Source organism: Mercenaria mercenaria, chromosome 18 (genome assembly GCF_021730395.1).
Source record: "Mercenaria mercenaria strain notata chromosome 18, MADL_Memer_1, whole genome shotgun sequence".
NCBI lineage: Eukaryota > Metazoa > Mollusca > Bivalvia > Venerida > Veneridae > Mercenaria > Mercenaria mercenaria.
In genome coordinates, this window is record NC_069378.1 from 30,773,753 (window position 1) to 30,917,931 (window position 144,179).

At 34.7% G+C, this 144,179-nt stretch overlaps 2 protein-coding genes across 5 annotated transcripts; one reads left to right on the plus strand and one right to left on the minus strand.

The window, feature by feature from the left end:
• Positions 1-18,354: 18,354 nt before the first annotated feature.
• Positions 18,355-105,934, minus strand: LOC123539513 (uncharacterized). Of its 4 annotated transcripts, none has more exons than XM_045324165.2 (4): positions 105,794-105,934; positions 59,223-60,283; positions 35,713-35,837; positions 18,355-25,294 (listed from the first exon to the last, which is right to left on the minus strand). In XM_045324165.2, exons 2-4 carry the CDS (start codon positions 60,131-60,133, stop codon positions 25,194-25,196), a joined length of 1,137 nt encoding a protein of 378 aa, XP_045180100.2. In that variant the 5' UTR covers positions 60,134-60,283; positions 105,794-105,934; the 3' UTR covers positions 18,355-25,193. The 4 variants fall into 4 exon arrangements, with proteins under 4 accessions (XP_045180100.2, XP_053385472.1, XP_053385473.1 ...); XM_053529497.1 differs by lacking the exon at positions 105,794-105,934 and adding an exon at positions 88,256-88,655; XM_053529498.1 differs by lacking the exon at positions 105,794-105,934 and adding an exon at positions 85,666-86,090.
• Positions 97,657-100,774, plus strand: LOC123548440 (uncharacterized). Its single transcript, XM_053529764.1, has 4 exons — positions 97,657-98,104; positions 99,392-99,572; positions 99,876-99,980; positions 100,608-100,774. The coding sequence occupies exons 1-4, from the start codon at positions 97,657-97,659 to the stop codon at positions 100,744-100,746; spliced, it is 873 nt and encodes a 290-aa protein (XP_053385739.1). The 3' UTR covers positions 100,747-100,774.
• Positions 105,935-144,179: the final 38,245 nt, after the last annotated feature.

Here is a 144,179-nt window from a genome sequence, read left to right on the forward strand (position 1 = left end):
CATAATAGGTAAACGAGGAGTACAAACATACACAACAGGTAAACGAGGAGTACAAACATACAAAATAGGTAAACGAGGAGTACAAACTTACATAACAGGTAAACGAGGAGTACAAACTTACATAATAGGTAAACGAGGAGTACAAACTTACACAACAGGTAAACGAGGAGTACAAACATACAAAATAGGTAAACGAGGAGTACAAACCTACACAACAGGTAAACGAGGAGTACAAACTTACATAACAGGTAAACGAGGAGTACAAACTTACATAATAGGTAAACGAGGAGTAAAAACTTACAGGACAGGAAAAAGGAGGAGTACAAACATACATAATAGGTAAACGAGGAGTACAAACTTACATAACAGGTAAACGAGGAGTACAAACATACACAACTGTTAAACGAGGAGTACAAGCATACGTAACAGGAAAACGAGGAGTACAACCTTACATAACTGGTAAACGAGGAGTACAAGCTTACATAACAGGTAAACGAGGAGTACAAACTTACATAACTGGTAAACGAGGAGTACAAGTTTACATAACAGGTAAACGAGGAGTACAAACTTACGTGACAAGTAAACGAGGTGTACAACTATACATAACAGGTAAACGAGGAGTACAAACTTACATAACTGGTAAACGAGGAGTACAAGCATACGTAACAGGTAAACGAGGTGTACAAACATACGCAACAGGTAAACGAGGAGTACACACTTACATAACAAGCAAACGAGGAGTACAAACATACGTAACAGGTAAACGAGGAGTACAAGCATACATAATAGGTAAACGAGAGGTACAAACTTGCAGGACAGGTAAACGAGGAGTACAAACATACATAATAGGTAAACGAGGAGTACAAACATACACAACAGGTAAACGAGGAGTACAAACTTACATAACAGGTAAACGAGGAGTACAAACTTACATAATAGGTAAACGAGGTGTAAAAACTTACAGGACAGGTAAACGAGGAGTATAAACATACATAATAGGTAAACGAGGAGTACAGACTTACATAACAGGTAAACGAGGAGTACAAACATACACAACAGGTAAACGAGGAGTACAAACTTACATAACAGGTAAACGAGGAGTTCAAACATACGCAACAGGTAAACGAGGAGTACAAACTTACATAACAAGCAAACGAGGAGTACAAACATACGTAACAGGTAAACGAGGAGTACACACTTACACAACAAGTAAACGGGAAGTTCAAACTTACATAACAAGCAAACAAGGAGTTTAAACGTACATAACAGGTAAACGAGGAGTACAAACTTACACGACAGGTAAACGAGGTAGACAAACATACATAATAGGTAAACGAGGAGTACAAACTTACATAACAGGTAAACGAGAAGTACAAACATACACAACAGGTAAACGAGGTAGACAAACATACACAACAGGTAAACGAGGAGTACAAACTTACATAACAGGTAAACGAGAGGAGTACAAACATACATAACAGGTAAACGAGGAGTACAAACTTACACGACAGGTAAACGAGGTAGACAAACATACTTAATAGGTAAACAAGGTGTACAAACATACGAAACAGGTAAATAGGAAGTACAAACATTCACAGCAGATAAACAAAGTGCAAATGTGTTTTGTTCAAACACATGAAACAGCTGAATGAGACACACAAACACCTGTAACAGATTAACAAGAATTACAAATATTCAAATATACAATGAGTACAAACATTCATAGCAAGTAAATAGTTAGTATATGTTCTCATATCACAAATATCCAAATAAAAAAACGAGGACAAACATTCCTAGCAGGTAAACATTCATAGCATGTAAACATTGAGCTCAAATGTTCATAGCAGGTAAGCAAAGAGTACAAATATTCATTTCATTTATCAATGAATACATGCGTACATAGCTGGTAAACAAGAAGTAGAAATACGCATATCGGGCGAAAGAGGTCTCTTTTGAAGAATACTTTATAAACAGAACTGGGGTATAATGAAAAGCTACTCTAGACTATATACAAGAGTAGACACATATTGCTGTCAAAAAGACACACAAGAAAAATAACATACTTCTGTTAGACATAATAATGATAAACACAGAACTAGTTAAAGAATAAGAACATCTTAACCAGCAAAAAGTATTCCATATAGGTATACCATATAGAAGAAATTATTGAACGTAGATTTTTATAAAGTCATGTGTATAAAAGAGAATACATTATATACATAGTGTTGAACTATCCCCCCCCCCCCAACTTTGTTCACCTATTAGAAAGCACTCAAGAATATTCAAACATGCAAGGATAGACAAATGAAAGGACACATAACATTGATTTCCCGAATTTGTACATTTAGTGTCAGAACGAAGCTGAACAGGGATGTTAATTATAGTAAACAAACAAACACAAGTACACCTTTATGTGGAATCAATAACAGTGTCATCGATAGCACACAGGGGTCTAAGCAAATTTGGTTATTGTTTGTTTTTCTCCTGATATATGTAATATTTACTTTCATGGTCAAAGAAGATAAATTCCCAAATATAGAAGATTGATAGAATCATTTTCACCAGTCAATACAAGTACCATTGATGTTACACAGTGATTTTCGTTTGAAAGAAGCATTTTAGGCTAGGGTATTTAAAATATGAAAATTATTTTCAAAATGTTTCTATTACCATCAGAAGAAGCAATTATTAATACACTCTGTTGCAGAATGTGTAAAACAATCAATATTTTCATTCACTATGCTTATATATAGAAGGAAACAACATTGGTGTGATAACTAATTATCAAGGGCAAATCTTACCGCAAGATTGTTAGCTTCTCAAAAACTATAGTCTTTTAGAATCAACGACCAAGTTTTTAAGAAGAACATTCAGTTTTAGTCAAAACTCATTTTTCTTATGGCCAAGATCAACGTTTATTTGATACCACAATGGCATGTCTAACGTTGCTAAAATATACATCTTTGTTATTACTATTAGATATCCGTTAATGTAATTCTACAAAGTTTTGGTATTCACGTTTTTTTTTTTTACTTCATTCTTGTTTTTCTATCAAACAGGTCTTGTATGACGGTGAGATGAATATCTAAGCATATGAACCTGATCAAGGTTATACAAGTCGAGGTGACTTTTACCCCGATCAGGTCTGTAGACTTGTGTATTAGCCGATATCGTCATAAGTAAGTATTTTATTCTATGACTTCACTGAGATTAGTGTCTTATAAAAAACTTGTATTATAAAGTTCATATGATCCCATCTGTATTAAGAATTCTCAACATTATATACATGATGAGACACTGTGCGATATCGTATTTAATAAAATCTGTAAAAAGATCCTTTGGAAGTAAAGAATGCAACCAAGAAGAATAATAGCAGACACGGTTTGATCGAGTCTGTAAAACAGTATGAAAAATGATGTATGGAAATCAAGTTTCTTAAAAGAATATCACTTTTTGTGGTGAATATCACTTTCTATGTGCCGCTATCTAACCAGTTAGTGACCAATAAGCGGAATTTAAGAGTCTTAACATAAATTTCGTTATTCTTATTGTTTGTATGCTATTCATTATTCTTATTGTAAAAGTTGTCATTCATTTTGTATATCTTGTAATTGTCATTGCATATCTTTATATTTTTATTGAATGTTTGTTATTCATTTAAGTGTTCCGTTATTGTTAATGAATGGCTGTGATTGTTATTCAATGTTGTAAAACTTGTTATACATAAAATTTTGCATAATTTAGCAGTTTTTGACGTGCCACATATGGCTACGAGTTTTATTTTTGGATTTAAGGGTATTCTACGTAAGTAAAAATCTGGAACTGTAATTCTATCGAAAAAAAAAAAAAAAAACACAAAAAATATATAAAATAAATATGTATTTGCTGTTATATATATATATTATGTTATATATATATATGTTGTAAATATCGATAATCTGACTTAATATCTTTTCTTTTTCGAATAATCATAGAAATAAACCACATACTTTTTGTAGGAACAAGTTTAAACACATTAATATTAGGACCAAATGTGCGTTCTGACAGATGTAAATCACAATGATACTTAAGTTTGAAAAACACTAAAGAATTGCAAAGTTAAGACATTAAATTTCCCCAGAAACTTATAAAACGAAATACATAATTGGGGAAAAACTACAATTTCTCTAAGATGCACCAGCTTTGATATACATGTACTTTTAAGCAAGAAACCCCCAAAAATACAAAAATAAATGCAATCTTGTAGTTGTCATTTACCAAAGAAAATGACTGCACAGTTAGTGTTTATTATTGATTGATATTAACTCTTCACATCAATTAAAAAAACAACAACAAAAAACAACAACAAAAAAAATAAAAAAAAAAAACAAAAAAAAAACAAAGAAAGAATTAGTTTGAACCTTTACAACAATTTTATTCACTTTTCGCCGTTATTCGGGAATTTTTTTCCATTTATCTTACCAAAGGTCTACGGGAAGTTTAAGATAGTGAGACTTTCTTTGATAGTTCTGAATTTCGACTGTATTTTTGTTTCGTAAAACATCAGACCTTTTCTATTTGACCCTCCGAAAATTTGTGCTTTTATCTCACAAACGCCACCACTAATGTAGTTAAAGTTTTCACATAATTGATCCGTGCCATGAGAAAACCAACATAGTGGGTTTGCGACCAGCATGGATCCAGACCAGCCTGCGCATCCGCGCAGTCTGGTCAGGCTCCATGCTGTTCGCTTTTAAAGCCTATTGGAATTGGAGAAACTGTTAGCGAACAGCATGGATCCTGACCAGACTGCGCGGATGCGCAGGCTGGTCTGGATCCATGCTGGTCGCATACCCACTATGTTGGTTTTCCCATGGCACGGCTCATATGATCGGTTCTAATACTAGAAAATATCAAATCAAATCAAAATGCAATTTTAGTGACCGTTTCAAGATCTTTTAAGGTGTTAAAATGTTTTTTTCGTACTTTTCGTACTTTGATATTTTTTAAATCACGCGTTTTATCAGCATAAATGAAAAACGCATCTATTATAAATATGTGAATCAAACATGTTTATTAAAATGTTCAAAACGAGCATCTATGTAGGAGCATGTTAAAAATATACGTCGTATACAGTCGTTTACAATTTAAGCCAAACATCAGTGATGCAAAACAGGCAAAATAAGAAAAAACATTATTGGTCCTTTTATACATTTGGGATTTATTTTAGTTTAATTGTTGACGAAAAATATCTATTATTTACTTCTTTTCCTAGTAGCTTGTTTTCATATTAAGCTCTTGTATGTTTTAAAAGTTTCAGTATACAACAATATATGCAAATGTATCTAGTATTATAATTGAAGAATATAATCCTGTTTTTTTTTTATCCTGTTGGCGTATCAGTAAAACGTTGTGGAAAAGATACGCAACTGAACCTAAAATATATAATTAAATGCAACATTTGATTTAGGATACAGGGTATTATCAAAAGAAACCTTTAATGATTCTGCGAGGAGTGTGGAAAAGGACTTGTTTACATTTCTTTGGATTTAAAAACTGTTGTGTATTGCTTTTTCTAAACTTAATACTGTAGTACTATTTCGCTTTTTGTCGTAGTAAATCGTGCCAGACGATTTTGAAATGAATATTTTATTTATAGATGTGCGTGTTGATAGAAGTCCATGTGTAATAATCTGTAATAAGTACATTAGATAACTGTATTTGAGGTTTCCTTTCTAATATATTTAAATTTTACTGAATTGGAAAGTTTTATTACTCACATTTTTTATAAAAACTACCGAATGTACGGCTTATTCTAACATTAATTAAACCTATCTTATAGTGAAAATATTTAAGAGAACGTCTTTTAATTTCCGGTAAACAAAGTCATTTGTTTCTTTTTTCAGACAAAAATATCAGCTTATATTCAACATACCTGACTTTTTGATATAAATTCCAATAATCACAGAATCATAGTTTTCCCCGGCTGCGCAGTGATCACCAATTCCTTTATTTAGCAGTTGCTGGAAACGAAGCCACATTTGTCATCATGTTAGGATTTAACAGAAGGTGTATTGATCGTTAATTATCTACTGCCATGTCATCACATGGAAAATCAGCCACCTTGATCGAACCAAGGTAACTAGCTTAGTTCAAGATAAATTACAAAATGCTTAGCTTAGAGTGATTTATTGGTGTGCTTTTGAAAGAGTTGGGTACAACGAATAAGTCTTTCTGAACAGTTATAGTTTTATGCTTATTTTTCCATTTCCATAATCATATATTTGATAAATCAAATAGACAATGCATGTATTTCTGCAAGCAGATATGTGTTATAAAAAATTGAAAACTCAAAAATAGTTCCTCCTTTTTAAAAAAACATTTAACTTTCTATTGAGATGATTTTTCTAGCATCATGATTTTGTCTATTGAAAAGAATAGAATATGATATCATCTTATAGCTTTAATTAAGAAATAATGTATAGAAAACCCGTGTTTTTACGTTATTAATACATGGAAAGAGGTTATACGTCCGCGGAATAGTTTTAATGTTATATAATAGTTATTCTGGCGACGTATAACCAATTTTGAGTGCATTAATTTAGGTAAAACTCGGTTTTGCTATACATTATTTCGATTCTAATATGCCCTTAATCTAAAACAGTAGATAAAATACAGTAGCGCTCTTTCTTGGTCGCAACAAAAAAACATTGACGTCATCGCACGTTAACGTGACGTCATTTTAGCGTAAGTGTGTTTTAATAGAAACAAGCATAAAAATTATTAGAATTTAAATTCAGAACTTCATATTAATGTAAGAAAACAGTATTGTTATGAATCCAAATTACATGAAATGGTGATGTAAATGTGTCCAAAATTTACATACTAAATGGTTACAGATCTAGAATCTATATCAACTTTAACTAACTTTTATTTTTAGTAACAAAATTAATAGTAATTACTTAGTTTTTTACACATTGTTAATATCTTTTTTCTTTCCGAAAAGATGTTATGCGTAATTACATGGTTAGAAAAGCACTACTTTTAATATTGCACATGAACTGTTATAGTTAGAGCCATAAAGGGAGGTCATAAAAACAACAGATTTAATAAAACATTATAGTATATTCAGCAGTATTCAAAACCTTTAAACATGTTAAAGAAAGTAATTATCAGAAATAGGATTTAACAAGAAATTAATGTATTTTATGTTCATAACGGAAAATGTGTCAGCCACATTTTAAACAAAGGCATTATGAGTCTTTGAATCAAAGAAAAATTATTGTATATTTTTTTGTTATTTTAGCAGCACAAGAATATTGCGTATTATGTTCTTAAACGTAACATTTAGAGGGCAAATTAAGTGTCATAACTTTGAAGCAACAGGTCTCTGAAACGGGATAACCATCTAGTTTAAGCGGTTGTTTGAATAGCTACTGTTAAAATAAGCCTATTGTGTTGACTGGAATGCCCTGTGAATGCAGCTTTATCTCAGAAATGAAACTTTTACTTGGAAGTTTTAGTAATAATGTCAACTTTGCAAAGGGACATCTGTTATTAATGTGAAAACACTATGTATACACATTTAATCTTTATGTCGTTCAATGTTTATTCCAGAACATTTTAGATCTTTATGATTTTAAGAGAGTTGATATAAGACCTCTATAGTAAACGTCTTTACGATATATAGGATGAGGAAACAAAAGAAAGAGGTTACACCCTATAAAACAAATTTATCTTTTCAAAAGGTCCTGCCGGCTTAGCTCAGTAGGGCGAGCGCAGATCTATCGATTGCGAGGTTATAAGTTCGATCCAAGGGCCAGGCGTATGTCCTTCATGGCGATCCGATAAAAGACGCTGCGACTTAAATCATTCGTCCTCCACTTCATGATTCATGTAGAGACGTTGGCAGTTACTTGTAGAGAAAAGGTTAGTACCGGTACAGAATCCAGGAACACTGGATAGGTCAACAGAGTTGAAAAGCGGCGCTTAACTCAAAAACATACAAACACACTTAAAAAGAAAGCTTCATTTGACTTCTGTGCTATAACGAGGCTTGATTATGAAAGAGGTATAAGTACTTGGAAATAAAGAAGCAAACAAACCTCGTTGGTTTTTATCCCTCTCCCTCCATATTCTTAACAAACTATTGTTTACTAAAGATACCTCTGGTCCAGTTTCTAATTAACAAATAATCAAGGCCTTCGAGTGGTTTATCGTCTGATTTACCACGGTTCAGAGTTCAGATGCGTAGGAACTGAACCATGAGGGCGTTAGCCCGAGTGGTTAAATACTGAAGCATCTGAACGATGAACCGTGGTAAATTAGACGATAAATCACAAGAAGGCCTTGATTGTTTTCATTCTGACATGCTCATTGATATATTTTAATAAATATAATGCTGGGTTTCATTTACGCGAGAAGTAATGTATTGGACGTCATGCGGCAATTTGACGTCATAATTGACGTCATAATGCTCTCGCGCGTCAACCGTTGTTTATCGCAGAATATACAGAGCTTGATTTTCTTCTTTGTTTAACTGGAAATCAATTCGAGCCATGTTAGAATGTTGCATTTACCATTAAAATGTATAAATCCCCATTTATATAAAACAATGTGAGTTAGGCAGTTATCCAGATGATTTGTTAAAGAACGGTGGTCTTTTTATACAATATTCAGAATGTTTGTAATACGACTTAAATTGTGTCGGCATGGTGTAAAACCTTGTAAAATGACAAAAGCAAAAATTGAATGCACTTTTATTATCATGGTGATCACAATTTATGCATCTTGTACAACCGTCTTTGTGTGAAATCACTTGGCATAACATAACTTCAAATACCAAATCTATTGCTTATTTAATGTAGAAATTTTGTTCAATTTAGAAATCACAGTGTATGTTGCTTTTCATAAAATAAGCATCATGTTGTTGCAACCACGTAACGTCATATGAATATTTTGTTGAAAACTTAGTTTACTGTCCTTACTGATTTTAATGGTATAGTATTTGGTCATCGATACACGCCAATGACGTACATTGACGTCATACAATCAGGAAAACTGGTATGTTCAAGTACGACTAACTGATTAACTTCTGGAATTAGCGCACGCGACATTTAAAGTGACATTGATTCAGGCGGCAGACTTAACCTTGAGAACACAGAGATATATCGGCGTAGAGTGAAATCAATTTGAATTCCCAATGGTTTGGTCTAGGTCCATTTAACGATAATGATTTACTTAAATAAAGGTATACAAGGGGATATTATCTTTTAGTGAGTGAAAATATTGGAACTTTGTAACAGTGAGCTCAATGCCTAACTTAACAATACATAGTGAGTGTAACATTTTCTCGAGTTACTTAGCTAAGTGTGAAAATTAAGATCTGGTTTACACAAGTAAAAGATATTTTGATCTTAGATATTTATGCAACACAAAAAATCTTTTCTGTATTTCATATTTTCAATGGATTTGAATAATACCAATTTTAAAGTTCCCTTACCTTCGGTGACAAAGAATACTGTCCCACTAACAGTTATGTTACAGTTATACAATGTATAAGTGTGATATACAATAAAAATCCAATAAATTCATAAAATAGTTAAAATAAACAATATGTCACTCATATAAATGTAGTTTTACTGGCATGTAATCATACAGTTATTCAAACTTGCCTGTAATATATTGTTATTAAAATTGAAAATTTCAAAGGGGTCATTTTTTTTTAAAATTAGATCAAAGGCCTGAATGGCCTGAGTCGGCTAATGATTGATGTACTGAGTGTATAGTCTACCAGTTTCAGTTTGTTTTTAGTTTTTTTCTTAAAATTTCATAACACAGCTCGATATTTACCCAAAATATTATATCCGGATACGATTACACTTTTCTCCAGTTTGAACAATATATTTTACAAACTGTGATGATACGAAGACATTTAGCAGCAATTGGCAGTATCTGACATTGAAGTTTACGGTTAAATTACCTCTTATTTAAATCTTTTCATAAAAAAGTTGTTTCGTTCGTGAAAGCAGCCAAACATAGACGATCTACTTTCGATTTCAAAAACTACAAGAAAATACAATTTAATGTTTCGACGATTTGTTTATTTCTCGAAAAATAAGAATTAAAATCATTTTTAATATCAATAGTAACTAAACAAACCAGTAAGAGCTTCTTCTTCCGATAATTTATCCGTTTACTGACTGTAAAATTCAACCCACGCAAAGTTTATAGAAATCATACGATGCGTGTTTACGTTCAATGTGGGAGAATTAAGGCTGATCGGCTATGTTACCTAACGCATCCAGACGATTCAGATTTTGTTTTTAAAAAAGCATTGTGTGCGTTTCTGTAATTTTATATACGTTTTTACACGCTTAGAAATTATTAGACATGCGAATTTGCATTATTTCTATACGTAATTTACGCTAATACGCATCTTATCTGGAGCCCTGTACTATTTTTTGTCTTTCGCTGGATGTTACCCAAGCTTTGTAAGCCTGCGCAATTCTTAAAATGCACATTTATGCTTAATGAGTTACATTCGAGTATTGCACAATTACAAGTCATAAATATGACAGATTACACCGTATATTGGTCATAGCAAAGGGAATTGACACAACTTAACTTCATTCATGCAGTGAACTGTTTGAAGTTTGAGAAATCTAATGGAACTACATCCCTTCACTGTGTTATTTGGTCCATTTAGAGAATCGTTGGATAGCAAGGACTCGTCAAAAGGCTTTCAGCCTTTAGCCGACTCAATAAAATCAAAGAGAGAATGGAAAACGTTTGAATTAGTCCTTTTTTAACAGAGGTTTTGCTACACTTTATTGTTAGATCCGAAGTACCGCCTCGGAAGTTTAGTGGTAGAGCGCCTGTGTCGAGTACGGGAAGTCGTGGGTTCGATCCCTAGCCGCGTCATACCAAAGACGTAAAAATGGTACTAGTAGCTTCCTCGCTTGGAGCTCAGCATTAAGAGGATAGTACTAGGACTGGTCAGTCCGCTGTCAGTATAATGTGATTGGGTATCATGTCACGTGTCTACGGCGTGATATTCCAGTGAGGCATTGTGCTCACTGCTACAAGTACACATCGTCGTTTATATGACTGAACAAATGTTGAAAATGACGTTAAACCCGAACACACACACACACACACACGCACACGCACACGCACACTTGATCCAAAGTACATATTCGTACTACAATAACTTACCCTAAACCTAATTTACAGAATGGAAACAACCTGTTTATAGAGTGAGGTTGTTGAGTGAATACCGTTTTTGAATTCTAATTCTGTCCTTTTATATATCAGTGCAATGGAAAAGTAATATATCTATGTTACCTGCTATACAGGATATGTATCTTTACAGTCATGTATCTGAAATTATTTTCTTTGATTTGCTCATATTTTTAGATACTTTTTCCATACGTTAAATATTTACACATGCGTACTTTAAACTTTGTGCTATTGGAATAAAAGCATTTTACTAAAATTGAACTGTATCTGTATTTCCTAACTTTATTTATATCCCATGATATATGTTTATGTATATTGGGGTTACATTGCTGCACTGGCACCAGAACAGAAAGAAAACGCCTCTGTACATGTAATACCAACACCCTAGGTATTCTATAAGAACAATGGTCATGAAGGGGAAAATATACTAACCAGTTTCAATCGCGCATTTCATACCTAAAACACGCAGTTCGGTAAATGTGTACTATGGATATCAAACAAGTGGTAATTTATCTTCCATTGTGTACCGGTCACATTTCGTCAATACATCTTGTCTCAGAAAAACAATGCGTAGTTAATAGTTGTTTCAACGTTACACAAAAAACTTGCTTGAACTTCCCTGGTGAAGTTCCGTTCTAGATTACAAAATCATTCTGATTGGCTAATGTGAAAATGTATGTTAATCGTCATTTTACCACACGTGTTCGCTAAAATGTGAAAATGCAGCATAAGTGTGCAAGAATGAATAAAATAAACAGAACAGATGCAGACCAATGTACGATTTCAAATTGAAGATCATATACAAGATGAATTTCATTCATCATTTCGGCTTTTATTGTAAAAATGTGATTTTTTTTTTAATTCTGTCTTTTGTTTGTTTACACTTCGCCAAACATGTGCTCACTGCCGTGACCTCTAGACCGGATGTTCAATAAGGAAGGTCAAGCAAGTTTTTTCTGTAACGTTGACGAAAGCATAAAATATGTTGATAATCTCAGCAATATGGAATATTGAGACAATGTGACTGGTGCACGATGGAAGATAAATTTTCGCTTGTTCAATATACTAGGTACCCATTCACCGAACTGCGCGTTTAAGTTGAGAAATTTACGATTGAAACGGGTTAGTATATTTTCCCGTTCATGACCATGGTTCTAATAGAATACCTAGGGGTAGGGTATAACATGTACAGAGGTATTTTCTTTCTGGTCTAGCGCCAGTGCATTGCTGTTCGCTTGTTCGTCCGTCCATTATTCCTGTCTGTCCTTTTTCTTCAAAACCGCACGGAAGATTTTCATTGAACTTGCATCAATACTTAGCCTTATCAACACAATGTGCAGAGAGCACAATCCAAGTCATTAAGGTTAAGGTCAATGTCACGCTTTGAGGTCAAATGTCAAATATGCCAACTTCGTGTCTACTCCGCATAAGTGGTATGTACTTTTAAGTATGCATATTATGACATCTCCCTCCCCCTTCCCCCACTTGGGAAGACATATTGTTTTTGCTCTGTCCGCCCGTCCTTCTCACTTCATTTCAGATCAATAACTGGAGAACCATTTGTCCTAGAACCTTTAAACTTCATAGGGTGATCAAATTTACAAAGTACATGATCTCTATGGTTTTTTGGGGTCACTAGATGAAAGGCCAAGGTCACAAGGGCATGAACATCGAAAACCGTTTCCGAGCAATAACTTGAAAACCACTTGACCATGATTGTTGAAACTTCAAACGATGATTAGACATGCAGAGTAAATGACCCCTTTTGATTTTGAGGTCACCCGATCAAAGGTTAAGATTACAGGGGCCAGAACATGGAAACCGTTTCCGATCAATAACTTTAGAACCATTTGACCCAGAACCTTCGAACTTGCATTTCAATCACCAAGCCAACCATTAATGTCTCTTTGACTTTCGCTCCTGTCCCCTATTGAATTCTTGCTATTTCTATTATGCTTTTGGGGAGACTTGTTCTTTTCTACAAAAGCATCTTCTAGTTAATACTGCATTTTCTTTCGTTGTAATTATGTCTTCCCCATACATATTGTTTTTGCCTTTGCCCTCCGTCTGTCCGTCCGTCCGCATTGAGCTTGTCCGGCTTTCATAGGTCAAACTACTGGCTGGATTTCGACGAAACTTTACAAGAGTGATCAGTACCAAGCCTAGTTTATGCAAATCACCGGCACGTTCCGCGTCGCTGCACATAATGGCCATTAGAGCTAAAAATAGAAATATCTTGTCCGGCTTTCACATGTCAAACTACTGGCTGGATTTCGACGAAACTTCACAGGCGTGATCCGTACCAAGCCTAGTTCGGCGAACGCTGCACAAAATGGCCACTAGAGCTAATATTTGAAAAAATTTGTCCGGCTTTCACATGTCAAACTGCTGGCTGGATTTCGACGAAACTTCACAGGAGTGACTAGTACCAAGCCTAGCTGTGCATGTCGCCGGCACGTTCCGCTTCGCTCCACAAAATGGCCACCAGAGCTAAAAGTAGAAAAATCTTGTCTGGCTTTCATAAGTCAAACTGCTAGCTGGATTTCCACGAAACCTCACAGGAGTGATCAGTACCAATCCTAGTTGTGCATATCGCCGGCACGGTCCGCATCGTTGCACAAAATTGCCACCAGAGCTAAAAATAGAAAAATCTTGTCCAGCTTTCACAGATCAAACTGCTGACCGGATTTCGATGAAACATCACAAGAGTAATCAGTACCAACCTTAGTTGTGCCTATGGCTGACACGTTCTGCTTTACTGCACAAAATGACCACCAGAGCTAAAAATAGAAAAATCTTGTCCGGCTTTCACAGGTCAAACTGCTGGCTGGATTTCGACGAAACTTCACAGGAGTGATTAGTAATAAGCCTAGTTGTGCATATCGACGATACGTTCGGCGTCACTGCACAAAATGGCCGCCAGAGATTAAGGTATACATAGGGGTGGTGGGGTGGGGGGGTGGGGGGTGTGGAGACATATATTTTTGTGACAAAAACACCTTCTAGTTAATATACTTGGTCATAGTTATTGATTATATCAGACTGTAATTCTGCCAAAGAAATAATAAATGTTATACCAATTTATAACACACTGTGTTTAATCATTAAGATATATGTAATTAAATCAGTCACTGCCAGTGATATAGTTTTGCCGATCTACTTGTATTGATTTCTAACTTTCTTCGTAAAGCTGAATGAATAATTTTGTTCTTAACAGTATATTTTTCGATCTAAATAACTTTACTTGTTGAGAATTTGATAACGTTATACTCCTATGGAACTTTATATCGTGTGCGTCCTAATCACGTCAGAAGATATCTGACGTCATGTTCGTTTATACGCGCCAGTTTTTATTCTTAGATACGTGCCTCAACAAAATTAAGGATAAAATAAATAGAAAATATCTTTTTTTTTTTTTTTTTTGGAGGGGGTGGGGGAATTCGAGTATTACATTGAAGTAAGAAGACACTTCTCGCGAAGGTTTCCTTACTTTCTCACTGAGGTATATTTCATATTCACTAAAAACAAAATTAAATATCTATCTATATATTTTTCTGGAGTTATGCCCCCTTTTGGACCTTACAATATGACGACAATATTTGTACATTGTGTACAGAGCTCTTTCTACAGTTTCAGTTTAATTCACATGAAAATTGATATTCTTCATCAACTTATAGGGAATTAATTCCCATAGTTTTTTATGCGCATCTTTCTGCGCAGCCGATACTGTCTATGGAAAATTGAAATGAAGTCAACATTTGTTGAAAAATGTGACAGAAAATCTTAAATATGAGGAATCTTGTATAAAATAACATTCTCCAATAAGTTTTATCAGTAATCAAATGTTGATACTGGTTTATGTTGTATAAGACCTTTATCACGGACACGGACATGGAAATGTAAATGTAAACTTACTCTGTACAGCGGTCAAATTTGAGGGGTTTTCTCAAACATATTATTGGAATCATGGTAACTTATTGTACTTAGTGTGTATCGAGAATATGTATAATTATAATTACAGCGCATCGTCTTTTAAATTGTGTAGAGGTAAAGTTTAATTCTGTAAAGTTGCATGCTGTACATACTTACAAAAACAGTGATCTTTGACGTATTTGTAACTGTTTGGGAAAGGATGGGGTGCTCTAAAACAACTAAAAGATACACAAGGAATTAAAAAAGAAAGGAATATGAATAGAAATTACAAAGATAACTGACGGTCGGTGTAGGAGTGTAATTAGGTGGTTTAACAATCTGGGTGTTTGGGACAATACTTAAAAATTAGAACAACATAAAACTTATTTGTTTGTTGTCTCATGTTTTTGGTAGTCAGGGTGAAAGAGTCAGAGGGATGGAGGAAAATAGGTATTTAGAAACAATATCAGCTATAACACGGCCTGTAAACACTGGATCCACATATTTTGTTGGCTAGTAAAGTAAGTGGAGGAAAGGGCTAAATGATACTTCCGAGGAGGCTAGCAAAACAAAAGACTACTTTCTTTAACAATTTTGGAACCTTATTTCAGTTAAACGTGCAATATAGTTCTAATCACAAAAGACTGTAACTGACATTTATGAAGATCGATTATCAGAGATTACCTGTTTTACGTCAGCACTTTCGAGAGTTGTGATATAGAGCCTGTTCAAAACGGAAGTTAAGTTTTGCAATATATTCCGCTCCGGTTGGTAAAACATTGGTATTTCACAGAAATAGTACCTATTTATTTCAGAAGCTTACTTTATTATAAAATAAATAATGTGGTTTACTGTTTGTTCTTACTTGCCTATTTGCACTTTTGAGATACGAGATGAAGCCATTGCCAGTTGTACAGGCGTAAAGAGTTGGAGCAATTTATGAGAAATTTATCCTTTAACAAGATCAGTCCTCAAGAAATGTTGCTTTTTATTATAGTGATTGTAGTAAAAAGGCACTGAGAAGGTTGACTTAAACATTGAACCAACACTATTACAAAATATAAGGTTTAATGATTATAGGGGCAGTTACTAGAAAAATTTAGAAGGTGGCCAACTTTGACCCGAGATCAAAGAGCAAAACCGACACAGACGTCGGTGTGAGTACATATTATAGAAATCCTTATTCGCTTAAATTGATTGAGCTTAATTACAGTAAATGCCAACGAGATGTTATGAAAAAACTTTGTTGATATAGGTAGCTTTCTAATATAGAAAGGCTTGGATATATATGGGGTAGCTGCTTGTTTGTTACTGAAAATAGAAAAATGGTTTTCGGTCAAGAGTTTAGAATGACATATTATCACCAAACATGAGATATAACATTGTTAAAAAAAACAGCTTGCAATTACATTAGAGCTGTTTGGATCAAAGTCGCTGTATCTAAATTAATAGATAATGTTCTGCCATAAACTGTATTTATTTGAGTGAAAAGACCTAGCAATGGTCTATTTGAGTTGAGGTCAGAATTGTTTTACCTATACAAAAAACAGCTACCAATGAATTTAGTTCAAAATGTATTTACTGCCACTACGATGAACGCGTTGCTTGCCGATAGACTGTCAAAATAATTCCCAAAAATTTCAAAAGTAAAACGTGGTATTTTATCAAATGGCAGACAATAAATAAAATTACAGGTATGTGACGTTTGATTAAACTGAACATGGTATTTTTTTCATCTGATGTATATGTAGATATAGTGTTCGTCTGAGTTCTCCTTGAGGATAAGATTTATTCGCAGCAGAGGACAGCACTGCCAAGAATTATAAAGATATGTTGTGCCTTGATAATTATAATTACGCGAAAACCTTTATTATATTAATATCTTAAAAAAACGAACTCCTGTGGTTACAATTTTTGTGTTTTGAGAAAATCCCCAGATATTGACCATAGTACATAGTACTATTACATTGTCCGTGTCCGTTATAAAGGTCTACTGTGACATGTATCATGCCTGACATGTATTATGCAACTTGTCATTTGTGGCTGTGTTTTGACAGCGCATTTTAGTACAAAGACAGTATTGTTCATATAATGTTAGACAATTAACTTTGTATTGATAAGACAATATCTCCTTTCAGATCATTTAGTATTCAATTATAGAAAGGAGCAGATATAATCAATTAAGTCAGGTTCACGCCATTATATCGTCCGAACAGGTGTCCTAACATACAATTTAGTTTGGTGACCCATACAATTTTGGCCATTTTTTTGTTCACAATACAATTATCAAGTCAAGTCAAGTCAAGTCAATACTTTTATTCAGAGTCACAGTTTACATGGTGTAAATACACGTGAACAAATAAATACACATAATTGATAAAGTACATACGGGAGTGGTAATTTCTGAAGGGGAAGTGATCAAATCAAGAAGACGCGTTAAATAGAAAAAAATGATACTATACGATGAAGAATATCAATAACATAATGTCAGATTTAAATAGCAAGTAGAAATAAAAAAACAAAAGCTAAAATAGAAGTTGAAAATAAAACAACAAAAACAAACATTGCTTTCAAATTATATGGCACGTTATTTTTGTTGCGTAATATAGAAGTAGCTAGGTTTGCATATACTCTGTTTTGATAGGACGAGTTCGCAGGGCACGCGAAGATTACGGAATCCACGTGTACAGTTTATGAATGGAGGCTACTGGAGAGTTTATCGTAAATTGTAATAACAAAATAAGTTCGAAAGTACATTTTCCTTATGCTAATATCAAAATGGATTAAGATTTCGGAATGCGTGGACTTATACGAAGGTACTTTATTCTCTTTCTTAAAGGCACTCGCTACAGTTTTTCCGGGCAGGTCGATATTTACCCCAACACCGTGCCAATTTGATTTCGATGTAGCTCACTGCAGTGTTGGTGCGGTCTTCTGCGCATGCCCGGAAGTGATTATCTAATGTCGCATACGGCAAAAATTCGCAAATTATTGTATGTTCACATGCATTTAATGTACAAAATGTATAATATACTGACTCAAGGTTAGGGTAAGTATCACCATTGTTACAAAATATATACATTTAAAGTACTTTTAGTTCAAGTTGCTTCAATCCGACATATACTGGAGTCTGTTATTTATACCAACGCTCCAAATCTGCACAGCTGTTTCTAATCCCGTACCGTACCCGTACCGTACATTCGTAAACTGTAGGTTTTGTTAAAAAAAAAGGATGAAACTTTCACCGTTGTATGCCATCAAAATGCTTCAGAAACACCTTAAAATCCGATTATTAAGAAATCTGCTGTTTGATAATTTTATATATACATTTCTAAGTCATTTGCTCAAACACTGAAAGAATATTTCGTGCCAACCTGCGTTGTATAAATGCCCGCCACACCCCACCTCGTTGTAATTTGATTTAAGCGAAATCTAATATAGTGACCTATCAATTTTCTTTTTGTTTTAGATTAGGTAGAGATAACCAAAGGTATGTGCAGAGTTTGATTAAATTCTATTATGTGAAACTAGATAAAATAGCAGAAGTACCAGCTTAAAACTGACAAAAATATGCAAACATAGCCCTTGGGTCTGCTGAACAAGTATTCCTTTCTTTACAAAATCATGTTCTTTTGATTTCTCTGAGCATGTTTCAAATAGATATATTGTTTTCCGTTATAAAAATGCTTAGATAATCAAATTTATGCTGATTATTGTACTTTACTGAAATATATTTTAGGATTACAGAAATTTTGAAAAAAGTTTAAAATAGCACCATATCTAGGGGCAAATTAAATTGAAACAAAGCTGGTGACCTAGTATTTTTATTTCATTTTTCAATACATCATAACATGATCTTTTAATACAAAACATTTCATCAAAATCTATTATTGAGAAAACAATTACGAAACTGTAGCGAACGTCCTTAACTGAAATAAAACGAACAGGAATTCCTAATGCATGGACTTACACTGGTTAGTTAAATCTTATCAAATTAATTTGGTACATAGTCGACACAATTTAAGAAAGGTATGTATACAAATAGGAAATTACTTAAATTCTCGCATTACATGTTTAACAAATAAAGATAAATTATAAATAATTGTTTCATTTTTGCACGTCATCAGTTCTTTGTATTTCAGGATTTTTGGCCTATGGGAAAATCTACGAAGGATGTATTTATTCCTTAGAGCTGTAAAGAAAGGACAAATTAAGAGGTAATGCATTTCATCCCCAATATCGTTAAGTGGGCACCGTGGGCACTTTCTCTCATCATGTGCAACATAAGATTGTCGCCGGCACCCGGTTTCAACCGGAAGTCGATGGTTTCCTGTTCTGAAATGCAGGAGACTTAGTCGGAGCGAGCAAGGCAACGACAACAAACAGCTTTCCATCAGAAGGTTATCTTTAAATAGGCTATAGCCTGTATCTTGTGAGGATCCATTTAGAGAAGTTGACCACTGCTGGTTAAATTGGTCTGTTAGAACCCTTTTAACCAAAATATCGATACCTTTACAATTTAATGTCGCCTGATTAAGCCAGCAACAGGAAAAGCCCGTATTGTCTAGAATGCTCTTAATACAAGATGACCATTTAAAAGCGTGTACAGACTGTATCATGTTCTGATAACAAATATAAACAATTTTAGAATGCTTGGATAATATTATTTTATTCCAAAACTTTATCATTCTAGCTTTAATGATAATTTCAATTGGGTATAGCCCAAATTCTGCATACAGCATATACCTAGTGGTACTGCTCCTACATTTTCCTATTTTACGTAAAAAAAGTACAATGGACATTTTCTTTCATGTCTAGATTACTATAGCCCCACACTTCGCATCCGTAAGTATTGGTAAGATGGTGTGATCAAACAGCTTTAACTGAAGATCCACGGGAAGATCTAGGTTATTTATTCTTGAAAAAAGTGCAAACATTGCCTTACTGGCTTGTGAAACAATATTCTTTTGGCATTGTAAGAGACTATCCGATGATGCGAACAGCACTCCTAGATATTTATATGTTTTTACGACATCAACTAGTTGTTCACCTAACAGAAAATTATAATTTTGTGGCTTATTAGTTCCGAAAACAATAATTTTGGACTTTGTAAAATTTATATTGAGCTTCCAAGCGCGGCAATACGAAGCAAAATCGTTTATTTATCATCTATAGACAAGGAAAACAGGAAAAAATCTATGAAACAGTTTTTTTCAAAATTTAAAAATATATTCTTTACTATGAATATTTTTCAATAAACAAAGTTCACAAAAGTGAATATGAAACAGTATTATTTTTTTTTAATTTGTACCCGTCATTGTAAAGATATAATATTACAAATATGACTATGATATGAAATAAGTATATAATAAAATCTGTAAAAAGAATAAACCATATTGTGCTTTCTTGATTCATGTTTTTGTTGGTATTTACATTTGTATAAAAAAAAGAACAGAAAAGTATGAATTTGTTAAAAACCCCGCTCCTAACAGAAATCATTTACGAGTCATTGGTACACGAATCATTTAGGCAAGGTAGCCAGAGGAAAATTCTATATATGAGATATTTGGTCTCACCAGCTATACGTTTTAACAAAGGATATTTTACATCATTTGTCAGCTAGTCTAAGACATAGTCACCTTAGCGAATGGACCCATTTCATTGTACAAGATACTAAAGGCGTAGGCACTTCCCTGGGTCATATATCTCGTATCCTGACAATAATATGACTTTATTGGACAGAGTAACAGAAGAAAACACTAACCAGAGTTTGTTAAATAAATGCATTCATAAAACTAACTTGAACTTTATACCTACTATTTTTTATTTATTCTATTAAACCGATCACCTTTTTACCTTGCTTTTCTGCAGTATCGAAATAATGTCTGTTTCATTACACTGTCTCGTAGAAAACATATATAGACTACTGTATCTAAGCTTTTTTTATGAAAAAATATCTATGATTGTAAATGAGCCCCAACTTGGATTGTATTTAAAGCATATGCTTACACGGGTTGTCTCCCATGCACCTTCTTTGTTAAATACATTTACAGTATAACATAAACTATTTTTATGACATAACGGTAGATATCAAAACTGACTTAATACGACAAGATGATCAAAATTGGACCAAAATGTATTTTTAATTTAAATTTGGTACTGTACTTTTTATTTGCAGTTCTACGAGGGCATTTATTTTGTTTTGCAGTTGTAAATTTCAATAGTCTGATCAATATTTATTCTGAATTTCTAAAACTCATGGGAAAACCCGCTGATTTATTGTTGCAACCTAATGTAAACATATAAATATAAGGATTGAAGGTTATAGCTGTGAGATTAGATTGGTTTAAACCTGTTTGGAACATCTGACAAGTAATCCGAGAATCATTGTCGCAGTTCATGGTTTTTTCACAGAAGACCCAACGTAGTTTATACCCGTTTTAACGCATAAAAATAACATTTAATCCTTAATTGAACACAAGAGAAAACTAAAATGCACATTTTGTTTATAGTGTTAGGTATAGATATGACCTTTATACATCTTATATATTTATATTTTTACAGAAAGTAAATGTTTAGAATATTACAAGTGTGCAGAATATTTCATATTGTTACTAGAAGTTTTAGTCCGCCCTTGTACATCTAAATTATCATACAACAACAACAACAACAACAACAACAAAGCATACTACATGAAGCGTTCTGAAAACAGTTTGTTGTTGTGTACTCTTATAAGCTCTTCTGTTATGTCCGATTCTGCACGAATATTTAGAAATGCAGTTTCGTCAGAAGGTAAGTTAAAATAGTCATCTGTCCTTAAACTTTCTTTAGTTGTAACCAAGGAGCAGACAGTATCCAGTATGTCGGAAACCTTCAGAAGTTCATAACCACGTGGCAAAAAGACAGTAGAAAATCTGAAACGGTAAGGAGCAGCACAACTTTAATATGTGACTTTTACTTTTAATCCATTACCGCTATGATTATAAAAAGATTCAAGAAACCTAACAAAGTTCTAAATGGTTCACAATTGGTTGTTTCACACCCATCGTCAAAGCTAATACAGTAGTCCTCATTCAAAACACTTGTTGCCACTTGTAGGCATTTATAACGTTCAGTTTGTTCAATATGGCAGAATGTAATATTCTGTTCAAGCAGAGTAATAGTTTAGTATATCGTACCTTTTATATTATGAAACGTGAAGCAAATCTTAAAAAAGTTGGCCTTGCTGATAAAAAATCATTTGAAAACTTTTTGACATATCAAATCTTATACTCAAGCTAAAATATTTGTTAATGTAATTAAATTTTGTGACCTGATGATCAGATTTATTATATTTGAGCCGTGCCATGAGAAAACCAACATAGTGGCCTTGCGACCAGCATGGATCCAGACCAGCATGTGCGCATCCGCGCAGTCTGACCAGGATCCATGCAGTTCGCTAACAGTTTCTCTAATTCCAATAGGCTTTGAAAGCGAACAGCATGGATCCTGACCAGACTGCGCGGATGCGCAGGCTGGTCTGGATCCATGCTGATCGCAAAGCCACTATGTTGGTTTTCTGATGGCGCGGCTCATTTGTTAACGAAGTGCAGATAAACCTCACGGTTTGTTTGCTCAAATTCCTTGAAAACAACTTCATAACATAACAGAATTAAGGAAATACGGTAAACTGATGTAACATTTGTATAATATAATAATAAAACTAACAGATTACGCTGTAAGATATATTCAATAATGTTCAACAATATTTCGTTCATTGTGTTTATATAAGGATTGGCTCTTATACAGTGTTACAATCATTACTGGCAAGTCTTTGCTCTTGCTTTGTACAACATGGTCCCGGCAGGCATAATTATTTTTGGCAATATTAGAATTGCTATGATTAATTACTGTTTGCGAAGTGTTTTCCGATTTAAAAATGTTTATAATTTTACTAAAAGAAAGTAGACTTGAAATAAATAAATCTAATTTATTTTTTCAGACCAAATGTCAGTGCGCATGTGCAAAGCATTATTTTTACATTTTGTAAAATATTCTGTTTCATAAAATTGTTGTTGGTCCAAGTTACTCTGAAATGCGTTAAAATGATCGTTGAAAATTAGGTATTTTTATGTTTAGACACAATTTTGTTTAGTGTAGTTGGATAAAACATTCACTAAAATCAATATATGTCATGTAAAATAAGAGCTGTCACGAATATTTGGAAAATGTTGTATATGTGTTTAATTTGAAATTTCGCTAAATATTGAGCTTGCCTATGCCTCTAGAAAAAAGCAGTATTGCATATAGTTTCTCATAATTAAAAGGTAATACAGAAAAAAAAAACATTTTCAAAGGGAAGCAATTGTATATCTACATAGTGAATTTATACTCAACTACTATTTGCTATTTCAACAAAAGCAGCAGTAATTAAACGCTAGTTGAATCCAACATATTTTCATGAATGAAAATGATATTTCTATTTTATCATTTTTATGAACGAAATTATAATTAAAAATTCATTGGAGGGAATTTGATTGACAATACAAAGCTGGTTATCATAGTAGATTATTGTCCGTGAAAGAATTAAATCAGACCTTTAAATTTAACAATGCCTACTTAAGATACTAACCAATCAGAACAAATCACAAAAAGCGCTACTATATATCAAATATACCAGCCATAATTTTATTAGCATTATAACTATTGAGCATGTCGAACATTTCTACGGACATGTAGTCGTAAATGCGTTGATTTTCATAGTCTCATAATTGGCGCGGTTAGCAATTTTGTTATAATAACATCTAGGTAATTCTGTATAATAGCTTTATTTCATAAATTTAAATGACATCTTATGCATTGTAGACTACGATTTCGCTAAGCAATGATTTTCAGTTATCTAAGTGTTTTATATTGTTACTGAAGACGACATGTTTTCCTTTATTTTTGTTTATTATGTTCGTTTCCATTAGCTATTCAAATCTGTAAATTATAAATACCGACTTTATAAATAGGTAGCACGTCGTTGGGGTTTTCAGAAAATTTACAAAGGACTTCATGTTTTATATTTTGTTTTCGTTTAATAATATTAAGTATTATCTGATTTTTCATGTTTTATGTGACTAGGACAATACAACTATCACAGGAACAACAACAAGGTTAATATGAAGATTAGTTATTTTTTTCGAGAATTGTTTTTTACTTACTAACCTTTAGCCTGCTGGCGGCAAGGGATTCCGCCTTTGCTACCAGTGCAGACCAATTTCCGCCTGTACATCTGTGCAGTTTGATCACGGTCTGCTTTGTTCGCTATTCAGTCAGTAAATTTTCAGTGAACACCCATTTAAATGATAAATGGTATTGCCCAAATTGAATGATGGACCAGTTCATTTTAGAAATTTAGCGGGGTAAATGCTAAACAAGAACATAATATTATATTACTTGAATACAGTCACATACTTTTGAAGAAAAAATGAACAACAAGGAAGGAAGTTTTGTTTTGTTAACTATATAATTATTCAAATAACTTATTTGGAAGTTTCTTTAACGTTCTATATTTGGAATAAAAATCAACTACCAGAATGTTTTTGTTTTGTAGTTTTAGGCAAATAAGTACTAAAATAGGAAATGGTTAAAACTAATAGCTTATAAAAGCAACAGCATCATCATATCAATAACTACAAATAAATAGATAAACTAAACAACTGAATTCACATATTTATAATACTTCTCGACTTTAAGAAAAGAAAATATTATGCAAGAAATATGTTTTGATACTACTAGGTACATGTTATAACACATTAGGGAAAATTGGAATGAAGGTTCCATACACATTATTCAAAAGCAAAATGTAAAACACAAAACAAGACAGCAGTTATCGAATGCTAAAAGTAAAAGGGCATTGGGAATCAAATGATCTATCTAAGCAATCTTTGTATTTTGTTTTTAGCTTGTGTAAGAAACGTAGGAGGCTGTGCTTACTGAAGAAAACTATGAGTGAACGTGAAAGTGTTAAATACATTTCAAAAGGCTGAATTTCCTTAGAACTCTAAAACTGTCTCATATCTGGACGCAGTACTCTACTAGTACAGCGTTTTATAAACGAGGTCCATGTCACATGTGAGATCTGTCCGAACAAACCAATGATTCCACAGTTTTGCTCTTTCTATCTTGGCATCATTACCTGTAAACAAACATGGCAATTATATAATACACTCGAAACTTATTTTCAAAAAACCTGTAATGACCTGCGGCTGAGCACATGCATGCAACTCGTCAGATGAATTGCAGTTAACGTGTAAGTTGCACCAAAGAGGTGTTTTTATTCATTCGGTTGAATGTTATGCTGCAAAATGTTGAATTTTAAAAAAATAGATACCTAAACTCAAACAGGTATTTCTTTTAATATGATTCAGAAATAATAAATTACGTATGCATGATACAAAAACAAAAAAAAAAACAAATAATTGGAATGATCAGAATAATACAAATATAATTCTAATATAAATAACCTACGTCTTACAAAGATTACCATAACGGATGAAAAATCGATGAAATGGACTAAGCAATCGCTTGAAATAATAATAATAAATTTCGTTACAATAAGGACACACGTTTCTACATCATAATATCAAATAACCTTGACATTTTTTTCAACATCAAGGGCATACACTACTGTAAGTTTTACGTTGAATACACCAACATGCTGAATTATAATACTCAACGCTTCTGTTCAATCCGATTAAAATACCTCCTATTAACGCTACGTATTAGATCTGAAGACAACCGACAGCGGTTCACGTTCAGACCCAATCAGAGCATTGCTTTCAAAATTTTGAAAGTGAAAGTAGAAGTTTTAAAGTCTATATTACACCTATTTTTCTATTCAAAATTGAAAAAGCGTTTGTAACGGGGTACCACAGGTAAACTGCCTTAACTATAAAGCTTTATATTTAATCTTAGTTAAGTACGTATTCCTCCGTGGTGTATTTCAAACGATGGGAAGTGTTTATTGCCGCGGCGGCCCTGGCCCGATTCCCTACCCGATTATGATTTTTTCTTGATTTCGCATTTTTTACGTTAGTTTAGAAACAAAACATGATCCCATGTTCATATCATGACGAAACTTCAATTCTTTGAAAATAATTATTTTAGCCAAAATCTGGAGTTCAGTCCCTGTAAGCCAAACGCTTGTTGAAACAAGTCGTCCGACTGGTTAAAATAAAAATAAACTGGTGGAAATAAAAATAGCAATGTTGGAAATCCGATTATACAGAAAGATGAATTTGAATGGGTCGCCAACAGATGCAGCATTCTGGTAGATCTATTACGTTAGTCAAATTGCGCTTCTCTTTGAACTCTTGAGGTTCAAATGATTTATTTTATCAGTTTATTATCAAAACGAAGCCTATTGATTTAAATACATAGTAAAAGGTTTGACATTCTGCTGTATAACTTGTTGACTACGTAAAACATACTAATGTCCGCTTAGCTCAGTAGGGAGAGCGTTGGTCTACAGATCACGGGGTCGCGAGTTCGAATGTTCTCCGTGACGATTTGATAAAAGACATTGTGTCTGAAATCATTCGTCCTCCACCTCTGATAATTCATGTGGGGAAGTTGGCAGTTACTCGCGGAGAACAGTTTTGTACTGGTACAGAATCCAGGAATACTAGTTAGGTTAACTGCCGGCCGTTACATAACTGAAATACTGTTGAAAAACGGCGTTAAACCCAAAACAAACAAACAAACAAAACTAATGCAGGTAACTTTGAAGACCAGTTTAAAGAACACGCTGTTGTTTAATAGACGAATTTCTTCTTCGCACTAAATGTGAAAAGAGAAATCCTGAATTGTGTATTTGATTAAATACGTTATTACATGTACGTAGCGTCAATTTACAATACAGTATTTCAAAGAGACTTAAAACAGTCTACAGTCTTTTGAAAGTAATTAAGATTTTTTTTGAAAACTACTTACATACTACATTTGAACGAAAATTTGATCTGTATTGTTATGTTTTATGTGAGACAAAAGTTTGTTTTGCAGTTGCGTCTATTTTTCTATAGAAATGAAATTAGACAACGTATAATATAAGGATAGTAACAAATAAACACATATGCAGAATAAAAAATATGTCATATTGACTTCTTAAACCTTGCGCTAAATTAGCTATAAATTTATGCATTCGTAATAATTCAAAATGCTGTAAAAACTTTCTTGTTTAACTTGATAATTTTGAATTTTCAGGATGAAGGCGTATATATACATCATTTACATGGAGCTATTTTGACCGTATTTCCGTACATATTTAAATACACGAGGATAACATGAACTTGTTCTACGCTTACAGGTAAATCGTGTTTCTGCAATCATTTAAAAGAATCACATCACTGACTTTTAGGTATAATTTATCATGAATAGAGATAAAAAATACAACTTTACCCTACTGCATTCAACCTAGTGGAAAAACAACCAGTAGTTTATGCGTTTATTCTCATTTTTTTCATGTAATATTATAAAATAAATTTGAAGTAGTTATTCTAATTTCGTGCTGATCTCAGCATAGTTATAAAACGTCCTACCTATGCCATCACACATTTGGTAAATATCTTACACCAGAGTAAACCTATTACTTTTATCGACATCAGCGTTCTCTTTGTCTAAGAAACATGTTTGATCATACTGCTGAAAGACATATCATTGTATATTATTACCTAGACTTTCTGTTCTAAGATTCTGCTCATTTCTTAAGGTGACGTAATGTGATATGAAACACCTTCTCATTTTTTAAGGTGACATAATGCGATATTAAATACATGTATTTGCACATTCCTTACTATGCCATATTGTGATATTAAACACATTCCTTACTATGACATACTCTGATATTAAACACATTCCTTACTATGACATATTGTGATATTAAACACATTCCTTACTATGACATACTGTGATATTAAACACATTCCTTACTATGACATACTGTGATATTAAACACATTCCTTACTATGACATATTGTTATATTAAACACATTCCTTACTACGACATACTGTGCTATTAAACACATTCCTTACTATGACATATTGCGATATCAAACACATTCTCATCCCTTACGGTGACGTACTGTAATAGCCAACATTTGATCATTCCTTAAGATGACGTAATGTGATCACTAACCCTTACTATAACGTATAACACTTCATGTAATTTTATTCGTTAAGATATTCAAAGGTTTGTTGCATTTAATTACAAAAAATGTTTAGAAGTAATGTAAACTTATACACTTTACAGAGTATTTTAGATCAATACGGACAAAATAAAACTGACAATTTCTTTTGACAACAAAAAGAATAGGTGATCAAGAGGAAAATGTTATTCTACACGAAGAAAACAAATTTAATACTGACTATATAAACAGGTATCAAAAGTAGTCAAAACCACAAAAAGTTTCACATTTCACTTTTTTCACCAAAGTTTCGGCTACAATATTAGTAGCAGTTTCTGGATAATGATTTATATCAAATTTATGACATTCATTCTTTGTGAACATTGTTGATGTGTTTGTCCAATGAAAGTTTAAAAAAAAGTTTTGAAACTACATGAAACAGCAAATTATTTCAATATTTTTAGGAATAACGAAAATATACAAGAAATTCCACACTCCTCTTTTGCTAAAGTTACTTATATCTTTTAGACAAAATAGTGTACCCTTTTAAGTTTTTGATATTCTGCTCATAAAATAAACCCGATTTTCCAGTAAGGTTATAAAGAAAATGCTACCAAAGCAGTTGAAAATTCTCGTTATTATCTTTATTTGCTTAATATGCGCTAACACAGACATACGAGCCCCGCGACATAAATATTCTATGTTTATATAAGAAAGCCAAAGGAAGTAGTAATAAAAGAGCTGAAAAGTGTTAAATACCCATGTTTACATAAATAGCTTTTGAGGGTTTGTACTTCAATCCAGGTTAAACAAGTTGACTTAAACAAACATATTTTAGCAGCTAAAACATTTAATTACACGAAGTACATAAATTGCTACGGTTCAATGAATTTAAATCTTCCTTATTGGCAGTGTATACCTATCCTTAAGTGGGAGTGTTCTTTTGAAATATTTTGTTTTATGTGAAATCGTATGTGATTTTTTAACAACAAAACTGATGTATATTTGATTACTTGTTTTTATCGACATATACATGTACAATAGTCAAATTCATTTTCATAAAACGCATAATTAAACATTAATTGCTGTATAAAAGAGACACGCTTTTCGACCAAAATTTTGCTTAGACCAAACAAATACTTTAAAGTGCTAGCAACCATTCCTCCGTTTGAAGATAAGAGTCGTGAAATTTTTTTTTAATACAATATAACCTTAGGACACCGTGCACATTTTTATGCAATCTCGCCAGGCATATGTATGTTTTTGACAACACAGAAAATGACGTCACTCGACCTTCAGCTATTTCCGGAAGTAAAGAAAATGAAAGTAAACATAATAAACTTGAAAACGAAAGTCGCCTTTGGATTGGCCGATAGTCAGGGGTCACGCGCAGGGGTCACCCCGTCAAAATGTATGCGCGTGGACTTTTTTGTTCGCTAATGGGGAGTCAATTTTCAGCAGTTTCTAACAATTTGAAATTACCTGGGCCATAGCACGACATGTCAGCTTTACACCTACGAAAACAAATTTGAACTGGGGATAAACAGAAATCCCACAGGGGTCCGTGACGGAGCAAGGGTACATAGAGATTTTTGGAACTTCGTCAAATCGCTCGAAAGGTCCTTTTTGATGTTGTCTGAAAGTGTCAGTATATGCCTCGGATGTAAGATATTTCGGTATTTGAGAGCTGCAGACCTAGACATTTCAGAAATTCTTCAAAATGAATTTCGTGTAATAAATGTTGATTCTACGTAAGCGTGAAAGGGCCATCAGACGCTAAGTTACGTTTAATTACGTTACAGGTGCGGAAAGGATATTATCAAACATATGTCAGATCATATGCGCATGTTCACATGCGTGAAACTATTGTAAATAATATTGGTAAACTGATTTTGCCTGGCAACTTTGACTTTTTAGATTAAATGAGACTTTTGTCATGGTCGTAACAAAACAGACACTTGCAAAGAAGTAGCTTCTGTTCTTCCATGTCTTGAAAGTGGCTCACAAGATTTGTAAATTTTCTAAACCCCTTTTTCTGTCAATTTAGAAACCAAATTGTTTAAAGAAGCATTCAAGAAAGACGAGAAAGATAATGAAACTATACATTTGAGATTTCTTAAGAAAGAATTGATATGTGTCTGCGTATTGTAAGGAATGCAAGAAATGAGTTTATATTTATTCGCTGATTGAAAAAGGTTTACATTTTAACCAAACAGGTTATGACACATAACTGAAAAGTAGAATACTTGTCCAAGCACATTCTGGTCTACCTTATCTGATATTGTTAATTGTTTAGAGTTTACGCTTTGCTTCGCTGTACCAACCTCTTAAATGATTACGTTCTCTAAACCTATTTGCTTTCAAGTACTTTTGAAAAAAAAAAAACCTGATGGCTATACGTCTAAATACAATATTTCTTTTCGCAGAGATTAGAGTTTCGTTTGCTTGAGTCAACTGAAAATGATTACAAGAATAACGTTAACAACCGTGTTTCCTGCAGTTAGAGCAAAATATGTTTGTTATGTATGTAAGTTATAACTACCCAAAAGCATGGATGTTCTGTTACGGTTTATACATCTTACTTAAGCTTGGACCCTTGTAGGACTTTCTTTTGGACTCTTCATATGGTATACACGATTATCTTCTTTACTGGCACTTTTGTATTTTTTATTATCCGTGTCCCGTTCTCAAATGTTGAAGTAAACGGAAATTTTGTTTAATTGTAACACATCTTTCAACTGCTTAGTCGTAACCCCCCCCCCCCCCCCCCCCCCCCCCATCGGCCAGCTATTCGTGCTGACGTGAACTCAAGACATCAGTGTAATTCTCGTGCTGGTCCGTCCATGCAACCAGTTTTGCTACTCCGTGTATAGTATTCAACTCTTGTCCGTAGCAGAGTGAAATTAATGCAGACAGGGTTGCAGCAAGGTTAATTCATGAAGTGGAAATCAAAGGGGTCCGGCACATGAGTGGATTAAGTTTAATGACTTATTTTTGAATCCTAGAGTCATAATTATGGAAAAAATCATACTAATATAACTACACCATAGACAAGGGTTTTTACCCCGCAGAAGCTATGTTTTCAACTACTTTCTTTACATGGCCAGGAAAAAAATATTATCAGCTATTTTCCCATTCAAACATTGCATTCAGTTATTCAAATGAATCAACTTTTAAAATTACCTCAACATATTTTCATATATTTATCTGTTTTTCGACAATTCGACATCATACCGAACAATACACAGAGCGAATCCGAAGTCTAACAACATCGCGTAACAACGAATAAAGATATAAGCAGTCAGTAAAGGCAACATTCTTTTTAGTTTTATCGTGAAATCGTGAATTCGTTAAGTGGAAATCGTGAAATCAGGAAGCAGAAATCGTGAATTCGTGAATTCATGAAGTGGAAATCGTGAAACCATGAAGCAGAAATAGTGAAATAATGAAGTTGAAATGTCACCACGGGTCTTTCGTACTACTGGTTTTAAAACACGATGCTTCAAAATACTTTTATTGTTGGCTGAATTTAAATAGAACAAAACGTAGTTTTAATTAATTTCCAAATTGCTGTGTTCAACAATGCATATATATTTACTAATATTGATCAAATTCGTCTGCATCCAGTGCTATCAAATACTGTAAAAAAGAAAGAAAAAAATCACAGATTCACAATATGAGACGATTCAACTTCAATTTTATGAAATCTGCACGACTGCAATTACAAAATATAAAATACTACTCAGGGGTTCCGTATTGATAATTAAAAAAAAAACAAAGATCAGGGAATCTATTAATCAGATTAAGTACATTTAAACGCGTTGAGTATAGTAATGATAAGACCTTAGAAAAGTTGAAGTATGTCAAATTGCAAAGAATACTAACAGAAAAGTAAATGATAATGGCAAAATCAGACTTGTATAATTGTCTACTATAGTCTGTCCCACCTAATTTTGGACCTCAATTTTGGGCTGATATGAAGAAATGAAACGGGATCAAAAAACAAAAGAAAGTCACCCTCGATAATTTCAAGGATTTTTGAAACAATCGTCTGGTTTTCCCGTGCGACTAAATTTCAGTTTCTCTATGGGAATTCGCTGTTGTTTATTTCTGGTCGCCATTGCCAAATATTCTCTATTTTTGGAGATTTTCGGGAAATTTCACGTGTTATTCCTTGGGGACGTTTCACACTTATTTTTTACATCTAGATTCTAGTTATTTTTCCTCCCGTAAGAAACAGTTCGGGTTTGAAATAGAATTTACAATTTAGTATACAAACGAAATTTTGAAGAATGTAAAAATGAAAAAGAGAAAAAGAACTTTCTTTGCACGAAAGAATCCGGCCATTAGAATCTAAGTAAAGTATTCAGTTATAAATTCCTTTAATCATTATATTCCATTTATCCTTAAATCCTTCCAAACGATGTCCAGTTCAATGCACAAATATCAAATTCAGAAGTTTTACACTGAAAATCAATCATCCGAAAATTGATCCAGTCAATCTGGGGCAGTCTTTCGAAGAATTTCAGGCAAATAACTGAAATATGCATTTGAAACAATATCTTTAATCACAGTATTTTCCAAATGCATAATCCAGGAAGAACCTGTACGATACAAAGACATCAACTGCTTCAGCCTCCTTAGAATATAGCCTTCTACATATTTAAGTAACTCGCCATGACACAATAACTTTTCAAACGCTAAAATTAATTCCAATTATGTCATACAATATATGACGTCACTAAATATCTCGAGCGATCAAGTGCATAGACGGCACATGTTGGCTCTCTTACGCATAGCTACCCCAACAATAATTAATTAAGTAAATATTAAAGCTAACTGAGTCCCGAATTCAAAGAGGATAAAGCAAATTAGCTGTCGACTGTGCCAGTCTGACTACGTGGATAAAATTTAAATCAAAGGCGGGAATGGTTCAGTTTGCTTTTAAGTTTGAGCCCAGACCTAAATCTTAGAAAAATAGTTAATTTGTTTCCGTTATGTATATCGATACAGCTATTTTAAAAGAAAACGTGTAAAAAGGGATTTTTCTATCACCGACAAAAACAAACAACCTTGACGTTACCGGTTACGGAAGGTGCGTTATATTTATAAATTGAAATTTTGACTTCTTACCTGTAAAGTGTACAGATGATTGTTGGAAAGTCGCCATAATGACCTCAATCAGGGGCGTACCTGGATGATTTTTAACTGAACGCCAGATAACCATGAGCGAACAGCGAAGCTGCGAGTATGGGGTAGGTGACAGAGGGGAGAGAGAGAGAGAGAGTCTCGATTGGATTGTGTAAGGATATTCTATTTTTGTTGTTATCGTTTTTGAAATCATCGTAATGTTTAAACTTTAGTTTCATGCATGACTTCTACATCCGATTTTGACAGGTTTTTGATAAAAATTTAATGCGTCTACCCATACATTGCGAATGCGTCAGGTTTTATCAAATAATCATTGATATATCTTTCTCACATGAAAGTAAACATTTTTTTAGAAAACGTAAACAACATCAATTTTTGCAAACGAAAATTCAAACTGCGTAAATTGCTTTGGTATTTCGGTATCCTGATCTGAATGTAGATTGATATATTGAATTGCACATCGATATTGACGTTAAATGTTATTTTACTTGCAACCACAGATGACTCAAGTATTTTTCTTTTCTATTTGCATGCTTGAATACAAATGTTTTACCTGGGACCTCTATGGCCGAGTGGTTAAGGTCGCTAACTTTGAATCAGTTGCACCTCAACGAAGTGGCTTCGAGCCTTACTCGGGGCGTTGAATTCTTCAGCTGGCTTACAGAATGTCGTTGGTTCTACCGGGTGATAAAATAATTTTGTAAACAATATATGATTTCGATTGAAGAAAAATATCGGAGGTGTTACCATTGCCCGTTCCTGGGCAGTGCCAACAGTGTTACTTTTGTCATCGCAGTATATTTGTGTACGTGCATGCATGTGTGCGTCTGTGTTTCTATTTAAGGCGGGCCTTTGGCGATGTGCGGCTCTGGCAGTATTTGTCGTGCCTTATGCTTGCAAGGAATCTACCCTTACCATTTACAGTATAATTGCAGGAACAAATAAATCTATTTCAAAAACAAATTTGTTAAATCTCATGCAGATGATATTTTTAAACAACGAAACAGAAATAGCCGGACACCATTTCATACCCCCCAAACCCCTAACATGGGCAAGGGCATCCCCTCCAATACCTCGCTATGCACCTTGGCGGTGACATCTTCGTTCTAGACTGGTGCCACCCCTCGCCCCCACGTCAAAAGTTTCTTTATCCGGGCCTGTTCCGTATATATGATAGGCCTACAGGCATGTGACTGTATCACGGCTTATGTACATGACCGCAGTGATATTCTGTGTAGACTATAGTTGCATTAGTTACAAGTTGTGGCAATTTTTGCCTGAGTATATTTTTGTAATGAACTTGATGAGTAGATGTATTTAATAAGCTAGTTATACACAGTACGGTAAAATTCCTGCAAGTACGAATTTTTCGACTGAATATCTATATAAAGTTTGAATTGCTACAAATCATTTTTTTAAGGAATAACTGTTTTTTTGTGTTTTTTGTGTGTGTGTGTGTGTGTTTTGTTGTTGTTGTTTTGCGTTCAACGTGTTTTTAGTTGAATTTTCGATATAGCTATGTACTGCCCCGTTTGTGATAGAAGTAAATGTTTCGTATACGTACTTCTTCGTGAAAAAACAAACACAAAAACACGTGTTTTATATCATCGAAAATGAAAGTAACTGACGCGTTTGAACATGCTACCCCTTCAAAAGGTCATTTGAGCCGCGCCATGAGAAAACCAACATGGTGCATTTGCGACCAGCATCCACGCAATCTGGTCACGATCCATGCTGTTCGCTAACGGTTTCTCTAATTGAGTAGGCAGTTGACCAGATTTCTATTCGCAAATACCTAGGCTAAGTTAGAAAGGCATATATTTATCTAAAACAGAATTCTCTTTCTTTGTTTTGGGGACTTTCTCTCGCTCAGCCCTCTAGTCAGATCCCTTTGTGTCTGTACTATAGTCTGTCCCACCTAATTTTGGACCTCCGATAATTTATTTATACTGTATATAAAACTGTCAAAAATGACATCGTTAATACCAGACGGTTAATATCTCTAGGCACCTTTTTCATTTTTTTTCAAAAAATGTAAAATGAAGTTAAAATTCAAGATATATTTATTGTTGAATAAACGTTCCCGTTGTGTATCACCGATACATAAAAAGCCATCTTCCTGGAAAGACCTAGTCCTGGCCTCTTAGTTAGGTGGGAGACACTAAATGGTATGTCAGAAATGTCAATGCCTGGACCGGAATTCGAACCCGGACCTCTGGATTGACAGTCAGTCGTGTTACCAATAGACAGGCCATATTTACATGTCAAAGTCAGCACTTACCAATTATCCAGTTGTTATTTATCACAATGGGATGTAATTTCAAGCGTTCTACTTCAGTAAACTTGTACCATTGTCCATCTGCATACATTTCTAGTGGTAAGATTTTAAGAGTAACATCTGCATACCTGAAAGTAAATAGTTTATGATAGAGTCAGTATGATCACGTGACCACATTTTAACCAATGAAAACGCCAGAATCTTATTGGAGGTAAAATAAAGTATGATGTTTAGGTGGCAATCAATGTTACAGTGTTCTAAGCGGGTAAGATGTTCGCGAAAAAGAAAAAGCGCTACCACATGTTTCATTCTACCATTTAGCGAGAGTAACAAACACAGACATGGCACATTTTTGAAAGAATGTAGTAAGTTTCACACCTGGACGATTATTCATAGCAACAGTTGATATCATTCATTAAATGCTAACAAATGCCTTTTTAGCTCACCTGAGCACGAAGTGCTCAAGGTGAGCTTTTGTGATCGCCCTGTGTCCGTCGTCCGTCGTCAACTATTTGACTGTTAACACTCTAGAGGTCACAATTTTGTCCTAATCTTAATGAAACTTGGTCTGAACGTTACCCTCATTAAAATCTTAGAAGAGTTCGATACTGGATTATCTGGGGTCAAAAACTAGGTCACCAGGTCAAATCAAAGGAAAAGCTTGTTAACACTCTAGAGGTCACAATTTTGGCCCAATCTTAATGAAACATGGTCAGAATGTTACCTCAATAAAATCTTGGAAGATTCTGATATTGTGTCATCTGGGGTCAAAAACTAAGTCACTGGGTCAAATCAAAGGAAAAGCTTGTTAACACTCTAGAGATCACAATTTTGACCCAATCTTAATGAAACTTATTCAGAATGTTACCCTCAATAAAATCTTGGAGAAGAGTTCGATATTGGGTCATCTGGGTTCAAAAACTAGGTCACCAGGTCAAATCAAAGGAAAAGCTTGTTAACACTCAAGAGGTCACAATTTTGGCCCAATCTTAATGAAACTTGGTCAGAATGTTACCGACAATAAAATCTTGAATGAGTTTGATATCGGGTTATCTGGGGTCAAAAACAAGGACACCAGGTCAGATCAAAGGAAAAGCTTGTTAACATTGTAGAGGCCACAATTTATGACTGTATCTTCATGAAACTTGGTCAGAATGTTAATCATGATGAACTCAAAGTCCAGTTTGATTCTGGGTCATGTAAGGTAAAAAACTAGGTCACCAGGTCAGATCAAAGGAAATGCTAGTTAACACTTCATTTTAGCGGCCACATTTATGACCATATCTTAAAGAAACTTGGTCAGAATGTTAATCTTGATGATCTATTGGTCATGATTAAATCTGGGTCAGGCGGGGTCAAAAACTAGATCATCGGGTCAAATCAAAGGAAAAGCTTTTTAACACTCTAGAGGCCACATTTTTGCCTGTATCTTCATGAAACTTAGTCAGAATGTTAATCTTGATGATCTATTGGTCAGATTCGAATCTGAGTCATGTGGAGTCAAAAACTAGGTCACCGGGTCAAATCAAAGGAAAAGTTATTTAACACTTTAGAGGCCACATTTATGACCGTATCTTAAAGAAACTATCTTGATGATCTTTAGGTCAATAGGTCAGATGAGCGATACAGTGCCTTCATGGCCCTCTTGTTTTATAAAAAACCTACACTAATGAAGTTAGATTCAATTTAATGTCACCGCCATGTTCTTGGTGTTCTCATTGTTTAGGCGAGATTCAACGTGAAAATGTTCAGATACATGTATTAAATAAGAAGACGTTCAGAATGAAAAACTGAAAAAAATCGTTTTTGCAGAAACTGTTATATACAATTGAATAATGTATCTAAATGGGCCGTTTAAAATGTATCTACATTAAACAACGAAGAAACACACACGTAGAGAGTCGAAATCCTATGATAATATCGACAAACTTAAAAGCAAAACTTAATGTTTTAGTTATTTAATGAAATATTGCAAATAAGGTTTAGATGCTTTATCTTTATTGGTTTCATGCATGATATAACTTTTGCAAAAAAGGTACAATTTTATCATAAAGTGGTTCAATTTAGCGTTTGACCATGCAAATACTATATATAGCTATAATGCATAAAGCCACAACACAGAAATCAGTCATACGATAGTATGAATATCTTATAATACTCTGTAATGAGCCCATAATGAGCCCATAATTTGCTGCTTGAAAAAATTCAACTTTGCGACTAAATCTAAAAATTATGCTTACTTTGTAAAAGATTAAATCCAGCATAAAATGATAATGATAATTTACTATTAAAGAATTATAAAACTGTGTTGCTTTTTCAAATTTTTAGTTCTTACTAGAAACTCATGATATATAACCTGTCCTATTAGCTTAGAAAAACATTGTTTAGGTAATAATTTGTCCTTACACTCTCCGGTTATGTAGCCCTGAAAAATTGGTCTGCAAATTAATAATGGACTTGCATAATTATACTGATACTAATAAAATGTTAATGCTACAGAATGAGTCATTAATATATTAAAATGTTTATTTTCTAACTGTTCGCACGTGCTCGACTATGCCACCAGATACGACAACAACAAAATCTTATCTTACTTAAGTTAAGCTTGATTAAGAATAAAAACTTCATAACCGAAATACCAAATTTCCTCACTACTGCATACTTTGTGAAATTAAGGAAGGGCCATAATACTAGAAAAATAGCCACAGAAATAAGTCCATTGTTTATGGTCATCTTCAGATGAAGGTCCTTCATCTCTGAAACTTTCAAGCATATCCTTTCAATAGTAGTTGAGGAGTTGGAAAACAAGTTTTTTCTCTATATTCTATAACGCAAAACTATCAAAGGGCCATAACTGTGGTAAAAAATGTCACGCTATCAAGCTTGTTCATCTGTGAAGGTTTGAAGCAAATCAGGATAACAGTGTGGGGGTAGTTGGACACACACGATTTTTCTCTATATTCTATATAGCAAAACTATCAACAGTCACATAAATGTTCTTTCTTTATGGTCATCTGCGTATCAAGCTTGTTCATCTGTGAAAGTTTGAAGCAAATCAGGCTAATAGTGTGTGAGGAGTTTGACATACAATATTTCGGGACGTACGGACGGACGGACGTACGAATGTACGGACAACAACAACGCTATATGTCCCATAAATGTAGGGGCATAAAAAGTGTCTGGCCAAAATCGCTCAGCAGTACCTAATCTTCATTTCTGCCCGACGTACTCTCAAGGATACACAACTTGCACATCTGTACATTAAGAGTAGTATGTTAATCAAAATGCAATGCATCGACAGGTCGCACGTTCGATCCACGGTTGCGGAGAACGTTCTCCATGATGATTCGAATAGCAAAATGTGCATGGAGTCAATTGTCTTACAACTCTTATTAATCTGCGTAGAAAAAGTAATACTAGAAAAACAATCGAGAAATACTGTGTTCAAAAACAACAACATCGTCAACAACAACAACAACAAAAGGAACAAAAAAGAGGCTTGCTCGAAACATAACAGTCTCCACTTTGCCACTTAACTTTTTTTAAAAGTCTGAAATTATTTCAATTTCCTCTTCGAATGATATTTCATCCATGGTATAACAAGGCTCTGGTTAGGCCTGGTCTTAGTTTTTGAAAAAAAAATTCTTGGCAGTACACCGCTTTCTGTGACCATGTTTATAGATATTGAAAGCGTCCACACATGGTGTGTTTATTTATACCTGCGTTACTCTTTAATTATATACACTTTAAAACTTGAGACCATTTTTCTACGACTAAGTCGCGTCAAAGGGGATTCTCTATTTAAGTAATAGTGACACAGAAGCGAATTTGTCTATTTCAGACGGATAATAAATAATAGTTAGGTAAATGAAATTCACTCACATCTTGTTTGTAAAATATTATCATTTTATGCTGAATTCATAAGATATGAAACAAGAGGGTCATGGTGACCCTGTATCGCTCACCAGTGTAATATGAGCTACATGTTTCAAATGTCAAACTGATGATTTTAGAAATATTTTGGAAGATTTTCCAATGTACAATCAAGTAACCCCTGGGGCGGGGCCAATTTTACCCCGGGGGGGGGGGGTCATGATTTAAACAAAGTTTGTAGAAGTCTACTAGGCAATGATACATATCAAATATCTAAGATAGGCCTTCTGGTTTATTTTTAGCAAATTTATGAAGATTTCCCTATGTACAATCAAGTAACCCCTGGGCCTGGGTCCATTTGACCCTTGGGGTCAAGATTTGAATAATTTTTGTGGAGGTCCACTAGGCAATGCTACATTTGACATATCTAAGCTCTAGGCCTTCTGGTTTATTTCTAGAAAATTTTGAAGATTTTTCTATGTACAATCAAGTAACCCTATGGGGCGGAGTCAATTTGATTCCGGGGGTCATGATTTGAACAAATTTTGTAGAAGTCTACTAGGTAATACTACATGTCAAAAATCTAAGACCTAGGCCTTTTGATTTATTTTTAGAAATTTTTTGAAGATTTTCCTATGTAAAATCAAGTGACCCCTGGGGCGGGGTCAATTTTGATCCCGGGGGTCATGCTTTGAACAAATTTTGTAGAGGTCCACTAGGCAATGCTACATGTCAAATATCTAAGCTCTAGGCCTTCTGGTTTATTTTTAGAAAATTTTAAAGATTTTTCTATGTACAATCAAGTAACCCCATGGGGCGGAGTCAATTTGATCCCGGGGGTCATGATTTGAACAAATTTTGTAGAGGCCCACTAGGCAATGCAACACGTGAAATATCTAAGTTCTAGGCCTTCTGGTTTATTTTTAATTTTTTTTTGAAGATTTTCCTATGTAAAATCAAGTGACCCCTGGGGCAGTGTCAATTTTGACCCCGGGGGTCATGTTTGAATTTTTTTTGTAGAGGTCCACTAGGCAATGCTACATGTCAAATATCTAAGCTCTAGGCCTTCTGGTTTATTTTTTTTTTATTTTTTTGAAGATTTTCCTATAGAAATCTATGTAAAATCAAGTGACCCCTGGGGCGGGGTCAATTTTGACCCCGGGGTCATGATTTGAACAACTTTAGTAGAGGTCCACTAGGCAATGCTACATGTCAAATATCTAAGCTCTAGGGCTTCTGGTTTTTGAGAAGAAGATTTTTTAAGATTTTCCTAATATATAGTATGTAAAATCAAGTGACCCCTGGGGCGGGGTCAATTTTGACCCCGGGGTCATGATTTGAACAAACTTGGTAGAGGTCCACTAGGCAATGCTTCACCCCAAATATCTAAGCTCCAGGCTTCTAGTTTTTGAGAAGAAGATTTTTAAAGTTTTTCCTTTCGGTTGCCATGGCAACCAGAGTTCTGCATGGAATTCAATTCTTTGAATAAATTTTGTAGAGCTTCACCCAAGAAACATTTCTGTGAAGTTTGAATGAAATTGGCCTAGCGGTTTATGAGGAGATGTCGTTTAAAGTAAAAGTTTACGGACAACGGACGACGGACGACGGACAGTGAATGATCAGAATAGCTCTGAGCCTTTTGCTCTGGTGAGCTAAAAATATAACCACTATTCCTCCAATTTTATTTTAATTGTTCGATATCCTATTCTTTACAATGATCATTAAACTATGTGACTTATTAAGAATATATTCAAATGTCATGAAATAATTTTCAATTTTCTATAAAAACAGATTGTGACGGTAGTATAGCTGAAATGAACAGAAAATCTACTCGTGTTTAAGGGTTGGGAGTATATCATAACAAGAGGGTCATTGACCCTAAAGCGCTAACCTGTGTACAAGGCTTCAAATGTGTTTGTGTAACATACTGGTACAAGTACAAAGTTAGGTTTCTTCTATGTTAGCCTATTAAAAGTATAATATATACATGTCAAACACATTTTTGTACTTAGAGCAATAATTTGAACAATTATGGTGGACAGTACAACTCTGATATCACATGCCAAATATCAAGACTCTAGCTATAACTGAAGAAGCTTTCGTGTGTACGGACCCTCCGTAAGGATTTTAATTTACCCAATATACAAAACTTTTTCACCTATATAAAAATTCAGTTGGGCAACAAATGGATGTTTTAAATGAGGTCGTAGAAATTTAGCGGTGTGCCGTAACCATGGAAACGGCTTCTGAAGCTGGTAATCGCGGAAACTAGAAATCTTTCTTTTGTCATATTTCAAATAGTAATGGTATTAGAAACTTGATTTTTTTCATATTTTAATTAAGTTATGAATACCTATTGTTTGCAGTGATTATATTTTAAATATCTTATTAAATTTCTTAATTTTCGTCAGCACGTGCAATTTTAGTAATTAGCACGTGTGTTCAGTTTTGAACCAAGAATGTGCCTCTTTTAATCAGAAAATGTTGTTTGGACTTAATTACAACTATGGCTCAATTTTGGCTTGAAAATATTTTATAATACACATGCAATTAAAATTCTAAAACTTTTGATACGTCAGTTTAACACCATTTCATATATTAATGCAACGGATTACATGCCATATACGCTATTCATTCGCTTCCTTTTTCAATACACATAGACATTGACGTTAAGGAATAACTCGTTGAACCTCGGCTTAGAATATTTAACATATATGATATGAAAAAAATGTGAATAAATTATGTGCGCCATGTTTTTTGTCAATTGCGAAATATCAGATATCAATGCTAAATGCCAAACACCTTATGCAAAATGTTTTGAAAACGAAATGACATTTATTAAGTACTATGGAAGGTTATGGAAAGCCGGTGTGCCATGCTAATTGTCAAATGCCAAATGACAAACAGTTATTGCAAAATGCTATTTGCTATATGCTTAATGTCAAATATTGCCTGTGAAATGGTTATTGTCAAACAATAAATGATAATTGTTAATTGCAAATACGAAACAATAATTGCCAAATGCGTATTGCTAAGTACTTACACAGAATATATCAGTGTATAAATGCATCCTGTAAATAGTCATTGGCCATTGTAACATAACTTTGTCTCTGTTAAAAATATTTCTTAAATATTTCTTTTAAAACATTTTAGAGTAAAAAGTTTCGATCATGTCATCTTATAACCTTTAGAACATGTTATTGCTTCAAATCAGACTGATAGAACTTCATATGTTTTCAAGTGATTAAAAGTAACAGTCATTAGTGTAAGTAAGGGATACAGATCATAAACTCACAAAGTTAAAGCATTTGACGAGTAGCATTTGCCATTTGGCAATAATTATAGGCATTTAGCACAAAGGATATTGCATATGGCATTTGATATACCAAAATTAATGCTATATGCCTAAGGAAGGCCATTGCGCAATGGTAACTGCAAAAATGTTAATGCAAAATGAAAAATGCTATTTACGAACTGCTTAATTTCAAATATTGGCTTTCGAACGGTAATTGTCAATGATAAATGTGATTTTTTTTTTGTTTTTTTTGTTAAAACAATAAATGTCAAAATGCTCATTGCTATGTTTTCACTGAAATAAAGAGCTGAATATATGAGTTATATAATCATTGCCCTTCGTCACATAACTTTGTCTCTGTTACATATCTTAGTCTATTATATAATTTACAGCAAAATGTTTCGGTTCGTTGTCCTCGTAACATCTGCAACGTAACTGCTTTAAATTAGGAAGGCAGATACATTTTTTTTCAAATGAGTAAAAGCTACATGCATTAGTTGAAGAGATAAAGATCATAAAGATCGATAATTTGAGAATTACCATTTATCATTTGACAAAAAGAATTTTTTGTTTTTCTCTTCTTCTTCTCGTTTGCAACTACACTGTCAGATCAGTAGCCTCGATGAAACTTGTGGTTTGCCGCAGATCCTCAATGCCTCCATATAGTTTCTGGTGCATTGAGGTATCTATCGGCCAAGTCGCAGCTACTCATGGTCATGCCTTTTACATCTCTGAAGTGTATGCTATGCAGTCTGATCTTCATCACATGAACAAGTTGGCGATGGTGCCAGTCTGTATTTCTTGTACATATGAGCATTGAGCTTGTTGTGCCCTGAGCGAAGCCTGACCAGCATCACTTGTTCAGACCGATCAAGGAGATGAAAGGCATTTTCCTCTATCCCTGGTCTCGTTAGTGCCTTGATGATGGTGACTTTCTCCTTGTAACTCACAGGTTTTGTTGGTTGTTCTGACTGAGCTTCTAGCTTAGCCAGTTTGTCTGCGTCTTCATTGCCTGCAAGTCCACAATGGGATGGAATCAACTGAAGTGCTACTTTGCAGGTTATGCTCAGGCTCTGCATTCTCCTGGCTAGCTGCGGAGCTTTATTGTTGATCAGAACTTCCATAACAGACAGTGCGGACAGACTGAGGAGCTTTCTTCTGCCCAGTCTTCAACCATTGAGATGGCCTTCATGAGTGCTTCAGTCTCTGCCTTGTAATTGCTGCAGTGTTTTCCTGTGGCTGCATGTGGAGTTGTAATGACATTTAACATTTTGTATACGGCATATAGTATTTTGTATGTAGCATTTAGCATTAAGTATGTGACATTAACATTAAGCTATTGACATTTAGCATATTTAGCATTTGGCAGTTAGCATAGCGCATCGGTCCCCACTAACTGCGCAGGGACAATGAGCCCAGTGTTACGAAAAGAGAAGTTCGCCAAGCATTTAAGATGGTCTTAGATGATCTGTTTTTGCAATTCAAAATGTAGTTCCATCTTTTATATGAGTCAGATAAGGATGTGACCAGGGGCGTAGCGTGATCAGTTTAGATGTTACTCAAGGGAAGAGTGTGGGGGAGAGGAATCCCCTCCTCCGGCTGGTTCCGGAGAGCCTCCCCCGTGGAAGCTTTAGAGCAAACGTAAAGAAAGCAGGGTGGCTTCTGGTGACTTTTCTCACCAAAACTATGCTTCCTCAGTTTTGAACAAAATATTCACAAACGGCTCAGAATGTAAAGAAAGGTCTATATAAGTTGATGAACGATACAAATCGGGGTCGGTGAGAGGGGTGGGGCTGGCATTTTGGAAGGACTTGAACTAGGCTGTTTATTTATTCAGGACGAAATTTGTTATTCACAAATTAAGCAACATGAGCTCTTATTTTTTGTATACAAAATTTGCATTCAGTATACATTTTACTATGGAAAGACAAAAGCGTTAAACATTGCAGTAATAATATCAATGACGGTCCTTTCCTCGAGATTACACGCGTAATCTGACGTCCTTCACCAAAAACATGAACAAAATGGCCTCGTTCCAAACATTCTTTCAAAATTGGACGCCAAAACATTCAAAAAGAGCATTTAATTATAGCTTTAACTAATTTTTCTGACGTCAAAGATCACAACTGAATGATATGACTGTATAAATTATCACTGGAGTTAAACATATTTCAAATAAAAACCAGGAACTGTATTTTTATCAGAAGGCGAATTATAGTTGAACGTGGGCGGGTTTTTTTACTGTGACTAAAAGATCGATATCTTGACATTTATTTTGATTTTCTGATACTCCTGGAAAGCAAATCAGTTATTTTTGTAGCAAGCTGTCGTAAAATTGAATGGTATTTTTGTGCGTTTATATGGGCATGAATCACACTGGAAGGATTCTTGCCAATCAATCAAAAGAATCACTAGCGCGATTCATGAATTTGCAAGAAGTCCCAGAAAATAGCATTCAATTCTTAAATAAAGTACACATGTGTGCATACGTGTTACAACGGAATATATGCAAATCACCTTGCAATAAATACTATAAACTGCCTAGGAACTGATTAGACTGCTGAGGACAAACTTTGACTTATGCACAATTTCAAAACAGAAAAAAAAATGATGAAGCTATTTCAATAGATTCTTATTTCATTCTTCAAGTTCAAATATTTAATTACAAATGTCGTCTACACATTTCCTTTATTATCGTTTCGTGAACTTGGATTTTATATTTCAGCCTAAACATCTGTCACAAGACTTTTGTCTCTGTATCATTATTTACTTGATTTCCAAGGATGTAGAGATACATTGTTTTGAAAATCAATGTTCATGGCAAGGACGATTGTTATATTAAAATGCAACATGCAACTTGTAAACATTGTAAACAAGCAACAGATGGCTAAAATAACCTTGGTCTAGAAATCAATATAATGCTTACAACATTATTCTTTAACTGCAATATTTAAAAGAGAATTGACCGTAAATGCTGGTTATGAACATTTATTACATATGTGTATCCTAGGTTTAAAGAAATCGAGGTATTATCGTGTTTCAAAGGTATTGAGGTGAAGGGTGTATAATTATTTCATGCGTTAGATAATTTTGATTGATGTATTTTACTGGCAATACATTTTGGGAAATGGGTGTCAGGGCATAAGAAGGTGACTGGTGTTGAAACTTTGTTTCTCTACAGTCCCCTTTCCCACGACTGGGTGAAGTAGGGATGAGTAGGTGCCTCTTAGCATAATGACCCAGAAAGTATATTCATAAGGTAGAAATTAATGAATTGATAGTTTATATGACTGATGTTGAGTGTTATACTATGGCAATGCGGATAACAAAGCCTAAATGTTAATTTATGAATTTGTTCTTTTTGCTCCCGTTCATTCTCTTTGATTATGGGATAGATAATTTAGTTTTGTTTGAGCGTAGCGAAATAGGAAATAATTAACAAATAATCAAGGCCTTCGAGTGGTTTATCGTCTAATTTTCCACGGTTCAGAGTTCAGATGCGTAGGAATTGAACCACGAAGGCGTTAGCCCGAGTGGTTAAATACTGAAGCATTTTAACCGTGGTAATTTAAACAATAAATCACAACATTTCCGTCTTTGTTTAACTGGAAATCAAATCGAGCCATGTTAGAATACTTGGGAATTCATAGTTGTTACAGACACAGTTGTTATTTTACTAGTGATGGACAATTGCCATTAAGAAGATTGTTCTTATGGTCAATAGTGGCTATAGTATATATGCATCTGAAATCATATGTGTATTTAGAATTTTAAATATATTTAGATTTAAATAAGTATTTACAATAACAAGTGCAAGTGGAGCAAGAAAAAAACAACAAAATTTAGACATTTTGATAGAAATTTTGATAAAAGAGCAACAGCAGTCTGCCGTCACAAAATATTATAACAAAGTCAAGGACCAAGACAACAGCATACTCATATGCTATGACATTGTCCATACCTCCATACCTACTCCTGATCAGATTTTTATTGCTTCTATGGAGTTTTTAACCTTTTTATTTTTTATTTTTGGATCTTAAATGATACTCAGCTGAGTAACCGAGTATGCCACGCTACGCGCATGGTGACAGTTACAATTTTGGCTTAGCTCTATTGCTTATTGTATTGAGAAAAGATCTAGATCTCTTTCACTGTGAATTTTCATGACTACATATATACGTGTTATCGCTAAATGACAAATTTCATGGGAGTATTGTCAGATGGTGATGTTTTTCAGACAGATAATGTTTCTTGAATATATGTAACCTAACATCTCAATATATATATATTTTTCATTTTTGGTGAGAAGACATGTCATATTTAATGGCTATATATGTGTTTTTATATCATCGAAATGCTGTAAAGCACTGAAAATGAGGTCTCAAGAGTAAATTGTTTATATGAAACAAAGGAAGAATGTAACTTTGTACCATTTCGGTATTTTCACTCAAAGCAAATTGATTCTAATATAGTGTGCATATTGATAAGTATCGAAACAGTCGTACAAAGTTGCAATAAATAATTAATCCTAGCACTGAGACGTCTAGGATTTATTCAAGTTGCTCAAATTTAGTAAGGGGTAGTGCGTGGGGGTGGGGGGATCCGGGGTTTGGCCATCCGAAGTTATTCATTAACTCTTGAAATTCGTCTTTACACATAGTCCCCTACTAACGTTCTGTTTGCTTCTTAAAACGAGATTATGGTATTTGTATGTTTTGCAATGTTTAGAATGTTAGTCATCATAGTAAAACGATCATTTGGATTTCATTTTGTTTTTCATTTTGTTAATGAACTGTAAAGTGTTTTTGTATATAAAATAACTAGAAATATGCGACTTATTGAAGTAACGGAGCCGGAATGAAAACGTATAAAGATAACATTTACTGACCATCCTTTTGCAAACTGTCACTTTAACATATGTATTTTCTTCGTAACCGCATGTAGAGGATGTATATTGCTACTGCAAATTTGCATGAAAGAAATACAGACACACTCTTTCAAAAACATCGTATTTTCCTTTGATTTTTCCAACCGGGCTATATACAAAATATGAAGTGTACTTGATAACATACCAATGGTGATGATATCTCCGGAATGTTTATTGCATAATACGAGATTTCAACAGAGTAACAATAAGTGACCCTCCCCCAAAATAAGAAATACGCAAAGCATTATTTTTTCGCAAATTTTATCGTACATTCTTTCCATATGAACATAAGCATCACTTTGATAGAACCGCTCTACACACACTGGAAGTCTTTACTCTATGCCTAGTTTACTCCCATTATGGTTCCGCTGAATTATGGAGAGAAGTCAGGTAATATGATTAATCATTAAAGTGATAGAAGTATCAAGCCTAAAATATTTGACTTCGTAACAGTAATAATAAAAATATCAACGGAAAAGGGAGCAATTTTATGCTTGCATTATTGTATGTTAAGCGTATCTATACAATACTGACAGCTAACAAAAGGCAATGTCATAAAAACAATATATCCACATCTTTTCCAACAATTGATTAAATAAACTTTGTTGTTTTTCATATAATATACATTAAATATTCCAAGCCGATATTTAACGCGTTATTGATTAACTTCATTGTCCATATGTATTGAAAAAGGAAGCGAATTAATAGCCTATATGGCAAGCAATCCGCTGCATTAGTATATAAAATGATGTTAAACTGACGTATCAAATTTTTTAGAATTTAAATTGCATGCGTATTATATAATATTTTCAAGCCAAAAATCAGCAACAGTTGTAATTAAGTCCAAAAAATATTTTCTGATTAAAAGAGGCATCTTCTTGGTTCACAACTGAATACACGTGCTAATTACTAAAATTGCACGTGCTGACGACAATTAAGAAATTTAATAAGATATTTAGAATATAATCACTGCAAACAATAGGTATTCATAACTTAATGAAAATATGAAAAAATATCAAGTTTCTAATACTATTGCCTTTTGAAATATGACACAAGAAAGTTGTTTGAGTTTCCGCGATTACCAGCTTCTGTAGCCGTTTCCATGGTTACGGCACATCGCTATATTTCTACGACCGATCTTAAAAGTCAGTTCTTACTTTACTTAATTGTTTTATCATAGTAAAAAAGTTTTGTATGATGGGTAAATTAAGTGTGGCAGATATTTTGAAAGATTCCTCGTATACTACTATTGACTCAAAGAAGAAGATTTTCAAAGTTTCTTATATATAAGCCTACAGTAAGTACATGTCACACACAGGGGCATGGACATTTTTTACCTTAGGGCAATAATTTGGACAATTATGGTAGAGAGTCAAACCCTTATATCACATGCCAAATATCAAAGTTCTAGAGAGAAAGATTTTTAAAGTCTGATAGCTGAAAACCTATTTCTATCCCAAAACACCCATATGTTCAATGAACCAGAACCATTTGAAGAACTTTAAAAGAGGGCTACCAAGAGATCATTTGTGTAAAGTTTCATCAAAATCAATTCAGTGGTTTTAGGAGGAGATGTGTTGATGAAAAGTGACCACACCCTGTTGGCCATGTTTTTTAACAAATCAAAAAAATTTGAATACTTTTGTAGAAGGTCACACAAGAACCATTTGTGTGAAATTATTTTAAAATTGGGCTGACAGTTTTATACAAGAAGATTTTCTATATACATATAGGGAAAAGTGATCACGCCCCCTGGCAGCCATGCTTTTTGATGAATCGAAATAATTTGAACAATCTTGGGGAATGTTCACACAAGGACCATTTGTGTAAAATTATTTGAAAATCGGGCCAGCAGTTTCACACAAGAAGACTTTTAATGTTTCCACTATATACGCATATAGGGAAAAGTAACCACGCCCTCTGACGCCTATGTTTTTTGACGAATCAAAATAATTTAAACAGTCTTGGTAGAGGGTCACACAAGGACCATTTGTGTAAAATTATTTTAAAATCGGGCCAGAAATTTCACACAAGAAGATTTTTAAATTTTCTACATATAGAGAGAAGTGACCGCGTCCCCTGGCAGCCATGTTTTTTTTACGAATCGGTGTAATTACAATAATCTTGGTAAAGGGTCACACGTGGACCATTTGTGCAAAATTATTTTAAAATCGGGCCAGCAGTTTCACACAAGAATATTTTTTTTAATTTCCACTACATATATATAGGGAAAAATGACCACGCCCTCTGGCCGCCATGTTTTTGACCAATCCGAATAATTTGAACAATCTTGGTAGATGGTTACACAAGGACCATTTTTGTTAAATTATTTTAAAATCGGGCTAGCAGTTTTACACAAGAAGATTTTTAAATTTTCCACTATATACACATAAGGAAAAGTGATCACGACCCCTGGCGGCCATGTTTTTGACAAATCGGAAAAATTTGAACAATCTTGGTAGAGGGTGACATAAGGACCATTTTTGTGAAATTATTTAAAAATCGGACCATCGGTTTAAAAGGAGATGTCGTTTGAAGTTTTTTTCTATTTTTAGCTCTGGCAGCCCCTATGTGTAACCAAGCTGAACCGTTTGAACAACTTTGGTAAAGAACCACACAAGGAACGTCATGGCCAAGTTTCTTCAAAATTCATTCAGTGGTTTTGGAAGAAATGTCGTTTAAACACAACTGTTGACGATGGACGGACGCACGACGGACGCTGGACACAGTGTGATCACAATACCTCACCATGAGCACTTTGTGCTCAGGTGAGCTAAAAATTAATTATTCACAGTAACTGTCATATAGTATATAAAGGACAGGCAATCTGGCCCATCAGTCAAGGGGAGTTAGCTAAAATATCAAGTTCAAAAAATTTGTCTATAATTAATCATTCAAAAAAGAAAACAAGTATCGAAAATGAAAGATATAATAAGAAGTTAGGCAGTTCTTGTTCATAAAAGCCTTACAAATATGAATATTTAGTTTGTGCAGGGTGCAAACGCTCATCTGTGTTTGACATATCAAAGGTAATATGCAAGAAAAGAGTTATGGCTTTTGGTTTTCTTACTCCCCTACTGATGGTAAAGAAACATATAGTTCTAAAGCTATTCAAGAAAATTGATGTAAACAAAACATTAACAAAAAAATAGCAATTTTCTATGATGAAGCGACATAATTCTACTTACTTATTTCATGACAATAGAAAAAGTGTACGAAGTGTCAAAGCTATAGCTCTTACAGTATCCAAGAAAAGTGGACCTAAAAAGAACTTTTTTTACGTAAAAAGGGCCATAATTTTGATAAGGTTCTGGACCTACATAAACGTCTAATAATAGTAAACAAGTGCGCAGAGTTGATCTAAACAAAAACTTAAACCAAGAAATTCCAAATTTTTAAGTACAACTAGACACAGATGCCCCCACATACTGTGCCATCCTCTAAATAGCAAAGTTTTTTGTTATCATCTTCAAGGATATTCGACTAAAAGTTTGAAGCAAATTGTAGTTAGATAAGGTTGTGCATCTGAGCAATTTTGAATCCATTTCTTCAAAAAGTGTATGAGAAGTTGAACACACCAAACTTCTTCACTATGGCCTATTTTATGATATTAAGAAAGGGCCATAACTCTAGAAAAAACACAGAAAATGTACATGTCCGTTATTTATGATCATCTTCACATTGAGGTCTTCATCTGTCTTCAAGCATATCCTTCCAATAGTGTTGGAGGAGTTGGACACACAAGATATTTCTCTATATTCTATATCACAAAACTGTCGAATGGCCATAACTGCGATAAAAATAATCACAGAAAAAAATCCTTCCTTTATGGTCATCTGCACATTAAGCTTGTTCATCTGTGAAAGTCTGAAGCAAATAAGCTAATAGTGTGGGAGGAGTTGGACACAAAACAGTTTTCTCTATATTATATATAGCAAAACTATCAAAGGGCTGAAAATGCGGTAAAAATAATCACAGAAAAAAAATCATCCTTTATGGTCATCTGCACATCTAGCTTGTTCTTTTGTGAAAGTTTACAGCAAATCAGGCTAATAGTGTTGGAGGAGTTGGACACACAAGATTTCGGGACATACAGACGGACGTACAGACAGCAGCAATGCTATATGCCCCTCACATGTGTGGGGCTAAAAAGGGCCATGATTCTGGCAAAATGCAAGTGACAGTTATGGTTCTTGGCCTACTTACTCATCAAGTGTACAAAGTTTCCAAAGCTATTACTCTTATTGCTTTTAAGAAAAAGTAGACCGAAAGAAAATGCTTAACCAATGTGGACAATCAAGTGGACGATATGCAAATATTTGAAAAAAATGTCAAACAAGCTTAAATGACATTGTGGGCCTTTAATTTCAATGATAAAATCTCTGCGTTTAATGAATACTCTCCGATGTATGAACCTCACTCATATATTTACTTCCCAATTTACTTTCAATGTATCCATGAAAATTTGCACTGAAACTAGAATAGATTCGTTTGAAATTTAAATATGTTTACATTCAACCAGACAAGGAAGAATATTACGTGGATATTTTATCTTTAACCTTACACTTCAGCGCAACTAATATAAATCCAAATCTTTTCATTCATTGTCATGAATAGATTTCCCCACCATTAAATTTCTTTCATATAGCAAAATTTAATGCAACATGCCATACAACAGGCTTAGTATACAGAATACACCATATTCATAACACAAGAGGGCCATAATGACCCTATATCGCTCACCTGTTATCATTGCACTTAAGGACAAGAAGGTCAAAAATCATAATCAAGATCAATCAAAAGAATTATGAGAAAATATAGTTGAAATTTTCTTAAACTAACTCCAAATAAAATTATTTTCAAATCAGGCCAGTAGTTTTTAATGCATGAGTGTACAACGCCATTGAAGATGCTTTGTGTGTTGAAATAGGCGTTTAAGAAAATTCTCAAGTTTCAAGTTTCAAGTTTCATGCCCGAAGGATTACATCAGAGGAGGAAAGGAGCAACAGTTTGACTGATGAAGCCCAAAGTCCTCAGAAAAAATATCTAAACCCAAAGGACATGAACAACAAAGGGAAGAAATTTAACCAAAAGGAAAACTAAATTCTTACAAGGTACAGATATGTCAAAATACACCTAAAAATTGGAGGTACCATCCATGTTGTTCCACAGAAAAGTGGTCTCGGTTTTTCCCTATGGCCAATACTAAAAATTAAAAAAGTTACTAAATAAGCTATTATAGTAACATAAAAAGGAAGTAATTAAAAAAGAAATTATTGTATGTGAACAAAAGAAGGATCTGCCAAATAAAAACAAGAGCACTGCAATGCAACGCAAATGCAGAGCAATATACACACAAAACAAAGTCATATGACCTTTGACTCCTAAGTGTGACCTTGACTTTGAAGTGAGCCATCCGAAACATGCGCTCTGCACGTCGTTTCGATGAGGTGAACATTTGTGTCAGGTTTCTTTGAAATCCTTCAAGGGGTTCAAAAGTAACAGAGCGGAAGGAAAATTGCTAACTAACATACAGACAGACAGACGGACACCGAGGCGATAACATAATACGTCCCTTCGGGCGATTAAAAAGGAATCGAGATCTTATGGTGATACAAGTTGTGTGCAAGTTTGGTTAAATCATAAATGAAGCTGCTATTGTGCAGACAAGGTCAAAATAGCTAATTTTGGCCCTTTCAGGGGCCATAACTCTGGAACCCATTATGGGATCTGGCCGGTTCAATAAAGGAACCGAGACCTTCTGGTGACACAAGTTTTGTGCAAGTTTGATTAAATTCAAATCATAAATGAAGCTGCTATTGTGCAGACATGGTCAAAATAGCTTATTCTGGCCTTGTCTGGGGCCATAACTCTAGAACCCATAACGGAATCTGGCCAGTAAACACGCCATGTACCCGGATATTCCTAACTCTGTTCAGCGACCCTAAGTCAGTGCCAACATGTCTGACAGAAAAACGATGCATGTAGTTAATTTCCTTGTCTTTTTTCGTTTTTTTTTATGTGAGTATGCAATGTTAGCGTAAAACTTTTGATAGTCATAATATCCTGTATTGATAACACGTTTTGTGTACTAAATATTTCAATCGAAATGTCACATTATGTGACTGGAATTCATTAAAATGTACTCAGAAAGTCTTCAAAATGAACATGTTCTATGTTTCTAACTGTTTTAAAGTACCAGAAATTACAGTAAGACCTTACTTATTAAATGTATTAGTTCCATAAATATCTCTTTGACAATGTTTAACAGTATCAAAGTTTGAAATCGATTTTTATAGCATAAAAAATTGTATTGATTATGAGGTGGGTTTAAATTTGCAGATAATTCCTAACTGGTATAGGAAACAGTGCTGGATAAATACGAACTTAGAATGGATAAACACCTAACCAAACGAAAACTGCTGTTCGTATGTGCTTTTTTATGGACTGCTGATGCTCGAAGTTCTTTGATCTACCCACCCCTGCAGGGATGTGGGATTCCTATGTCCAACTTATCCGACTCGTGATTTTTTGCCGGCGGACAAGTGCATTTTTCATTCTGTGTGTCCAAGGAAAAGCATACTTTTTCAGGTATAAAATGAGAAAACATAAAATATCATTTAGATTGTGTGTTGCTTCAAGTGTATGGAGGTGATAAGGATAATGGGTTCTTTGACAAGGTCTCGCGCACACTGTAACTCGGTGACTATGATAAAATATCAGAGAAGATTTAGATACAAGAAGATTTATTTAACGTCGGAAAAGTATAAACATATAACACTAGCTTAAAGCTATTTTCCGACAAACACATGTAAATAAGCCCAACATAAGTAAAACAGCTGTAATAAAATGCAAATATGTAAAGCACATTAAAGCAAATAAAGCATCTGACTCTAAGTAGATAAGAAACAAATCACAAATTATCACATACATGTTACAGCGCATTAAAACTAAATAGCACATATGTACTAGCAAATGAAACGAAAAAGTAATTGACCACATGCAGATTTAGCACATTTAAAGCAACATAAAAAAAATAAGCTAACACTACACAAAAATAAGAAGAGTCACATTTTACAACATGCATTTAAAAAAACATAAAAGAAGAAACCATATACATGCTAAAGGGAACATAAGAACTACTTAAAGTAGCTGAAGAAAAATATTTGCATCATCAGCATATAGCATTCTGTAACTAAAACTAAAAAAGGAAAACAAGGGTTACACACAGAGAACTAAAAAGACATTTAAAGACATCAGAAACGTAAACAACTTATAAAAAGTATTATGACAAGTTTGTAAGTAGAATTCCAACTGGTGAGACAATAAGTCACTGTCAAAGGAAATATTTGACCCAGTAGTCAGCCAAATTAAATTCAAAAGCACACAGAGATCGCAAGTATGACTAAACAAAGTCAGAACGTTTTAAGAGTCTTTCTCTGAATTCATCTGGCTTTGCACCATTGCGTGGGCAGTGTTTCGGGCATGACCTCAAAAGATCCCGAACACTGCTTACGCGATTTCAGACTTTTATAAACGTTAAAAGGCAAATATTTCAACAGCTTATATTTTACCACAGTTACTGTGATATGCTTTTCTTTTCATTGTCCTAAATAAAGAACTCGATCTCCAGTCCAGATTTGCGCTTTCATGAATGTTTAATATTACAAATCAGAGCAAGTGAAATTTGACTATGGACAAGTGGATTTGAAGTGTCCGTGGACAAGTGAAAAATGTAAGGATACCTACACCCCTGTCCCTCGGTCCATGCATCACTCCCCACCCCACCACACCACACACACACTTTTCTTCCCTATTAACCGCCTGAAAAATATCATATTTAATAATTAATCATAAATCTAATCCCATTTGAACAATATCAAAAATATTCCATTAGCACCTCTATAAAAATCTCTTACACTATACGATATACAAGATTTGAAACAAACACAATTCTTCTGAAACTGTGCGTGTGCGTGTGTGTGTGTGTGTGTGCGCGCGTGTGTGTGTGGGGGGGGGGGGGGGGGGGGGGGGGGGGGAGAGGAAGGGTTGGGGACTACAGAACTTCGGTGGTATTAAATAATTTCTTATGTAAATATAATAATTTTGACTTTTATACTGAGTTATTTTTTAGGGTTTATCCAGATTTTCCCAAACATTGCTATTTGCATAATATTAAAATTATGAAAGAATATCTGACTGTAGTGGGCATACATATAACATCTTAAAATTAATGACAAAGTTTGAAGACAATACCGCTTATAAAGTAATGTTTACAATAATCAGACCATGTTCATGTCAACTAATTCATTTCTATAGAATACTATTCAGTTAGGTGTTTATCCGTCACACAATTTCGCGTAAGTTAGGTTTTTATTCATTCCTCATGTAAACTGAGTTCGGTTTTTATCAAATCAAAGTTAGGTTTTTATCCCTTTTCTCGCTGTCAGTACATCTGAACATGTATTGTGTCAACATGTAGTGGGTTAACAACATAGTGTAAAGGGTCCTATAAAGCAGTATATTTTTGCTATCAAACAACAAAATAGTCGAGGCATCAAAAGCATAGAAGTATTTTTAAAGATTTTTTGTAAAAGTTTTCATTGAAAAAGTTGCCTTGTTCGTCGTTTTTCCACCTGAATACACAAAGGTTGATATAATTAACATGATACATTTTGAAATAAATATACACTTGATCAATGAAGGTAGATATAACAACAGAAGCATTCCTATATACATCGTAATTACACAGAAAACAAAGTTGTATCGGCTTTACACCCGCCATGTTGGCACTGAGTTAGGGTCGCTGAACAGAGTTAAGATTATCCGGGTACATGGCGTGGTAAAAGAAAGGAACCAAGATCTTGTAGTGATACAAGTTGTGTGCAAGTTTGATAAAAATTAAATTATAGCTGAAGCTGCTATTGTGCAGACAAGGTCAAGATAGCTAATTCTGGCCCTTTCAGGGGCCATCACTCTGGAACCCATTATGGGATCTGGCCGGTTAAAGAAAGGAACCGAGATCTTATGGTGACACAAGTTTTGTGTAAGTTTGATTAAATTCAAATCATAAATGAAGCTGCTATTGTGCAGGCGAAGTCAAAATAGCTAATTCTGGTCCTTTCAGGGGCCATCACTCTGGATGCCATAAGGAATCTGGCCAGTTCAAGAAAAGAACCAAGATCTTATAGTGATACAAGTTGTGTGCAAGTTTGGTAAAAATCAAATCATAAATAAAGCTGCTATTGTGCAGACAAGGTCAAAATAGCTAATTTTGGCCCTTTTAGAGGCCCCAACTCTGGAACCCATAATGGGATCTGGCCAGTTCAAGAAAGGAACCAAGATCTTATGGTGATGCAAGTTGTGTGCAAGTTTGGTTAAAATAAAATCATAAATTAACCACTATCGTGCAGAAAAGAAATTGTTGACACACAAAAATAGCAAATTCTGGCCCTTTAAGGGGTAATAACTCTAGAACCCATGATGGGGTCTGGCCAGTTTTCAAACCTAACCGAGATATCATGCCAATACAAGTTTTGTACAAGTTTTATCAAAATTGCTTTCAAAATGTTGTCTCTATCGTGTTCACAAGAACTTGTGGACGGACGACGGACGGACGGACGAAGGGCGATCACAAAAGCTCACCCTGTCACTTCGTGAGTGGTGAGCTAAAAACACAGAAATATTTGATAAATGAACATCATCTTTACCAACAATATACCTGACAACTACTGCCCCGTACGATCAATATTTAAAATATTTTGAAAGAGTCGTCCCTCTTTTGAAATAAATGCCATTTGTAAGGAAATAAAACTAAACAATTGCTGAAAACTGTTCCACCCAGTTATGTGAAAAGCACTGGTACATTATTGCAAATGCAACGAAAAGAAAATATGTAACAGTTCCTTGAAAATGGTGATGTTTTAAAAAGGCGCTGAACTGTCCGAAAGTGTAGATCCTTTATGCAGTCCTTGTCGGAATTCAATTTATATATCAGTATATTGACAACTGTTACGTAAAGTAATATGCAAGTTTTATATGCTGTTCAATTTTCATCTGAAACAACCCTTTCTTTCTCTGATTTGATTTTGTTTGAAATGTTTTTCTCAAAATGTAAGCCTAAGCGTTAAATTCCCCACCTACTGTTGATACCCTTTTGTATTATGACAATATAATAGTTTATATGGATAAACATGAAAGCCAGTGCGTTATAATGTCAATACAAGTTAAACTAACATAGATTTATATGTTTGCTTAAACATAGAAATAAAAAATAAACGAAAAATTACTAACCAGAACCTTGAATGATATTAAATTTTAGCATAATTTGGCAAATATTAAAATATATAAAAGCGACATTATGTTGCCTGCTTTTTAATTTTGTCTTTTCGAAATTTCTGTGATATACAAGCTCCATAACCTCCGATCCCCTATCTAAATTCCAGACCATAACGGCATTGTTTTCTCGTTTAGGGCAAACCCATTAATTTACCTGCGGACCATACAACGATTTTTTAGAATTGAAGGCACCACCGTATAAATACACTTGCGGATGCCTCTAAATATTATTTCTGTACTTGTAACATGTGTAGATATTGAGTTCTGCTCAACCCGGGGCTAGAGGGCATAAACGGTAGCTTGCATTTCCACTACCGTCCATGAACAGGCCCAATCAAATCGAGTCTGCCACATTTTCATTTATGTCATGTTGCGCGACCTGTGGTTTTCCACTCTTTACATGAGCCGTGCCATGAGAAAACCATCAGAGTGGGTTTGCGACCAGCATGGATCCTGACCAGCCTGCGCATATGCGCAGTCTGGTCAGGATCCATGCTGTTCGCTTTCAAAGTCTATTGCAATTAGAGAAACTGTTAGCGAACAGCATGGATCCTGACCAGACTGCGCGGATGCGCAGGCTGGTCTGGATCCAAGCTGGTCGCAAACCCACTATGTTGGTTTTCTCATGGCACGTCTCATATATAAAATGACAACAAGCCTACTAATATGCTCGTAAACTGTACCAGGTTTGGCACATGTTATTCTATATAATTATATATATTATAATGAAAACTCTAAAGAAATAAGCTTTAGGGAAATTAGCAGTAGTAAGTATTCAATAATTATTTATTCTTTTGGTGGCCATCTTGGACGCCATCTTGGATTTTAATGATTGAATTGATATTGAACCATATGAGTAGCCATTCCTGAAACAAGGGTCCATCGCAAGCATTCTGGAATATGAAACTCATTTATTTTGCAGACATAGACACTTTTCCCCTAGATAATTTATTTGAGCTGGTAGTTCATTCAGTTTTAAAGTATTAACATGCGATGCATAAGACAATTACATCTTGCGCTACATGTATGATATTTTGGTACATTATTGAAGATATTGTTATAACTACTAATATTACCTACCCTTCTCGGATTAATTTAGCCAAATATTTTTGCTCATTTTCGTCTTCGTAAGTTTCTAAAACTGTCGTTTCTGGTAGGTGTTTAACTTTCTCTCCCAAGGCAACCATCAAATCTGTCACTTTCTGCCATATTATTTTTGCCCTACACGTGCTACGAAGCCAAATAAAGCCGCTCGCAAATATTTCATTATTTGTGCCGGCCACTGGATTCACAATGATATCATCCTGTTGGTTAAACGATATTCCTGGGAGGGGGTTGGCTAACCATAAACAGTCTACCTCGAATACAAATACATCTATGTTAGCCATTAGTAAAAATTGTATCATTTCAGTTCGTTTGACAGTTATTTTGATATATCCTACCTGACTATAAGATTGATTTCCTCTCAGATTGTCTATATCCATTGATATGATATTAATCTCTGGCCAATCACTGTTTAATTTTGCTTTTGCTTGTTTATCTGTTGTTACAATTAACACGGACTTATGAATATTCATCGGCTTGGTATTGCATAACCAGCTATAAGCAAACGGTAGGTAAGCTTCATTTATTACAGTAAAAAGGACAGTACGACTATTCAGATGGATCTTTCTTGCAACATTTAGCAACTGACTTTCAACACCATCAGCTTCGGTGTCTTGTTCCGGTCTTATTCCTATAACTGTTTCATTAGAGGCAGTGCCAAATTTCTCAGTACCGCATAATAAAGCGATATAATCATTTGTAAAAGCCACCACAGGCGGGTTTTCTGTAAATATGACACTTAATGAAACAGATATGAAAAAGATTAAAAGAATCTGGGCAATCAACGTTTTCGTCACAGGTGTATTTCTAAATATGTGATTGCCTCTCTTGATGTTAAAAAACCACAATACTTTCCGGTACATTCTGGTATGATTCATTGGCGGCATATTAGTGAAGAGGAGGTCACTTTCAAATCCTCATTAACATACCGTTGATTCCAAAATGAGTTGTCCAATACCAGCTTAAGTTATTTTGATCTCCTTGCTCTTTGCCATCTACTTATGTAGCTGCACAGAAGGGAATTGATTTTTAATGCCCTGAAAAGTAACATAATTGTATCTATAAGAAACTCCAGAAATGATAACACACAAGGAAATCAGAAACATGACAAATACAATGATAAACAATATACTTTTATTAGTTTCACTAATACCTATTATAACTTTGATGCAGAAATAAATGTCAGAGGTATTCAATGAACTTTTTGTCAAGAGTTCCTCCAATAAAGTATGAAGTCGCAAACATATACATGTATTATAGAAATTCTGCAAGATTTCCACCTTAAAGCTGTCTGTAGTGTTAACATCTCTCAATCATGTGTGATGCAGATGCTAAAAGTAATAAAAGTTATTGAAGAAGGAGAGAAAATTTACCCCTTCTTGCCTGCTTCTCAAAGTTGCGTATTCTTTGACTTTTAAAAAAATTCCAAACTCTAAAATTCAGTTTCACCAAAAATCTATCTACAAACAAACTGAAAATGTTCTAAAATTGTAAAACATCAGGGCTATTTCATTGCAAGTAATTCATTTGACAGTTCATACACTGATATACATTGAAGTAGAAATATAGCAGTAATATATTCTGCCACAATAACAAACCTCATCGACAGCACACTGAACATGAATGTTTCAATTCTAATTGGCGCTATTCAGCATCTTATCTAAGCTAATAAGCATACAGTTGTATACTAGATATTACAGTTTTACAATATTTCACTATATTCTTTACTATTTCATCAAGATAATTATTTTAAATATCTGAATTTACTCTTAAAGCTGCGTAACCTAAGTAAAACATTGTTATATTCATCTGTTCAGGGGTTACTTATCTGCAAATAGGGTAACATAAAGGACCGCTGCTATCAAATGTATCTCTAACAAGTCAAAAAATCGTAAGAAGTTTTAAATTTTGCAAAAACAGTCAATGAATTACTTACGAAATCCACACCAATTAGTTTATACTCATTTGTTTTTAGCTCGATTGTGATGAAAGCTTCAAGCTTATTAGAACCACCCTCGAGTCCGCTTCCTGGAAAAACCAGTACTGGTGTCATATGAGAAGTCATGGTCGCGACCCCAGTGGGGCTCGAACCCACAACCCCTGGATTGAGCGGCCGACACCATATCTACTAGACCACCGCTCCCCTTATCCACACCAATTCACAACTTACATATATCTGATAACTGTTCATATAACTTTTAAAAAATCTTTAGACGTCTAACTTAAAGAAATATAATTATCGGGACAATCCATTATAACCATACAACCTAGACTTAGAGCATTAATGAGTGGAAAAAACATTAACAGTAAAATTCTGCATGGATTTGTTTACGTAATAAAATCTATAATGAGCCGCGCCATGAGAAAACCAACATAGTGAGTTTGCGACCAGCATGGATCCAGACCAGCCTGCGCATCCGCGAAGTCTGGTCAGGATCCATGCTGTTCGCTTTCAAAGCCTATTGCAATTAGAGAAACAGTTAGCGAACAGCATGGATCCTGACCAGACTGCGCGGATGCGCAGGCTGGTCTGGATCCATGCTGGCCGCAAACCCACTATGTTGGTTTTCTCATGGCACGGCTAAAATCTATAATGTTCTTCGTATGATTTCAGTAGAGCATTCTGATTCTCTGCAATGCCATAAGTTCAGCCTACTTAGAATACTTTTAGTTAAACAAAATGTGTCAGTCGGCCTTTCAGTAGGAGGTTTCTTCTCATAGACTGCACGCAGAGGAAGAAAATTAAATATTCCAGTGAATGTATGACTATGTCATGTTTGCAATGTGACGGAGATTGACGTGAACATTATTTTGGAATGTATATATGTAGTAGTGTGACTTTTGTCAAGAAATTCTACCATTTCTAGAGGTAAACAGATTCAGTTTTTAACAAGGCATGCTATACTACTAAAATATTCATAATTGTATGTACATTCTACATCTGTGGACATAAACTGGCATAAATTTTGACGAGCTGAGAAATCTAAGGCAGCGTCCAAGCTTGTCGGCATAAAATGAAAAAACAAGAGCTGTCGGAGGACAGCAACGCTCGACTATTCCACAGCCTTGTCGCTTGAATGAATATGAAAGTCGAAAAAGGGGCATAATTTAGTAAAAAAAGTAAAACAGAGTTATGGAACCTGCATAGTGCTTATCAGCTCATGACAGTTGACAAGTGTATGAAGTTTCAATCTATTCCCATTAGTGGGTACTGAGATACCAGCTTACATATAAGAATTTAACCCAAAACTCCTAAGTTGAAAAAGGGGCGTAATTTTGTAAAATGTGAAGTTGAGTTATTGACCCTTTGCACTGCATGTCATATCATGACAGTGAACTAGTGTGTGAAGTTTCAATCCTTTCCCATTAGTGGATACTGAGATACCAGCTTACATACAAAAACTTAACCAAAAATTTCTATGTTGAAAAAGGGGCATAATTTTGTAAAAAAGCAAAATAAAGTTATGGGACCTGCTTTGTGCATGTCAGATCATGACAGTGAACAAGTGGTGAAGTTTTCAATCCATTCCCATTAGTGAGTACTGAGATACCAGCTTACATACAAAACCTTAACCAAAAAATTCTAAGTCGAAAAAGGGGCATAATTTTGTAAAAAAGCAAAATAGAGTTATGGAACCTGTGCAATGTAAGTCATTTTGTCACAGTAAATAAGTGTGTGAAGTTTCAATCCATTCCCACAAGTGGTTACTGAGATACCTGCTTACATACAAAACCTTAACCAAAAATTTCTAAGTCAAAAAAGGGGCATAATTTTGTAAAAAAGCAAAACAGAGTTATGGAACCTGTGCAATGTAAGTCAGTTTATCACAGTGAATAAGTGTGTGAAGTTTCAATCCATTCCCACAAGTGGTTGCTGAGATACCAGCTTACATACAAAAACTTAACCAAATCGGGACGCGGACGCCGACGCGGACGCCGACGCATGGGCGAGTCCAACAGCTCTACTATTCTATGAATACGAGCTAAAAAAGATTAAAAAACATGGCTCTATTGGCATATATTGTACTGCAGGAATACAGTCTTATTGTAGTAACTACAATAGATCCTTTAGCGTCTGTAAAACAGTCAAACAGCCGATTAATTTCTGCTAAAACACACAAACCTTATCCATTCAACATAAGAAATATGAGTTTTGAAATTCAAACTGTACAAATCCTTTGAATGAAATTAAAGAATGGGAAAAATTATTAAGTATTTTTTTCTATATTATCTGCTACATAAATTATGAATCAAATGTATATCTTATTATCACATTTATGCATAATACTAATATGCTTACTCATATTTCATTTAGAATATTGATCAAACGGTATACAGGCATACAGTAGTAAATAAATTTGCTATATGTTCTGTAGGAGTCATGTATCTTCTAAGAGAGATTTTTTGTCTCACAAGTCAACACTACGGAATATCTTCCAGACTGACAGCTAAAATGTGGGTATGAACACATGAGTAAAAAGATTTGTTTGCATCTCTATAAATGCAAAAAAAATTCTTTGAAAATGCTAGCAAAATGTCAATTATAGGTCCACAATGAAATAAAAACAGGAATTGGCTGACATAAAACATGAAAATGCCACTTTAACTGGGAGAAAAATGAGGATTTTTTCTTACCACCATTATCCGACTAACTCGGAAGTGCTGCTTGATTACCATTGAGTACTACTGTTCCAATAATACCACATTTGCACTCCTATTATGATCATAACGAGTGAACATTCTTATAATAGGTTCGATTCTAAGTAACTGAGTCTTTTTTTGTAAATAGCATGATTAAATTTACTTTAAATTAGCTAAATGATGCAAATTTGATAAAACATAGATTTCTTTAAATGACATCTCAAATTAAACTAAGGGCACCCAGTAAGAGCAGGGATTCAAACATAGCCGGACAGTCTGTTTCCTTCATAAAAAAGGACCCAAGCACGTTATTGCTTCCGGTAACTTTGAAAAAGATGTAATTCTGATGGAATGAGCTTTTGTACTCATAGAAAATGTCTTGATTATGAATTTATAGTGACATATATTAATATACACATGTGATTAGTCGGATTCTTGTTGGGTAGGTGTATTTGAGAGAATACAAAGACAGGCAATTGATACGCACCAACCATATTCACTGGCCGTAACACCGATCATATGCTTATTTACCTGGACATACACCTGTAGAATACAAACAGATGCCTGGAAGAGGTAAATCAAAAACGGAAGCAACAAAAATCCTCTCCAAATCATCCCCATAGTATCTACTTAATGCTGCATAAAACTTTACGTAACTTAGAGTCAGAGAGCAAAATTTGCAGCGATACATTTTATTCACCGACCACGTCTGAAAATATCAGCCCCAGATTTTGACTCATAAAGCAAAACTAACAATACCAATATGTACTCCAAACAAAATTTGGAGAAGTTTGTGGCTAAACTCAAAACAGATATGATACACGACTTGGAAGTTGAATTTGACCTTACAGTAGAAGCCAGAGCTCAAGAATTACAAGAAGAGGCATCATAACTAAGAGAGAACGTCATTCAATTACGTCATTGCGTGAAAACGGTTACAAATGCTAATGATGAACTGGAACAAGGTTGTCGGCGCATGATGCTTTACATTTCTGGCGTCCCAGGGGACACGGAAGATATGAATGAAGACGTAGTGAGCAAACTCCTAAACTATTCTACATTGATTTATCAGCAAATGACAAAGATATAGCACAAAGACTCGGAAAGCGGAAAAGTGAAATCATGGTAAATAGACGAGTTATTGTGCAGTTTTCCCACTCAAAGGCTTGTCTGACAAAGACTGACTTACAAAGCAAGAAAATCACTTCCGGACGGAATATTTGTACTGGAGTCGTAAACCAGAAAGCCTGAACAATTGTCTTATAAAGCCAGATAACTAAAAGGAGAAGGTAAAATTGTTAAAACATTGGTCGCATGAAAATGTACGATGAAGAAAATAGATCAGCAGCATGGAGGCCATAGAGGAAATAAGAGTCGGTATTAATACCACAGTACACTATTCCAGTGTACCCACTGCAAAGCAGCTGCTTTTGTCTGCATTTAATGTTTCGCAGAGTGGTGTACATAGTTTTAATCTACATTAGAATTAGTTTCTGTTTGTCTACTGGTTATCCACACTTAAAACTCAAGGTGTTCATCAGTATAATATATGTAAGTACGTACGTTTGTATGTGGTTATATTCAGTTGTGTTTTGACAAGTGAGCTGTGACATAGGTGCATACTGTAACATTTGTCGATTTTAGAACTAAAAGGTGCGTCGGTCAGATATAGAGTGCATAGGACGATTTGTATTATTATAACAATTAACGCGATATACGATATGTACATAATAATAAGGTGTAACTTGATAACGGATCCGGAGTTACACCACGGACAATTCTTGTATTTAGAAAGAATGGAGGAAAAAGTATAGTTAAAAAGCTCAGTTTTAACACAAGCGCACCCTTAAAAATGCAATCCGTTCTTCGTTCTCAACGCCTCTATTTCGTTTCATATGAGGATTATATTTCAGTGTGATAATGTCAAAGAATGTCGAAAGAGTGCTATAATGTGTCTGACAGAAAACACCCTAGTTGGAGTAGGACACGAGGACACACTTAAATCAAGAGGGCCGTCATGGACCTAGATCGCTCACCTGAGTTATATTGCTTGCTTGAACAGTGTAAATAGATGGCAATGCAAGGAAATTGTCAGTGAAATTATTTTGAAATAGTACCATTGTTCTCAAACAACAATATTTTACAGGTTTCTACTAAACAAATACTGGCAGGTAGCGTGTATGTGTGTGTTGTAACGTTTCCACTACAACTTTCGTAAAGGGTCACACCAGAAAATGTGTGCAAATTTATTTGAAAATTTGGCTTGCTGTTTCTGACAAGAAGATTTTAAACGTTTCAAATATATACATATATGAAAAAAATGACCACAACACATGGGGGCCATGTTTTTAGAGGAATAGAAATAATTTGACCAATCTTGGTAGTGGGTCTTACAGGGACCATTTGTGTTAACTCATTTTAAAACCAGGCCTACAATATCCTACAAAAAATAATAATTAAGTTTTCACTACATACATATCTGGAAAAGTGACCATGCCCTCTGGTGGGCATGCTTTTGGACAAATCAGAATAATTCTAATAATCTTGGTAGACAGTCAAACAAGGACCACTTATGTGAAATTATTTTAAAATCGGACCAACAGTTTAATAAAGAAGAATTTTAAAGTTTTCACTATATACTGTAAGGGAATAGGGTTTTCGGACTTTTATAAATGCTTCAGACAACCCCCATCTTTCTTCATAGAGAAACATTTAGAATGGAAATTGCTAACAATTTAACTAGGACAAATTCATTATCTACAGTACTGATACTACTGGAACACTATTTACATTTAGAATTTATTAGAAATAAACACTGAAAACACCCTTACCTCTGCCAGGAATTCCGACCTGAGACTGTACTGTTTACATCAGTAAAAACACTTATTATAGGAAAATGACTGTGTATATTTTGCTAAATGGACATTTATAGGACATTAATAACTGTAGGATACAATATACAGACATAAAATATTACCTTTTTATTGAAATTCTCAATTGAATATCTCCAATCTGATCCTGGCAGTTTATTACTGTTCTTACAGATTTGTCTCCCTTGATTTCTGCATTTAAATCCTAATCTTAAGTCAGAGACAGCTTATAAGTGACTACTTATTGTATGTAAAGGATGAATAAGTTTTATTCTGTCTTAGGAATATGTAAATTTAACTTTTATATTGTCTGTTTTTCTGTAATTTTGGTAATATCATTCACCTGTTTGACCTTCAAGCCTTCCCCGGAAAAGTTTTGAATTTTGTGATCAAATTAACGCAATTCTGAGCCATTTTGTGTAAATAAACAACCAAATTTTGACCTGTTTCAACAGTACATTTTAAAATTTTTTTTTTCAAAATTTCGAAGATTTTTTTAAGATCTGTCTCGACATACGAATATACGGAAGAGCATTAGCATAATACTATGGGGACACTGACAGATGGCAAATATTAACCCGAAATGAATGAATGAAAGAAAGAAAGAAAGAAAAAGACAGTCAACTGTATATTTTTTTTTATTTCTCAAAAGTAGGTTACAGCATATAGCATATAATATGTGATATATTCTATAAGTAGGTAATTACATACTAAGTTATTTGTAAAATTAGCATAATCCAAACTTGTGTAAAGCCCTGACACTTGCCATGTTAACTTTCTTTAAAGAATGTGTCTGTCCTTCAGTTCGGACAGTACCATCGAGTGATTAAAGGATGTTAACCCAAAGATACTGACCGATAGGCGAAACAGCGCAGATCTTGATCAGACTGCGTTGCTGTGCAGGCAAATCAAGATCTACACTGGTCTCAAAGGCAGAGTTAAAGCAATACCATAGTATATTACTACTGTTGTGCTAAATAGAGGTAATTAACTCCTACAAGCATAATACGCTAATCATAACACAGTTATTCATCTTTCTTATTTGTAATACCTATAAATAGAGAACGATAACGAAAACATTATCGGAAAAGTCGATTATGTCTTTATTGGTAAGTCGGGGTTTATCAGGGTTTTCTTATAGTCAATACGATTCAAAAGTAGTACAACTATTTTGTGACGGATAATGGTTTCACTACCCGATGCCCCTTTTCTCAACAGTAACATTTAACTTGTTATTGTTACAAATACCGTGCGAGAGTACTAATAAACTTTGATAATGTGGCAGTTGACCTAAATCCAGTTGACACTGTTTATTTTCCAATACAGGTAAATCCAATATTTGCTTTACAATAGATCTATGACGGATTATCTTTGAACACCCCTGGACTTTATTGGACTCAACTGCCACATTATCAAAGTTTATTAGTAGTGTTACGCTGCGCGTGTTACGTGAAGTTTCTTTGGGGAATATTTTAGCTCAAAGTCAGTTTTTTTTTCTATTTATTATTTGTTTGGCTTAAGTCCACTTAATTGAGGAATTTAGCAAAATCCAGATTCTGTTTCTTCTTTTATTCAGTTTTCAACAACAATATATGGATGTCCACATAATAACAATTATTTCTATAAACACAATTTAATTAACAAAAACTTTGTAATTATCTAGTCGGATATCTCGACATGAAACACAGAAGTATATGTCCTTCTTATTTCGTAGGTAAAATTCTTCTGTTTATTATTATCATTGACTTTTTATGACTTTCATGACAACAGTAAAATTAACCAATGATATTGCAGGAAACCTACATGTCCCCTAGCAACAAATCTCGAATACCGCGATATCTAGCGAGATTTCACGTGATTTCACGTGACCAGGGACCTCTCTCCTTGCGTATCAAAAGATTATTATCTCATAAACAGATATTAAGATTATATAATAAAATGTATTAAGACTATTAACAGACGTATAATAGCAATTAGTTTGACACTGCAAGATCTTATCAATGTATAGTAAGAAATAAAACATTTCTATAATGACAGCATGTAAATTTTTGTTCTTTTAGGATTATTCACAAAATTCGAGTTTTTACATATACAAATATTTTTGAACATTTTAAAACAAATTATTTGACCGTTGTTTAACACTAATGTCACTGCATGACATCAGTACATCTTATAACCTTAATAAAAACAAAAATAAAAGATACCAGATCGGCATGAGAGGCTAAGCCAGAAAGCTTGGGAAAAAAGGGGGAAAAAAGATAAAACAAAGTGGGGTTTGGTGGTGTAGCACTGGGGAGATTCTGAAACGAACTGTACAGAAAAAAAGATTAGTTGTCTGGTGAAAGCAGAGATAAACAATCACTCCATTTCACACTGAATTTGTTTAATTTGTTTTCTTTTTTAGCGTTAAAATGTTCAAGTTTCAATAGCATTTCCATTTGTGTTTTGAACAATTGAAAGCTTGGAAATATGTTCTTAGTTCGGCATTGATATATAATAAATTTCGCGTTTAGTAATATATTCATTAAGGCAATGTTAAATTTTTCGTTACCTAGAATAATATCTGTCTTTGACCATTCAGTGGAAATATTCGGACAAGTTTCGTTTATCCATCTTTTGACCTCAGTCCAGTATAAGTTACTGTAACGGCAATCATAAAATAAGTGTTGTAAAGTTTCAGTTTCTGTATTACAGAAAGAACATAACGAATCATTTCTTAAACCCATTTTTTGAAGGGAGTAATTTGTTGCAATGATTCTAGGATTCAATCTAAATTGAAACCATTGCAACTTAGTATCTTTTGTTACAATGAAAGGGAATTTATATATATGTTTCCAGTTAAAAAGCGCATTTAAGTTTAATTCCTCAGTCCATTTTCACCTTGAAGAGAGAAATATTTTTGGCCTGGCAAGTAGGGAAGCAAAAATTTTTCTACATCCTTTTATTTGACTATTAATTATTTTAACTACAAATGGCCTCCCTTTTTGCATAATGTGGAAATCTAACCTTGTCAACTGTATATTTATTATCAATTTTTTAATAAACTAATAATTAAGAAATAAGGGCGGTTATATTTCGTCCGAAATAATTTCACTCGGGCTCCGCCCTCGTGAAATTATTACGCCCGACGTATAACCGCCCATCGTGTATAAATAGTGATAAAGCACTGTTTTGCTATGAATTATTTCGATTCTAATATGTTCTTTATTTGAAAAATTATATCAAATATGATGGAACTGTTTCTTCGCGCAAGCATGGCGCCAATAGTAGGTATTTGTTAAAACACACCAGGACCGGAAACGGTAATATGTCTTGCGGCAGGATTCAGTTCAAGCGAAAATTATTGCGAATTATTCAGTAAAGCGAATAACTAATTCAGCATGTGTATAGATTAATCAAAACATTTGTGCAATGTGACATTTCGTTAAAAACATGTTATTAAGTAAAATATTTCATACAATTTGAAAGCGCTATTTCTTGATGCGTACATGACGCTAAATATCACGTTGACGTGACGTCAACATAACATCGTTGTCAATCTGACTAAAGTACTTGATCTTCTAAACGAAGATCTGAGAATGACCCATTCACATTCGTCTTCTGTATAATTTGGATTTCCAATATTGCTATTTTTGTTTTCGCAAATCTATTTTTGTTTGAACCAATCAGACATATTGTTCGAATGTCAAAGAGTAAGAAAAATTTGCAGTTAATCCAGGGCTGGAACCCGGGACCTCTCGCTTACAGAGCAAGTGCCCTACCGACTGAGCTAACCGGCTATCTGACATCTCTCGACATAAAAATTGTTGATATCAAAAATACAAGGCTTTTTAAAGCTTGCAGAATGTTGTAAGTTAACTTTTGATTGGCTAGCGGAAGGGTTGTCAGAACGAGGCCATCAATAGCTCGTTGTCAGATCCTATGCGTAGCGTAATAGGAGATGTACTTTAGTCAGATTGGCTAATTTGTAGTATTATATTACGTGTTTATCTGAATATCGCTCAAATATTACAGAATCACTGTTGCACGACAATTATAGGTTATTAGATTTGTATCGAGAACATATGCATGTGTTCTCCAGCGGAAATATTGTGCGACTTTAGGAGCGGAAAATCATTCCGCGGAAGAACGAGTGCATATTTCTCGAAGCAAGTCTAAAAATTCTTTTATCATATACACATCTATATTTAGTTACATCTGTTTTATAAATGATACAAATTTGTTCTGCATCAAAATAACCGTATATGTTATCAGATACATTTGCGTCATAACCTAAACGCCGCCAAATGCAAAAAAAAAGTATTAAAATAGATCTACTATGAAAAATTTGGTTAAACAGCTTTTAAATGTAAATAGCGAAATGCACATAACATACCACAAGGTAAGTTTTTTTTAACCTTTTAGTTGCTTGGATCTCATTACTTGGTAATATGGGCATAAGTTGCAGTGTCATTGCATTTGTAAAACAAAATGAGAGAAAAAGCTCCTAATAACAGTTTCTCTAATTCCAATAGGCTTTAAAAGCGAACAGCACGGAACCTGACCAGACTGCGCGGATGCACAGGCTGGTCTGGATCCATGCTGGTCGCAAACCCACTATGTTGGTTTTCTCATGGCACGGCTCATTTTTTAAATGAAAATAGGATGAGTAACAAGCAAATCATTATTTGTTGAATGAATAGAGCGACTTACGAAAACAGTCTCTCGGAACCGAAATCATGATTCATAAAAAATGGACGTTAATGGTCGTGTTTGAAGGTTTGCAGAGAAAAAAGTTACAGAAATATCAAAAAAAAAAAAAAAAAAAAAAATAAGCTACGCATTATATGAGGAATATGCTGAATTGTATATTAAACAAAATTTCGAAAAGGAACTCAGTAACTTCAAATTAGGCGCATTCCACCTTAATTGAACGACTGAAACGTCGAGGTCTGATAATTCTTCAAACATGTCCTCGTAAGTAGGATACCGAAAAAGATGCAATCTAAATAATTAGCGCAAATAATTTGTAACAGTTTTGAGAAGTGTGTGTGTGTGCGTGGGGGGGGGGGGGGGGGGGGGCGTGTATGTGGTGTTTAAGACCAAAACAATCAACCTGGCTACTGCCCTTGTGATTAATACGCGGAAACTTTCATATCAAGTGGATTGTCGGAAATGAAGCATATATACGGCTTTCAGGGGCATACCTAGGTATACGCCTATGCGCCTGTGCGTACAATTCAAATTCGGCGCCGTGAAACTGAAAAGGCTTAAAATGCTAAAAATGCAATAAAATGCAAAGCCGAAGGCTATTTAAAGTTTTTAAATTGAACAAACTCATCTTAATGAGACTACAGAATCGTTTTTGAAATATTAGACTGATTTGTGTTTTTTAATATTCGTGAATATAGAAAAAAAAAACATAAAAGGTTAGTGTAGATTTCCTGGAAGCATAGAGCACAGCAAACGCAGCCAGAGACACAGATCGCCAAATAGGCCGGCAACAAATCGAAACACGCGCGCACGCATGCACGCACACGTACACATACTGACAGCGAGGACAAAACGAACGGATAAAGGAACACATTGGTCACCGCCCAGGAAAGGCCAGTGGCAACACATTCGAACGATACATTTATTTATATCTTTTTTCTTTCTAAATCATTTACTGCTTGCAAACAAAAAATTGTACAGATGAAAGCTGGTCTTAATGACTGAGCATTGCTCAGGTGAGCTAAAAAGTCTAGCCTACGGTTTATGTTTAGTATAAATGTATGCTAATTGGATGTTTTAGATTTAGAGCACCACTTGGGGGAAGCATTTTGCCACAAACTCTAAGTTGCGGTACTCTGACAAAAAAAGAGAGATTCTATTATGCATAATTATCATGTGAGGAAGCCATCCAGTTGGCTTACGGAAGGCCGTTGGTTCTACCTAGGTGGCCGCCCGTGATGAAATAATGTATGGAGGGACACCAACAGCAAAGCTCGAAAGTTCCTAAATGACCTAAATTTGTGTCGGTGCGTCGTTATACCCAACACATCTATTGCGCATGCAAGTTTCGCTGGAACAACCGAGCGATCGTTTTCTACAAACATACCAACAGAACACTATGTATGATATACTCAATTTGTGCATGTCGGAAAATCGGAAAAATTGTTTGCACAGAAATAGGACACCCGTCTAACCCTGCTGTCCAAGTTTCAGATGACATGTGTAATTCTTATATGACCAGGCAACTTTTAAATCATCACAACGATACTATGCTGACGTCACGTCGACGAGATATTTAGCACCTTGTAGGCATCGAGAAATAATAGCGCTTTCAAATTTGATCAAATATTTTACTTCAAAACACGTTAAAACGAAATGTTGCATAGCACAACTGTCTTGATTTAATTCATACACACACACTGAGTTGGTAATTCGCTGTGCAGATTGATTCGTCATAATTTGTGCTATAATTGAATTATTCCGCAAGACGTATTACCATTTCCGGTCCAGGCGTGTATAAACAAGGGAGCGTGACGACCTGCAATTAGGTGCTATACATCCGCGAAGAAACAGTTCTATCACAATTTAACATTTTTTTTTTACAATAAAAGACGTATTAGATGGCAAAACCGTGTATTAACACTATCATAGGCTCCGGCGGTATTACGTCGTACGAAATAATTCACTCGGACTAGCCCTCGTGAAATTATTACTTTCGACGTAAAACCGCCCTTCGTGCATAAATAGTTTTAGAACACTGTTTTGATATAAATTATTTCTTAAATCAAGAAATAAGAGGGCCATGATGGCCCTATATCGCTCACCTGAGTACCATTGCTCTTAATGATAAGATCAAGTTTTGACATAGATCACATAGGCATACACATTAAATGTCATCAGGATAAATATCTTCTTGTGACAGTCCCTTTTGACCTATGGATCACGTACTAGTCAGGGCCAATCTCCATAACAAGTTTAGGGTCCTAGGTTCAAATGCTGCATTTTTGTACTAGCATGACTATTCCTTACCCTGGAAGACTTAAATAACATTTAAAACCAATCTCATTAGATGCTGCTAAGGTATATTCATTTCATCAAATAAAAGGGAGGTAATTTGTCATAAATTCAGTCAAAAGTTATCTACTCTGATTGTCCGAGTCTATCTGATGGCATAACTGACATTTCAAATCAGTATCATCATTGGTTACTGTTTTAATTTGAAACAAAGGGAGGTAATTTGACATAAAATCAGTCCATAGTTATTTACCCTGATTGTCTCAGTCCAACTAATGACAATAATGAAATTTCAAATGTATCCTATAAATACTTACTGAGATAAATCCATTTTTATTAAAATCAGGGAAAGTAATCATGCATTCATGTAGATACAGAGTACAAGCCTTAACAACAATTTATTAGAAAAGTAAGTAAAAGTAGAAATTTCTTACCAGGGAAGACATAAATAACGTTTCAAACCAATCTCATTAGAAGCTGCTAAGTATATTCATTTACATAAAAAATAAAAGGAGGTAATTTGTCATAACTTCAGTCAGTATGTATCTTCACTGATTGTCCAAGTCCATCTGATGGCATAAATTAAATTTCAAATCAGTATCTTCATTAGTTACGGAGATGTACTCATTTTAATTTGAAATAAAGGGAGGTAATTTGACATAAATTAATCCATAGTTATCTACCCTGATTGTCTGAGTCCAACTAATAACAATAATGGAATTTTAATGAGTCCGATAAGAACTTACTGATAAAAATCCATTTTGATTAAAATCAGGGGAGGTAATCAGATATAAATAACTCCAGAACCTATGACTGGATCTGACAGATTCATCATGGAATCAAAGATTGTTGCTGAAGATATTCTGCAAGTTTATATCAAATCAAACCATAAATGAAGTCTCTATATGGCTGCAAAAGCCAAAACAGCAAATGTTGGACCTTTAAGGGGCCATTACCCTGGAACCCATGATGGGATCTGGCCAGTTTTCGAAAGGAACCGAGATATTATGCCAATACAAGTTGTGTGCAAGTTTGATTAAAGTTGATTGCAAAATGTTGTCTCTATCATGTTCACAAGCAAAAAATAGTAAATTATGGCCCTTTAAGGGGCCATAATTCTGGAACTCATGATGGGATTTGGCCAGTTTTCGAAAGGAAATGAGATATTATGCCAACATAAGTTGTGTGCAAATTTGATGAAAGTTGATTACTAAATGTTGTCTCTATCGTGTTCACAAACCAAAAATAGCTAACTGTGGAACCAATGACGGGATCTGGCCAGTTTTGGAAAGGAACCGAGATATTATGCCCATACAAGTTGTGTGCAAGTTTGATTAAAATCAAATACAAAATGGGGTCTCTATCGTTTTCACAAGGAAATTGTGGACGGACGACGGACGACGTACGACGGACGAAGGGCGATCACAAAAGCTCACCCTGTCACTACGTGACAGGTGAGCTAAAAAGCATGAGAACAAAAATGATCGGCCGACGTCTCGAGTCAGAAAAAAAGTAACGCTAAATATAACACTATTTGTGTGATGTTGAAGATTTTTTAATGGTTGCAATTAAAATCTAGCAATCTATCTATATACAAATCTCGATACCGACATACCATTTAGCAATTTACGCAGTTTGAATTTGCGTTTGACAATATTAGATGCTGTTTACGTTAACTAGAAAACAAGAGATGTCTCCATAGGATGACACATGCCCCCGATGGCACTTTGAATGAATAGTTATGGCCGATGTAAGAGTTTAGGACCTTTGACCTACGGAGCTGGGTCTTGCGTGCGACACGTCGTCTTACTGTGTCACACATTCATGCATAGTTATTTTAAAATCCATGCATGAATGACAAAGATATGGATCGGACATGCCCATCAATGCACTATCAGGAAAAATGACCTTTAACGTCTAAGTGTGACCTTGACCTTTGAGCTACGGACCTGGGTCTTGCGTGTGACACGTCGTCTTACTGTGGTACACATTCATGCCAAGTTATTTGAAAATCCATCTATCGATGACAAAGATATGGACCGGACACGCCCATCAATGCACTAACGTTTAACGTCTAAGTGTGACCTTGACCTTTGAGCTACGAACCTGGGTCTTGCACATGACACGTCGTCTTACTGTGGCACACATTCAGGCCAAGTTATTTGAAAATCCATCCATCGATGACAAAGATATGGGCCGGACACGCCCATCAATGCACTATCCTTTAACGTCTAAGTATGACCTTGACCTTTGAGCGACGGACCTGGGTCTTGCGCGCGACACGTCGTCTTACTGTGATACACATTTATGCCAAGTTACTTGAAAATCCATCCATCGATGACAAAGACATCGACCGGACACGCCCATCAATGCACTATCCTTTAATGTCTAAGTGTGACCTTGACCTTTGAGCTACGGACCTGGGTCTTGCGCGCGACAGTCGTCTTACTGTGGCACACATTCATGCCAAGTTATTTGAAAATCCATCCATCGATGACAAAGATATGGACCGGACACGAAAATTACGGACAGACCGACAGACCGACAGACAGACAGACGGTTCAAAAACTATATGCCTCCCTTCGGGGGCATAAAAAGTTATGTTTCGCGTGAGAAATCTTGAAAGATTTGCAATGTGTGGGTAGATGTATTTATCAAAATGCGGATGCAGAAGTCATGCATCAAATATTGACGAAGATTCCAAAAATAATAACAACAAAAAACTAGTATAACCTTCATGTGCGAGTACTGCCTATGAAATCTTCACATTGAAGAGGAAATTAAATAAACAAACAAATGAATAAATAATGATAATAACAGCTTTGCACACGGTTCGAATACTAGTATGCGATTTGTTCACAAGTTTAGCAGTTGGGATAAAGCGAGAATTTATTTAAACAAAAGCCAAAGCTTATAACACTTACGGTGGAACTCCTCGTCTGACTTTTTAAATAAAAATCCATGTGCGCTAGCAATTAGCATCCGCCTATTTTCCCAATAAATTCAGTCACCGTCATTTTTCCACATGTCATTTCAATACTCATACACATGTAAAAGCTGCAAACTATTGATCATTAATCAAAACGGAAGTCTCGTGAAATTGTGGTTGTTTAAAGTTAGTCGAAATATATAAAATGCTCATATCACGTTCTTTCAATGTAAAGCTATTTACTTTGCTCGGTTACTGTAACGTTCGTCATGATGCATATGACGTCATTTTAACACAACAACGTTTTGTAGCGTTTCTGTTGTAATTTATGCAGTATTTCGGCATTATTAAATCATTAAGCATCGGAGACAAGTTTATTTAATTGTACAGAAGAATGGATATACAAACACACTTAGTTTGTCGTATAATCACATCTAACTTCCGGTTGTACATGCGCAGACTCACATTTTTACAATAACTGCCACCAGACTGCCTATCCGAAAAGAAAATCATTTGGTATTTACCAGTTTTTGGTAGCCTTACGGGATAATAACTAAGTATCCAGATACGTTGGAAATTGTTCATTGACATTTTAGCCTAAAAGACATACTTCTTTGATTTTACAAGGAATATTGTATAGAATTTCTACTCCTCATACCTTTTTATGTTAGATCTTTCCCGCTTCCTTAAATATCATTAACAAACGACTCCTTTCGTTTGTGTCGATTTCCAATAGTCTTGTATATTGCGGATCTCTTTTTTTCAGACTTTGTTTATTATATTGTAATAAAGTGTTATTGGCATTTTGTATATTATATTTTAATGTAAGATTAATCAGTTTAATTCTTTTTCTTAAACAGACTCATATCAAGAAAATATCTAGATGATAATTAATATTATCTAGCAAAACTGAAGAGTTTGTATATTTTAGAATCTAAAGCATTGTGTCAGCTATTTGATTCATTTGTTGGCTCTATAGACGAGTTTACAACGCTGTTGGTTGCTAATATGTTTTACCGGATGTTTTGACTTTAATGCGCCTGCGCTTTTTACGTGTAGTAAGACCGCTAAACAATAAGTAAACCTACATAAAATCATCATTATAATACCAATCATTTTGCCACAATAAAAAGATTTTGATCACACAATTTATGGAACAGAATGTCATGATTAAAGATAGATACGTTTCTAATCATATCTTACCTGAAAACCCACCTTTGTTCTTATTTTCGTCAGAGCAGAACAAGAATCCGCTAGTCTAGATCAACTCACTAAAAAAGGTAGTCCTTATATTTGAAAATGTCATATTTTCTTTCATTTTATCTGTCAAAAGAGTTGTTTTCTTCAAATAGCTGTTGCGTATATTTTTTGAATGATCTCTATTTTAAATTCAAGGGTGGTAATATAAAATGTTCAAAGGGTAAGTGCAATAATAAACTTACAATTTCTAAAATTATATCGTCATTTAGAGGAAAGATCAAATCTACTCTTGCCGCCGAGGCAAATTCGTTATCTTAAACCATTTAAAAGATATATCAAATAAATCGAATTCTTTATTTAATGTGTCATTATGAATCCCTTTTTATCAGTTTTAATTTAATGCGCCTCATTTTGAGCAAGGCAGTTGCTGATGTGCAAAGGATTACATTACATTACATATCTTCTCCGGGTACATACTTACCTCATCTAATAGGGTTTAATTTAAAACACAATGTCAGAAAAAAGAAATTGATATTTGGATGAAATTCAAGACTTTTTAAACTTTGATCGTGCAGAAAAGTGGACTATTTATTAATGCATGTAATTATTGGTATGAACTGTGAGAAATATTGACAGTAAGGATGGCAGAGGACAATAATTATGCTATGCAGACAATGAACAGGTTCGAAATTTTACAAGAGCGCCAAAATGTAAATGTAAATGCGAGGTCTGATGTTGATACGAGATCTACATAGATTTCAAAGCAAGATTTTATGAATTGTTCGATTGATGGAAAGTTGGCATACATGTTTGAGGAGTTACGATGCATTAGACACGAGCAAGTAAGATGTAGTCGCGGGTTGGAGAACTTTGAAACATCACTCAGTGTTATGGACCATAAAGTCACTCAGGTAGCCGATATTACCAATTTTCAAACAGAATGCTTAAAAACATTAATATATAGGTCAATTGATAGTGAAGCCAGGTCTCGTAGGAACAATCTGATTTTTAGAGGATTCTCAGAGAACAGGGGAGAGAACTGTGTCGGCCTTGTTCGTGATTTCTTGGCTAACAATCTAGATTTAGATCCCACGCGATTCTACATTACCCGCGCTCACAGACTTGGGAGGCCTGACCCTAACAAAAATATCCAGATATATGTGTCGTTGTATACCGTTGCTATGGAACGCGGCAAGTGTAAATCTGTCTGTACTGAGTTATGCGTCTGAAATTTAGGCAGCAGTAAATCAAAAGAAATAGTCAACATGAAATTTTGTAAAATGCTATTCAATGTTAAAGTAATAATCCGTAGGGGAGCTAGTTCGTTATTCTCTATATGTGATAAAGTATGTATATGATTTTTATAAAAGGTTTGTCCAAATTATTACAAAATGATAATATTATTCTAAGAGAAGTTGATAATACTGCCTATGATGACTGCCCCTCACGTAAAGCAAAGTTGGCTGTCGAATCTTAAAAACATATTGTCTGCATATGGTTTGAATTATGTCTGATATAATCCAGATTGTTTTTCTAGCATATCTTTTATCTCGGACAAAAACAAAGTTTTATACAAAACACAAGACTGTTATGCCGATAAACAAATTGGTACCAGATTAGATTTGTATAAAGAATACACTTATCTACATTTGTTAATCTAAGGACTTACATTAGCAGAATAAAGATGCCTCATACTATTATACATGTACCTATATTTGCCCTATTTTTTCCATTGAAAATCATGACGTTCATTTTGTACAAATAGCAAAAGAAGAGTCCCCAAAGTTACGACAACGCTGCTTAGTGATAAGGGGCCGCTGTTTTGACGACGTCCGCGTATAGTCAGGGAAAACGTTCCTTAGATGACGACGGAGTTGTTTCGTCTGGTGAACAGAATGGCCGGGAAGCTGATTTTAATGTTAAATGCAACAAAATGTGTGCAATTTGTACTGAAACCTTGTTTACAAATGGAAAGGAAAAATAATGTAAATATAAGAAATGAATTAATTTTTTAGGCGTTCATGCGAAATGAATGACAGAATACGATCGGTAAACATGAATCGCTGATCCTATTCAGTCTGTCGTTCGTTTCGCATGAACCCCGAAAAAACAATTTAGTTCTTAAATAAACAGATAGCGAACAGCTTATAAATCTTTGATAAATCACGGTTCTTACCTTTTACACTCCGATAGCCTAATTGTAACACAAGAGATTCTCTCTCTCTCTCTGCTTCCATTTATAGGCCGATTATAACTCATTTTTTTCCAGTGTTAAATGGTAGGTAAACAAAATACATCACATTTTTTACTAACTGACATCTATTTTTTATATTTATTTTACTGTTGCAAAATGATCGCCGGTGCGGTCAGTACCGTACCAATAAATTGTCAATTCAATACCAGTCCGCGTACTTTACTATTACTCGGGTGCAGTCAATGCAGGCACCATATTTCAAGTTATAAACCATTTTCAAGTGTTTACGAATTGGCCTAATTTGTATTCGAGTGTCGTTGTAGATCAAGTGTACAAGTATTACGAACATAAGCTCTATATTTTCTTCTGATTTCATTTATATCAAACCTAAGGTGTTATTCACCATTTTCACAGTTGTTACTGCTTTATAATTTAATAAAAAAAAACTTCCAAAATAACTGAAAATTTCGTTATGCAACATTTTCAACCGTGGAGAGTTAATTATAACAGCATATTGCCTGCAAAATGGCCGTAGTGTTGTACCATACAAAGAATTTTCTTGGTTAGTATCGAAATAACATTTCAGAAGTTAATTAAATATAGGCAGTCGGTCGGATGCAAATAATGACGTCATTCATGATGTAATTATTACGCATGCGTACTTCTGTCCATATTGTAGTAACTAAAAATATACAGAAATATACCAATGATTCCTTAATTAGAAAATATATGCATTAGTTACCGTAATTTGATAACTATATAGATATTAAAAAACTATTTTGAGCAAATGCATTAAACTTTGAACTTTAAATTTATAAAACGGACATTATCGAAGATTTTTTTTTAAACTGCACACCTTCAAGTTCTAAACTTTTTAAAAATCCATCAATTTAAATTGTCCTAAGCCGACTTTTCGTTCATTCTACATGTATTTCTTATTGATTTCAATCACACAGCGGAAACTTCAAATTCTCCGTATTCTTTTTATACATAATACAGATGCATATAATTTTGATGAATATTCAATTGAATGAATTACCTGAAAGGAAAATTCTCTCTATTTGATCTTACGAACATTGGTGAATACATCCAAGGTTCAGGGTGATAATAGACTTGCAAAGTCTGTTGAGATCAAATAATCTGTAATATTGTTAATTTGAGCCGTGCCATGAGAAAACCAACATAGTGGCTTTGCGACCAGCATGGATCCAGACCAGCCTGCGCATCCGCGCAGTCTGGTCAGGATCCATGCTGTTCGCTAACAGTTTCTCTAATTCCAATAGGCTTTGAAAGCGAACAGCATGGATCCTGGCCAGACTGCGCAGGCTGGTCTGGATCCATGCTGGTCGCAAACCAACTATGTTGATTTTCTCATGAAAAAAAAAATCTCTCTAGGCTATCTAAACTAATACTAACACAAGAAATACTGTAATTGCATGATGCACGCACACCTTGTCGGCTCCACATAATTGATATTGAACAGCCATATTGCACGGCTATATTGCACGGACGTTAATATACTGTCTATGTTTCTAACAGCAGTTAAAATATATCGAACTTTTTTTATATTTCGACGTCCCAAAAATGCAAGTTCGTACCTGTTACTTACGACATAGTAAGGCGTATACATTTTCGGAAACTGCATTGAAAGGGCTGTAATTTGAACATAAAATGAGCCGTGCCATGAGAAAATCAACATAGTGGCTTCGCGACCAGCATGGATCCAGACCAGCCTGCGCATCCGCGCAGTCTGGTCAGGCTCCATGATGTTCGCTTTTAAAGCCTATTGGAATTGGAGAAACTGTTAGCGAACAGCATGGAGCCTGACCAGACTGCGCGGATGCGCAGGCTGGTCTGGATCCATGCTGGTCGCACACCCACTATGTTGGTTTTCTCATGGCACGGCTCAAATCATAATTGTGTGACCTTGTTAATTGAGCCAGAATTACTATTTGTTAATGATACAAGGTCGTATCTGTAACTTACGACCGAGTTTTCGGAAGGTATATATGTCATTGTATATACTGTTTTTCACTTATGACAAAGTTGAAAAAACGGCGTGTATAAGGGACATTTTTTATGATTTAATAACAATTTATTAAGTTTTATAATTTAAAAGGGTGAAATTATTAGTCATAGAATTTTCTGCTACATGCACAAAGGCCATTTTCCAGTGTAAACCGTACCCATCCGTTCTCTATGTTTATACAATATATGTGTGTGATGTGACTACATGTATATGTTTGCTATATGAGATATATATCGTTTAAAAGATGAAGTACTGTGTCTATCTGAACATCATAAAATGTACTTTGCCGTAAGTGTTTTGTATAGTGAGATGACGTTTTATGAATCCCTGCTCTCTCCAGACTTAAGTTGTTACATCCGTCACGAACTTTGAACTGATATGTTTAAAGTAGATGTGTGAGTAATAATCGATTACAGTCATGAACATTTTATTTTCAACTTCGACTTTTAACTACATTTCCAGTATCAAGTTTAAGTTTATTTCAAATATTCCATTAGGCCAAAAGGCCCATGAGGATTTACAATCAATATAATGGCAAGACAAATAATACACTGATATACAAACATTTAAACGGACAAGGTTGTATGGTACTAAATCACTATACATACAATTACGTATTAAATTGTCTGGTGAAGACTTACTGAATTACAGAAACGGCATAATAGCTTAACTAGCAACTGGTGTTACGTAGCATACCATGTTTACATGATACTATTGTCAAATGCTTATTCAATTAATTTAAATAATTATCACAGTGCGTATGTCAAAAACGACAACGATTAAGACAATTTTATCTTGAATCCACATAACAAACGCTGATCTTGTCAAAACGAAACACAAGAACAACGTTTGGAATCCGTGAAATATATACGTTTTGTATACGACTTTTCAAGTAACTTAATAAAATAGTATGCCACGTAACATTGCATGTTATATGTTACAATAACGGTATGATTAAAGTGAAATATTATTCTCCTGACAAGACATAAAATTATAAATATGTCATCGCATGATAACCATCATATTGTAATCACTGATTATAGACTATATCAACCTTGTATAACTGGTTTCTTGACAAATAATCAGTTAGAAATCGATATATGGTAAATAAGCAGTCATTGACAGACATAATAAACGTTAAGGTTCAATTATCTTAACGTGGTTGTAAAAATTTAGTAAGTGCATATTGTTTGGAAATATAAAACAACAACAAACAAACAACATTTACCATAATCTATAATAAATGTTCAAGTGAAACGCAAGAGCGGGTTAACTTAATAGCCAGTTACGCATAGTGATATTACAATACATATAGCACAATTGCAAATTCTGTGATTTCATCTAACTTTTTAAATCAAACATTGCATAATGTTAATATACATTAGTTTCAAAACATATGTTCTCTTCTGATTTGAAAGGCATTATAAATATTTTTTTCCAAGCTTACGTACAATATTTTCATTGCATGAGTTCATTAATTCAATTAATTTTGCCATACATGGTCGTCTCCAATAATATATAGGTATACATTGCTTTCTTAAATCTGAATATAATGGACATTCAAATACAAAATGATATTCGTCTTCTAATACTCCACATACTAAACATTTTCTTTCACTGATAGGAGTACTAATAGGTTTTGTCCATCTGCCTGTTTCAATATGCAATCGATGAGAAGAAACTCTCAATTTAGTAAAATTCCTACAATGCCTATTAATAGTAATATATTTAAGATATGACTGAAATCTAAATTCTGATAAATGTCTATAAAACAAAGCTCTACTTCATGTAAACAGATACGCTGATAGTGTTCAACTTCCGTGTAAATATCACAGATATTAATAATTTTAGCTATATTTATCGCTTGACGTATTAAGTTTTAGTATGAATGAAATGTCACACATCTATTTTAAACATATGTGATTGGAATAAAATAAATTAAACATAGTTCCCTTTTGGGGCCTCATCTTAGGGTAATTCATGCCGACAAATCGTATGTGTAACCCTGTTCTGATTCAGCATACTTCATGATTGTTAAATACAAATGTTCATGTTTTCTTCATCAAAAACATCTTTTCATACTCAATTTTAACATTCAACACATGTATCTTGAGAACTATGAGTTGGTCAAAATATGTATATTTGTCAATACCAACTGTTTGTCGGACCATGTAAAACCAACATAGTGGCTTTGCGACCAGCATGGATCCAGACCGCGCAGTCTAGTCAAGATCCATGCCGTTCGCTAATGGTTTCTCTAATTGCAACAGGCTTTGAAAGCGAACAGAATGGATCCTGACCAGACTGCGCGGATGCGCAGGCTGGTCTGGATCTATGCTGGTTGCAAAGCCACTATGTTGATTTTCTCATGGTGCGGCTCAAAATTTTAGATCATGTAAATCATTGCTTTATAGATACATACCCATGTAATGGAAAAAAACTATTTTTCTTGAGACGTTTTTATCTCCCTTTTTAAAATTTAATTAAAAGGAGGCTTCAGAGCAGGTAGAGCGTGCCTCCTACTCTTGTAGAATTTGGGATGCCTCAAAGTCATCTGAGACAAATTTTGGTGCTTTCTTCACAAATGGAAACATCTTTGCCATATTTTGTTCAATGTATTTTATACTATAAAATATACTTAATGAATATTGCTATTACTTAATGTATTCTAAATCATTCAAGAGCATTCTAAAATAATTGAGACTGTTCTATAACATTTTGGAAAAGAAAGAAATAGACAGAATACTGAGTGGAAAATTCATGAACAAATTGATTCAACGTTCAAAATGATCATTCCACTCAATAAAAAATAATAAGATGGTGACAGCTTGAATCTTAATAAGTACTGAATATCATTGATACGCTATTATAATCAATTGGAAAGACTGAGTAGTACGAATATATGTTAATATATAAAGTGACAGACAGTGTATCTCACGCGCTTTTAACACTCAATGAATATGTACATGGTATCTTTCGTATATTGTACAATCGCTGAAGAAAGATTATCCCTGAAGGAATATTATTTAGGAAATATTACATATGTCTTTGATTCTCACGGGAGGTCACCCTGCAAATAATATTGAATGAATTTTAACTGAATGTTCTTTTGTTTTGTTCACTCTCTCATTGCTATGCATGTTTAGTATATTTTGTTCTTATAACGATGAACTGTACATGTTCAAGTTATATCAATAAATTACTGTTCTGTTCTGTTCTGTTGTTTTATTATAGAACAGAGCACAACAGAATAGTGTTAAAAGGAGCACATGTATTTGTGATTATTTATATGTAAACTCGATCCATCTTTGCATGATATTTTGATAACTATTTTTTGTGTGTTTTAACCGGATTTTAAGTATCAAAGGATTATACATTAGCACATTACAGGAGTTTGGTGACAATTTGTCAATTCGAACTTAAGCCATAGACTGAAAGCCATTTGCTCTGCTTGACGATCTAATTTCTTCTATTTTTACTGTGATATTTTGACCTTGACAGCAAACAAACGCCCTAATGCCAGAATGCACACATGCAATGTTTCCAAAGTAAAAGTAAAACTCACTTACTTGGCAAAATATCCGCCCTAGGGTGATGATTTGTCAACAAAATCCGCTATATTTACCCGATAGACACACTTTTCTCACTTAAACGACCGAAAGACACCATTTAAGTCCTACCCCCTTTCTATGTGCTAAAGTTTAGAACATTATTCTTTACACACACTTTAACCATACAAGTCCCTGTATTTTATAGAGCCATTGAACAGACTCAATCAAAACAAGTATGCTGTTATTTTCTTAGTCGTTTTGTAAATTTTATTCAATACACAAATGACATGTTGGAAATTCTATAGCAAAGATTCACTTACAAGAACGAGAAAGAAACACTTGCCTTATTTATTAAAAATTAAGGATAAAATGCTCTTCAAAAGCATTGCGTTTTATCGTAAAACTAGTTGAATAAATGAGAAAACTCACTCATGCAAGATCCTCTATGTATATTACTAAAATCCGTTAAATTCAAGGATTAAGACTGTCGACATTTTCCTGTCAGATACCGGTAATTCACTCAAATGAATATTTATCAAAATTATGTAGATCTAACTCTGTATTATGACTATGTTGAAAGTAAATACAGAATTTGAAATTTCAATCGTTTCATTGAAATCAATGATAAATCGAATGAAAAGTTGGTTGCTTCGATGAATTTTTAAAAGTATGTGATTTTAAGCAATGTAGTTTATAAAACTTTTATAGTATATGTTTTACGTTTTAAAGCTGGTAATGCATGAAACATCGCTGGCGAACATCGCTGTAGCGAGCAAACTACGGGGACCCACGCATATATTTTCTAATTAATGTTGATCTGAAAGCGACACATGACAAGTACAGTACATTATTACGTAAAACATTTCAATTTTGACAAAGGTACGTTAAAATATTGAATTAAATTTCACTCCTCCAAAATACTTCTTACCGCGGGACCGTGTAGAGCTAGGCATAGCTCTTATCATTTTACCAATCGGATAAAACACTTGTCTCTTATTAATATTCAATAAATACTTCAATGTGCTGTTGTTAAAAGAACACAAGACTGTTTCTTTAAAATGCATAGAAACTTTTTTAGTAAGATATTTAGCTTCTTTTTAAAAAGGCATCGCTGACAAGATGTCAGATCTTCGAAAAATACTCAGCATTTTCGCAAGCGGTAAACTTTACAGATTTTGTTATTTGATAGCGGTACCTCTTCCTTCCACATGACCATGTAAATAATAGAAAATTTATTCATTCCGGATATTGCTTATTGGATTTTTTTTTTATTTTAAGCAAATACCACGGTTTTTCTAGCGTAATACAGTATTTCACAAATAAATGACGTCATCACTGACGCCACAATTAGAAACGCTAGAAAAGTTATTTTCACCATGACGTTCAAATATTTGTTTTGTAGATATATTAGCATTATTTATCTGTTAAAATATTTAATGTTTTAGAATTTTGAACTCATTATTTTAGGCCATTTTATACAGAAAGCCGTACAAAGCACTTTGACAGAAATTTACAACATTCAAATTCTAATCCGCTCATTTTGATATGAAAAAATAAAACGGAACAGTTTTGAGATTACCCCTCAAATCTGAAGGAAGTATGGGGTACATATACGTTCACATTTCCATGTCCGTGTCCGTGATAAAAGTCTAGTAAAAGCCCTTAACATTGGACCACTATATATATGTTTTATACTATAAACATTCTGCATAATTTCCTAACTGATTCCAGTCATTGCAATTTACATAGTGTGTAATTGTATGTAAGTGTTTCAATGAAACACTTAACATTTGAACACTGTATATATGTTGTGTACTAGGGCCTACAGATATTCTGCATAATTTCCTGACTGATTTTATAAAGTGTGTAATTGCATATAAGTGTTTCAACAGAAACACTTAACATTGGATCACTGTATATTATGTTGTGCACTATAAATATTCTGCATAATTTCCTAACTGATTCCAGTCATTGCAATGTATTATGCACCAGTAGAAGTTGTAACTAAATAAATGAGCCGCGCAATGAGAAAACCATCATGGTGCTTTTGCATCCGTGCAGTCTGGTCAGGATCTATGCTGTTCGCTTTCAAAGCCTGTTGCAATTAGAGAAACTGTTAGCGAACAGCATGGATCCTGACCAGACTGCGCGGAGTCGCAGGCTGGTCTGAATCCATGCTCGTCGCAAATTCACTATGTTGGTTTTCTCATGGCGCGGTCCAAATACTATTATCGTTTTCTGATTTTTTTTTAATATTCTGGGAAAATTCAGCGAATGAAGTAGCAGTAAATGAGACTTCTTTCAATAATTTAACGAATTTTAACCTTTGAACTATTAGTTGTTGTTACAGTAACCGGTAAAAATACACGAGATACTTACCTTTTGACTATATAATTCAATATTTCTTTATTTTCAAAAATGCAAATACACGCCAATATTTTTGGGTCAGTGACAGCTCAAGTCTAGTAAATTCTTAAATAATACTAAAGCACAACTTTTGACTATTTTCAACCCGCTTCCAATCACTGCGCGAAACAGTACTGTCAATCAAAACAAAATATGAAAATTAAAAAAAGGTACTCTCATTATTTTGTTCAAATCTTCTTACCTTTTATTTATATCCAGCTAGTTTTCCATATTATTCACTACTCCTAACTTGATCTCGATCTCATTGTCTTCACTCACATTTTTCATGGCCTTTCTTGTAACTTATTTTCTTGTATATGAGAACATACGTTAAATCCTTATATAACTGCATTTCAAGCACTCATAACTTTAAGGTGTTTTAAATACGATTGTGCCTTCGGAGTGTCTTTACAGATTTATCCTTTATCTCCAACTTTGTTAAATTTCCAGCACAAACGAATCACGCCTGCCGAAAAACAAGATAGAAAAAACTGTAACAACAAAAAAATTAATAAATCAACAACAAAAATAACCCCGATACTTCTTTTGAACTTTAATGAAAAAGACTGGGAACACTACTGAGTGTATGAATTTCTGTCGCGTAATGTAGGTTTAACATGTGTGCGTGAAAATACAGTGTACTTGAAAAGATCCGTTAGTAATAAAGTATATGTGTATAAGCAAGTCAAAGTAACAGAATATGTATTTAACATCAGAGGAAGACTATAAAACCCTTTTCTTCTACAAAACTGAAACAAACATGAAATAAAACACATGTGTGTACTGTGTTAATTAACCTGAAAAATAATGGTGATATTCAGTCAGTTCATTTAAAAACACCGATTCAATAATAGTTAAATGTATAAAGTTAAAAGTATTAAAATAGCTAGATACGTTAGATATAAAATTTCAGTCACACAACCATTTTCTTGTAACATGCTCAGTAAATCATAAACAAGATACTGAAATAGATCTGATGTGCTCACCTCAAAATGAACTTTGTGGCATACAGACACTAAATAGAAAAATGGCGCGAAAAAAAAAATAGTAGTCGCATAATGGCGGATACAAATAGTCCTCAGTTTTTTGCTCTGTAGAGCTATTTTCCTTATTTTCTTTGCAATGTTTTTGCTAAAATCACATGACAGATCTATGCTTGACATGTAGGTAGCATTTTCATAATGAAATAACAACATGACAAACATTTTCATGGAAACTTAGATCATACACCACCAGTATAATTTGGGGTCTCATTTTTTAGCTAATTTTGCAGTTTGTGTGTTTGACTGAAATTATTTTTCTTGCATCAAACATGACCCCCACTTTTCTTTTGATTTTTAGTTAGCACTGACAATATTCTTCGAGAAAATGTAAGTTAGAGACATTTAAAATGGGTCCTGATGTGTGTGCTATTTGGAAATAGGTCAATTTTATATAGAATAAAGAACAACAACTATTTAGTGTGTTATAACCTTGTGCAAGTTCGGTGGGTATCCCATATGATCGGATATCGGATATCCGGTATCAAAGATTTTAGTATGACCGACATTTTTCTAACTGCTTATCAGTTAACTAGCATGCAAAGTTGAAAAATGAATACGTTTTTAAATAAGAATATACATTGTATTATCTGAAGTAATGAAATGCTCTTAAAGGTCCACAAGGCTTAAAATTTTATATCAAAATCAGATGAATAATAATATCTGTCATGTGTTTACGAATCGGATAGAAATATCCGTCCCGAGGGCACCTGCGCATTGGGCGGTAATGAGGCTTGCAAATAACAGGTAGAAATATTTTCTTTGTAGCACTCTTTCTTATAGTAGAGCGCGGGAAATTAACGTCCGTAAGCAGAAGTGACGTCATGATGTTTTGCGTTACGCACAATAACAAAGTTCCACTTTAGTTTTATCGTTTGTAGCGTAACGTTATGTTCTTACGGTAAACTAACGTATTTTGAATCGAGAATTCTAACACGATCCGATTCATTTTCCTATTAAACAAAGAAGGCTGGAAACAGTGAATTATTAAACAACAATTCTCTGTTCTGACGTCACAATTATTACGTCATAGCGTCAAGCGGCGTAGCGGCGCGCTGGAAAAGAACCCGATTGAAAACGGGCAAATATTTAATGCATGCCGACAAGGATGTACTTTAAAGTCCTTAATAACGTGTTAGAATCGAAATAATATATCTCATTTAGTGATTTGCTCTTGAATAAATCACTGTTTGTCGTTCAGATGCGTAGCATTATATCACTCGGGCTGCGCCCTCGTGATATAATTCCTTCGCATCTGAACTCCAAACAGTGATTTATTCAGCGACAAATCACCGATGAGATATATTATTTCTTAAATATACTATAAGGAACGGAGAGAAACTATCAACGTACCTGCTTTTTTCGTATTTTTACATAAACAATATAATATCAGCGCATGAACCACTAGTTGTCATTAACAGCACGAGAGTCATCTGGCATGGGGGGTGCCAGATGGGTTTTGCTGGCATGGGTAAAATCACCGGAAACGCCAGTCCGGTGCGCAAGAAATAGCTTTCCTGGTAGATACTATGGATAATTACATGGTTAGAATAACACTTCTTTCATAACTGCTCATGAACTTTTTCCATTAGAATAATAAAGGGAGGTAATAAAAAACAATGCGTTCAATAAAACTTCCTGTTGTGTTAATCACTTTTCAAAGTTTTAACAAATATTAGAGAAACCAATTACTGAAAGCAGGATCTAACAAGAAATCAATACTGTGGCAGCCACGTAATAAAACAAAAGCATTATGGGCCTTTAAGGACAACTGTACGATTATTTATACAAAATGTATTAAAAGTTTTATAATACACTAATACGACAATGTCCGAAATAACACTCATTTTTGAGCCATGTAACCTCAACCATTAAAGGCCCATAATGCGTTAAATGTTTATCTTAGAAACTAGCCTGGCTCCCTGGCTGCATGGTTATTTTTTTTCTTATATAAATACTGCAAGAAAAATGAGAAAATCTTAAGCCTCTAAAATAGCACATTTTATCTGATGGCTGAACCATACATGCTGAACCTATGTTTGGAGCTAGGGGCAATAAAAATGTCAATGTAGAAACAACCTGCTGGAGTTACTGCCCTCTTAATGAATAAACTTATATAAATGTAAATATGAACAAACATAGGGACGGGAGCCAGTCTATTTAGAAACAGATGAAACAACTTTCCCAAATAGATGTTATGCGTCCTTACATGGTTCGAAAAAAACACCATTTTTACAGTGACAAACGCTTTCAAATTTTGAAAAGGAAAATAGTAAATAGAAAGATACTCATGCGTTTCCATAACATATAAGAGCCGCGCCATGAGAAAACCACCATAGTGCCTTTGCCTTTGCATCCGCGCAGTCTGGTCAGGATCCATGCTGTTTGCTATAACAGTTTCTCTAATTGCAACAAGCTTTGAAAGCGAACAGTACGGATCCTGATCTGGATCTATACTGGTCGCGGCAAATGCACTCTGTTGGTATTCTCATGGCGCGGCTCAAATACGATAGTGGCGAAGTTTCATAGTCTTATTAAGAAAGATACAGCAACGGTTTCCTAGTATCTTAAAACTGTCTTTGTCCCTATTACCTCTTGTCGTGAGATCTGAGAGCCAGTCCCATTGATAATTAATTAACGGTTGCAGGACATTTGCAATCTCTCCCCAGAGGACAATTGTCCACAGTGAAAGAAAACGTCAGGCTGTACACTCGCCCTTAGCTGAAATTTGTGCACCACATGATATGGAATAGACATTTGCCCTCTATAATTTTATCCTATATGCCAGTAGACAAAACTGTGTTTTTGTTGTTCTATTATCAAAATAACTCTAAAATGCAATTTTCAGTGAAAAAAAAAAAAAAAAAAAAAGAGAAGAAAGACAGGTTAACTGAAACAAATCTGATGAATATGTTAATTGATTTCAGGTTTAAAGGTAAATAATAGCTTACTATTAGGTAACAAAAGTGCTCACAACAAGATTGTACAATGTTTTCAACACTCAGACCGGTTAATTTGGCAACAATCTACTGCAAAATTATAAGAAACACAAAGATATTGCTGCCTGTAATGCAATAATCATCTTAATTTGTCGACAAAATTATTCGGGCTTGGGGTGGGTAGGGGCAATGTCCGTTTCAGAAAAAAAAAACACCAAGGGGAAAATCTCCTATCTACCATTGTAACTATTGGTGAATATCCAACAGTTCACTTTTTCACTGTGGTAGCGGGGCGATAATTATTTAACATTTGGACAGACAATTTTCATTTTTCAATAATCTGCAAAAATACTGAAAATTGTAACTGTTTCCGAAACCAGTTCTCTAAAGTTTAATTTTTCTAGTTTATAACTATCTAATATATCTAGTACTTGCAATGAGAGAGAAAGAGAGAACGAGAGAGAGATATTTTCCAGCTAAGATCGAGTGCTCCCGTACTCATCTCTTCAACTGTTTTACTTGATACAGTGGAACCTCCCTTAACGTCACCTCTGCCAAGCGACTCCTCCCAACAACGACAAAATAAAAACTGACCATTGAATTTGTACACTTATTTTCCCTCTTTTAAACTTTACCCAAGCGACACGAATAACAAAGTGCTAAACTTAGACAAGCAGAAATTTTCCACTGTTCTATTTTTAGCAATCCTGCATAACACATCTGACTGAATACAAATAAATACAAATACATGGCATTTATATAGCGCAAAACTTATAAAATATTCTATTGCGCTTTACAATTACATAACACACATTTAAAACATATACAGTAACTATTTTATATCACTGCTGATATTTTGTATTTATCAAGAGCACACTCATTGTTCATGAAACTGACGATACAAATTTGTTTTCAATTTTGGTCTAAAGCTGGCTTCAGACTGAATGTCTTTCAGATAGCTAGGTAGATCGTTCCACCATTTGGGACCAATGGCGGCCATAGATCTGTCTGCTAACTTTGTTCGGCGTCTAGGGGTGTTAAAGCTAGTGTCACTTTGGGCGTCCTTGGGCGCTTCGTTCTTCTTGTTCATCTGTGTCTGACCCGCGATAGAATCGCCCTAATGACACGAACAAGGCCCAAGAACATTGTTCTCGGGTCAAAATTTCACACTACATCCTAATCGGGAGGACCGCGAACAATGCGAGAACAATATGGCGTAATGAAAAGGTACAACTTCAATGTCAAAGAAACATCGTAGTGAAATAAACATATAATAAATTTATAACCAAATAAATATTATTTGAATAAAGAAATTACTACTTTTGTAGAAATATTGGTTTAACCCCGTCGATAATGTAAACAAGCGCCGTAAACAAGGCTGTAAAACTCCACTTCCTGTTCCCGGTGTTAGAGCGTTTTACTCGAGCTACGTGATCCGACTCGACTCAATTCCATCCAGGCAATAAACGCCCAAGGACGCCCTTTGTGATCGCAGTCTGTACCGTTGTCGAGTAGGTACAAGCATTTCCCTCAAATATACTGACACGATCAATCATGGGACGCTTGGTTCTCAGTTTCATGTATTAATGAAAGGAAAAGGCCGGGTACAAGCTGGACCTTACCCTATGTAATTATCATCTGAGAATGGCATATATAAAGGAAAACCTTCTTTCAGATGAAATTAAATACATTTTGTACAGGCCATTATGAATGTATGCACACTTTTCTCGGGTAAATATCTGCTTTGCTTTAAAACGTGCAGTTGGAGAGATTTTATGATTATTTAAGGTGTGCACAAAATATAAAATAAATTTAGTAACACTTAAGATGAAAAACAAATTGAATAACTTTCACCAGAATTTGTGTAATACATGGATTTAACTGATATAAACAAGCAGTCAATGTATTAATTCATGATGAGTTAAACTTATTCAGTTCTTGTTAAATAAACCCTCAGTCTAAATGCTTAAACATTGAAAAAAGTGCACCTCATTATTTTTTTTATGTTAAGCCATACTTAAAAACTTGTCAATTTGTTATAGTATTAACAGTAAATTTAGACGTTTAGATTTATTTATTTTACTCATTTCATTACTATTAAGCAAATAGGTAAAGATAACAGTACACAAAGTTTTTGCATAACAACAATATTCATGGGTAGCGTTGCGAAAAAGGATGGCCTTAGCAAAAAGAAATCCTAGGAATGGCTTCTTCTTTATCAAAGACAGCGCTTACGGTACTGGCAGATTACAGGTATTGAAACAGGGTCTACAGCTCACATACCCACACCCTTTCTGCTGTAATAGGTCACACTTGTACCTCTCCCTACACTCCTGAATTCAACAGGTACAAATATATAGAGGATATTTGTTTGTTTCAGTGTAAGATCGAAATATATTTCACCGAGTGAACACTATAATTCAATATTTTCACGAGTGGCGCAGCCACGAGTGAAAATGTAAATTATGGTGTTCACGAGTGAAATATATTTCGATCTTACACTGAAACAAACAAATTTTCTATTTATTTTATGAATTTTTAATGTTTTTAGCCAAATTATATTCAGTTTGTCCGCGCAACGTCACGTGCATCGCATCATAACGTCATAATGTCGTGACGTCAGGATATCTTTGTAGAAAAAACTATAAATAATTCTATTACGTTTCCTGATTTCTTTTACATTTCACCATGATAAAATGTAAATATTTATGATCCTTTTATTGTTTCTATACATCTTTACCCTTACTGAAAAATATTTTGCAAGGAAATTCTTATCATTTATAATTCATATCATTGCGAATTCAAATGTAGTTCCGTGCCAGTGAAAAATAAAAATGATATTTTCACTGTTTGAAACAGTGAAAATATCAATTTTATTTCACTGATAAATTTCAGTATTTCACAGAAGAGCATAAAATAAATATGTAAACATTTCCTCATTGTCATGAACCTCCGAGTAACAACAACCTCCCAACAAGAAACACTTATGCCAGCTCCGAGACGTTTTTGTTGTTGATAGGTTCCGACAGTTATCTAAAAATTGGAGTGCTTTTTTACTTCATTGACTATTATTTAAAATGAATATTGAAAATACGTATGGTCCCGTATTCAGTCTCTTGAAATTTTGTTAGTTAACCTGCACAGGAAAATGTCCAGTAATCTGTTATTGTAACAAATACCGAAAAATGTCAGTGTTCCCGTATCCGTTATTCTTCATTTTATTTGTTAAATGTAATTGAACACATTGAACACTTGGAAAGAGAGAAAGAGAGAGAGAGAGAGAGAAAGAGGGAGAGAGAGAGAGAGAGCTTTACAGTTGTAGTTCATTATATAACTAAATAGAAAAAATCCTACATGTTCCCCTATCCTGTACTTTTTACTTCTGAATTTTGTACCCGGTTACTTAATTAACAATGAGAGGAAAATCCATTTTCTAGTAGTCCGGTGAAATTTATGAAGAAATCCTTTTTATCTATATACAATAACTTTGTTTGTATTATACATAGAGAAAAAGAGTGAGTTTTCCTTTACACTTTCAAGCAGTCCTTTAAATCCTTTATAAAATACTGAAATCACATCACACTCTTCATATAATGAACCGCGCCATGAGAAAACCAACATAGTGTATTTGCGACCAGCATGGATCCAGACCAGCCTGCGCATCCGCGCAGTCTGGTCTGGATCCATGCTGTTCGCTACCGGTTTCTCTAATTGCAATAGGCTTTGAAAGCGAACAGCATGGATCCTCACCAGACTGTGTGGATGCGCAGGCTTGCCTGGATCCATGCTGGTCGCAAATGAACAACGTTGGTTTTCTAATGGTGCGGCTCAATTATTATATCTTGACAAATGTGCAGTTCCTTGCTCCTATTACTGAACGCTCTATCAAACTATTTCCAAAACAATAACAGTGTCAGGATTTTACACTTTTTCGAGGGATTATGAGTTTTGTCATGGCACGTATCATATAATTTTAATTAACGTCTTGAGACCCTGTTTATTGTCCTTAGATGTAATAAACTTAATCAAATTTCACTCGTTTATCTATCTATTTATTTATCTATGATAAAAAGAAAAAATGGTTTAATGCAAATTATAGAAATATGAGAAACAAATACCATATAATGCAAGGCAATTGTACAATAGATATAAAACTGAGGAAACAAAAAAATGTGCTGAAACAAGTCAGTAAAGAATACAAAAGAACAATCTCAAAAAGTGTAAGTCTTTACAAACAAAACAAAATAAAATTACTGAGAGATAATAAATATAAAAACAGTAAGAGAGTTTTGAAGAAGAAAATACCTGAAACTACTTCCCTAGATAAACTGTACAACTTGAATGTTGGACAAGTGGAAATATACCAATATATAAACCAATATATAAACAAAAGGAGACAAAACAAAACCTGAAAACTACAGACCTATTACTTTATTAAGCTGTGTTGGTAAATTATTTACTACTGTCATAAATAATAGATTGAATAAAACTGTAGAAGAATATAATTTTATTAATAATTGCCAGGCTGGATTTAGAAAGAATTTCTCAACTTTTGATAACTTTTGATATTTGTTTTACAAGGTCTACTGAATTGTTAAAATCCAGTAAGAAGAAATTGTTTATAGATTTTAAACAAACTTTTGATTCAGTATGGAGGCAAGGATTATGGCATAAACTTTTAAAGTATAATATCAATGGAAAGTGTTTTAATCTCATAAAAAATATGTATGCAAATATCAAGTCAAGAGTTGTTACTAAAGGTGGTGCATCGTTTTTTTCCGTGCTTAACAGGTATAAGACAAGGGAAAACTTGTCCACTCTTATATTCTTATTATATCTAAATGATCTGGGAGTTTGTTTTTTTAATGAAAATAGAGCAAATAGTGTAAATAGTGTTGCACAGACAGATGGGTTTTACCAATTTTTAGAAATTTTCATTATATTATATGCTGATGACGCAGTTATAGTTAGTGAAAATGAAACTGATTGGCAGAATAGTTTAAATGTTTTCGAAAATTACTGCAAACAGTGGAAATTACCTGTAAACATCAGTCAAACAAAAACATTGTTAATAGGTACAAGAAGAAAAAAATATAATCATAGATTTGTATTCAATGGTCAAGAATTAGAGATAGTTAATGGATACAAATACTTGGGTATATATGTTTCAAGAAGTGGTAGCAACTTAGCAGCCAAAAAAAAAAACAACACATTTACCTACTGATTTACAAGTTGACATTTTTAGTAAAACAATAAGAATATTTTATATGGAAATGAAATACGGGGTTTTGGAAATTTTGAATGTAACAAATTGTGTAGTAAGATCCATCTTAAGGTAGCGGGAGCCTAATGGAATCGGCAGTAATCGGGCGATGTCGTTATTTTTCGTGGCGTGATCGGAACCTTTCGCCTATGGACGGCATGACTCGGAATATAAATATAATTTGGAAATTAAACGTTTTTTTTGCAAAAGGCGTATAAAATTCATTATTTATCTCGGTAAAAAGCTGTCAAATAATGCTTAAACATAAAAAAATTCCATTTTTGGAAAATATTTCACGGATCGATAGCGGGATTTCCCATCGAATGACGTCATACATGGAATTCCTTATGAAAGTGAAAACATGAAATATCGAGACGAGCGAGGAAGATACCGCAAATTTGGTGAGAAAAAGAGGAGAAATGAAGTATCCAAGCGAATAATTATTGAGCATAATTACACAAATACTGGGTTATGTAACGGTAGTGACTGCACAGCTACAAATTGCAGCAACTTTCACTTTGAACTTGGCGCTAGTGATAGCCGTGATGGGTGGAGGGAAGGCAGACGTTTGATTGAACTTGACGTTTTGTTGAACAATTTAAAGTACTGTTGCTCTTGTAAGTTAGGACCTGTGCCGTTGACAGCTTATAACGTGGTTGTTGAGTTGCAAAAGGGGCTTGGTGGATATTTATATGTGGTTTGCCAGAATCCTGACTGCAACTTCGTCAACAGAGTGGCATATGGCAAAGTACACCGGATGAAAACAAATGGAATGCCATGTTTTGATGTCAATACTAAACTTGGTACAGGTATGTTTTAGATAATAAATAATCAGTAGCATTAACATGTTTAAAGCACTTGCCCATAATACTCGTGAGAGGTGTAAGGCAGTATAAAGAGATAGATAAATGTTTTGGTTCTACCACTCACACCCACGACCCCATTTCATCCCGACACTTGCTATGCCCTACGATAGAAGCTAATATATTTTGTATGCACACTGTAAATTCCTTGGGACAGATGAAGTGCACGCAGCCTGGCTGTTTTAAATAATAAACTTAAAGAGGTCATTCGTTCTTTTGAAACATTTCGAATAGCTGGGAGCAGTATGTCTTGTTTCATTGGTGAAAAATGTTTAGCCATCCTGGACTGTAGCATAAAACCCTTGCTAACAAGACCAGTGCTGAACCAGTACGCTTTGTACGTGCATACATTATCACCGAATGAGACTGTTGTTACCGCAACATATGTGGCTTGTGTTTTTCGATTCCAGTATGTCTTTTATAAATGTCATTAAACCTATACTATAGGCTAACCACCAAAATCAGCTACACCTTTTGGGCCGCTGTTATGCAACAGAAGCATGATGAATGATGATACATGCTGTTTTGACGTTTAGTATAAGCTTCAACTGATATGTAACTAAAACAAGAGGTCAGACATGTCAGGAGTATTTGAGCCGTGCCATGAGAAAAGCAAGATAGTGGGTTTGCGACCAGCATGAATCCAGACCAGCCAGCGTATCCGCCAATCTGGTCAGGATCCATGCTGGTCGCTAATGGTTTCTCTAATTATGACAATAGTCTTTGAAAGCGAACAGCATGGATCCTGACCAGACTGCACGGATGCGCAGGCTGTTCTGGATCCATGCTAGTCGCAAACCCACTATGTTGGTTTTCTCGTGGCACGGCTCATTTCTTGATTGCTACATGTAGGGCAATGTAACCTCAACATTGCATTTATAAATATAAAAATCATACATAATTGGTAGTGACTAAGAGTCCTGTCAAAAAAGGTACTAGTATATAGTCCAGTTTAAAGCTAATAAAAGTCTTGTTATTGAGATATGATATTACTAAATGTTACCTGTGTGTATGATAATTGCTAGTGTGACCTTAATTCAAGCTTATCTTCACTGTGTTGATCTAATTTACTACTTCAATAAGTCAAGTATTGTTTGTAATTAAAGTACAATAACTAGACACATATGCAATAACAGTGCATGTCCTTATTCATTTTGATTGCCGTTTTATGCCTGCAGTCATGTTCTAGTTTTGTGGAATAAATTTGCAATATTTTTTATTGTTTATTTTCAGCTATGATTGACAGTTTGGGCGGCCCAGTCCGTGTCAACAATTTATTATCCACTCTAAATGTCAAGCCTATATGTAACAGGAATCTGAAGAAAATGGAGGAACGTGCAGGCGAGGCCATAGAGGCACATTCTGTGCATTCTACAAACCAAGCTGCTCTCCAAGCATTTGAGAAAGAAATTGAGTAAGTGCAGATTATCATATAAATATGAAATGCCAATGAATGTGATACAGTGAATGAAATGTCAACCTGAGATTTAACTTGCAAAATTCGGCTTTTTAAAGAAGAAATAAAATTGTTCTCAAATTAAGAATATTCATTTCACCATCACTGACATGTGATATTAACTTTACATGCTAATTTAATCAGAGCGCAGTCTGTAGGGGCAAATTTTCCCAGTTTGTAGTATTATTAGTGACTAAAATGTTATAAAGATTTTCTGCCTCATTGATTACATACTTGGAATATTTTTTCAATTAATTACAGAGACATTGCACATCAAGAATCATATGAGGCCCGGAAATCAATGGAAGGGATGTTATTGGATGATCTTGGGGTTTGTCCACTACCAGATGAATCACCAAACCTTCGGTGAGTGTGACTTTACACAAAGTACTAAAGTAAAGAAAAAAAATCTAGATATCACAGTTTTACACTATAACTTGTTGCATCTAAATTTTATGCCACATGCCCAAGTTTAAACTTGAGGACATTACTAGAATCACTATTGCCCTTTTTGGTTAAGCCCGCTTGTGGAAATGAGTACATAGTTGTCTAAATGGCTGTTCGGTGTATGTGTGTCCGTCCATCCGATTTCTTTGTCCGAACCATCACTTTGGCATGCATGGTGCAATCTTGTTTATATTTGATGTGAATGTTAACCTCAGTGAGACAGTGTCATGCACACAGCCCAGGTTCTAGTATCTCAAAGGTAAAAGTCTTAGTTGAGGTCAGATGTCATGTCAGGTCATATCTGATGGATAATTTTGACATTCAATGAGGAAGGCATGAATGTTTAACTCAATGAGACAGTGTCATGTGCAAACCCTAGGTTTATATTTCAGAGGTCAAGGTCACAGTTATGGGTCAAAAGGTAGGCTCCACATGTTGCCCATAGGCATCTAAACTTCAGTTGTAATATTATTGTCTGAAGTTGTACAAACTGTGCAAAACATATAAAATTTGAATTTGAGGAAACATTTGTGTTTTTTTTTCAAGTCGACTGTTACAAGATACATCAGTTGTTGAGGGGGATTCAGACTGGACTGATGTTCAGTCTGATACTGAAGAAGGAAATGATGGTCCAGCTGACAACATTCAGAGCTATAGACCTGTTACAGACGATCCCTTCAGGTGAACATATTTAAATATCATATAGTATTTGTGTGAATTTTAAAACAATTTATTGTCATTGACTATATCTATTTTGTGTAAAAAATTAAAGATGATTATTTGCCTTTCTAGCTTGGTAATTAATGTCTGGTCATTCTCCACCAGTAGAAGCTGTGAAGATTCCAAATGACCCAGAATTGAATTTTATCAAATGGTTATGCATATCTATGGAACTTATTTGCTAATGTAAATGTCAAATGGTTAGCATTGGCTTTTAAACAGAAAATTAAAGACCAATATATGCAAAATTGGAATGATGCCACTTCACAAATGTCTAGTGCAAATTATTATAAGCTTATCAAGGAAAGGTTTGCACAGAGTAAATATATAAAATTGTTGCCTAAGAAACATTGTAAAACAATGGTAGCCTTTTTATGTAGGAACCACAGGTTTCCAATAGAGTTAGGAAGGTGGTATAGTATTCCTTTATCAGACAGAAAATGTCAGTTATGTAATCAAAAGATTGGAGATGAGTTCCATTACGTCTTAGAATGCAAACATTTTGTAGATGATAGAACAAGGAGACTCATTAAAAAATACTATTTTAGAATATCCAAATGTATTGAAATATAATCAGTTGTTCAATAGTGATAATAAGTTTGAATTAACTAAACTTTGTCAGTTCCTTGATACTATAAAGAGAAATGTAAAAGCTAGTTACAATTTGCCAACTACATTGACTTGCCGAATCTAATACCACAAAGTCACTTTACTTAACAAAAATATTCTATTAACAATAACTAAGAAATGTAAGAAGAAATCAAGTCTCACAAGTTTCAATTATCGCAAGTATCGAGCATTCATATATCCAACGCATTCCTCCATCAGATATAAGTACCACCCCAAAACCCCCATCTGTGAATACATGCATGTGTATACATTTGAAATTTGGTAACCATCTATTGTATAATTGTCTAATTAAGAAATGATAAGTTCCCAAGTGTGGTTTATCGTATTATAACCCGTGGCCTGAGTGATATATTGTTTCGCATAAGAACGAAAAACTAGGGTTATTCTACGATAAATCACACTTGGGGTCTTGTTATTTCGATTCTAACACGACATACTAGTATCAACAGTGTTAGAAACAAGAGCTGTCAGTGGACAGCGCGCTCGACTATTCTCAGTGCTTGATAGTATAATACAAGCTATGAGTAAAACTTCAACATGACAATAAGCATATTCTTAGTCGAAAAGGGGCCATAATTCAGTCAAAACGCTTGATAGAGTTGCCTCCTCCTTTTTACAGACTGGGGTCATGATGGTAAAGAAGTACGCAAAATATGAAAGCAATATCTCAATGGACTTTGAAAATATTTGGGGTGGTACGCAAACTTTAACATTAATTCTAAATCGAAAAGGGGCCATAATTCAGTCAAAAAGCTTGATAGAGTTGCCTCCTCCTTTTTACAGACTGGGGTCATGACGGTAAACAAGTATGCAAAATATGAAAGCAATATCTCAATGGACTTTGAAAATATTTGGGGTGGTACGCAAACTTTAACATTTAGTCTAAGTCGAAAAGGGGCCATAATTCAGTCAAAATGCTGGCCTCCTCCTTTTAACAGACGGGGGTCATGATGGTAAACAAGTATGCAAAATATGAAAGCAATATTTCAATGGACTTTGAAAATATTTGGGGTGGTACGCAAACTTTAACATTTGTGTGACGCTAACGCTCACGCTCACGCACACGCTCACGCCGACGCCGGGGCGAGTAGGATAGTTCAAATGCTTATGTTAACATTAATTGGAAAAGGGCAACTTATACTGATTTGGAGCAGTATCAGAATATGCTACTGTGCGACAATGTATTGACAAACATTGAATGGCAATGTTTAGGGAAGAGCGAAATTGACAATGCAATTTCTACAATCACGGTAAAATTATTGAATAGTGCAAAAGCTGTTCTCCCAATTAAAAAGTTTAAATCATTTCTGAAACCTTACTGGACTGAAGAGTCTGGTGTCTTTACGTAACGCATGGTGTCGTGAAGGAAGGCCGCGTGATGAAACAAATATTAGTTATGCTAATTATAAGACTTCAAAGCGCATATTCAGACAAATGCATAGAAATCAGGTTTATAATTTCTTGGCCTTACAGGATGAAGAACTAGATAAAACGGCTGAAGTCGATTCGGTACAGTTTAGGAAAATGATTAATTCGAGGAAAAGAAAATCTCGGTCAAAAATGGGTTCCGGTATAAAATTTCAAAATGAAGTTATTCGAGATCGAAAAGAGTTAACAAAACAGTGATAACTTCTTTTGTGCTGCGTGAATGTGTTTATTTTTCTAGAGAAAATTCTTCACAGCTTTATGTATATTACCTTGATGGAAGGAAGGCATTTGACAATGTATGGCATGATGGACTATTTTACAAATTAATAGAGTTGAATATAGACCATACAACCATAATCTGTTTTAAAGAACTTTACAAAAATGCATCCAGCCGCGTAAGATACAGTGGTCTATTATCAAACGAGTTTCAAGTGTTACAAGGCACGCGTCAAGGTGGAAAAAGTTCGCCACTGCTCTATTTAATCTTCATTGATGAACTCATACGACAACTTGAAAGCAGTGGTAATGGAATGTATATACATGGCATGAATGTCTGTTCACCCACAGTGGCAGATGACATGGTTTTAACATTTTTCTCAAAGCAAGGACTGGATGAAATGTTGAGTATATGTGACAGATATTCGAAACGGTGGCGCTTTTGTTATAATGCCAGCAAGTGTGCAGTTATAGTCTTTAACGAAAATACTAAATCTGTTACAGCTAGAAGATTTATGCTCGGAAGTGAACAAATTCCAGAAGCTGAAGACTATACTCATCTCGGTCTTATATGCGACAAATTCATGTCAACAAAAACATCTACTAACCAGGCATGTGTGAAGATTAGAGGAACCTACTTAAGCGTTTCAAATGATGGAGTTAATACCCTATCCATAAACCCTATCACTTTAAGAACCATGTATAATTCAGTCGTTCTACCAAAGGCTCTATATGGATGCGAACTGTGGAATACATACTCAGTAACTGACATGTTTTTTTTGAAGAGAGCTCACAGATTTTGTGTGAAATCAATGCAACGACTTAGACCAAATACTAATACTGAATTTTGCTTAAGTGCCATAAACTTGAACCCTATTGAGACTATTGTTGATTATAAAAAGCTCCAGTTTCTCGGTCTACTATGCAATCTCCCGAGCAGGTATTTAGCCAAACAGATTTTCATGCAAAGATTGATAAGATTTGTAAATTTTGATACACAAAGACACGGTTTCATCCCAGAGGCATACAAACTTTTTCAAAAGTATGGTTTAGAGAGTTTCCTGGAAGAATATATGAGATCATCTTGTTTCCCTTCCAAATACTCTTGGAAAACTATTTTGAAAAATGCTGTATTACGATTTGAAACTGCTCAACGAGTAGCGCATATCCAGGACAGTATTTCTGATATTACTTGGTTGATAATGTTTGAACGCCCGTGTATGTTGTGGTTGATTGCTAAAAGGAATCCTAAGTTATTGTTTATGTGTACCTTTCTTATGGACTTAATTGGAAAATACTTCTCTACATCGTTTGCTCAGAAATGTCACAAGTGTGGATATCTAACAGAAGACCTCACAGCACATTTAATTTGCTACTGTGCAAAGAACAGCTCCTTTCAATTGGAACTCTGGGATACTGTCATAACGCAACACGGTGTCGCAAAATTTGCACAAACATTTTCATTGCGTCCTGAGGAACAATGCTGGTTTTATATCAAAATGTCCGCTGAATCAGATGGGTACAGCTTAAAGTATTATAATGCTGCCAAACTCCTGTTACGTATGATGAAATAGACATTTAAATTTGATAAATGATTTTATACATGGTTGCTTAAGGAACTGTATTAACGATTGCTTTATTGTGCGAACGACTGTTCATCGCGTATCAAAGGTCGTATAATTTTTAGTATTCTTACAATGCTAGTTCTCCATATGAACAAAAAAAAAAAAAAAAAAAAAACATTTTAAGAACATGCAGTAAAGTATAATTATGTAAAAGACTTTTCCATATTCTTACTTTTTCGTTTCGAGTGAAGATTTTGGTAAAAGTCTTAGTTCATTGTTGTTGTTTTATTTCCTTTTTTTTCTCAGTGTAAACAGTATAAAATTACATCTCTCGATCAAGACTTTCGGTTTCGTTCCAAGTCTCAGATAGGTTGGCTAGTGAATAATTACTGTATGTATTGCTGTGTATGCTTGTAAGTAATATTGTATCAGTTTTTGTAAGTAATATTGTATCATATAGAGTATCAAATTACTGTATCGACTCTAGTATGTAAAGGCAGGTGTGATAGGAATACCTCTAATGTATTCTTACGCCAGATGTGTCTGATATGATCTTAGTTTATTTGTCTTCTGAAACAAAAAATCATATGTAAGTATTGATGCCAAAAATATAACTTTAACTCGACACTTTTTACATACGTGTTAGGTCACTTGGTCATTAATGGTATGTAAAACATCTTATTGTGATGTAGCATTCTATAATGGTCTTAATGGTGATTGTCATATCATGTCTTAATGTATTTGTTGTTCTGTGTCTGTACATATATGATCATATTTGTTTCATGTACATATGTTGTGCTCTTCAGTATTGGAGGAATTAAAAGTTATCTACCCTATTCTTCGAATAGTCGAACTAAAAATGGTAACTACTTTTTACGACCGTGCTACGCACCTGAATCGGATGACGTCATTGCACGCGAGTGGTTTATTGCAGAATAACCCGAGATAGATTTTGCTCTACATGTATGTAGGTTATTCGCTGGTCGTGTTAGAATAGCACATTCCATGCTGTATAAAAACCATATATTTATGTAAACCAACTTGCTTGAATGATGTAAAAATATTACATACACTTCATACATTGACCGTAGACAGACCAAGTATCATTTCAACAGTTTGAAATATTTTAACTTCACAATAATAAACAAATTTTAATTTAATTAAACTACTTACTAGCTTACACAATGACGTAAAATGTCCAGCAGCCAGTCTGATAGCAAAGCAACCGCATATCTATTATCAAATATCCGCACCAGTCAAATATAATATCAAAACACACTTATTAGAATACACAGTTGAACAACCCAAGTACAACGTTCTTTCAATGTATATACATGTAGCATCAACTCATAACAAGAATACTATATAGATATAGTTGACATCAAACTCTCAACGCTTACGAACATAATTTTACACCTTCCTTGCGCAGAAACGGCAAGTTTAAACTTGTGTGTCAACGTAAGTTAAACTAAAACAAAATCATCGAGTCCATGCATCACAAACCACAAATTTCAAATATACACATCATAGCAAGATTCATTTAAAGAAAATATAAAATACAATTGCAATTAAATTTTAATATTCTTGCAAAAGTTTTATATAAATTTGAATGAACCGTCCAACGCAAAAGATAGACGGTCAGTGTTTTTACAAGAGATGTCACTTTTTTGACAACAACAACAACAACAACAATAATTTATTGCAATCACCATTTGCATGGTTTTGGCAATGAACAGAAAAAATGAAATTTAAATATAGCATGAACAAATAAATGATATACCAATCTGTAAGCAAAATAGAAAACACATGGCAGTCTGAAATATACACAATTTCGTGCCAATTACTAGATATCAAAAAAAAAAATTCAAACCAATCGGTAATTTGACAAAACCGATGATTGATAAAATAGTAAATGATAAATAAACATAGAGTTATGTGTATGTCGCATTGGTACGGGTTCGTTGCTCGTCCTATTGGTGTTGTGCGTCTAGTGGAATTCGTTGCCCATTTTTCTCAGATTTTTCAGTCAAGTGAGCAACGGATTCGTGCTGGGTGTGTGTGTGTTTGGTGGGGGGGGGGGGGGGGGGGGGGGGTGTAGTGAATCTTTTCCACATGCGGCATACATATACTGTCCTCATAACGTAGATTAACGATTACTAATATTGTAAATAAATGTAAACAATAGATGGTTACGATTTACGAAACATATTCTGTTTGCTCTCTGTAAATTAGATTTGCTATGTACCGCTGTTAAATACGTATTTACTATAATACCTCATGTTTGTTTCATCTATGATGCACTGAGTGAATAAATTTGATTTTATTTTATTTAAAAGTAGACGAAGTTTAAAGTTTCAAGTGGATGGGGCTGTATTGGCTCTAAAATGAATTTGTTAGGTAAAATCGTTATTGCTACTTGCCTAAACTGGTATACTTGTTATATGATATTGACGTTGTGACAAAGAAAATATTATGGACTGCTACCGAGGTCTTGAATGTATTCAAAGAGACTTATGCGTTTAAATAAATATTTGATTTCGATTCATGTCATTCATGTTGCAGTACCTGCATATTAATCTCTTTCTTTACAATTGTGCAATAGGCTGCATTAACCCCCCCCCCCACACACACTCAAATATTAATTATATGAGCCGCGCAATGAGAAAACCAACATAGTGGCTTTGCGACCAGCATGGATCCAGACCAGCCTGCGCATCCACGCAGTCTGGTCAGGATCCATGCTGTTCGCTAACGGTTTCTTTAATTGCTATAGGCTTTGAAAGCGAACCGCATGGATCCTGACCAGACTGCGCGGATGCGCAGGCTGGTCTGGATCCATGCTGGTCGGAAATAATATTTCTGTTAATGGTTTTGACTGTAATAAATGGTTGCCAGATGTAATCTTGTGTCGTGAATTCATGTGAGCCACACCATAAGAAAAGCATCATAGTGCATTTGCGACCAGCATGAATCCAGACCAGCCTGCGCATCCGCACAGTCTGGTCATGATCCATGCAAGCCTATAGCAATTAGAGAAACTGTTAGCGCACAGCATGGATCCTGACCAGATTTCGCGGATGCAAATGCACTATGTTGGTTTTCTCATGGTGCGGCTCATTTCACGAATAAGCTGCATCCATTATCCTCTATTTCATTGAAATACAAACATTTTTTATTTTTAATGAAATCATAGCAAGTATGGCGGATAGCTAGAAAAAATTGCATTACAAAATATACCACAACATCATATTACGTTATGCATAAACAATGTAAACTTCCAAAAGGAAAGGATTTCTATCATGTGTCATTGTCAATTTTCTATACAGCATACATCAAAATCTTTACTATGCTGATCGTAATAAAAATGAGTAATTATATTTTTGTGGCAATGATGATATACCTTGCAATGTATCTGAAGATCTTTTCACGTGCTTGTCTGACACATACATTTATCGATGAAACACCCTTTTTATGCATATCTTATTATTATATACCATTCATGAAATGAAGAAAGAACATTTGATAAATAATTACATTTTAACTGTAGTTTTATCTTACAGGTTTATAATTTAGAGTATAAAAGAACCGTATTAGTTTGGCTAATATGCAAAAGAATATCACATTAATTTTACATAAATGTATGCTATATTTAATAGAATATGACAGCAACTGCGAGCAAAACTTATTATTTTGAGAATTCACCATAAGGAATTACTAGTATTTTATCATAATTGCGTTGGCACATTGTAAGGCGTCAAACAAATACGTGTCTAATACCCGTCACAAAGAATTCATAAACATGATAGAAACTAAAATACAAAATTTAGCGGGAAAACAAGTTGAGATCATGTGTAATGCATACGCTATACATATAGCAAGTAAGATATGGAACAAAAAATGGCAGAGATGTTCCCCTTTGTGAAGAAAACTCTAAATATTACATGAAATTACTTTAAGGTATCCAAAATTCTGCAAGAGGAGACACGCTATATCTGCCCAGGAACCTCCTTTTAAATCAGTTTAAAAAAGGGAGGTAAAAATATCTTGAAGATAATAATTTTTCCTTTAAATTGAATTTATCACTATAGTAACGTTTCATATGATCTACACATGGATAACATATCACTAGCATAGACAAACAACCATTTGATATTGACAAATATACAACGTGTAGTCCAAAATACTCTTATTTCTCAAGATACATACTAAAAGGGAGGTAATCAGATTTTACTGTATGTTTAATTTCAAAACTGCTTGTGAAAAGATGTTTTTTTTATGAAAGTTTGTATTTAACTATAATTATAAAGTATACTCGATCAGAAATGGACTACATATACGATTTGTAGGCTTGAATAGATAAACCATGAGACCCCATATATCTAGAACAATTTCAAAAATGTTAATTCATTACCTTTACCAATTATTACCATTGACACAAAATTTATTCAGTTACATTTTATACACATTCAATATACATGACTCAGGAAAAAATAATATGAGGTCCTTAAAGTGATTTTTGGTTGCGGGTTTATCCCGCTACAAAAGTTAAGTGTATTTCTGACAATCATGTAGCATCTTTATTTGATTCCAAATTACATCCAAAGGATGTTCATGTGCTACCCAAAGTAGTCCCATTCATGAACAATGCGGATGAATTATCAATGATCAAGCATTCATCCTCTATCCATTCACACTGGCCATTTAGATTATATAAGATATGTCAATGATTAGGTATTCCAGCCCATGGTTACATCACTGACTTCCAGCTGTTCATGTAAGGTCAGGCAGAGTTTATCTTAGATATGAGGCACATTAGTATTTGTTTCTTATACATGTATATTTATAGATTGGCATTTAAAATGAATATAAATCTAGCACAACCGCAACCACCAGACATCTCAAGGCTTTGATTTGTGATTTTTATCAAGTTATGATAAAACTGACATAAAATGAAGAGAAAAGTAGGTTTGCTTACTGTAAAATAACAACAAAATCACACTGCTGTGACCTGGAAGTACTACTCATACTAAAATTGAGTTTCACTTCACAAAATGCAACCCCCTCTCTCAATTGTTCTACCAAAATGTCAAAAATACACCCACAATGAAATTTAAACATAAACCAGCTTTAATTTAGACCTCTCTGGCCATGCCAAGTGGAAAATTAGTATTCAAATACCTAGCAGCCATTACGCGTAATGAAAGTCAAGTGTCATTACTGGTCAATCCAGATTCAAGCAATGCAAGGGTCACAGTTAAGGTCTACAGACACTAAATAGAAAACTGGCGCGGAAAAAATCATCATGGTAGTCGCAAAATATGGCGCATTCAGAGAGTCCTCCTTCTTTGCTCTGCAGAGCTTTTTTCCTTCCTTTTTTTACATGTTTTGCTGAAATCACATAACAGATCTATCCTTGACATATAGGATGCATTTTTGCAATAATATGATAGCATGGCAGATTTATTCTGGAAATTTATGTCATACAATTTTGGGTATTTTTTTTAGTTGATACTGGTTTGTTTAACTGAAGTACATGACCCCCAATTTTCTTTTGATGTTTTTGATAATATTCTTTAAGAAAATGTAAAAATATAAGCTACAGACATTTATGACGGGTCCTGCTCTGTGCTGTAGCCATTTGAAATTTGTCAGTTGTATCTAGAATAAAGACGTCCAGCTAATATGTAGTATATTCATACCTTAATGTCTCTCCACAAACGTTAGAAATGTGAACAGCAGGTACTTTAGATGTTTTCATGCTGTCTATTTCATTAAGGAACTAGAATTTTATCTGGCACCATCACTGACTTACAGCTTGATACCTTTGTTTATAACATGATCATGTATCGTTCCAAAAGTTTGAAGTCATAACATGTGGTACAACAACTGGTATGCGACATGGTACACATTTGATTGCCGCAGATACATAAAAACAAAACCACAAAGGGAAAATGTTACGAGCAACCAACACTGATACACACTGTTACTTTCTATAGTTAAACAGTTTGCTAGTTGTTAGCTGTAGCTTCGTTTGGCCGTTCCAAACAGTTCGGGTACACGCTGACTAATTCCGTAGTAAGCCGTTTTTGGCATAAAATCCAACAGGAAAAGACACATCAAAGAACGTAGACTTAAAGCTAACATTCTTTATAATGCATTATCTGGTTGAGAAACCGTCTGAATACGTTTGCAAGGCATAGGCTATCTTTACTTATGGTTATGCCGTGTTAAAAGATTCAAGAAGCGCACATAACAACTGGAAGGATCATGCAAAGAAATATCAAAATGAAGCCAGAGAATATATCTTCTTAAGCAATAAGACGTATTAAAAGCAACTTCCTGAGATATGTTCAGGTATGTAGCAAATATTGTATCAAGTAGGTTGTAGACAGGCATTTATAGCATACATTGACATTGCTAATCCTGTCAGCTGGAAATGGTCAAGAAAACTGGCATTTGGCTTTAATTATGTAATACGCTGCATAATAAGCTGTTATAAGTTGGAGGAAACTCATCAATGTAACTACAAGAATACATACAAAGGAAGATATATATGTATCAAGCCAATCCTGTGTACTTAGACATTTTGAAGACATGTGTGCTAGAGAGTGAAATACTGGCAAATCTATTACAGTTTTAGTTAAATATTGAAAGGGTTGTTATGCCTAAATTAAAAGTTGTTTGTTTAGGGTAACCTGATCGTAACCTTTCTTTCAACTTTTGTAAGTTCACGAAAGAATGCTTTGGACATTGCCCTAAACAAGCAATTATTTTAGGACTTATAATTGCGTTACTGAGAGGTATTCCTAATACTGTATTGGACAAAGAGCACATATCAGCTATGATTATATTAGGACGGCCTGCAATAGTCATTTTACGTGTGCTGAGTGAGCTCCATCGGCTTTACCGAGATGCAGAGTATACTCAACTCTGACCCAAAAGTAAAATGTTCTGAATGATCATTTCTTTATCTGATACAGCGTAATATGCAAGATAACTGTAGCTCAGTATATTTTAAGGAGACATTGTTTAACTAATCGATTAATCTTTACCTTTAATAATTTACAACTAACTCTATTTGATATGACTTTCTTTATTTCTGTATCATATTTTCATCTTAAACATTTTTTTATATGTAACTATTTGCGTTCTAGGGGTGTCTGCAGTAAATCACTGAACTTTAGAAATGTTTATAGCTACAAGCTCTGTGGAGGGGTTCAGTGAGAGAGACCATCTAGTGGTAAAGGTGTTGTCAGATCAATAGGAAGGTCGTTGGTTCAAACCATACGAAGGTTAATCTATCATACAAATTACCAGTGCTATTTTCATGTAAGCGGATTTAGACTGTTTCTAAAACTTGAAATCTTTATCTAAATCAAATAAATTAGTATCACTGAATAAAGTATAAATTAGCAATAATAAATACAACAATACATTAAGTTCACATTCCATTTTCTTTTGTTGTAAAGAAAGCATTACGATGATCGTATGCTTAAGCTTGAAGTCATTGTCTTGAAAAACGTAAATTATGTTTTGTATAATACGTTTTACATGAATTTGAATTAGATATTAGATTACAAGAAAACACAACATAACCCCTTCTTTAGCTGCTCTTTTGAATGCTTAATAATAATATTCATAGGGAAATCGAACCCCATGTAAGTATAAGTACTGTAAAATCGATTATATGAATTGCAGTATGTACGTTTATGTGAACTTGTTTTTATAAAATACCCTTAATGAACCTCAAAATGTAAGGAATATTTAAATAATATTTTGATATGAGTAAATACTAAAATTAGTTTTGTCCCTGAGTAATAATAATATTCACACTTAAAAGTAAAGGCATCCTGTAAATGAAATTTTTAAACAATTTTCCCCCTTTAAGGGCCTCATCTATGTCATTTGTCAGTGTCCAATATATCAAATCTGTATAAAATGTAACTAAGTAAATATTATGTCAATAATAATTACTTATTTCGGTTATAAATTAACCTTTTGGACATTGCTTTCAAAAATATATGATTAAAATAAATAAAATATAGGTCCCTTTTTTTAGCCTTATTTTAAGCAAATTGAGGTCTGCGAACTGCGTGTCTCCTCCTTTTTTTGGATTCAGCATACTTCAGAATAGTTTCATACAAAGTTTGGTGCTCTTGTCACAAAATAAAACATCTTTTTCCTATAACCTACTCACTAATACGATTCTATGAACATTGAAAGTTTCCTAATTTCATATGTCCTAGCGAGTACTGCCACGAAACAAATTAAATAAGTAAAGCGAGATGGACGTACTCACGGTGATACATCGTACAGCGAATATAGCTAGTTATTGAGCTGTGAATAATGGCGTGTTTTGAAAATCTGCATTACCACTGGTAAGATTTAACAGTATTTCAACACCTTAAAGATGAAAAAGATATAAACGGCAAATTTTATCAAAAGTGGAATGATTTCTGTGCCCAAAAATACATCCATATAGATGGTAACGTGCACAAGGAAATTTTTAAATAAGCTGATGTTCCGTTTGCTCACTGCCGAACCTTTATTTTTGTGCATATTTTAATAAAGTTGATCGGTAATTATAGACGATTCATCGAAATTCTGAATCGGCAATTTTCTTTTATTTTCTATTTAGTATTCATACGAAAAATTCTGGATATCTGACTGTAACAGTTTTTTTTGTATTACCCAAATGAATTTTGACACGAGTGTACGGGGTATAGACATTTGCAGTACGGGGTATAGACCGTTTTCAGAAATATCCTGTACGGTGTATAGACGAAGAAAATTGACATGTACTGAAGGTTCCATTTAATATGATTATTTAAAGTTAATGCTGTTAACAAAACATTTAACCATACACTTTCTTGATGACTTTTTTTTTAAAAAGAATTTGTCGTCACTTTAGACGATTAATTGCAGCTCATGTGGTTGGTTAAAGTAGGACAGGTACTATGTTTCTGATAAGTGTAAGTCAGCTCAAAACAATATTTCAACCAAATATATAGCAATGCTGATAAGTACAGAAATATGTTGTTTGCCAAATTAACATTAAAGTCTATAATTTCGTAGGTTTTGCAACAGATCATGGCCAGTATATTTCCATTTTATCTTTTTAAGAATGTCAACAATGCTGTACAAATGTGGAACCAAAACATGAAGCTTAAAAAAGATATGGAACATCATTTTATGAAACCTCATTTCATTTCTTAAGTATTATTGATATGCTTATTCTTTATTTTCCATTAATAGTCATGTATGTTTCTCTGCCATTATATAATGATTTGTAAAAAGATGCATGCTGCAAACATTTAGGGGTCTTTCTGATAAAAGTACTTATAAATTTTTCAGTACTTACATACATATCTTTTCTGCTGCATTTATTATGAAAAATAGATCATATTAAAATAAAAATGTTTTAGATATCAAATTAATTTTGTTTTTGAATTATGTATTGACAATTGTCCTTGATTTGCACTGTGTAGACAAGTTAACATGTAAATATGTGCACTTGTTGTCCATCCATGTAGAGCACAATTACAGCTCTCCAGATTGTGCATTACACATCACATGAATGTTTATCATTTGTGAAGATACCCACTTGAAGTTTTGTTTAAAAATTGCAGACTGGACCCTTGTGTTAGTATTTTTGGTTATTTCTAAACTCTGGTTTAAATTCCTAACAGCTTTCTTTTGAAGACAATATTCCAATTCATCAATGTCTACACAGAATAAGCATTTGCTAGAATGAATCCTGTTTATTCTAATTAGATCTTGCACAATGACTTAAAGCATACTAGCATAATTCAGACTATCACTCACATCTCACTCATACATTTTTAGAAATTGCAAAACATATTTATTCCCAGAAAATATTGAAACACATAACTTTTGGGTAATGAATAAGACTCTTACTTTGTACCATAAACCTTCCACAATGCCATATGCAATTAAATTATAATTAAAACGTTTTACTCTCATGTAATAAAGTAGCCTGGAACTCTTGTGACAAGCATGAGAACTTATCAAATACCTGTCGTGAGTTTTCAAGTAAACTTGTCATTGGGTAAAACACATTCTTTAAATTGTATATATATTCACCGTCAATATTATTTCAAGGGAAATTAATACATTTGAAAACACTCTTCTATCCCACTTTTAAGTATACATCTGAATACTTTCACCAGAAAAGACAAAGGATGATAAAATAATAAAACTTTATTTCATCAACTGTAAAAATAGAAAACTTAAAAACTTAATCACATATTAGTAACAAATCACAGCAGTGTAACCTTTTCATTGTAATTCTTGCCCAAATCTAACATAATTATAAGTTAAACCATAACCAATGAAAAAAATAGAACCATTCAATTTCTGAGAAGAATCTAATGTATCAAATTTATAAGAACGTTTCAGCTTGAACAACTGAAAAAATAGGTATGTAGTATATGATACCATTTTTGCAACTTCCAGTAAGAACAAACATTCCCATCCGATACAGATATGTACATGTACTTCTAATCTACACTCCGCACAGATTAAAACTATCTCCCTTACAGTATACAGGCAAGAGGAACTATACCCTGTACAGTCCATGCATGTAATTGATGGTGATTTTCTCTGCAAGTTGAACACGGAAAGTTCCAGTATTTGGCATGGATTGATTTAAGATTACAATGAACAAATTGTACGATTCACATTTTTGATAACTGATGCAGTTACGTTTCTAAACGAAAGAAACTTTGCAAATTGCTCAATTCAGCGGTGAGCATCCGAACTTTACACAGTTAATTTCGTCTTTTTGGCCATGGCAATGTGCTTTAGATGTTCCGCATGCATTGTCTATACACCCTAGCTATTTGCAGACGTTTGAATGTAAACGGCCTTTATGAAAAAAGCATAAAATATGGCTTTAAAATTTAAATACCTCGATCTTCTTGTTTATTTTGTCCCGAGGATTGGGAAAAAAGCTGTCTTACACAGGTAGGCATGTTAGATCATTTTTATTGTCTATCACGTTCAAAATAGATCGTGGTGACAAATAGATTTGAGTAATTCCTGGCATTCTTTTTATAGTTTATTTTAATGGTGCAATTACTATGTGACGTCACTTAAGTGCACGCTATTTTAGACAAGGTTTTGTTTGTATTGGGTTTAACGCCGTTTTTCAACAGTATTTCAGTCATGTAACGGCGGGCAGTTAACCTAACCAGTGTTCCTGGATTCTGTACCAGTACAAACCTGTTCTCCGCAAGTAACTGCCAACTTCCCAACATGAATCAGTGGTGGGAGGACTAATGATTTCAGACACATTGCCGTTTATCAAAAGTCACGGAGAACACACGCCCCGCCCGAGGATCGAACTCACGACCCCGCGATCCGTAGACCAACGCTCTACCTACTGAGCTAAGCGGGCGGATTTTCCCTAGGAACAATTGTATACTCCCCCGCTAGGTAGGCAAGAAATATCAGATCTCTATAATAGTACATAAAACTCAATTATTTCAGTCTCAACTGCCGGTTATATAACTTCAGACGATCCTATATATTCAGCACATTGATATGAAAGAGATTAGGCCAGGTGCGTTTTATTTATTACTCTCGAAATTTCGAGATAGTATCTCGAAATTTGACAGTAGTAACTCTTCGAGTAACTTATTGGAAATTGTGATACGCAAGTCGAAAGTATCTCAATATTTTGAGATATTAAGTCGAAATTTAGGGTAACTAATTTAAAATATGGAGTTAATTAGTCTTCCCGTGTGTTAATGGGCTACTTTTATTAACTCCTAGTTTTTAGTATAAATATATTGTTTACATCTACGTTCACATACATTATGTTGTATTTCGGATACAGTTGAAAATATGGAGTGGCTCTTTAGGCTAGGTAGGATAAGTGATATACAGATGTATTGTAGTAGTGTTCAAGTCCCTACATGCTGTGTATAACATATGGTTATGTAGGCAGATATACCCACCTTACATTTGAAACAATAAAAGTAGCTCATTAGTATTTTCAGCCTTGCCACACGGACACACGGACGTATGTTCAGTTTTTGAGGATTAAAACGTAAGCTCGGCGATATATGACCATTTTGTGTCGATTCGCCGTAAAACCCAACTCACTCACTAAAATGTAAGATTCTAATTCGAAATTTCTTGCTTTGTAAGGCGAAATTTTGAGATACCAAGTCGAAATTTCGAGTTACATAAGTAAAAAAACAAAGAAAAATATCAAACAGGGAATGCCACGCACCAAAAGCGCAGCCTCCTCAAAACGAACCCCCCAGAAGTCGAATTTCAAGTTACTAGGTCTAAATTTCGAGTAACTAAGTTGAAATTTCGAATTACTAATTACCGGTACCATAGTAAACGTAGATGCATAGGCTAGGTCCCAGCCAAAATTTCGTACCTTGCACAGCCCTAGAGAGTCACATAAGTTGACTGGGCAGTGTTCCATCGTTTATGGTCGTGTTCCATCCTTTATGGTCATCTGCACATCAAGCTGTTTCATCTGTGAAAGTTTGAAGCAAACCAGGTTAATAGTGTGGGAGGAGTTTGACACACAATATCTCGGGACGTTCGTACGTACGGTCAGCAGCAACGCTACATAAAAGTGGGGGGCATAAAAAGGCTTGATATTAACTCTACATTTCGAGTTTTTTATTTGAGTTCGAGAACGTAAAACGCGTCTGCCATTAACTCCGTATCATTCATTTCAAACAGAAACTTCTTTTCTTCGTTACACTGTATATTTTACGACATACATGTAGTTAAAGGCACATAATGCCATTGTTTTTGATGATGTGGCTGCCACAATTTTTGTTATGAATAGGACATATATCAATTTCTTGTTAAATCCTATATTGGGCTCTCATACACCGATTGACGAAAGACAGAACTGCGAGGCGGCCGTGCTTGTGCGCAAGTCAGGGTAGAAGATGAGATGTGCTGAGGTTAAAAACTGACCCAGGAAAGGCTCTTGAACCTGGTGTGGTCAAGGGTTGGTCAGTTTTCTGATAAGACACTAGATTTTCTCAATGGATATAGTATGGAGATGATATGTCTAGAAGTGTTGTTGAGAAGTTGGGAGTTCCGCATCTGAAGCAAATCTAACTGGTCTTTGTAATGATTCCTTTGTATACCGTCAATGGGATTTTCATGTCGGTGATGTGATACCCAGACATCACAACTGTCGCAAGTTACAGCGCGTTCAGATTATTCTTTCATGGCTTTGAACATGATCCAAATTTATAGACTTGACCAGGTTTTAGATGACAGTCACTTATCTTCTTATATCAAGCTTGTGAGAGCCAATAACGTACTATGTAAATCTCAGGTCTACGAATTTCAGACTGATAAATGTACTTCACCGGAAGAAAGGAAGATTAAATAGAGATATAGCGTAACAGGGTATTTTTAGTTTATTTTTATTTTTTTTAATTTTAGGTTTTGAGAGTATTTATTGAACTTCAGTAGGTTTAGTATTTCAAATTTAATTTCTCTCAAGAAACGAGTTTACCTGTCAAACATGTCAACTAGTCAGTGCCACAAGGTTTTATCATTAAGAAACCGAATATATCCAGACTTACATGTAACTCGTAATAACCGGGATGTTTGGCGATAAAATAAAGTAATATTGCACGGGTCGTCTAGCATTTTTTCTACATATAAAAGTATATTTTGATATGTAAAACAGAGAGAGAGATAGATAGATAGAGAGAGAGAGAGAGAGAGAGAGAGAGAAGCTTAGGTTACTATGAAATAAAATACTCTGTCAGTTATATTTGGTTAAGATACTGTGTTATAATAATGAATTTTTATTGTGAAAATAAATTAATGTTTAAACTTGAGATGTGTGTTCTTGCATTATTCAACAGCAAAACAGTAGCTGAAAGAGAAATTCAGAAAAAAAAACCTCCCTGAAACCGACGAGTTTATATCAAAGTGTGATTAAAAGTATTGGGAAGGGGTTCTGAAACACTCTGCAATATATGGTATGTTGGAGTTCTCTTATTTTAGGAAGAACTTTTGTCGTTCGGAATCCGGACCCAATGCCTTTTGTTAATTGTCTTTAATCATTAGGAAAAAAATCGGCATTTTTTTCACTGATGTGTTTAATCTAAGAGCATGTATTAACCCTTACTCTGCTAAATTTCTATAATGAACTTGTCCATCTTTCAATTTGGTCAGTACCATTAACTGTTAAAAGGGGTGCTTATCAAAAAGATACTAACTGAATGGCGAACAGTGCAGATTAAGATCAGACTGCACCGATATGCAGGCTGATCATGATCTACACTGGTCGCAAAGGCAGAATCAAGCGTGCCCAGCATGATAAGGTTTAAGAACACATTATGTAAAGCATTAACAGTAGCGCAAATTTTATGACAAAGACACAAATAATATACGCTTCGAAATGATTAAAGTTTTCACTAGGAGTAGTAGTCCATGTAATAAGTATTCATTTTGCACACATGTATAGATCCGCTTTATGCATCGAGGCGTGTCTGCGCTTTTAGCTCATAACAATACTGCGGTAAATGCCGAGGATAGCGCATAAGTCACGCCTCACTAATTGACGTTGAATTATACGTTCATTCATCAATATCATAAAAGTTAAAAGGTTGTTTTCATAAAAAATATGTTTTCAAGGTCTGTCAAATGTGTCCGCATGATATCACAGAGTGTGTGTACTTGATGAACTATGGTTTCTATTGAACTGTACTTACTGAATAAATGAAAGTAAATTTAAAAAATGAAAGAAAAATCAAAGGCCTGAAGGGCCTGAGAGTCGGCTAGTGATTGATGTACTGGTAGTATAGTGTAAATGGCAAGGTTTTAATATCAAACAACAGGAATAATGGATACAGGATGCACATGAAGCACTGGTTTTGTGGGTAAAAATAATGCACTTCCATGCAACTTATTTAAAATATTTCTTCTCCTCAGATTATGTATGGTAATAAAATCAATGAAATCGAATAAAGTGTTTAACGAGGCTTCAATACTAATCATTTTTAAGATTAATACAATTTCCATCAATAGTATCATCAAAGTTCTAACAAAACTACCTAGGAATGATCTGAGAAGGATTAGATCTAGAAATAAAGTAAACCGAAATGGATCTCATGTAAAAGTTACAACTTGGTACCTTCAATATCCTCTGGACATAGAGTGTGATGGACAAGGTGGCTATAACTATGCTCTCCCACTTTTAAGGACCATAACAAGCATATTAGCGAAGTGGAAAGAACAAGCATTATATTCAGTGAATTTATAACTACTGCCAAATAAATGGTTTTAGTATATTTTGAAAGATATTGCATTTCAAGATATACATAAGTTGTGTACAAAAGACAAAGAGTATTGAATATACACGTGCTGTCTGAAATACTCTTTAGTTTCAAACTGGCCGATTTTCGCCAATCAAGAGTACCAGGTTTTAATCTTTAAAGATTTGCAATTATATTGATTGAAATAGCCATCTGCCTGCTTGCTGAAGATGGAGCAGACAATATTGAATGTTCAATAAGTTCTACAACTTTCAGTTTGTTTTTAGTTTTTTTTGTTTGTTTGTTTTTCAACTGAACAGAGATTTTGTTACTATAAATATCAATTAAATGGACATTCAATCGATGCGTAGTAAAACTTTGTTTAATATTATACAAGTATTTAAACCTGATATATTTCTCTAAAATTGAAGAGTGGTTCGCCCCCACAAAAAAAACTGTTGAAAGTACAGACTAAATTTGACAACTGACTATAACTATATATTTTTCGAGTAAAGGTTTGCCTTCGGTATTATCAAAACGGGTAATTACCGGCTGGTATCTTCGCATGTGATAAAAGTTGAATACGACAATTTATATATTGAAATTTTAAAGCACGGATTGCCATATAAAATTTGTAGCGGATGGACAAAAGAACTGTTCAGATATTTTACGGCTAAAGGGCTTGGCGATAACCGTGTCATACGTCTTTGGTATTGTTCAGTCATATTATAAATGATGTGAATTAAAAGTATACATACCTTTGCGTTTAAAGATATGTAAATGTTACTGTCAATATAAAAGTCAAGAATGTTACACTGACAGGAAAATTACGCATTCGAAACTAAAGGAAGTTACGCAGACTAGCTGCCAATTTCGGAAAAGATAACCAATATTAATAAATGAAGTTCTTTTATAGTTAAAACCATCATTTATTCTATTTCAGAACTGTTTACCCCTTCAAAACCATGTCAGTAGTCCCGAAGTCCGTGCACTACACTTTCAATTATCCATTTTGATTCACGTAAACAGACAGGGCCCAGACTGGGCTGAAAAAAGTTTGAGCCATTTTTACGTGGTCGGTAGCAGGGCGAGTGTAGAGAGGGGTGTTCTTTCCTGCTTTAAATTGCCATCATATTTTGAAATCGGCATGGTGGCATCTGGTAAAAGGGCACATGTATTAAACTGCAAAGTGGCAATATGGGGGAGAGTGTGCGAGGATAACCCCTGCAAAAAGGGTTTGGGGTATCACCCCAAGGAAATTTTGAAAATGTAGACCATTGATACAGTCTTTGGTACATTTCCTAACTGAAAATAATATGTTTCAATTTATAAATATTACCTAGGTTCTTATTAGTATTACAATATCCAAAGTATGATTGTCACTTCATATTTTTACTTTCAGGTCATGCCTCAGGACTCTAGAGCCCGCCCGCTTAGCTCAGTAGGTAAGAGCGTTGGTCTACGGATCTCGGGGCCGCGAGTTCGATCCTCGGGCGGGGCGTATGTTCTCCGAGACTATTTGATAAACGACATTGTGTCTGAAATCATTAGTCCTCCACCTCTGTTTCATGTGGGGAGGTTGGCAGTTACTTGCGGAGAACAGGTTTGTACTGGTACAGAATCCAGGAACACCGGTTAGGTTAACTGTCCGCCGTTACATGACTGAAATACTGTTGAAAAACGGCGTTAAACCCAAAACAAACAAAACAAAATCAGGACTCTAGAATATAAGTCTGATATAGTTTCTATGTATGTGTTAAAAAATAAATTCTGGAATCATTTCTGTTAGAACAATATCTATTATGTCTGCTACTTGGATGTTAAAATTTCAGAACACAGCTCGATATCTATCCAAAAATATTATATCCGGATAAGATTACTGTAACTTTTCTAAATACTGCCCAAATCTCCAGTTTCAACGATATGTTTTACAATTGTGATGGTACGAAGACATTTTAGCAGCATTTGGCAGTATCTGACATTAAAATTTACGGTAACATTACCTCTTATTAAAATTATTTCATGAAAAATTGCAGTTTCACACACTTTACAGATGATCTACTTTCGATTTCAAAAACTACAAAAAAATAGAATTTAATGTTTCGCTGATTTGTTTATTCCTCAAATATTAAGAAATAAAATCATTTAAATAAGTAGTAATTAAAACAAACCAGTAAGAGATTTTTCTCCCGATAATTTATCCGCTTACTGACTGCAAAATTCAGCACATGTGTTAAGATGACATAAACACAGAACGGGTATAGATCTGTATCGATTTTTTTGCGACTTGAATTGTAAGCTTATTGTATGAATCAGTCAAAATTCTAGAAAGGTTACGATTTAGAACAAAGTTATAGGTAGACGTTTCCATCTTCGCCACTTGCTATTTTGCATCATTTTGATCTGGCCGCTCTTTGTAGCATTTTTTGGTAAATCGTAGACCGTATTTTCAAACGCAACTTTGTAGAAACTAAGGACAATCCCTTTTTTATAAACAGGTCACGTGTGTTCGCCGACAAGTGCCCAGAATATGTAATCAGGATTCATCCGCGAAGTCTCGCGGAAGAATTAACGTACTGCACATATCTTATTCGGGTCATTTAAAATAAAGCTGTCATTTAATTTCATCGATATTTTAAACTCTTGATAAGAGACATTCCAATGCTTTCAGAGGTACCCGACTCAATAAAATACTAGCAGTATGTTCTGGAGCTATATTTTGTCTTTCGCTGGCCGGATGTTACGCGAGCTTGGTAAATCTGCGCATTTCATGAAATGCACAGCAATAATTTTGTTACTTGCGCAATGATTTTAAAGATTACTTTTTGAAACGGGCAGGGTAACAAATGGATAAATTTGGCTAATAAATTCAATATGCAGTTTTTATTTGAATTTGTAGACATAAAATTTGCTATTCTGTGACATAAGGGCATATAATTAGCCACCATTACCATATGCGCAAACTAGTATTACCAAATCCCGCAGAATCGTTACTCGTGCTTACACTTAATGAGTTACCGCGGAAGAAAATAGTGTCTTTATTAGAGTATTGAACAAATACACTTCATAAATTTGACAGATTACATCGTATATTGGTCATATCAAATGGAATTGACATAAATGAACTTCATCTGACTAATGAACTCTTTGAAACTAGAGACAATCTAATGGAACTACATCAATGCACTGTGTTGTTCGTCCATTTAAGAAGAATGAGAAATCGGGCGACAGCAAGAACGCGTCAAACGCTTTCAGCGTTAGCCGACTCAAAAATAAGTTTATTTTTGTGACTCATGCAAAAATCTGGCTATTGATCGATTTTATATTATTTTACTTAACTCAACAGTAAAGGTCATTTATGACTGTAGGGGAAAAATTCGCAAAGAATTGATCTTTGGTGATAGCATTATACAAGATGTATGTAACAGCATACTGAAAGTATAGAAATGTCATGTTGCAAAATGCATTTTTTTCGGTAAAAAGTTTAAAGATATAATGGAAACTGTGAAATTCTATAATCGACCCATAATAATGTCAATAATTTTATTAAGAAAGCGACATTTTGCATGGTATTAGACAATTATAACACAAAAAATTTAAGTTCATGACTATTTTCACAAAATCCAAGATGGCCACCAAAATCCAAGATGGCCGCCATTAAATTCTCATTATATAGGAAAACCGTTTTCAGGCAGGTAGACAACTGGTAGGCAATCGGTAACATTTATATAGAATATAATATATAATATTCAATATTATGTATGCCAGGATACGAGTTATATGACACAGGAAAGTACCCACGCATTAAATATCTTGAACAATGTAAAGGGTCCAGTCTCAGACTAGCTGACAAACTATGTAGAATGTCCTTTGTTTAAACGTAGAGATGGTGAGACCATATATCTCTTATATAAAATTTTTCTCTGGCTACCTCGCCTAAATGATTTGTTTACCAATGATTTATAAATGATTTCAATTATGAGCTAGATAAGTACAGGGATCAGGCGAATCATTCAATGTTTCAAACTAACACCCTTCAACTAATGATAATCAGCTCAAACTCCTATAGGCTGGGAATACTCTAATTGACTGTCTTTTTGCTGAAGTCCCCGTCAGACGATGTCTTTGAATCGACAGCATACGAGTCCTTTCGCATAGATGTTCAGGCTATGTTCTCTTACTTGAAGCTGCAACTCAATATGATTGCCCCGACTCCTGGATGCTCAGCGCTTTTATGCTATAACATATAGCATTAAACCACCATATAGGTCTAACCCAAATGCCTTGGCTGTACTTCGCCAATAACGTTGAACCTCATCTGTATGCTGAAACTCTCTAACTGACCAAACAAAACGTCTCTGTCTCAGCTCTCTGATGCTCAGGCTGTATTTGTTATCGTCTATCCCGAAAAAGGTTTAATTTCTATGGGCTGGTCCTAAAGCTCGAAACCGAGTTACAATACTGCAACTCTTCTTTAGTCTCCAACGTCTTCGTTTATATAATTTATATGCCCTGACAGTGTAGCTGCAATAACTCATTTCATGATCAACAATTCGGTAAAATTTGCCGCCTTATCGGTAAAATTATCCCCCTTGAAATTACCTGGCTTGGCGATATCGATTTTTATCAGGTTGATATTTTCTAATAAAAACAAAGAAGGAAAAAAAGTTTGAACAAAAATTGTTTTTATTAGAATGAACACACAATATTTATTATCCTATTGAAGTGTTCGTCATTCTTTTCTCTTTACAAAAATATCAAAATTATATATCTAAAAAGAAAAATTAATGCTTCCCTTGGCGAATAAAAAACACCACTATCAGTCTCAGTTTACGGCATATAGTTACTGAATAAAATAAGAAAAAAACTGTGATACGTATCTTATTCTTTCCCCTGTAGCCACTTCATTCATAATTTGAGAATATTTATTATCCAATTGAAGTATTCTACAGACAATAAATTTTTTATATATGGTTTTATTTTGAAATTATTTTAATGTCTTCTTGCTTCCCTGGACGTTCAAAAGTTGGTGATTTTTGTAAAATTTCATTATTGCTCGTGTCCGTGGTATTTCCGAACGCGCGCGGAAACTCACGAACTCGACCGAAGTAAAGCTGTCTATGATACAGAGAGCTGGTGGTTACTAAAGAGTATTATTATTGATAGGTGTTCAATCTGTTATATCTATTATATAGCCTGCAGTTACTGACATGTATCCTTGACGAAATAAGGAAATATTGTATTGTATTGTGGTATTGGTAATTCTTACTGCATGCATCAATATAAAAGGAAAAAGAAAGAAAGGTAAAGAGAGAGAAGAAAAGTAAGTCATAACAATTTCATGAGTGAAATTTACACAATTAGAAAAGAAGCTAGAGTATATAAATGGTCTATATTTTACTGCTTGCTAAAAATTCAAAAGACAATATGCACTTTGCAACTGTATATATTTCTTTCTAAAAAGGATATAGCCACTGTCTCGTATTTTAAAGATTCGCATAATTATATTTATAACAATCAGTTTAAGTTTTAACCACATATATGTTATAAAGAATTTATATAATGCAACATTTTGAGTAAATTTGAGTTACGCCGCTTGACGATATGACGTAATAGTTGTGACGTCAGAACAGTGAATTGTTGTTTAATAAATCACTGTCTCCAGCCTTCTTTGTTTAATAGGAAAATGAATCGGATCGTGTTAGAATTGCTGATTTTAACTTGACGTCGACAAGAAGAAAACAAGACACGTCTAGGTTTTTTTCCGGGCTACAGTTAATACGTCATATTTATAATTGTGCTATGACAACGAGACGGCAGCAAAATCTACGTCTAAGTGTGTTGCTTGGTAATAACAGGATCGAAGCGGCAACATAGAGTTATAACTGAGCAATACAAGACAAAAGAAAATTTTATTCACAATCACTTTTAAATCTAATAAACAGACAAGAAAAAAACATCAAAATAAAACTGGGCTATGACGATGAGATAAGAACAAAAGCACTTCCAAATATTTTGCTTGACAACAAGACAGCAACGTAAATGCGTTTATTGTTATAACTTGGTTACGACAACTACAAGATGTCCACAAAATACGACAGTGTGTTGTTTGCCTATGGTAAAATCCGGCAAGTTCGCGTTAACAACTTAGTTACGTAAACAAAAATCTTTATTAGATATCCAGTTGATGATAAGAGAAAATGTAACATAACTTGTTGCCGTTCTGTGCATACTTTATATAATAGGGCTTTATACATGAATTAACTAGAAAAAATGCAAACATTGACTAGATAACCAGCTAACTCGAATCTATGCGTGAGCCTTAACAGGGTATCTTACGGCAGTAACTGTAATATGCAACCATGATATATCTCTTACAAAGATAAAAAAAAACAGCGTAGAAGAAATTAAGGAGACAGACCTTGGACATCAATGACAAAATTTTGTAAGTCAAAGATGACATATGGCCTAATTAGAAGTTTGCTGCAATTAAATAAATAAATTTATTCTTTGATTTATGCAAAATACATTCTCTTAGAAATTTGGAATACATATTTAAAAAAAAGTACTTTCCTTATATATTATTAAACTAATATACATAAATCGAGAAAAATGGGAAAATAAAGATTACAAATGTATTTTCTATTCGCCCTTATCTGGAAGAACTGTTGTTTAATGAAGCTACCGGGAATTGTCGAAAAGAAGAGAAGCTACAAATGCTGATTTTTCAGTATCAAACTTTTACAAATCGTATCAGTTCACGGTTTGTTTACTGCCCTATTTGTTGAGCTAGTCTGAAGTACATTTAAACGGCAGTGTGAACTTTTTGTTTCTTTCATGATAGAATCTGACTCAGTCTTTTCATCCATAAGTCTATTATTTCCAAATCAGTTTTCCCCATTTGCCTCAACGACCGTCGGTCAAATTTCAACAAAGAATCTATTTCCGTCTCCAAACCGAGATATAGTTCTGTGTGCAATAGTTTTGGTATTATATCATTTGTAAATACTCCTGGTCTCCACATCTCCGTCCCAATTCTACATATGATCATCCACAGTTTGTCCGCTCTACGTCTTTGGTCCCCAATCTCTCTAAACATGACCGGTGTCCTGCATCTCATGACCATGGCCTCGCGTAACTTGTCACATCTCAGAAGCATACTCCATCCTTCGTGCAGAAGATCAGTAAATACACGTGCGAGTTGTTTCCTGTTTTGAAGATCAAGTCGTCCGGCAAGCAAATTTCTCTCAGGTATCATGTAGCTTGGAAGATAATTCTCAGCAACACGTTCTCTCAAATATCTAATACAGTCAATCAGTCTGTCAATGAGCAGCTCTGGAACAAACACGTCTGAGCATTTTCCTTCACATGTCCAAAAAATAACATTCTTTAAAACGTACGATGTTATATCTTTGCAAACTGTTTTTAAAACTGACTTGGATATTTGCTTTAAAAGAACATATATTTTCAATTGTGTTGCATTAAGACATCGCATTAATGAAAGCTCTGCGAACGAATAACAGATTCTCCACTCTACGTACATGTTCTGCGAGCCTTTGAACCCAACTGGAGCAACGTGTCCGTCTAAAAGAGAGATTTTCTTTATGGTGGCTGGCGCGGGCCATCCGTGATTGCGGGATCGTGATATCCAACGTTCTACAATATCTGGACAGACACTGCTGAAACACACAACTGTATCGAACTTCTGATACCTGTGAGATGATGGGGTAGAGGGTCCACTTGTAGCATCATTTGTGCATCCGTGTCTTAAACGATGCCTTCGTTGTGACACCTCTATTGCATCAGTAAAGATCGAGCTTGATAGATATTTTGAACCAGTTCTAGCTTTGACCACTGATGCTCTTATTCTACGTTTGTAGTGTTTCCCGCCTAATTCTAACAGTTTAAGCCTCGTATAGCCAGGCGGAGTTTCAATTCTCTCCAACTGGAAACGTGTTACGTTCTTAACATTTCCGAGCCGTTGTGGTCTTTCAGCGCTAATAACGTCCTTGACAATAAACATGAAGTCGGTGTCGCTCTCAAAATACATCGTTGTTCCCTCGCCCTTCCCGCCAGTGGTGACGCGTCTATGGGGAAGGCTAACATCATGACGATTGTGGAGTTTGTCGTAGTCATCCCACATAAGTTGTCGATGTTTGATCATTTCATAACTATAACCAAGATGATCCATCATGTTGTTGACATAAAGAGAAGCTTGTCTGGATACATCCATATTTTTTCTATCCTCTTTACTGCATTTATCTTCCGTATAGAATTTATTTTCCTCCTCCCTAAAGGTTACTTTCCGATGCATGCACGATGTTCATGTAGCGTAAAGCAAGCTGCTACGGTCCATATGTTTTTCCATCATCTACAACGAATATCCATCTGTAAACTTTTCATTGAATGGATGTATTTGTCTTGCGTGACTTTCACGTAATATGAAGAAAACAAATGAAAATAATATTAAGAGAGATAATCAGTAACAATTTATGTGAGTCATAATGTGACTGTGCGTCATGTCTAGTCCAACTGATTCATAACGGACGTTAATTGCCTAATGTACAATATTTATGGATATGACATATACGGAAACAATTCAAACTTGATTAAAATCTACAAAAGGACGGATCTTCATGAGGAACTTAATATACATAATCGTTGAATCAAAAGTATGTACATCGCACTATGAAAGAGACTTGAACGGAAACGGGAAATTAGATTTTGTTCTAGATTGTGAATCCAATCTGATACATGATAGTTCCAATATAATATCTGCATTCACGGCCGAAATTACACTTTTTCAAACAATGACAAGGAATTTACAAATGTATGACTGAAACCAGGAAGGTCTAATATCAGTTGTTCCAGCTGAAACTAAATTCAACGAAACTGTGATATGTGTTTTGTAAGATCCTTACAAAGTAATGTAGTAATTTCAGAATACACACAATGTGCCTCCCTTACCAAAATATCAGGCTTCCGGCGAACGTTGCAGCAAATTTGCCGCAAACGTTTTGATGAATTTGCCGCAAACTTTCTTTTGGCAAACTTTTACCATGCAAATTAGTTTGCGGCAAATTTGCCGCAAACAATTTATGCAAATGAATATGCAAATAAAGTTTGCAGCAAATTTGCGGCAAACCTAATTTGCATGATAAAAGTTTGCCGCAAATTCGCCAAAACCTTTCTGGCGAACTTCTGGTAATGTTCTGGCGAGCTTTTGGCAAACTATTTATGCAAATTAGTTTGCGGCGACTTTGCAGCAAACAATTATGCAAATTAAAAGCAGAAGTACCAACTTAAAACTGACAAAAATATGCAAAAATAGCCCTTGGTCTACTGAACAAGTACTCCTTTCTTACAAAATCATGTTCTTTTCATTTCTCTGAGCATGTTTCAAATAGATATATTGTTTTCCGTTATAAAAATGCTTAGATAATCAAATTTATGCTGATTATTGTACTTTACTGAAATATATTTTAGGATTACAGAAATTTTGAAAAATGTTTAAAATAGCACCATATCTAGGGGCAAATTAAATTGAAACAAAGCTGGTGACCTAGTATTTATTTCATTTTTCAATACATCATAACATGATCTTTTAATACAAAACATTTCATCAAAATCTATTATTGAGAAAAAAATTACGGAACTGTAGCGAGCGTCCTTAAATGGAGTTAACCTTATTTCCCAGGTTTGAAAATATGTTTTCAACTAAAAATGATTTCTCCAGCGATTGAAATTTGACTGCCTTACCTCTTCTCATTAAGTTTTGATTTAATGATAACCGGCACCTGTCGTAAAGCAGAAAACATATGAGTATGGGTACTTTTTAGTAAGATCATTTCCCATCTAAAAATCATGGTTTTGAGGCAAAATTACATTAAAAGTTGTTTTTTACTAAAAAGAACAATGGCGCAATAAATGGCATAATGGCGGATTCAAATAGTCCTTTTTGCTCTGTAGAGCTTTTCTCCTTATTTTCTTTGCAATCATTTTGCTGAAATGACATGCCATATCTATGCTTGACATGTAGGTAGCATTTTCACAATGAAATAATAACATGACAGAATTTGTCGTGGAAACTTAGATCATACACCACCACTACAATTTGGGGGTCACATTTTCAGCAGATTTTGCAGTTTGTAAATTTGAAAAGGTGCTTTACTTTAATTTCTCGTCATTACCCTTAGAACTTAGAAATGTTCTTTAATACATATTTCTTCAAAGGATTAATACTAATAACAGTAAATGGGACAAAAGAGATAAATGATACACCTTTACTTTCTTGATATTTCTGATATTTAATACCTTAAGAACTGTATATCTTTCGAACAAATATCTTGTAATCTATGATTTTTAATCGAGTTTCACATAATAGAATTTAATCAAACTCTGCACATACCTTTGGTTATGTCTACCTATTCTAAAACAAAAAGAAAATTGATAGGTCACCATATTAGATTTCGCTTAAATCAAATTACAACGAGGTGGGGTGTGGCGGGCATTTATACAACGCAGGTTGGTACGAAATACTCTTTCAGTGTTTGAGCAAATGACTTAGAAATATATATATAAAATTATCAAACGGCAGATTTCTTAATAAGCGGACGGTGTTTCTGAAGCATTTTGATGGCATAGAACGATGAAAGTGTCCGCCCTTTTTTTCAATACAAAACCTATAGTTTACGAATGTACGGTACTGGATTAGAAACAGCTGTGACTCAATGCAGAGTTGAGCGCTGGTATAAATAACAGACTCAAGTATATGTCGGATTGAAGCAATTTGAACTAAAAGTACTTTAAATGTATATATTTGGTAACCATGGTGATACTAACCCTAACCTTTAGTTAGTATATTATACATTTTGTACATTAAATGCATGCGAACATACAATAATTTGCGAATTTTTGCCGTACGCGACATTAGATAATCACTTCCGGGCATGCACAGAAGACCGCACCAACTCTGCAGTGAGCTACATCGATTAGAAACACAACCAAATTGGCATGGTGCTGGGGTAAATATCGACCCGTCCGGAAAAACTGTAGCGAGTGCCTTTAAAATAACTAGATATGATTAAAACTGTACGACCACTTACCTTTTTTCGATGTTTTAGCGATCTTACGCCGTACCGGACACAATGGCACCACTGACGAATGAATTACGTTTAATTTAATCCAAGGGAATAAGATTTAATTCGTGAGTTGGAGCCACAACCCCTCCAACTAAAAATTATTAACACTGGGAAAAGAGTCCCATGTATGGGTGCTTTACACCTGGCACGCTATTTAAATACCAGGGAAGCTTCTTGAACTGGAGCGTCTTCTGTATCTTGCAATATCCTCCTACTAACATTACTAACGCTTACAAACAAACAAACAAGATTTAATTTAAATTAAGATGTGAAACGAGTGTCCGTATTTTGTGTTTACCTTCCTCATCTTTAGAAACAATGGACATGTGATAAGTACATAATACGTAAAGCGGAAGGGTTTCGGTTATATACAATTTCACACTATAAACACAATACGATATTTAAGAATGAACAGTGAAGATAGAGATTATTCACGCTTAAATGAGCAAATCTGGAATGATGCTAAGGTTTTGTCCGCAAGCTAGATACGTTCAAAATATTGTAGTGTTAATTACGCTAGTATGCACGTTACGTCTTACCGCGTTTATGACGTCAACGTCACTTCCGACGTTATGATATGTTGTTATTGTTATGTATGCTATCAAGAGATTCAGAATACAGATACGAACTGACACAACACATTTTATTGTTTCTTTGCTGGATCTTACTTACATTTTTGGTGCCGTGACCAGCTATTTTGAATAACTATGAATCTTTACAAACTAATTTCAACACGAGAAGGTCAGCGCAGAGTTGTACAGAGGAAATTAGACAGTATAACTGATGATATGTCGCCACTTGAATTTATGTCGCTGATAGACTATTTGACAGAGAAAGCTGAGATAATCAAAGGACTGAATGAGAAGATAGTAAACCAGTGTGATGTCGCAGAAATTGAAACTGAAATTGTAGAAGTATTCATACGACTTAGATCTAAGAATTCAGAAATTACGTGACACTTCTCGCAAGCATAGTCAAGATTTTACAAACAATAGTTCCGTGGATAATGAAGAAAACCCAGCGTTACCACGTCATGCAGGTTCGAGTATTTTTTTTCAACACAAGCTTCCGAAACTGACTTTACCTACCTTTGATGGAGATCTAACAACCTGGCAAACTTTCTGGGACTCTTTTGAGTCATCGGTTCATCTAAATGCTTCGTTATCGGACGTTCAGAAGTTCAACTATCTGAATCTTAACTTCAAGGTACAGCTTCACGGTGTATAGTCGGATTTCCTTTGACGAATACTAACTATTCCAAGGCAGTGAGTCTACTCAGAGAGCGTTTCGGTAAGTCTCAGAAGATTATTCATACGTACATGCAGTCTTTTTGGAACTTGCAAAACCGGACAACAGTGTGGTGAGTTTACAATGTTTTTATGATAAAATGGAAACTTTTATTAGAGGTTTGGAATCCCTCGGACAATCGCAAGAATCATACGGTAGTTTACTTGTACCAATAGTGTTAGAAAAATTACCTGGTGAGATCAAACGAAACATGGCACGTGAATATGGTAGTTAGAGTTGGAATTTACAAGACTTGAGATTATCTTTATCCAAAGGAATTTCTTTTCTGGAAGCAGGCATGGAAGTGTCGGAAGCACACAACCCTACAGCCTTATTCTTTGCCGGAACCAGACCAAAGCCGAAACAATCCAGCCACAGGCATAGAAACGTTCATTACAAGAAAAAAGACAAAAAAGTGTGCCCCTTCTGTAAAGATGAACATTCTCCAAACGAGTGCACAAAGGTCACGTCATACGAGTCGCGCATTGCTGTAGTGAAAAAGGAACATCTGTGTTTTAACTGTTTACTGAAACATCAAGTATCGTCGTGCCGTTCCACAAATAGATGTCGTCACTGTCAGCGCAAACACCATTCTAGTATATGTGATAAACATTTCAAGCAATCTTCATTAAAGTTTCACAGTACCAGCTACGTCCGACGTCGTATCCCAACCCAATACAGCAACTCTACACTCAACAATTGATTCCAGACCGGATATACTACTCAAGACAGCTGTTGCCCAGGTATGTACTTCCAGTGTTTCTATAGAGACAAACATTCTTTTTGATGAGGGAGCTCAGCGTTCCTTTATTACTGAAGTGTTGGCAGAAAAGTTCATCTTCCCCAGACCGGAAGTGAGGTAGTACATTTAGCGTCTTTCGGTGATACCAGCCAGCGAGTTCGAAACATGACCAAGGGAACTATTTCTCTTATTACAGACGATAAAGAAAAAATAAACATAGAAGTGTTGATTGTTCCAAAAATAGCCGTTCCGTTACGCAATGTGAATCAGAACATTTCATCTTTACCATATTTACGCGGTTTGAAACTTGCTCATCCAGTTACAAATGACAAAGAATTTGAGATATCGTTGCTGACTGGTGCAGATTCATATATGAAAATAGTTCAAGATAGAGTGTTCCGAGGGAACGGTCCAACTGCGGTACAGTCAAGAATTGGATATTTTCTGTCAGGTCCGCTTCCAGTATCCAAATACAAGTAACTTCCGGTTTCCGCACAAGGAAGACCCACGCATCACATGCTTAACGTTCTTACGTCACCAACAGACCCCTGTGATCTTGAGAGATTTTGGAAGCTTGAGTCTCTAGGAATTTCAGAAAATGAAGAAAATAAGTCTACATCTACTGACCAAGAGAATTACCTGCGGGATTTTATAACCTATAGCAATGGATATTATTCAGCAAAACTACCTTGGAAGGATGATCATGAGACTTTACCCACTAATTATGACATAACGAGGAAACGTACTGAAAACGTCATCAAGCGTCTACGTCAAGACTCACAGAAATATGGAGAATTATCAAAGATCAGGAGACGAGAGGTTTTATTGAGAAGGTTGATGAAACTATCGTACCACAACACCAGATACACTACATCCCGCACCACGGAGTTAAGAAAGATTCTGTTACTACACGGATACGCATAGTATATGACTGTAGTTGTCGTCAGTCTCATGGTCAGCCCAGTCTTAAAGATTGTCTAAAATCGACCCCTCCTGAACTCAATGACATTACCCACATCTTGATGCGTTTCCGGTTACACAAATACGCCGTATCTTCCGGCATAGAAAAAGCCTTTCTCCAGATACAATTAGCAGAAGAAGACAGAGATGTCACGAGGTTTTTATGGCTGAGCGATCCCAATGATCCCGACATTACTTTGATCATATACAGGTTCAAGGCAGTTCTTTTTGGCGCAACATGTTCCCCATTTATTCTAAATTCGACACTCTTGAAACATCTAGAAAGCCACAGTGATGTATGGGTCAGTAACATTTTGACACGAGACTTATATGTAGACAACATCCTGTCAAGTTTTGAAGATAAGAACCAGACGCTTGCTTACTTCCAGGATGCGTGCGTTCTGCTGTCGTCTGCTAACTATAATCTACGCTCATGGATTTTTAACAGCCAAAGTCTACGAAACTTAGCCGCAACAAACCATGTTTTAGGCACAGACAGTATCACAAAGATACTTGGTATGCGATGAAATGCAGTAACGGATATGCTGATGTTTCAAACAACACATGTACCAATCAGAGCCATTACAACAAAACGTGAACTTTTACGACAAACGTCAAGATTATATGATCCGCTAGGTCTGCTTAGTCCGGTTACAGTACGTGCTAAAATTATTGTACAACACTTTTGGCAAGAGAAATCCGACTGGGATACTCAGTTACCAGCTGACATACAACATAGATGGGAAAACCTTGTGAATGACTAGAATACCATATCCACAACCAAATACAGACGATGTTACTTTGAAATCCCTGCCGCAGACGAGAAATCCCAGAAAGGAGCAGACACTTTGCCCCTCACCCTACATGTTTTCGTAGACGCAAGCCAGTCTTCATATGGTCTGCAAGGGACAACAATCATCACTTATCATGTCGAAGAATCGTGTAGCACCACTTAAGAAACTTACGTTACCACGACTAGAACTAATGGCAGCTACAGTTGGTGCTCGAATAGCGAACCACATGCAGAAGACACTTCAGCACACAGATGTTTACTTCTGGTCAGATAGCCAAATCGTTTTATACTGGTTGGAAACAGCTAAACCCTTACCACGATTTGTCCAAAACAGAGTTAATGAAGTGAAAGAACTTACAAAGAACAGCAAATGGAAATACTGCCCCACCAACTCAAACCCCGCTGATCTACATATCCGTGGAATTACAGGTAAGCAATATACAGAGAACGAAAGTTGGCTGAATGGACCACCGTGGATCAAAGACCCTTCAAATTGGCCTACATGGAGTACGAATGAAGCTTCAGTACTCGCAACGTTGCACGACACTTCCGGTGCTAATCCCACGACTATACCTATGGAACCAGCGTTTACCTCCGGCATTCATCAAGTTATTGATATCAACAGATTCAGCACATACCAGAAGCTATTATGTGTAACAGCATACGTCATGAGATTTATACATAACTGTAGACATTCTAGCAGACGACTTGAACCCTTGACCTACAGTGAACTTACACACGCAGAGAGAACATGGCTTTTAAACTGTCAAACCATTACTTACCAGGAAGAAATCATCAACATGAGATCCAGTAAATCACGCTAAGAACTTGTCAAGCAACTAAGATTATTCATCGACAATGATGGTGGAGTCCGCTGTGGAGGTAGAATTCACAACGCGCCGCTGGCCGAGAGTTCGAAATTTCCTTACCTGTTACCATCAAGGCATCCCTTGACCCATTTGATTGTTCTTGATTGCCACCAGAGAGTGCTACATGCGGGCGTTGATTCTACTATCACATACATTCGCCAGAAGTTCTTGATCCCAGCTATTCGTCAATGTATAAAGACAATCATTCGAAAATGTGTCACGTGCAGAAAGGTAACTGGGAAGTAATATGCATCCCCTGATCCATCTCCCTTACCCAGATGTAGAGTAGAAGATACAGTACCGTTCACAGTAACATATGCCGACTTCACAGGCGCACTGTACGTCAGAAGTAAGAATGAAACTGAAGAAAAGGCATATATTTGTTTATTTACATGTGCATCCACACGAGCAGTTCACTTAGAAGTCGTCCAAGATTTATCCGAAGAATCCTTTCTTCAAGCTTTTAGGAGATTCACCAGCCGGAAATCTCTACCACACGTCATGATCTCCGACAACGCTTCAACATTCATGGCTGCTTCTAACCATATAAAACGTCTGTTCGAGTCGCGGAAAGTACAAGATGCCCTTACCAGTCAAGGTACCACGTGGAAGTTCATACCCAAGCGCACTCCATGGTTTGGCGGCTGGTGGGAGAGATTAATCGGGCTCACCAAGACAACACTGAAGAAGACTCTTGGTCGTTCTTACGTTAACTTCGACATGCTACAGACAGTAGTTACCGAAATAGAAGCTGTTTTGAATGACCGGCCACTAACGTACGTCTCTTCCGGTATGAAACCAGAACCACTCACACCAGCACATCTTCTATATGGCAGACGCATTATAACATTACCATATCACGACCCTAAAGATGAAACAGTCCCAAGTTCAATCCTTGGTGGACACCGTAACATTAATAAAGAAGCCAAGATCAAGATAAAACTGATAAACAACTTCCGGAAACGATGGAGACACGAATATCTTACTGCTATCCGAAAGCAACATCGTACATCAGGGCGGAACAAACAATCCATAGCGGTAGGCGACGTTGTACAAGTTCATGATGAAGTTCCACGTGCACAATGGAAGTTGGCAGTTATAGAAGAACTTGTGCCCGGTAGAGATGGACTGGTTCGGTCAGCGAAAATTAGAACAGACAATGGTACTACTAATAGACCAATAGTAAAACTCTACCCTTTGGAAGTTACAGAACTGTAGATGTGATATACATAATTCGGGAAAAATGACACTGATATGATGTGAGAATGTTTCAATATAGTTGATTTAGACTGCTTTAATACGATGAATTATTCTGTTAGTTTTAATACATTCTTGTGGAATAACTCGTATAAATCATAATGACTTTCACGGGTATTTACATGATGCTAATACCTGAAATTATGGACTTTCGCATTTTTTTAGTTTGCATGTAATATCGGAGACTTTATATTTGTTAACTTAAGCATTTAATAATTATTTTCCTAGCAAAGACTTACAATTTACACATTACATGAGCATTATCTAACATTTCGCGCCCCCAGTATGTACGCGAGCTAGATACGTTCAAAATATTGTAGTGTTAATTACGCTAGTATGCACGTTACGTCTTACCGCATTTATGACGTCAACGTCACTTCCGACGTTATGGTATGTTGTTATTGTTATGTATGCTATCAAGAGATTCAGAATACAGATACAAACTGACACAACGCATTTTATTGTTTCTTTGCTGGATCTTACTTACATTTTTGTTTAGTTTTTGTGGGCAGCGAAGCGTGACCACAGATTTACCATACCACAAATTTACGGTCAAAATGCTTATCCGAAACCGAAGAACAAGTAGTTCCATGTCCTCCATAAATCTTACGTAATTCAAGTCTGTTTAACTTTTAGAAAGCTTGTGAGATTCAACTTTATCAAAACATGCACAGCTTAAGTAAAAATTTGTCGTAATCTATATTTATAACAAAAACAATGCGTATGAAAATGAGCATGCTTGCTTTGATCACATGACCAAAACAATTCTTTATCACGTGACCAAAATAAACTATAAATAACCTACAAAAATAGTATCGTATCACCATCCGCGTAGATCTATAATCGGTATTAAAACCAAGTTGCGTCTTTTGTAAACGTTTTGAATTGAAACTCAGTTCCTGCTAGAAAAGTTATTCGAAATTGTATTATTATAACAACACCAAAGAGCTTATTTTGGTCACATTATCAGAAAACATCTAACTAGCACGGCGTGCGTTCTATTTTCGGATAAAATTGCACCCGTGTATCCGTTAAACTTTGTAGCATAGAAATGGGTTTATGGAAAGATATATTGCATGAAATCAACAGAAGAGGTGTTATCCTATTTATTTTTCATAGAGAAAGATACGATCCTTTCATAATATTTACGTAAATGATTTTTATTTGCACGTCTTAGGAAAATAATTGCAGCCGTAACGGAGGGGGCGAAAAATTCGTACCTGTTTCCCGAAAATACGAACGTATGCACTTCAGTTTGATTTAATATTACATTCCAGCTGGTGTTTGTGATTGACATATCATTAAAGGATATAATTAATTCGAAAGAAACATTACTTTTTTTTTAACAAATTCGCCTTTTAATCGCCGGTAGATTCGCGGAGGTTTCGTCCCCAAATATTCACGTTCTGGCGTACGATTTCTTCTCGGATAATTATACAATAGCGGGATTCGGAAGACTGCAATGAAATCATTTGAGATCATTCAAACTAAGTTAGAAAAAAATCAGTTTTCAATATTTGAATTTGAACAATAAAATTCGTAAAACTCGTAAAAAGATCCTTTGGAAGCATAGAATGCAGCCAAGAAGAATAATAGCAGACTCGGTTTGATTGAGTCTGTTCATGAGAGGTAACGAAATGTGCCCCCCTAGCGCCAGCTTAAGCAGAACTCTATCACACGTATGTTGAATGGACTCCATGATCCCAAAGGACCAGAAAATATAGCAACACTAAAACATACATATTGGCATGATTATGAGGCATATTATATTTATCTACAGCTGATGTGTGCTGATATTGGAGATAGTAGTAGTTGTTTGGGTTGTTTTAAAATTGAATGAAACAATTAATTTCATTGTAAATATTCTTTTATGGTCGCTTTTAGTTTAAGAACTATTCTGAAGTGTCTTTTATCTATGTAATTTATGTATAATATATTTATAGCCTGCTTTTACCAAGATGAGATCTCATTTGGAAAAAAAAATCACCTGTCAATGTCACAGAGGCTTGAACATGGAAACCCGTTTCTGATCAATAATTTGAGGACCGCTTGACCCAGAATGTTGAAACTTCATAGGATGATTGGACATGAAGAGTAGATGACCCCTATTGATTTTTTAATCACTTGATCAAAAGTTAAGGTCACAGGAAAACAGTTTCCAACCAATAACTTTCGAATCATTTGACCGAGAACCTTCAATCACGATGATAGGAATTACAAAGTCGACGACCCTTAATTTTCTGGGGTCACTTGACTTAAGGGAAAGGTCACAGAGGCATGAAGATGGAAAAATTCTTTTTGATCAATAATTTAAGAATCAATTGACCCAGAATGTTTAAACTTCATAGGATGATTGGACATGCAGAGTAGATGACCCCTGTAGATTTTGGACTCACTCAATTAAAGATCAAGGTCACAGGGGCCTGAACATGGAACACGGTTTACTTGAGAACCATTTGACCCAGAATTTTGTAACTTCATAGGGTGATTGGACATGCCAAGTTGATATTCTCAACATTAGTGTCTCTTTGTCTTTCGCTCCTATCCTCTATTGACCTCTTGCCTATTACGACTATGCATTGGGGGACTAGGGAGACATGGGCATCTTCTAATTTGAAATTTAATTGTCCTCATTCGAAGGAGGAGGGGTATATTGTAAATATTAATGCCTGATGATGGATGTTGGTCGTTCTGTAGACAAATCAGTTCCCGGATGATAACTAGAGAACGCTCAGGAGATTTGTCATGACCAGCAAATGACCCCTATTGGTTTTGAGTTCAGTAGGTCAAAGGTCAATATCACATTGACAATAGAAATTTTTGCCAGAAAACTAGATTATGCTTTGGTCTAAGATCACATTTCCTACGGAGATCATTTAAGACTGGTAAATGACCCATGATTATTGATTTAAGATCAATACGTTAAATGTGCAGTAGGCACTGACCAAATAATTTCTGTTCCTTGTCAGTTAATTCATGCAATTGTTCTACAAGCTCTTGTTATAACTAGAATCTCCAAATAACACATAATTATCAATTAGTCCATGACCTTTGCTTACATTTACTGTTATTCCCCTTGTTCCAGTAAAAGCAGGGTGTTTCCCATTGATTTGTTAAAAAATGCTTATAATTCAAAAAAAGATTTTGAGCAAAATTAGCCAAACCTCAAAAAAAATTTAATAAGGACACAAGCTTTGCTCATATATTATTTTATCCCCTTTGACAGAGTAAAAGCAGAGTTTTACCCCTTGATATTGGTAAAAGAAAGGTTGAAAATGCTTATTAATCAAAAGTAGTTTAACTAGAATCGCCAAACTTAAGCTAACTGTTCATGCCCATTACCAAAAGCTGTCAACCGCTGCCCACACCAGTCCTCTCAGTGCTTTGATTTTATCTGTTATATTAAATAAATTATTTCTCAGCAAAGAAATCATTTAAACTGAAATTGCTTAAACGTGTTTAATGCGGTTTGCAATTTCGAATATTGTCCAAACGAGAAACCCATTTCACAGTTTCGAAGAAAATACCCACTAGCAGTACTGACTACGGGGATGGGTAAATTGTTTACCCTTGCTTACCCTAAACCCTCTTTACTCAAGGGAAGTAACCTGTTACAACCTTATAGAAATTTAATTTGTGAGTAACATTAATACTATCCAAAGTATTTCAGTACAAAATATCTATCAATGATACCTACAAAAAAAGGGTTACAAGTCGTTAATCTAACACCCTTCTAAACGTTTTCATTTGAAAAGGACCCAGAAACTTTTAGTTTATACAGCACCTCGCTGTACGGTCTCTATAACTACATGAAGCGTATAAGTGTTGTCTCAGTAAAGGACGAGGTGCTGGTTAACACTGAACGTAACGTAGAAATATAGGAAAACAAGACAGCTACAAAACAATCAAAGTGTTAATATTTTCCTTTATAAAAGAAATGAACTTATTCAGTCTGTCTGTACTAAGGTATAATACTAAAGCAATTGTGCATAAAATAGTATACAGTTTAATACAATCGTCAATAGTAAAAACAATTCTGAACCCTCTTCAACTAAATCTACATGTATGTGAAAAAGACGGTGTATTACAACTGCACAATGTTGTAGGAGTAACATTATATCACTCTTAGGTTATGTGAACAATATTTTTTGTTTATCTTACGTTTTCATGGAGTTTTCTTCAGCAAAATGTAAAACCCTACACCTTCTTTCAAAAAAAAAAAAAAAAAAGTAAATAAATAAATAAATAAAAAAAAAAAATAAAAAATTGCGTCGCTTTACCGTTAGATTTTATAAACTTCCGGCTAATTTGGTAACGGTAATGCGACGTGATTTCTAGACATTTGTCCTGTACCTTGACGGATATAATTGTTCTCAACACCTTAACTAACCCCACACCTGATTTTTTTTTATCTCGTACAAATTTGTGATAATCTTCCAGATTTCATTATACACCATATGAATGAAGAAGGAAAATACGAAAGTGGCTGTTTCGTGATCAATCTCTCTCTCTCTCTCTCTCTCTCTCTCTCTCTCTCTCTCTCTCTCTCTCTCTGTTTCTCTCTATTGGAACAAATATTTAACATTATACACTATATAGCATAGCAGTACAGGATAGAGGCTGCTTTACATACACGCTCGAACTGCGCTACATATCATCTATATTTTTGCATGTGTACTCAATATCAAGTGGCAATTTATCATAAAGAAAATACCATTGTATATAATATAACGTTAACAAAACTGGGGAAACGTAAAGTGTCTCTGCTGCGATCAGAAGTATAAAAAATGTGACTGGTACATTAAGGAAAGATAAATTACCGTTTGTTCTAATTAGCCTAATTGTACATCTCAGGTGAGAAATTCTCGACAAAACGGGTTAGTATATATTCCCGTTTGATACTTTGGTTAGAGGTAGGGTATAATATTATGAGAATCTTTCACTGATTGAAGGTGCGGATGGAAATATCTAGCTCGATGGTAACTATTTAGGCGGCATCGAGGTTCTGCCGAGTTACCTGCAACAAGTGAAAGATTTTTTTCTTACATAGCTTATTCTTTAATTAGTAAAAGAAATGAAGTAAAATGAAGGCTTTTCTTTTGGGCACTATTCTATCATATTAGCATATGAATTTACGCATTCATTCATACATTGTAGCACGCGAGTCATATTACACCACGAAGTGTAAGACGACTTTTCTAGCACCGGCAAACACGGAAAATCCTGTCTACAATGACATTTCCTTTCTGATCTGGTGCCAGTGCTATAGACCAGTAATTCATATTATTTTTGCAGTCATGTGTTAGCAGATAATTATTGTAAATGGATCTTTACTTTGTAGTAGGCATCTAAATGTTACTCGATATTTTCTTCTTAATAACAAATACTACAACTAGCCTACTGTATCCATTCCACAAACAACAAATCTTTAACATTAATATTCATTTCATTTTTTTTTCATTTCAAATGATCCACGGCACGCATATAAGGGGAAGCAACAACTACATGTTAAATTGTAGCGAAATAGTCTGTTTACCTCTCGTTCTTCGTGAGCTAAGCCTATTACTAGGCTATTAGTGAAGTTTCAGGTGGGCTATTAATTAAGTTTTTCCGAATTTTCATTTCAGCTAGATGCTAGTTTGTGTCTTCCTCATAAGAGATAACTCCTGAAGCTATTCAAGTTTTTATTCAATTTATATTATTATACATTGTACCTGTTTTCTCGATAACATACAGACCTATAAAAAGATCTACATAGACATTTTGAACCACTGTGACTTTCCTTACCCTAATACAGCTTTGCAATGCACTTTATTTTTCAGAACAAACGTAGTTACACACAAAAACATAATTCGTCATTGGCGACCCAGGAAGCCGTGAGAATTGCTCCAATGGTGTCGCTAGACTCAGTGAAGACAGTACTTGAGTCTTCAGGACTGCCTTGACTGCTTTGAAAAGTCCATATTTTGAGAATAATTCCGGACTTTGACTTATGACTTTGACCCCTAGCCGACCGGGTTCGAATCCGATTTTGCCAGTTTTCTGTAGGAACTGGTGTGCCCTTTTCAACAAGGCATCCTTTATTAAAATCAAGGTATCATTTATTAAAATCGGACATTAGGTTATGAAGATATGACTCCTCCGTAAAGGCCCACCCCTCTGTTTAATATATGAAGAAGTATGCATATTTTCAAAGGGGGTTGGGGTGTGTGATCCGTGGCCGAGCGGTAAAGGTTTCTCTCTGACTTCAAATCATTTGCCCCTCATCGATGTGGGTTCGAGGCGTTGAATTCTTCATGTGAGGAAGCTACCCAGGTACCCACCCGTGATGAAATAATGCACGGAGTGGTACCTAATGTCTTCCTCCATCATCAAAGCAGGAAAGTCGCCATATGACCTTATAATGTGTCGGTGCGACGTTTAACCCAACAAAAAAAATATTTTCAAGAAAAATGGTATATTTTGAGACGGTCCACCGACGAAACCGTCGGCGGTAAAAACCCCCAACATATTACGATGTTTGGATTTAATTTATAAAAGTTATTTCATTATAATATCTTGTGTTTAGAACATTCTACAATTATTTGAAGTTAACGAAAAACATGGACCTTTTTTCGTACGGAAATACAGCTTTTATCCTAAATTACGTACAGACGTACAAACAAATGGTGTCTTTTTAGTTATAAACCCTCAGATATTGTAATTTTCTATCAAAAATAGTTTTTATTTGCAGTTATTAACGCAAAATCAATATTTCATAAGCACTTTTTCCTGGTTTTACCGGTATCATTTTAAGCTTAAATTTCCAACGTTCAGCAAATGTTATCGACGGCGTGTCCGTCGCTGAAAAATTGTTTTTCATATGAGCCGTGCCATGGGAAAACCAACATAGTGGGTGTGCGACCAGCATGGATCCAGACCAGCCTGCGCACCCGCGCAGTCTGGTCAGGATCCATGCTGTTCGCTAACAGTTTCTCCAATTCCAATAGGCTTTAAAAGCGAACAGCATGGAACCTGACCAGACTGCGCGGATGCGCAGGCTGGTCTGGATCCATGCTGGTCGCACACCCACTATGTTGGTTTTCCCATGGCACGGCTCATATTCGTCTAAATGACAGTTCAAACTACTTATTAGAAGAAATTCCAGTTTGATATCTTACTCCTAACGCTTTTTATGATAACATGAAGTTGATGAAATTTTCGGAAGAAAGCCACAAAAAAATCGTTATTCG

Coding starts and splice junctions, on each gene's coding strand:
- LOC123548440 (XM_053529764.1), top strand. CDS start 97,657: ATGAAATATCGAGACGAGCGAGGAAGATACCGCAAATTTGGTGAGAAA. Junction 98,105..99,391: donor CAATACTAAACTTGGTACAG/GTATGTTTTAGA, acceptor GTTTATTTTCAG/CTATGATTGACAGTTTGGGC. Junction 99,981..100,607: donor GATGAATCACCAAACCTTCG/GTGAGTGTGACT, acceptor TTTTTTTTCAAG/TCGACTGTTACAAGATACAT.
- LOC123539513 (XM_045324165.2), bottom strand. CDS start 60,133: ATGCCGCCAATGAATCATACCAGAATGTACCGGAAAGTATTGTGGTTT. Junction 35,838..59,222: donor GCTAAATTAATCCGAGAAGG/GTAGGTAATATT, acceptor ATTTACTTTCAG/GTATGCAGATGTTACTCTTA. Junction 25,295..35,712: donor AAATAACAACTGGATAATTG/GTAAGTGCTGAC, acceptor GTTTGTTTACAG/GTAATGATGCCAAGATAGAA.